This window comes from Strix aluco, chromosome 5 (genome assembly GCF_031877795.1).
Source record: "Strix aluco isolate bStrAlu1 chromosome 5, bStrAlu1.hap1, whole genome shotgun sequence".
NCBI classification, from domain to species: domain Eukaryota; kingdom Metazoa; phylum Chordata; class Aves; order Strigiformes; family Strigidae; genus Strix; species Strix aluco.
In genome coordinates, this window is record NC_133935.1 from 32486764 (window position 1) to 32624805 (window position 138042).

Below are 138042 nucleotides of genomic sequence, written 5' to 3' on the forward strand. Positions count from 1 at the left end.
ATGCTACAGTTATCCCCGGGTGAGCAGTTGTCGGGGAAGGCAGCTGGTCTGCGGACAACCCGATTGAAGAGGCGTTTGACCTTGACAAGATTCCGGTGTACCCTTGAGGCAGGGAAGCTTTGCTTCAAGCAAATAACTTTCAAGGAGCTGCTGACTACACAGCAGGATGAAGCAAGCAGGAGGAAACTGATAAAGGTTATCCAATGAGAATGTTAAAAACAACTTTTTGCCCAATTATATTGTGACACCTGAAATATATAAAAATGCATGCTTTTAATAATTAAAAAAACTAGCCACTTGTTTACCCATGTGAGTGTGTGTGTCGCTTTGTCCGTCTCTACAGTGACAAGTAGCAACTATAGCTACTCGCATAATCATTAACCATGAAATTTAGTAAATATGAAGTGCACTGTACCATCGCTGTGCCTCTGTCCCTCAGCTGCAGCAGTGAGGGTGGCGGCACAGGCCCTTCTCCAGCGCACAGCGGGGCTTCACAAAGCGCTGCGCGAGCACGGACCCTGAACCCAGAATATAACCCGGGGGGGCACGGGGAAATCCCACCTCCCGGTTTATCTCGCCCCGCCGAGCCAAGCTCCCGGCCCCGGGGCGCGCAGGGTCACGGCGCTGCATTCAGGAGGAGCACCGTTCCCGCGCGGCCAGGCTGTGCGGGTGACCCATGAACGGCCCCTGCACAAGCCCGCAGCCCTGCGGCGGGGCAGCAGCAGCCGCCGGCTCCCGCGGTGGGGGCAGGCACGCAGGACCGGGGCCCCGCGCATGCGCAGGGCGCGGCGGCGGCATGGCGGCGGAGGCCGCGGAGGCCTGCGGAGGGCACGGGCTGCGCTGGGCCCTGCCGCTGCGCCCGCCGCTCTGCCTCGCTTGTGCTATGGAGACCCTGGGTGACGGCAGCGCCTCGGTGGGCAGCGCTGGCCCCGCCGCCCCCTCCCCTTCCCAGAGAGAGCTGGTCTCTGCCGCCGGCCGCGGAGCCTCGGCCCCCCTCAGCAGCCGTAGCACGGCGCTCGGCCCGGTGTACCGCCTTGGCGCTCGGCCCTTGGGCCCGGGGTTCACTCTTTCCCCCCCAGGGTGGTGGGAGCGGTGGGGTGACTCGGACCAAAGTGCTGATGGGTTGTTTCTGCTCCATAGCTGGTGCGCAAGAAGCATGTCCTCAGCCGTCTCCACGATGCCCTGGTCTGGCAGGCGCTGCCTGTTGTCCAGCTGCTGGCACCGGATGAGAGGGTCTGCATGCATTTGATAGGAACTCTCTTGGGTAAGAGCTCTGCTGTGGCCTAGTGCAGCAGCAGGGAGAAGGCAGTTACCTTTTTTGAATAGGTGTGTATGTGGGAACTTACCCACATTTGAAGGAAAAAAAAACCCCACACAAAAGAATATTGAAGTACCTAATTTCATACTTCCACCATTCTGTTAGGTGTATTACTCTTCCTGTAGAAGAATGCCCATCATCTGATTTAGAATAGGTTAATTAAGTTCTTTATTCCCTAAGGAGCAGGACTGGCATGTTCATAAAGTTCTTGGAGTTTTCCAGAGTATCTTGATGTATCTGTAAAGTCTTTCTGGAGAACAGGGAGTGTCTGGCATACGACTCTTCCCTGAATGCCTTCCATTGTGGTGTTGTGCCTTAGTGCTTTTTCATCTTGCTGAACTGTGGCATTATGTGAAGATACACACAGAAATGAAAGTGTGAGCTTAAAAAGGTGTTACAGGATTTAATATCAAATGTGCAAAATACAAATCTATGCAGTGGTTTTTTCACACCATCAGTTTACATTTGTAGAAGTCCTTGTAGCCATAGGACTGTAATACCGCCTTTTTCTGGTGGGTCAGCCTCACAGCAGAATAGCATTCAGCAGGATGTCAGAAAGTGCATCTCCAGTAACAGTCTTTGTGATCATGAACACCTCTTACTGGTTTCTGTTTGCATAGCAGTGCTGTGGGAAAGGTCTTTGAAATGTCTAAAATCTTGATGGAGAAGAAATAATGGTCTAAATGAGGGAAAAGTAAGGCAGGAAGAGAAAGATGGGGGGTATGAATGTGACTGCCTTCAAAGAGCAAATATACTAGATTCCTTTAATTCCATGATCTCATTTGCACATCACAGATAATTCTTTGGGGGAAAGTGACTTACAAGCCCCTTCCCCTGCCTTAATACACTGAATAATTCAAACAGTGTTTTCCCAGTTGATTTCCCAGCACAAAGTGCATTGTGCATGTTTCGGAAGCAGTTTTGTTAGAAACACATGCTTGTGCAGGTTTAGTTCTCTTAATTGCACAAGTTTTTATGGAGCACTGCTTGCACACATAGTCCTATACAGATGTGGAGGGAGTGGTGCTTATGGCCAATTCAGTCCTACGGTGTATGACCGTAACACAAAATACCAGAGAAGACAGGGAAGCTGTGCTTGCATTTCAATGCTCTTGTCTGCTTTTAAATAATAATTCTATCTCTCTTTGAGAAGCTTTACAATTGGATGGTTTGGGGCCAGCTTTGGGATTTTACTGTACTTGGTGTAGCTCCTAGAGCAGTTGCAACCCCAGTCTAAACTTGGGTCTACAAACAATGACATGTACATTTTGGATAGAGCTTGAATGAACCAAGGATCATTTGGTGCAAGAGCGTAAGAGGGAACCCCAAAGATCTGAGCAATGCTGTGGAGGAAGTATTAATAGTAAATTGAAGAAAATACATTCATTTTTTGAGAGAGAATATTGGGATAAGCACAGGCAGAAGAAAGAGGGTTAAGAGAACAAAGGTGTAGTGTTACATATGAGAAGATGGTGAATTTCAGGTAAGCCTGAATTTCATATAGCTAATATTGCAATGTTCACTAATGCTGTATGCAAGTATTTTCCAAAGGGTGAGGAAGTTACTGAGGGTTGAGCAGATGCGGCAGGAAATAAGTAATTTCTTCGCCTACGATGTCATAACATTGGTTTAGTTGGTCAAATTTCTGAGAGGTCATGGAGTCTCTGGAGGGGAGGTAATTTGATTGGATATGTTGAAACAAGTCGTTTGGTGTGGCAGAAGTGGGGGTTTGAACCAAATGCCAGTTGCTGTAGGTACCTGAAGTTGGAAGGAACTGGGAGATAGTTTCTCACTGTTGTGATGTAGTAGTGTGAGACAGTGGCTTATTTTAATATATACAATCTTATGCTCTTGTTGTACAAATGACTTGTGAAGTGGTGCCTTCAGGTTCAATTTAACATTGGAATAGTTTCCATATGCTTTAAACCTGATGTTCACATTTGGGATTTTCAAGGGATTGTGGAGGGAGAAGACTGTTCATGGTAATTGGTATGAATGGAAGATAGAAAGGATAACTGACAGCTGAGCTGTCAATCTGGAGTGTTGTTTCAGATGGATAATATGGGTTACATGCAGTGAGATGTGCTGATGGTAGCAGTTACATATTTATTTACATAGGTGGAGCCATTGACTTCAACTGTAAAGTACATAAAAAAATTTGCAAGAGAACCGAATGCCTTCATGTCCCTGTGTCCTGCTTATGGAGGCGCCTTTTGTGTTACTCCCTGAGAGTATCCACCTTCCTCTGACAAAGTCAGGCTGGTGTCAGGTGAAGTGGGGAAAACAAACCAGTTCTGAAAAAAATTTGCAGCTCTTTTTACAAGAAGGCATTACAGCACTGATGATCATAAATGGGAATGAGTTCCATGACTGATTGTGGTTTAATCTTTTAGGGATGTTGCATTCTGTGGAAGACAGCAGTGCCCTGGACCTGTTTGTACAAGGTGAGAGGCAGATGCCACATCTCAATTACTGACAGTGAAGGGAAGCTCTGTCTTGTCTGATAACTACAGTGAGATGCTCAGCTTCTGCACAGCTTGTATTGGGAAGAGCATCTATTTTCTATCAATGGAACAGTGATGAGCAGGCTGTTCCAATATTTGGGGGCAGGGGAGTGTGTGGAGATTTAAGTATTTAGCATTTCTCTCACAGGTTCTGTGTGTGCCGTGAATTTAGTGTCAGATGCATAGCAGTGGTAAACAGTGTCTCATTTTTGGCATCTTTGGACCTGACTGAAGTCTCAAAGCAAATGGAAATCTTCCTGTAGGCTTCAGTGAGCTTTGGGATCTACTGCTTTCTCCTCAGGGCAGAGAGTATTTGGGATTTACCTGCACAGGCTGCAGGTTCCTCTTTGGGAGCAGTCCTTCATTTGAAATCTGAAGGAACACCTGCAGGTCTGACAAAGGAATCTCTGCAGTCCAGTTAACCTTGGGCATCTCTGCTGAGTCTATTGCTATTAGCATGCAATGATTTCCTCCTGTGCAGCCATGAAAGATGAAAGGAGGTATGACCAGTTTCTTCCAGAGGGGGTTCAGATTTCAGGCACTTGCTTGAAATGGTGTTGAAAAGGTGAGAATTCTTTCTGTCATGTTACCAGTCTGTTGAGGGGTGGATGCTCTCAAACAGAGGAATTTTAACTTAGTGTTACTTAACTCTTGAAAGTTTTTAGAGATTCTGAGAGTACAGGGCAAGAAAGGGCCATTAAACCATCTACAGATCACTGGTCCCAAGATACATCTTTGCTGAGATGCATAGCTCTGTAGCTAAAGTAGGTCTGCTAGATAAACCTCCAGTGTTGCCCTGGATACACCAAGAGATGGTGAACTTAAAGGTCCCTGGTATTTTTTTTTTTATGATGCTTTCCTAGAATACAAATCAAAAGAGTGTGTTTTTGAAATGAGTCATGCCATGACAGCAAGATACATCCAAGAGAGCCTTACCAAATCCGATGGAACGATGTTCAGCACAGTGTCTCAGTAAGGGGGCTATTGTCAAAATTTTATCTGCTGAACATTCAGGTGCTCAGGTTCTAAAAATACCAGAAGAGGAACTGTTCTTTCTGAAACTGGTCCACTGCTATGTGTGTGGAGGCAGAGGCAGGCTGCCAGCATCAGGCAACTCCCTTGAGATTTTGTTAGGGAAACCCCAGGTGATGTGCAGCCAGTGCCTGCTAAACATGGTTTCTCATTGATTGCTCTTATTAGGACAGAGCAGACAGAGTTCTTAAAGTTGCACTGAACCAAGCATAACAGCCCTTACTTGGGGCTGAGGAGGTGAATAGTGCCACAAAGGTGATGGGGACCTTGCTTTCTGGTAAGTTATATGGGATGACTGCAGTGGGGAGGACTGGCTGATAGACTGCACTGTTAGCTCACACACAGTAGCAGTTGGAGGAGGAAGCTCTCAGTCTGCATCTAAGGATACTCAGCAATTTCCATTCTGATACCATCTCTGGAAAGATAAGTTTTTAAAGGCCAATTTTCATACTGTACAAAGCTGCTCTATTCAATTACCAGAAATTTTTAAGCTTTTAAGATAGGGCTTTGTTTCCTTCCCTTCCTGGTTCCTTATGTTTACTGGTGTCCTGATGCTCAGTTTGTTGCTTGCAGTTCATTTCCATGCATGGTTTGTAGTGCAGCTGGAACAGGACTGCTCTAATGTTGCTGCAGAGAGCTTGGGCTGGGCTATCAGAACTAATAGCGCTGGGAGTGCTGGTGTTACTCTGCTCTCTCAGCACCTCTGTGCTCATTTAATTTCTAAGCTCTTTGCTCACTGGTCTGCTAAAGGCCTGTGGAAGATGGATTGTGAGTGCTCTTGGGTGTGAATTACTGATCCTGTTTCTTGTGCCTAGTTCTGGTGCGGCTTGTAGTGGAGCTGAAATCAGAGCAGTACTTACTCTGCATTTTGGATGAAAGCCAAAAAGAGGTCAGTGAAGATGAATTCCCTGCCTTTCCTTTCAATCTTTCAGATGTTGAGGAGGTGGGAATGAGTGGCCCTGCCAGACTGCAGCTAGTGCGCTGGGATGCAGCCTCTGCTGCAGTGGGATGTCCTAGTGCCAGCTCCCCTGCTGTGATTTTGGCAGTGTTGGTGTCTACCCTGGAGTTTCCCTGTTGTTCCTATGATGCCTTGCAGCCATATGGCTTCATGATGCTCTTGTGAAGCTGTGTGGCTTCCTCAGATTCTTCTTTTCCTACCTTACTGTTTCAGTGATATGAGGAGCTTTCCCAACCTGTGCCGTGGACTCTTCTTTCTTCATTCCTAAGTTTGTGATGGGGTACAAAAAATTGGGAAGTAGTGAAAGTGGGGAGAAATTCAGCTGGTTCATCTGTTCATGTAACAGCTGGAGGGGAGAGAGAAGAAAAGGAATAAGAAGCAAGAGATTTCTTCAATTAATTAAAAGACGTTTTTGAGACTTAGTGGTGTGTTCAGGGTTTTCCTGTGGTTTATCCTAAATGGTGAAGAGGACCCAGCTTAGGAAAAGATCCTATTCTGAAGGATTGCACATCACCGAGGGCTTGCTGGTTTGGGTGCATTTCTGCCTTTGGACTGTGGTCTCACCAGTGAAACGTTTTCCTTCTCTGTCTCCTTTACAGCTGTGCAAAGCAACTACCATGAGAAGCAGCCTGCCCACATTCACTCTCTTGGGCAAGCTGGCAGATGCCATCCCAGGCTTTGCTGATATACTGGTAGTAGAGCACAGTGAGTAAAGTGTCCTGCCCCACTGAAGGGTAGTGTTTACAGCCCCAATACACATATGCATGCATGCACTCCCCTTTGTGAATTCATGAAGGTCACACAAGAAGCCTGTCCAGAAGCTGGGGTGGCATTCAGGCCTCCTGGGTTGCAGGTCAGTACCTTCATAGCAGACTTGCTGTTGTGCTCTTAGCCAGCCTGGCAAAACCAGCCTCCGTGAACTGGGATTTGTGGATCTGCTTCACAGGCAACATAGATTTAGTTTTTCTTTCCTTGGTCCAGCCTCTGGAGGTCTGGTGAGCAAGCTTAGCTGTTTATGGGAGCTGGGATGATGGATCTTCATATGGTGAACAGCGAGCTCCTCTACCATTTATTACTGTCCCTCTGCTCGGAGGGACAGAGGGTGGTGAGTGCATCATCTAGCTGTGACATTCATTAATCCCCATACACTGGTCTGTCCAGTGGGATTTTGCAAGTTTCAGGGGAAGTAGGTTGGTGCTTTTAAAAAGCCAGTTCATTGGTGTGAATGTTTGCCATTTCTGTTCCTTACACTAGGTAATTTAGTGGATCATCTGCTGATGGGGTTGACGTACCCAAATGAAGCTATAAAGGCTGCTGTGTGCTACTTGTATGGCAAACTGTACTCCTCTCCTGTTGGCACAGAACGGCTCTCAGCACACTTTGAAGAAAGGCTCTGTGGTCTCTTCCTCAATACCTTGGGGCGTGCGCAGACAAAGGAGCTGCAGATTAATTGTTTGGGTAAGGCATTGCCGGGATAAACTGCAAGGTGCAAAGGAAGACTTAGAATGAGGCAGCTGATCCTTCCTGTTACTCCATGGCAATCAAATGGCCCAGACCTGATGCTGAACTCCTCCAGCCCTCCATTGTCCCTCGAGCCTCACATTTGCTGAGCACTGACTAATCTTCAGAGTTTCTTCAGAGCTTGCACTGTGACCTGGCCTGTCCCAGTTTAATGTTTCATCCTAAAGTGTCCGAATGCAAACACTGTGCGTGGCCAGGTGGGTTTTGTAGAACAGTGGGATGGAGTCTAATAAATGCAGTCTTCAGATGTGGGGCATCATGTTATTTAGGTTAGAAAGCTAATGTGAAAGTGGCGTTTTCTTGCATCTGTGCTTCCAACTGCGCATATCAACTGTTGCTGGGGAGCACAGTTTCAGCCTTTCTGACATTGCTTCTTTGCAAACCATCCACGAAATTCCTTTTTCTTGTAGGAGGTAAGCAGGAACTGGATTGCTCCTCAGATCATCTACTCAGCTACCAGAAATGGATGATGATTCCTTTGAAAGTAGAATTCTATAGCTCAGACAATACCCTTGGTGAATTTGTACTGACATGTACTGATGATTTGCATCAATATATGTAGCAGTGCTCTGTACTTTTATATTGAGGGCTTTTTTGTGTGTCTTGAACACAGCTGTTTCTGTAAGAGCCTGTGAAAGTAGAAGGGGAAGATAAATGCCAGTTCTCTAGGAAGTATTCCAGGGAAAATGTCTATTTATTGTTGGGTCAGTGACTGTAGCTTGGAGAAACATGCAGGTCAAGAGCTCTCCCAAGAAAGAAACAGTTTAAGGGGTGGGTACTGGGGCACAGAAGATAATGAGAATACAGTGCTCCTGCGATCATGTACCAGTGCACATGCACATCTCTGAGAAGGAACAGAGAGCAGATCAGACCCAGCATAAAGTATGAGCAACAAAGGGTTGCAAGACATGGGGGTTGTGGCAGTACCTGGGGACACAGAGAAGAAGCTCCCTAAACTGGAGGTGAGGGCTTTTGTTGGGAGTGCAAGAGAGGGGAGGAATTTGACAAGTCTTAGGCTGTAAATACTCCTGTGTTAATATAATCATTGCTATGCCCAATATGGTGCTCGCTCTTGCTCCCCCTTTTGCAGGCTTGCTAAAGGAGCTGCTGAAATCTGACCATTTTGTATCCATTCTCATGAATAATTCAAAGCCAGAGGAGGAGTCTGAGAACGCTGACTTTTTAGAAGGGGAAAACCCACTGCCACTTGTTCTCAAAAAGGTGATTGCTGGAGTAGTAGTGAATTGTCGGCAGATGTAAAAAATTTGCTGGACTGTGTTGAATCTTTACCTGGGGCACAGTATGCTGCTGCCATCACCAGCAATAGAGGCTGCAGTGGGAAGTGGGGTCACCCCCACAGATTATCTCATTGTTCATTCCTGCATCCTGGAGGGGGGAAATTTTACTCCTGGCCTCAGCTGATTCTACTCACTCACACTTGAGGTCTGATACAGCACTTGTAGTGCCAGCATGACTAAGCACGGGGGCAGAGCTATTTGTACTCATAATCTTCTCTGTTGTGGTTCTTATTTTGCACTTTTTTAGTGTATTTGGTCCAGTGTTTTATCTTGCCTTAGCAAGTTTAATCTGCAAAATATATGCCAAAAGAGACATCTTCACTTATGTTTTAAATTTTAAAATGTAAACTGTTTCCTACTCATATCTGTGTAGTTGAATTCCTCTCTCATTTTGACTTTTGTTGCCCAACAGCTTTTGTTGACCAGAGATGAGATGTTACAGGCAGCAAGTTCTCACTGTTTGGCTGCAACGTTGGTTCACTCCCCCAGCAGATATGCTCCTGCTTTTATCCACGCAGATGTCCCAGGTGAAGAAATGCAGTAGCATCTTATTATCTCCCAATATCAAAGCACTCTCTGGATGTTTGTTTTAGTCTGGCTCCATGAAATCCACTGATGGCATAATGTGTGCAGTAACCATTTTATACCAGTAAAAATGGCTACTGTGATTTTAGGAATAGAACGGGAGAGTAAGTTTTCAACTGAAAGTATAAAAGCAGCTGTCAACAGGCAGAATGGAGTATCCACAGCAAGAATTTGGACAAGTCCTGGAGGTCCAGGTCCTTCTTGCAGGACCTTAGATACAAGCTTAAACTGGCTGGGGTTCCACCTTATCCCACTAAATATTGTAAGTTTGCACAGAATTTGGTCTAGGATTTAGCTTTAGAATGTGGCTGTGGGAGATGGTTTATTATTTCTCTGGAATCCCAAAAGACAGAAATGGCTTGATTTTACAAATTCTTTGGGAAATGTAAAAGTTCTGAGGGAAAAAAAGATCACTGCATCCATGGTAAAGCTTGCTTTGCGGCTTTTCATTTGTGCCAAAGGCTAGAGCCACAATTCAGCTCCTGCCAGCTGAGTTTGTGCTGGGAAGATGCCTGCCTGTGGGACTCTGTTCTCCAGTCACCTTGTTTTGAAGACTAGCATACCCCCAAGCATCCATGCCATTCTCCATTCCTGCCATTTCGTTATAACAACCGTTCTCCCTGTGGCTGTGGCTATGCTTCCTTGTTTCCTCCTCCTTCCTCTGCTCTGTTCTAGGGGCAGCTGTGCCATGCTGTGAGCAGACTGCCTCTTACCAGGGTGACCTTATTTTTGTGTGTGTGTTTGCAGAATTCCTGTTTGAATGTCTCTCGAGCAACAGTGAAATTCTCATCTGGTCAGTGTACTGCTGCCTGCTCCTCCTAACTGAAGAGCGCCTTTTCTTCTCGAAGTGTCACACGGTCTATGGTGAGTCATCAACCTTTCTGACAGAGTGACTGCAGTAATACTGTGGGCATTTGTTGTGCCTCTGGCTGAATTTAAACGCTTTACACACAGTCACAATTTCCAGTCAGGATGGATAAAGGACTGCAAATGAATACCTACCAGACGTGTTTGTGATGTCCAGCATAGCTTGAATTTATAGTGTCACTGTCCTAACGAGTTCCTGGTGAGCATGCATTCGTTACAATAACCAGTTATCATGACCGACACTACCTAAGTTACTATTAGGTGTTTCTGTGGACATGCGAAGAGCAGATTTAGGAAAAAAGGCTAAATTGCTTCTGTTCTTTTGAACTTGCCTCTAGCAGTGGAGGTTGGGGACTATTATCAGGGAGCTGAATGAACACTCAGCAGTTTTGGGTAGTTGTTTCTGTCAGTGACTCAGAAAAATAATTGTTCAAATCTTCCTTCCTAAAATTATTTTTGTTTCCATCCTGGAGTTTGGGGTGTTAAAAGCCCTCTCTGTGACTTCTCTTGAATTTTGCAGGCATTGAATCTCTGGTGAGGAGTCTTCATGATGTCCTACCACTGAACAACGTGGAGTTGCACAAACAAGGGCTCCTGCTCTTCACTGAAATACTGAAACGGTAAGGGAGAACCCCCATCAGGCTTGCACAGGCAGTTTGGTGCCCCAAAATGGAGGCTGTGGTGCTTTTGCTTTTTAAGGTTTTTGTCTGAGACCAAATATCGACACACCCAGAGTCTGTGTTTGAAAGATGTTGCCGAACAAATGCATCTCCCTTATTCTTGTGAAGAAGGGTCTGATGGTTGTTTCTGAACCTCCCAGCTTGTTGTCTTTGCGCATGCATCCACCAGTGTATCTGCCTCTTTCTGCTTCCTTGCCAATCTGGGAGGTGAAATCTCCTTTCAGCTGTAGATAGAACAGGAGGGAAGCTTAGGAGGGTCGAGGTGTATGTGAGCAGGCTAGCTCCTGCTAAGTGTGCCTCTGTGACAAAACAGAGCATGCAAGTTCCATGACTTCTAGTCTTGTATCATCATCTGAGCTGAATTCAAACAGCAAAACCAAATTCTATGCTGAAATATTAATGTCTTCTGTCACTTTTTTCATCTTGTTTTCGACTAAGGAATAACATACCCTGGCTTGTTTTTCTTCTGTGCTTCCTGTTCTTGCCTCTATGATCTTGTTCCCGTCCTGTCATGCGAGTGACAGAGTCTTGTTTTTGCCACTTAGTTCCCCCAAGAGAGCCCTTGAGCTGAATTTTGGAAATGTCATAGTCAATTTTGTAGCAAGTGGCAGGATAAAAAGGAGAATGAAAAGCAGCAGTGCTAGAACAGTGTGATGATGCCAGTGTGGGATCTGTCAAAAAGAGAAACCAGGATGTGGGAAACACTAATTACAGCGTTTGTGCTTGTAAAACAAAGAGTACGCTCTGTGCAATTACTCTCATTTTCTAGCACACACGTTCTGTTTCTCTGAGCTTTGCCTCAGAAATGATGTTTTATTTAAAACTATCTCATAGTGGGGAAAGGGGTCTTACCCTGGAACCTCTCCTCTTGGTTTTTGCTTGCAGCTGGAGTCTCTTGTGTAAGTGAGCCCCACAATCTGGTGTTGTCCAAGCAGGACATACTGCTCCCCTTGGCAGTATGTCAGGGATGGTGGGTAGCTCTTCCTGGACAGCCTTGTCTCTCCTGGCACAGCCAGAGTGTCAGGCACAGTTTGGGGCCCAAAGACAAGAGGCTGCAGGAAACTGCAAGAGTGTTGTCCTTCACACTTTTCTCTCAGGCCCTGAAGACATCATAGTGCACCATATTGCAAGTGGGTTTGTGCCTCTTGTATGAGTCAGCAATACTCCTCCATCCCTTCCTCACTGCATGAGTCAGTGAAGACTTTTTTTTTTTCCTGATGTGTTTTACTTCAGAAGTCAGCGATTAAAGGAAGGAAATACAGAGGATTAATAGAATTACAGTGTAAGTAGAAACAATTTGGAAGTTCAGCACATCACTCATGGCTTGGGCCAGAGGCTGCTCCTGGTACCTGAGGGGTTTTCCCTGCCTTGCCCACCTCACAGCTTTTTCTCACAGCAGAATGTGAGGTGACTGCCAAGCTGGGTTTCATCCCACTGAGTGACTAAAAAGAGTGGTTCTGCCTCTGCTCACTTTTTGCCCTGTAGCTGGGCTACTAGTGTAATTTCTACTGAAGTTCATGCTCCTCTCCCATTTGTGCATGGGAGCATGTGCTCCTGGCTTGCTTTAGTCAGGCATGTCTGTGAAAACTGAATAACAGCGAATACTTTTGACTCCCAAGTCTGGCTCCTGTCATGCTGTGCTGCTTTTCTTGCTTCACTTCGGTGAGGTCCTCTGGCAGGCTGTTAATGCTTCTTGTCCGCATGTAGCTGCCTGTCTTCCACCCACCTTCCCAACAGTACCTGGCTTTCCAGGAGCCAAATGAACACAGTCTGCCATTTACACAGCTCTGTCCAATGATGGGATTAATGGCTTGTCATCCCTCCATGGTCTCATGGTGAATGCTCAGAGGTGTTGGGCCACAAGGTGATCGGATGACTAAAATGCTTGCTATCAAGAAGAATTGTCAAAACAGTTGGTTTGTGTTTATTTTCCTAATTACTTTTCAAGTTCATGAAAGTCCCTGTCCTTCTGGCAGCATCTGGCATTAGAAGTGCTATAGGACTGTGAGAGAAGCTATTCTCATGGCATTGTCCTTGTTCTAGGATGGTGGTGTTTGCTAGTTTACTCAGAAATATGAATTGCCAGATGAATCCGCAAATGCCAGAGCAGGTGGCCTCAGCATAAAGTCCTAGGCAGAGAGATCAATGTATTTTGCAAAGCCTGTTTTTCTTGTGCTTTCATGTCAGTGTTCACTGGTGCAGTCACACAGTTATCCAGGCTGTGGGCTTTTTTTCATCATAGTAGGGCTCCAGACCTCCTGAAGTTCACTCTTTGTAGCAGACACTCCACCTGCTCAAGTTTGAGGCTATCTCCTTGATAGCAGCTGGCTCTGAATACTGAAAAGCATGGCTGGAACCACACGACTCAACTGTCCATTTGGTGAAATGAGGAGAGAGCCCTACAGTTACTTAACTCTGACAATATTCTCCTTGCTTACTCTGTTTCCTCTTTGCAGGCAACCAGTGGAAATCAAATTATTCACAAACCGAGGTGTATGTATAGAAGCCATTGATCTTTTGATGGAGACAGTGAACTGCCCAGTGTTGGAGGTGGTAGTGGAGGCTGTGAGAGCTGTGTCAGCTTTCCTGAGGTAGGCAGGAAGGTATTTGCAGGCTTTTCTTCAGATAGATCTGTTGATACCATGTTGGTCTCTGTGGCTTCCCTGTGGCTGTGTGGGTGAGTGCTCTGCAGTGGGACTTCTGGCTGAGACAGGTGTGGGTACAGCAGAGTTAGCTTCCCACCTGCCTCAAAAGGCTGCCAGGGCAATGAAGCTGTGGTAGGCAGCAAGTTGCTGCAGCAAGGACCTAGCATTGCAGGCAGGCTTGTACTGTGGCTGCTGTGGCTTTGTCACTCTGTGCCCCATCTGGATAGGTAAGAGCAAGCATGAGACTCTTCACAGTCATATGCCTTCTGACTGTAGTGGGAGCAGACAGTGAATGCAGTGAGGGTGTGTTCGGGTGCACATGTGGATGAAGGCACCATTCAGATATTGTATGCTGTGCTGGAGAGAAGTGGCAATGGCATATTGCTGTCAGAAGAGCAGTTATTTCTGCTGGTGTTGCCTTCCCAGGTGGAATGTCCCCAGCAGGGAATGTGCATGCTGTCTTTCTCTCCGCTTGTTCAGGAAGGACCATCTGAGCTCCCCTCCAGTCCCATATGAAGAGCTGCAGAAGCTGCTGGAGGCAGTGCTGAAGCGATGTGCTGACCTTTCCCCACCACAGAGTAGTAAGAGGCATGCGGTAAGTCAAAAATTGTTGTTGCTTGTTGGTAGGACCAACCAGGATAGGAACGACCCTCCTAGCACACTATGTGGATGTTGTATATATGTTCATTCTCTTGCCCTATGGTTGTTGGGTTCTCTGGTGTTTCTTTTGATCCTCATGCCTTGAGATGCTACCAAACTTTGTCTCTGAAGTAGCAGAAGATGAATGCTGGTGAATGTTGTCTTTCTAAATCCATGAAGATTTGTGGGGCACCACTTGAGCACACTGGCTCTCTTTACGTGTCCAGTCTTCCAAAGTAATTTGAACTTCCCCTTCTTCAGGCCCCCACCTTGTAAGCTGCATCGGTCAATCTGTTTTTTGGCAATGAACATCTCTTGCTTGCCTTCAGACCAAGAGGGTCATCATATATGCACTGTGATCCCTTAGCAAGAGAGCTGTTTGTTTGCCACTCTGAACTGCAAATTCTTTCCTGTTCCTGGAATATGTAGTTAGTGTGATGTGCTGCTGGGACCTTTGCACTTCTGAGGAGAGCCTCCATTACAGATGACTAGTGAAAAGACATGGGCTGAGCCTTCGCACTCTAGGCTTAGAGCCATGTAGGTTTAGATTACATGTCTGTAGTGGCAAGAGCATCTTGCTGGAGTACCAGAGTTCCAGATGCCCGATGAACTATCTTTAGGCCCAAGTTCTGTGGTACCAGATGTTTGTCTTCTCTGCCTGGAGAAGGCAGAACTACTTTCTGTCCCACAGGCAGTTGGTCAGTCTGTTTGCACACATACAGATCTTGGTGTTCCATTCAGAATAAGGAGCTATACGGGAAGGAAATTAGGCAGATAGTAAGGGCATCCAGGCAGTCTTTAAAGGGAGGAAAGGGGAAATGATTGTACCTGTACTAAGGTATCTCAGCATCAAATGGAGAAGGAGGAGTTCTGAACTGCCAGGCACCAGTGTGTCACCGTGCCTTCATCTGGTAGTATGGGGAGAAGACCACCACCATGGGTTAAGGCTTAAAAGTAGATTTTGAGTTCCATGTGGTTCCCAGTTTGGGCAAATGATTAGCTCTGACGCTGCAGTGGGCTCCTGGCTGAACTCAGCGGAATGCTGTGTGGGAACAAGAGCTAGCACATGGATAGTTGCTTACAAATCTGAGCCAGAGTAGAGAACTAAGATTTCAGTGCTGAGCAGGGAGAGGAACTGTTCGGTGTTGTCTGAAAAGTAATGGGAAGAAACAAAATTTAAAAAAAATATCAAATTTTCCCAGAAGGGTTTGAAGCTTCATTATCTGAACTGTTTAAAACTCAGATTAGACCAAACCACGGCAATGCAGACTGTAAAGACAGGGCAGCGCAGAACTAGTAGCTCTGTAACTCTGCCTTCCCTAGGAAGAGCACAGAACCTCTCTAACTCTGCCCTCCCCGGGGAAAGCACAGTAGTAAAAAACCAGCCGTGTGAAATAAGTGAGTGAAGGGAAATATGTTGTTCTTCCTGCTGCTGGTATCAGATAAGAAAGCTATTTTTTTCTGACAGTGAAATGAGATTTTGAAGACTTCTGTCCTTTAACAGGGTGATGTCCTATTCTCAGTGTCTCAGAGTCACCAAGCAAACAGAAATCTTAGCAGAGTTCCTCAGAGACAGGGCCAGTTCTTGCTTAACACTCTGGAAAGTTTCAGAAATGCTTGCAGGTGAGAACAAGTCAGGGGGTGTGCGAGTGGGTGGTGTGTGTGTCCATGTCCGTCCATCCTTCTGTCCTTGTAACTGAGTTCCTCTACCCAGCCCCACCACTGAAATATCACAGTTGAGTTCAGTGCATGGCACTTGTCAGTGAAACAACAGAAGGAGGGATATGTAGTGATAATGAAAATTTTGTGACACCTCTATGTGTCTCCCGAGAAATTTGCCTGGCACCTATCAGTTTATTTCACGTCTTTGGCCTTTGAAGAACTGCTTGAAAATTAGCCAAAACTACTGACAGTGTAAGAACTGTTGGAATGTATGGGTGAAACCATACTCCTGTGCCCTGGGATATGTGGTCTCACTGCCAGAGGGGATTAACCATTTAACAAATGTGTATCTGCTCCAGATGCTGCCTTGGATTTTCTCATGTCTGTGACCCATTAATGAAAGTGGGTTTATAAGCACTAGCTTTTCCTGTTTTGCTGGACGAGAGCTATCTGTCATCCTTAGCTGCACAGCAGGCGGTTGTAGATGAGTTTGTGCATGAATCCAGAGCTGTTGTTAGAAAATTCTAGCCAACTTAGTTATTTTGCCTTGCATCACTTGCTTTTGGCTTGTCTGAGATAATTCAGTCAGAAGCAGGTGTCCCTGTCTGCACTGACCCAGTGTCTTGGGGTGGTGTTAGAGCGCACTTGAGTTCTGTCATGGATTTTAGATCAGCTGAATGGTTCCCTGGCTGATTTTCACAAGGTTTGCTGTATTGTGCTCCAGGCTCTCTGGCCTAGCTGAGAACCTTTAGTCTTGCCACACTAGGGATTCCCACAGCAGATACTTTCTTCACAGAAGCTAGGTCTTCCTTTCCCAACTTGTACTGTCGTGCAACCTTGCTGACTTTTAATAGCTTCACTCAAGAGGTAACTCTGTGATTGCCAGATTCCTTTATTTTCAACCCATCAGGTGTTTGTGGGGTCCTTAATCGTGAAAGTTGTGATGGAAATCTAGTATTTCCTGACTTCCTTTACAGAGTGAGGAGGATTCCTCTTTTCTCTGGTATCTGCTGTGTGTTTGCAGGTTAGCAGTGGAATTCCAGAGTGACCCCATGGCCCAGGAGAATGCTTTCACTGCCCCCAACTCTGAGAGCAAGGACACGCTGAACAACTTCTCTAAGTTCCTGTTGAGGATTTGTGACACTCTCTGCATCCCCATGGTCATGGTAAGGTTTCTTTTGAACTTGGTCTATTCCTTGGGTGCCTGGAAAGGTGCTTTCAAGCACCAAGAGTGGGTTGCATAAGTGTTTTTTTGGGAAGAGAGCATGTAGAATAAACCAAGAACAGCTGTGGCATTTGCCACCTCTCCGGAGCCAAATGTGGCATTATACAGTTCATGCAAAATGGGAGTGTATGGTCTCAGAGGGTGGAGAAATTCATAAAGCTTCCATGTAGGTGGCAGTGTCTTTCTTCAGACTGTGCAATCCCCATAGCCTATGTCATGCTGTCTAATCCATGGCAGCTCTGGATGTTGCAGAAAATGACGAGTACCTGAACTGTTGTTTCCCCTTCTGCCACTGTTTCAAAACTTGGCTGTGTCCTGAAAAGCAGCTGTATTTTGTGCCTGCAATTTCATTATCACACTTCTTTCCAGAAGGTATTGAGGCAGCTGGCCAGTCTACACAGCAAGGGCAGTACTAAGCTTTGTGCCTCAGTAAGGCCAGGGACATGGTTTAAAAAGCAGCTGTGGAGAGTCACGTGTGCTGTAGTGTTCCATACGGACCTGTCACTAAGACACTTGGAGCAGAATTGTCAAAACGATGGGACTCTGGTTGTGGTTTCAGATGTTGAGTAAATTTTGCTTGTGCTTTGCCACAGGTTCAACTGTACGGATTCTTTCAGTTGGGAGCTTGGAGATGTTTTGTTTGTATTTTTTTTTAACCAATCTCTTGGTAGGCAGCTGCAGTGGCATTGCTGTTCCCCTCCCTGAAGGGAGGGTGCAGTGTATTCAGTTTGGCAAAGCTGGAGTCAGTGTACTGTTTCTTGCTCATTGAACTTGAGTAAAAATTAATGGACTGTGACAAAATTGTCCAGTGACCTTCTACAAGAGCGAGTTGAGTTGTTCTGTTCTAAACAGTTTAGGGCTGGACTCTGTTGAGAGCTTAAATGCCTGTGTTTGCCACAACTCAATAAAACACTGAAGCACAGGTGTTAAGCGTTACTCATGTTAGCTGCACGTAAGCATATGTCCTGTGTTGTATGCCAGACTGGAGAATTAGCCATCTGACCTGTAAGAGCAGTTACTTCCAGGGCAATATGGGCAGTAATGTTAGTCGCTATGCATTAAGGCTGGACTGGTTGGCAGCTAGAATCAGGAAGAAGTTTCTTGTTTGGTGTAATGTCTTGCAGAGTTAGCAGCACAGCTCATAACGTTGGCAGAGGGGAGTGTTAGTTGTTTTCAAAGTGCTCTGTAAGCCTGTGTACTTGCTGCCAGACATTTTGGTGGAAAAACTGTTACTTCGTTTGTTTGGATTTAGAAATCTAACTTTCTGGGCAGGCAGGAGGCCGGAAGAAAGCTGCTGCTTTCAGTGTTTACTGGATATAATGCACCTGATCTTTTCTTCTTTCCACAGAACTACCTGGAAAGGGCTGTCAGCCCATCAGTGATGGAAGTTTTCATCTCAACACTTAATACCCTCTTTACAGTGGTGCCAAACATGCGGAATAAGTTCTCCAAAAAGCTGGGTATGGGGGTAGTGTGGGATCATGTTCTCTGTGCTCTTAACTTAACTGATGGAACTTGCTGCTACTGCATATTATTGAGGCAATGAGCTTAACGAGACTTTATGTGGAGGGTTATATTACATGTTTATATGAGTAAGAATAGAGTGCGTAGTCATGTTCAGCAGAATGAAAAAGTTATTTGGTCTAGCAGTGATGATGGGACAGATTTTATTTTAGATAAGTAAGTTGTGTCAGCTTTACCCTTTCCTCTGGAATATTCAGAATTGGCTGTTCCTGTAGACAGGGATTATGCTGGAATTGTTGGTGGGATTTTACTATGTAGAAATCCTATTTATTCTGTGTATTCCTTACTCTTGCATATCAGAGAGGTGATGTAGAGAATTCCTCCATTCTAAACATGTGAAGCTGGCAAATCTTCCCTTCTCCTCCCAAGAAAACAAATGAATCTTGGATACTCCCCTCCAAACCAAACTCAGAGTAGTTTACTTTGGGTGAGAAAACCTAACAAATGTGTTCTTACTGAGATGGCCTGCCCTATTCACCAGGTTTGCTTGGAGATATGTGGGGATGGTTATGAAATCTGCCTACTCTTTTCCCTTATCGCACACGTTCTGTGCTGCTTTGACATTTTTGTCTTGCTTTCTGTCTAGCATCCTCCTCCTTCATCCAACTGACACTGGAGCTGAAGGCCAGATTTTGCTCTGTACAAAGGTATTGTGATGTGTGTATTGCGAGCAAGTCAAAATTTGCCAGATGGGAAAGCAGATCGTGCCTTATCTAATGCACCTGATTAGGCAAGATGGGAGCTGAAAGACTCAAGAGTGGTTGTATTTTATTGCAAAATGTAAATGGTTACTGACAATGGGAAAGCTGGATGTGGAAGAAAGGAGAAGCAGTCGAGTAGGGGGCGGGTGGATTTTCACAGTGTTGTGAGAATTCTGTGCTCTGTCGTGAGCTGCACAGATAGAGATAAAGCAGCCTGACTTTGGAGTAGTCAAATCAGTGGGTGTTCTGAAAAGAAGTAACAGTAGCATCAGTTCCATCTCAGCTCTGGCTTCCTTGTGGTGTGATAACGTATAAGAAATAGGAGGGAGGAGGAAGACTTCAACAGCAGACATTGCCAAGGGTCTTCTGTAGCAGAGGCTGTGATTTCTAGGTTGAGGAGCACTTGGGGAGACTCTCTGTGGTCTGCAGAGATGTTTTACCTCCTCTTCCCTGTGACTGCATTTCATTAAAAGAGTAAACAAAATACACAGCACCCCTAGTCCAGGTTACTACTGTGGAACTTAGAGTGGGGATGTTTGTGCGTGTGGATGGTGTGTGTGTGGGTGATCTAGGCCTCTGAATACAGTAGTGTGGGGCACCAAGGATGGTATGTTATAGTGCAGAGATGTTTGGTTATGTCCTATCCTGCAAGGAAATAATTGGAGAGAGAGAAACACCTGGAAATAGAGCTGTGCTCACCCTTTTAGTTAACATTTTGGCATTCTTCATTGTCCATCCCTGGAAATGCCATTGCTACAAAATCTCCTTACTGGTGTTTGCCAGTGGAATCAGGTATCAGGAGCCACCCTCAAACACCTCCCATTCTCTGCAGTGTTAGAGAACCTGCCCTTACAGGACTCCCTGTGTATACCAGGTATGATGATTGTGAAAGTACCCCACTGTATTCATATTGTCCCAAGGTATGTGAACACGTTCACTGACGTCGCCACACACATCTGCCACATTTGTGAGCTGACTGTCCTTTGGGAACTCCCTGTTTTCCTGGAAGCCCACGTTGGCTCCTGGAGTCTTCTTGTGACAGGGCAGGTGCTTGTATGTAATCATTCAGTAAACTGAGGTTCTGGTAGACAGCATGTGATATTAGAAGTATGAAGAGGATGTTTCTAGCCTTCCTCACTGTATCTTTCTGCTCTTCTTCACAGTAATCCTGCCTTGAATCAGGCCTGTTCCAGCTTCCTCTGCAGCTTGTGCCTGAGCCTTTACTCTGCCACAGAGAAGGAGAGAACTTCTTCTCAGGAGGGCAAGTTGGGGGAAAGAGACAAGTTGCTTCTTTTAGTTTGAGGCTCTGCCACCCTCTATTTAGGCAATAGGTGCAAAAATAATAATTAAAAAAAAAAAAAAGACAAAGCAGAAGGGAAGGGAATTCTATTTAGAGATTTCTTTTTCCCAGCTTTTTTTTTAAGCTGATCCAGCAAGGAGATGACACTCAGAGAATGCCTTCTGAAGAGTTTGGAATACTACCTGAAAGAATGTGTTTCATCTGCCTATGGTTTTGTTTACATGGTGGCATTTATTAGCACAACTGTACATGGCTTAATTGAAGCAATGTTACTTGCCACATAGTCACCCATATCTGCAGATTAAGGTAATTCTTCCCTCTGGCATACTCTCTAAATCTTTCCTGCCTATACTGTAACTTTCCATAACAGGTAAGTCACAAATAAATGAGATGAAAGTTTCCACATCACAAAAACTACTTTTCCCACTGGCAGTGGTTGGTCACCATACAGGCAGCATCAGCAAAGAGCTAGGAACCTCAAAGAGAAGTGTCTTTTCATCCTCAAAGCCAGCTCCATTAAATCGGGTCTCACACCTTTATTCATGCCAAATCATAGAGGTGTGCTTGCTGTACGTAGACTGGGGGGTAGTAGGTTGGCCTTGATATTTCTTACCTCGGGAGCTTCCCTAATTTAATGTGCTTGAGTTAGGGCAGGCAGATGCTTTCATCCCCCTGTTCCACTCTGCTTTGTCATAGACATTCCTCATCACTGCCTGCCTGCTCATACTAGTTTTATTTCTAGAGCAAGAGATGTCTGAGCTCCTGCAGAAGGGTCTGCCTCAATTAAACTACACCATTGCTGAAAGCCTTCTCCTCCTGGCTGAAACCCCTGAGCCTTTCTCCATGGATCAGTCTCTTTGCAGCCACCAACACTGCTTCATACTACTCTTATACTTTGCCTGCACCCATGGGGACAGGTGAGCCAGGAGTATACAAGGTAGTTGGTTTTGTGGCCATTACATACCATGTATTGGTGGGTAAGGCATGTCTAATGTTATTGTTTCCACTCTAATTTCCTTGAATGTAGGTTTGTCCCAGAAGCAGAATTATTTTTAGCCATAAGAAATTTCCTCCTATCAGCACAGGACCATGGAGACTGTCCCCCTGCATATGTACTCAGAGCTGCACTTTACCTCCTTGCTGTCTGTCAGGACAAAGGCAAAACCCTGGACTTGGTAAAAGAAGATTTCATTCCTACCTCTTGGACCTTTTTTGTTGAAACTGAGGTTTCTCCCCACTCCCATCAACCCCCTTACAGAAAGTATTTTGACATAGGTGGTGAGCGGTGAATGAGTGAAGAGTGTGCAGTGCATCTGCACTCTGGGAAGTTAACTGTGAAAAGCCACTAGGGAATGTAGATTTGACTGAATAAACTTGTGTATGTGTGGGAAGTGTAAATGCGTTGGATAGGCTGTGAATTCACGTATGGAATATAATAAATTTCATAGCTTCAGTCTCCTGAACACATCTACAGCCTCTGCAGCAGGCTTTCTAGTGTTCCCATATGGCTCTTTGCTGCTGCACAGCTTTGAGCACTGTATAAAGCCTACAAGTTTCTTAGCCTTTGTGATGCAAATGGGCTTCACAAAATGATGTTTAACTGATATATCTGATTGTCTACTTAAAAGGCAGTGTGACTGTTTCTCACAGTAAACTCTCATCACTTAGCTTTTTGATATTCAGTATCTAGTGATTATTTTGTTCTCTCTCCCCCTCCCCCTTTCCCTCCCACACACTTACCAGAGGTCGTTGTGTACCATAAGGAGGATCCTGGATGGTTTTCCAGATCTGAGCTTGGTCTACGTCCATTGTCCTCTCCTGCTGAAATTCTTCCTGCACTACCCTGAATTTATGGGGAGATTCGGACACCAAGTCCTCCAACTCTGGTTTTCCTGGGGAGACTGCAAGCAAACTGGGATTGAAGAAGCTGGGTTTGGCATGTCTGATCAGCCAAACAGTGCTAACCCATTACTTCTCATTCTGAAGAGCAATTCCAGCATTTTACTTATTTTACTGGTACGTGACTTTCACAAGGACAGGCTGCTACCCTGGCCCTGATTTAGGGGGCTTTTTGGTTCTTAAAGCTCTCAGTGCTGTTATAAGGCCAAGGATTCTGCTAGAAGGGCCCAAGTATACACAGACTTCCACCTCCCAGGGAAGCCTGATAAGGAAAATGGGACTGTGTATGTGTGTTAGCTCTTTCTCCGTCATCGATCCACTGTGAAAGAAATGGATCTTTTGAGACTTGGCTAGGAAGGGATCTGAAGGGTGCTGCTGATGTATGCCATGAAAAACCTCATTCCTTTTTCTATCCAGATACACAGCTGGGTACTCCAGATTCTTCTGTGACAGCCTTTCAAGAAGCTGTTTTGCTAATTTGGGAGCAGTGGTTTACTACTGATAGATGAGAACAGTCTGAGGAACAAAGAACTTCAAAAAAGCAGCATGCAGAGACAGGTCTTGAGGGCACAACTTTCTGTTTGCTTGGGGTTTTAATTTTGTTTGTTTTTAACTGAAGAGTCTTGTTAGAGATTTTTGCAGTGCTCTTGAGTTTTCAGGACTGCAAATAGCACATTTTATTGCTCTTAAAAGAGAAAATAAAAATCTTGGGACAGGGAAAATTAGTCAGTGCAAGGGAGAAAGGGGCCTTGGAAGTAGCAGGACTAGTGTATTTGCCTTTAGCTGGTGTAATGAGCTCTGTTAACATACGTAATCATGACAGAATCCAGGTTCTGATGGCTGCTCAGAGGCGTTCTCTCAGTTCCACCTCCCCCACCTGCCCTGTCACCCCTCCCCATCAGTGACCACTTGTCCCATGACTGATCAGCCAGTCAGATAGTAAATACTTGCTAACATTTCCACACAAGAACATGAGACTTGTGTGTAAGTGCAAAAGCTAAGAGCTGTGATGTTTCTTCTCTAGCCTGTTAGAGGAATTAAACTATGTATCATTGAGAATAAAAAGCCACATCAGCAGACAATGAAAAAGCAAGGTTTGATTCTGAGTGGGCACCCATCAGGCATTACAGACTGGCATGTATTTGTTCTGATCAAAGAGGCTGTGAAGTAAATTTTAATATCCCAGGTTACTGAAATGACTGATAGGAGGGCTTTTGCATAGGGCAGTTCTTTCACAGTTAGGGTGATACTGCAGAGTAGGTAGCAACATCCAGGCGTTTGATACCATTGCAGAGCATTAGTAAAAGTGATCAATGAGTTGACATACCACTACAAATTAAGGAGGAGAAGTGTCCCATGAGACTTGCCTATGCTGTTACCTGTGGCAGTAGTTCTGGAACCTATCACTCCATAAACTAAAGCACATGTATACGTCACAGGTCTATCAGTAAGCAAAAGAGAAAGAGTGGCTCCTCCTCTGAATGGTACAACATTCCTGCTCTCTCTTTTCTGTCTTGCTATGTGATCTTGCAGAAATAAATTAATTTAGCTCTGTCCCAGTCTTTAAAGTGGGTTGTAATAAATCACAGGCTTTGACAATTCACCTTTCAGTTGGGAAAGAGCATAATCAATCTGAATTTAGATGGGCTAATAAAACAGTGCAATATCCTGGGATAAATATACTGTCAGATGTAAACAAAACTTATGAGGTGAATAACCTCAGCCTAAGAATGCACTAGTAAAATGGAAAGGCCTCTGCATGGTACAGTGAAACAAATATTAATGTTCTTCCGAGGATGATTTATTTGTTTATCTGCTTTTAATAATTGTCTGGATTAGATAGAACAGATGGTTAGTGGCTTCATCTGAGACCTTGAGCTTCTGAGTAGGAAGGAAGATGTTAACACAGTGATGCATTGAACAGGACCAGGAAGGCTGTGGCCCTTGGTTAGTGCCATTTTGTGCTGTGTGTGTTCATCTGGGGGTGAATGTCGTCGTGATCACACACTGTCTCACTTGTCTTCTCTATGCTCCAGATCTGAGCTGCTCTCTCAGAGAACAGAGATAGGCTGACTGACGTTAGATTACATTTCTGAATGTCATATGGCACAGATCTATGTCGGCGTAGGTGATTGTGCACACAGCTCCCTGCCCCTTATCCCTGAAGGTCTCATATACAGGCAGGAATCAGTCTCAGAACTACAGAGGTTTTTCTGGCACAGACAGCCTGTTCTTACCTTAACTGCTTTCTTTGGGTATGGGGTCCCAGAGCCATTTCCTCTCCATCATCCCCGTCTGGCTGCATGACTACTGTGTGATAGGGAAAGGCAGCTGGAAAAGGCAGTACGCTGTCCTGGCAGGCTGTAGGCTTGGTTGCTGAGACCAGTTTTCTGTTTACCTCTTTCAGCTGTACCATTTGCAATGCAGTAGCCAGGACTACTGGGGGAGGAGAGAAGAGGTTGTGCTGACATAATACGTGTTGAGATGATCATATTATGTCACCACTACCAGGCATTTTCTGCCTGATCTTTATGGAACTGCATCTGTACATGCTGTGCAGGTGAATTTAATGTTAAACACCTTAACAACAAAAGTATGCCCAAATTAAGGCTACTGGCTGTGGGATTCAGCTCAGAGACTCCAGACAGAGCTCTCTAGTCAAGAAGCAGGTTCGTGGGCTGAATGCTGTGTACACGACTCTTCCATTTTCCATGACTGAGTGATTGCTTGTCTGGTTTATGTACGTTTCATGCAGTTTAGCTGTTATGTTGCTACTGCAGATACCAGGCTGCCAGCTTTTTGAAAATGAGTAACTATGGACTGACTCATAAGCTTGATTTTAGGTAAGCATCTTTAATATGCAACCTGATTTTTCAAAACAACCAGGAGAGCAGAAGTGCCGGAGACTCTGTGCTCTTGGAAGCAGGGCCCTGCCTTTAGGATCTCACTTGTCTAAAACCTTGACCTTAAATATATGTTACCCCTACACTTGTGTGCTGGATGAGAGTTACATAGCCAAATGCATTCTTTAAACAGGATATTACTCAGAGGTGCCTATCAAATGAGAGTCCGTCTGCTTTTTTCCAGTTCTCTATTTAATCAGGACATACTTAATCCGAATGGGGCTTTATTAGGCTGTTTCCCAAGGCACGAGATTAGCATAATGGTATTAAATAGCAGTGACTTCTGCCTAATCAGGGCAGAAAGGTAATGCATGTGCTTCTTCCCTTGCAGGACCTTGTCTGCTCAAGCTCTGTGGAGGTGGCTTGGAAGGTGTTAATGACTCTAAGGACCTTCCTGGAAACAAATGAGGATGTCCTTGTCTGTGACCTCCTCCGGAGTCGGTTCCTACAGATTCTGCAGCAGCTGCTGGTAGAGAGCAGCTCAGCCTCCTTACAAGGTGATGCCCCTCTGTGACTTGGTCTTGCTGTAAGACCAACTAGCAGGGTAGATGGCTGAAGGGATGCAGTCTGGGATAAAGTGGTTTTAAACTCCCAATGTAGCTTCAGTACTTATCTGCATGAGAAAATTTACAGACAGAACTGTGCTGATTTAGTTTCCTTCTCCAGAGATTCTTGTTTTGAAGTGAGAGTCTTTTTCTGATTTAGGTTGTTCTGGCTTCAAACTGTGATTGTTAAACCAAGGCAAGGTTTTCTTATACTGTCGTTAAGTGTTCAAGTGGAGAGCTGAGCTGGTAAATCTCCCAGCTTGAACAGGGGCTCAACCAGTGATTGAAAGACATCCTCTTTTTTGCCTCTTCTCTGTGCCAAACAGCTTGGCGTGCCTGAGTACACTTGGTTCCCAGGGCACAGGGACTGGAAGCAGAGATTATCTGAATCATTCATGATATTGATCTCCAAACAGACACTGTGGTATCACCAGATCTCATAGTTCTGTTAAATCTCTCAGAGATTTAGCAGGGTTGTGACTGGGGAAAATCCCTCTGTTTTCCTTACTAACCCTGTCTGTGGAGTTGGGACTGTTGTCCCACCGTGAATGATGCTGTGCAAAGCAGTCTGTGAGCTTGAACTGAAAAAGGGAGCAGTGCTAGGATGTCCTTGGCTTCCCTGGGATAGGGGCCCAAGCACAGTTTTTACTTGTTCCTCAGGGGAACACTGACACTTGTAAAAGCCATGCTCTGTTTGGGGTGTTTTGCTGTACAGCAGTTGAGATGGAAACAACAAGGGGGGGAAGTGTTTTTGCCTTACCTCCAGCAACATCAGTAGGCTGGAGAAGAGGCAGGGTTGAAAGCAGGAGCATGGTGGAGCATGAGGCTACAAGATTATGGATAAAGAAGGCAATGTTGGCATCTGCCAGATCTGACCTTGTTTGGAATTGTGCACATTTGGGACTTGTGGACCTCTGTCACTGATCTAGGGGTGCCAGGGGCTGCAGGGAGACAGATTGTCTGTTTCCTGTTGTAGGAGTCAGACCTATTCCCCCATATTGCTGGTGATGGAGATAGAGCACTGGACTAGAAGGGCTTTTGCAAGATTCAAGCCCTTCTGCTACCACTAATATCCCCAGCTCCTCTTCATACTGCATCTTGAGCTCGTTAGCTGAGTTCCTGGCAGCCCCGTCCAGAAAGTCAAACACCAGATGTAGTCTGGAGACACAGCTTCCTTGTCTGCAAGCACACAGACAGCTCTCTGTGAGGTCTGGGGCAGATAAGTCCAGGGGATCTGCATCCCTGTTCAAATGGTACCCTGCTCTTAGGCAACAAGAAGGCCCAACAGTGGGACTTCATCAAGAATATCTAACATTAAAGACACCCGTAAATGTTTTCTCCTCAAAACTGAAAATTCCTGAGCTTTTTTGAAGACATTTTCTGGAGGAGATAGTTGCTTGCTGTAGGAATGGCTATATACAATACAAAATCTTTACCTGTTTACAGCACTGAAGAAGAGTGAATATACTAGGAAGGGTTTGCCCTGGGGAGTTGGTGGTCTGAGCAGCTCCATTCTCCCCATATACAGACCTGCCGTGTAGGGCTCTCACCTCTACTGTGTCTGCTCTGCCCTGTGGGGTGGGATAGACAGCATTTTCCAGCCTCATAAGGTGGAGGAGAACAAATGGTGTGCAGCCGAGCGCTCTGAGGTGCTGGGCTGCTGTCAAAGCACAGGCTGCCAGCGATGGTCAAGTAGAGGAGACGAGGGCAGTCTAGGAAGGGCTAATGACTTCTAGCTTATTAGAGCTATCAATTTGAGTGTGTTGTGACCATGCCCCTTACGTGGTTCACTAAGGGTCTAGATGACTCTAGCCTCCTTTTTCCCCCCTGTTTTCTAGTTTTTCCTAGAATGGTGTTGGCAGAATCCAGTGTGTAACTCAGGCCAACCCACAATGGCAGAAAGGTGGCCTGATCCAGAGGGGACTGTGTGTCAGTGTGTGTGTGTCTGTGTGTGTGTAAAGGGGAAATACTTCCTCCCCTAACCTACCCTTATTCCTGAGTCAGCAAATTAATTCTTGGCATGCTGTAAGGTACAACAGTTTAGAGTTCACTGACAATCTAAGCTGTCTGTGCCCTTCTTAGCTAACAGAAACCTGCCTGTTTTGCTGAGCCTCCTTTTCCTGGTGCAGTTGCGGAGCAAGGGTGTGCGGGAGCTGGACAGCACAGACTTCAAGCTCCTTCACCAGGGTGAGTCTATGAGTCCATCTTCTCCCAGGGGTTTTTGATCTGTGTTTTTTAATTGTTCCATAAGATGATTAGGCACTGGCTCTTTGTCCTTTGGGAGAAGGTGTACTCTGCATTACAGTTACGGTTGCTTTGAGATACTTTCATAGCCACAGCATTGTAAAGAGCCCTGGTTACCAGTTCAGTCAACAAAACCAAGGCTCTCTTCCTTTTGCTTTTACAATACATTTGTTGTCTGAAACCTCACAAGGTGGCCAAAGTATTCCCCTGGCCATGACATGATTTCAGGGTCTGTGACTGTTGTTGACTTGGCACATGACAGTATTGCTGATATGCCTCCTGAGCTGTCCTTCTCTGTTCACACTTGCTAACACACTTCTGTGCAGTTCAGGCCACAGGGGTGTCCTGTGAACCAGCTATCAGGGACCAGCAGCCTAGTGAACCTGGGCTTTCCCTGGAGTGTGAATCCAGAGTATATGGGTCCCAACTGCTGCAGGACTTGCCCACTCCACCCCAGAGACATAGGGCTGTATTTGTTTACTCACCATACCACACCTGCTCTCTTATCTGACGATCCTTACTTGGTGACTTCTCCCTTCTAACTTGGCTATTGGAGGTTCATGCAGGCTGTGAAAAAAGAATAGATACTAGGAGGATGTTCAGCTGATGCATCCTCTCATCTCTTCCCTGCTCTGACAAATTGATCTCTCCAGCAGACTTTGAAGGACTATCCCCTTCAATTTGTAATGTTCCATGTCTCGGGGCTGCCTGTGTTGCCCTTGTAAAGAAGCAGTGTTTCTCAGACATTCATTAGCCAAGGGAACTGGGAGTGTGGAAGAAGCATGTCCTCTTTATACCAGGCTTTTTACCTGCTGTGTTTTCAGAGCACAGCTCAGCTGCTCCCAGGAGTCACAAGATCTTTTTGCTCTTGCTTTCTGCTCTGTATTTTTCAGCACAACTCTTTCCCTGGCCCAGCCACCACTTCATTCCCTGCTTGGCTCCCCAGGCTAATTTCTTTAGGGGCAGGTGTGCCGGGCACTCTCCTCTGATGAGGCCTATGTGAAATTAGCTAATAGATGGAAGGGGTGTGGGGAAGTGTGTTTTTTGAGAATTGCTTACTCAGACTTGAAGCTCTTCAAAAGATCTCCTATGACAGTTTTGCTGAGCCCTGCAGTCCTGGATTCCCCTCCCAAACTCTTGCTAAACATTGTTCCTAAGTGTTTGGTGCTTACAACAAACATGGCACATTTATTCCTAGTGTGAGCAGAGTTGGTGAGAGTGGAGGAGCACAGCTCTCCATCCCATTCCCCAGTCTGGTCACCATGTGAGACAGGCACATGGCCATTTATGGTTGACCTAATATTAGGATTAAACTCACTCTGTGGAAACAGGTAACTTACAGTCTGTTGCTCTTGGATTCATTATGGCCCGATGTGATATATGCCCTTCAGTACACCCTTTTCTATTCCCCTCTGCCTATTATCATCCTCCACTGCACTGTCTGGCCTAGGGCAGGTGCCTATTGCTTTGACTGTATCATGCTCTGTTTATTTTCACTTCAGGTTGTGTCTCTCTTTTTCAAATTCTCTCCCCACTGAGTGACTTCTTTCTTGTGCTGAGGTGCTCTGTTATGTGTTATGTGTCTGTGTTATGTACATTCTTTTGTTTCCAGTCAGTAATCTCTGTGGGAAATGCAGGCCAATGGACACTGACCTCCTGCAGCCATCCTTGAATTTTCTGTACTGGAGCCTTCATCAGACAACACCTTGTAGTCAACAGAGAGGTGAGGCAAGATTGTATTGATTAGCAATCAAGTTAATCTCAGTGAGGTTGTAGCTTGGCCATCAGAGACTGTATGCTAACTGTCTCAGCAGGTAAGATGGATTTTTCCCCTTCCAGATGCATCATTACAGTTAACAAAGACCATTTTGTATGTGGAATGAAGTTTTTTAGGTTGCAGGTTTTGTTTGCTTTGGTTTGGTTTTGCTGCCTTCTGTTGATTCAGGAATTGGCTGCTGAGAGAACCACTGTATTTTTCTTGCTCATAAAACACAGCAGTGGGGCTTTGGTGCCTTGTTTGAAATGTCCTGGCACTGACATGGTTCAAAAAATTAAACAATAATAGAGAACAGCTCTAACCAGCCTTCCAGCTGTGTTAGCTGAAGGCTGGTCATTTTATTAGCTGGCCAAGCAGTTGCTTGTGCTGTGGGAGATGAATACCAGAGTAGGTGGACAGCTTTAGTCTGATGAGCCATGGCAGCTGGGGCTGCCTCACTGCAGCAGGGGTGTGCTCTGCACCTCTCTTCTGCTTGTCAAGCTGGTTTAACCTGTGCCATCCCATCAGCCTCTCTGATTATGTTTCTCCCACGCAGCAGTGGCTGTGCTGCTCTCCAACGTGTCCTTGCTACAGATCCTGCAGAAGGTTTTGGAGCACACCTGGTGTCGGTCCCCTCACTCTGAACCTGTTTACCTGTCATCTGAGGATGCCTTGCTGTGCTCTGGATGGCTGTTGGTTGCATCCCTCTTACTGTATCAGCATCGCTACAATACTGAGGTTAGAACCACTCAAGTGTTCAGATCTAGGGAATGGCTAAACTTAAAAAAACCTCTTCATTAGCAGAGGAAAGTCGTTTGCTTTGACCTGGAATCTGCTTGCCTTGGTTGCTCTTTTGTTATGGTCTGCAAGTTATTCCCTGCTGCACTTCTCCAGCAGGACTGGAAGCTAGAATGTTGCGGAAGGCTGAGACCCAAATCACTGGAGAGTTAGGGGCAGAAATCCTGGGGGAAAAAGTCCATACCCAGCCCTTCTGATCCAAGTCACTTTCCTCTTCAGGACAGAGCAAAATACATTTTAAGGCCTTACTCAAGGGAAGACTGGGAGTGGGAGACACAGCTCACATATTATAAACTGCTTTTTTGATATTAAAATGATCAATAGTGGAACAGTGACAATCCAAACCTATTATTGGCAAGTAAGTGTTCAGTATTAGCAAGCTCTTTTGAATGTGGGCAGCTGTCATTGTATTTGATGCTTTGCAGTCTGACAAGAGAGCTAAGCTGGAGTTGTCAGCTGATATTGGAATTACAACTTTGAGGGAAGCACTTTCTAATGCCAACACAAGAGGATAATGTTTCCTTTAGCAGTATTTACCCAGGCCTCTCTCCCACTCTTGATACAGAGTTAAACAGCATGTCATGAGTTGTGAGCTCTGCTCTTGCAGTTATGCCCAGCAGAGTATGTTGTTTGGGAGTCGGTGCACCTATTCACAGATGATGAAATCACATGAAGGACACGTGTGCATCTGCACAGAGGGGCAAGAGTTTGTTTTCTAATGCTGAGGGAAGATGTTTTCCAAAAGGCCAACCCAGACCAAGTCTGCACCTGTTACTTCACGGATGTGCTGCCTCTGCTTAGGTCTTACAGCATGGCACTTGTATGGACTGTCAGCTGTGTGAACGCATAGCAAGACCTGCCTGGCCCTGCTTTATTAACTGCTGAGCACAATTTACCTTCTCAGTTTCCAAATCAGGGCTGCGTCTGGATGGTCAGTGTTGTGCCAGTCCCAAAAGGGATTCAATTCTAGTGGCTAGTGTTGAGCTGCATCTTCTGGGTGTGACTCTCAGCTCATATTGATCCTTGAAGTGCAATCATATAGTGGCTTATAAACTTGTTGTCTGGCTTCATCAATACCTTACTGGCTTGATGTGCTATGATGTGCAATCCAGAATCCTCCTTGTACCAGACATGGGGAAAGAAACTACAGATACAGGTGGCAAATGGAAGTGGTTCAAGGCTGCTTCAGTGTTTCTAATCTTCTGCTGAGGGGGAAGGAGAGGAAGACTCACTTCTCATGCTGCTTTCTGCTGCTCAGTATAGCTGAAGCTGCACAAAGCATCCTGGAGGCCCTTGTAAGAGAGCCTTTGGCCTCTGTGGCTGTGAATCTGAGCTGATGCCAGGTTGTCTCCCCAAGCCTGCAGTTTTTTAGAGAGGAACAATGTCTCTGAGAAATGGCCGCATTCATTTCAGGTTAATAGTGAGGACTTGTCTGGCCACAGCAAGCTTGTGTCTTAACTGTGTTACTGCTACTGGCTTTAGCAGAAGCCTGTGGATAAACATGGGTCATGGATGGTAGGCTATTAAAGGCTTTGGCTTGTCAGCTCTTAGACAAGTAACCACTGCCACCCTATTGCAGGAGGTACTTCTAGCTCTCCTGTTGAACGTTTCTCTCTTCAGAAGACAGTTTGAAGGAATCAGCCCTGTGGTCCTTATGCCTGCCCTCCCATGCCAACTCTGCCTCACTGAAGAGCTTGAACCCTTCTGGGGCTCTGTGAGGCTTCATGCCATCGCTGATGGATGGCTGCTTTGTGAGGGAATCAGTGTATTGCAGACTGCCCTGTCAAGCCCACCTTTCCTGTTTCCCTTCATTCCCAAGTCCCTAACCTCCTCTGCCTCTTTCACCCATAACATAGTTCCTAGCCCTGGGCTCTCTGCAGGCTTCCCAGCTCCAGCAAGTAAGGAGAGATTCTTGTCACTGCTGGCTTTTGGCTGCCTGGCTCCTCAGTCTTGCTGCCTGGCTGTGTGGCTACGGTAGAGCCATGTTTGGTGATGGCTGTTCCTGCTGCTCCATGTGCTCGGCAGTCTGCCAGCCATGTGCCAGAGGGCCTGCAGGGAGTAGTGAGAGCGAGACAGGCAAGCAAGTTGCACTGTAGTTTGGAAGCTGTGCAGGGCTGGCAACTGGCAGTGAGTGAAACTTGAAGACCCAGTGATGTGACTCTCCCTTCTGGGTCAGACTGGTAAACCCCTGTTGCTGTTCCCTTGTTTTGCAGTGGTCATTGTGGGGTAGTGTCTAAGGACTGAAAGTATGTAAGGGAGCTTTTTACCTAGTCCAAACCAGCACTGTTTTTAATTTTCTATTTCATTCTCCTCTAGGTTCACCAGACACTGTCTCTAGATGTAACAGAAGTCCTGAATGCAGTCATCTTCAGGAAGAAGAAGCCAATCCTGCTGTTAGGTATTTCGCATCTGACTGGAAGCAGCTGCTAGTACCATGTTACAGGCAGCAAGGGAGAACTGGTGACTATGGAATGGGATGGGGGAGGTGCTGGTGGGAATCTGGAAGCTTTGGTCCATTTGGCTTTGGGAGTATGTAACTGGTGGTGAGAAAGGGCAAAAGGGAACTCTCTGGAGTTCTGCTGTGTTTGGTCAAATCTTTCTTGGAGGTTGGTGGTAACATCTGGAACTGAGCATGAACGGGGATAGTGTCTCATAGGGAGGAGACAAACAAGGGAACTCATGTTGTCATTCCTGTGTGCAGCTGTCAGCAGCTGCTGGGCAATGCCAGTGGGCCCTTAAGCCCAAATTTTCTCTCCTCACCCTCTCCCATGCTAACCACACACAGGACAGGGGAGAGGAAAACACTGACACACACTAATAAGCGGCTCCCTGTCTAGTGAGCATCATGCAGTTCCTGAGAGCTGTCCTGCAACAGAACTTCTCCTCCTCTCTGCTGGTGACTGTTGGTGAAAACACAGCCGAAGGTGCTACGCGACCACAGCTGCCTTCACTGCAGGATGCTGCCTTGCACCCCCTTGCCGTGCAGCAGGTCTTCTCGCTTGTTGTCAGTCTGCAGAACCTTTTGGTGCATGTCCAGTTGCAGGTATAGAAAATACAACTTTTGAAAAAACACTAGTGTTGGGCTTCAAGCAGGTGCACTAACCTGAGGAGAAACTACCCTGTTGCAAAACCCAAGGAGCTGCCTTTTTTTTTTTTTTTGGCTGCATTTTCCACCCCTTGCAGACATGTGATGAGGAGGAGGGAAAATGCTCATGCTGCAGCATGGCGCAGTGAGAAAGAAGGTAAATCAAGCTATGCGGTACTCCCTGCTGCTGAACTGGATAGCTGAAATTCTGTGTACTAATGACGATCTGTTTTTCCATCTCCTGCTCTTCAGGGACACCACACCCATAGGGACAGAGGTGGGAAAAGCGTAACAAATCCCAGCCCCTTTCCCATGTCCCTGGTAAGGTGCTTTTGGGAGTAGTACACCGCTGTACATTTAACTTGCTCAAGTTGGGTTCCAGGGGTAGTACATTGGCTTACATTTAACGTTCTCAAGCAATGTTGAACTCCCATCTTCATTCTTTGGAGGCTGTTACCTAATTTTTTTTAGTCTCAGAATAAGTAGTCATGCCTTTGTCTGACTCCTTGACGTGACAGATAATTTGCAGCACGTTGCATCCCATGAAGTAGATGAAGCGTGTTATTTTCCTGTGCTGCATGCTCTTCAGATCCTGCCACTTTATGAATTTTCCTCTTGCAATAGCTGTTGACTGGTGGGGTTTTTTTCTTCTTTTTTTCCCCCTCTTGGTGTTCCAGAAAGACTTTGTGCTCTCTCAAGCTGTGGTTGCCTTCCTGGAAACCTTAGTGGAATACCTGTATGTGAAGAACCAGGATGTTGGTAAAGTCTTCCTGCTCTTTCTCCTCCTGGGTTTCCCTTCTGCAGTGATTTTTGAGCTCTTTGATCTCTATGCAGATGCTTAATGAGTTTATGCCCAATAAGAAAAATTATTTGTATGCCTAAAGTTAATTATGTGCTTTGTGGGATGAAATCACAGTGCCTGGCTCTCCTGGAGGCATGAGCCCTCACTTTGGCTCTTGACACCAAGATGCTTTCCAGGACAAAAAAAATCGTTCCCCACCCCCCAATATGGTAAGAGTGAAAGGTTTAGGAATGGAAGAAGTATAGGAATAGTCTTTCACTTCCAGGCCAATTGTAGCAAACCTTTAGACCATAAATATAGGGGAGAGAGGATCTGAATATGATGTATCTTCCACACGGACAGTGTTGGTGACAGTTTGGCCCTGAGGGAGGGGCAGGGAGAACTGGGTACTAGGCAGCCTTAGGGAATGGAAGATGGACATTCTAGATATCCAGGGGCATATGAAGACCTTGGTTTTCAGAGTCCATGTCAGACCTAATGTATACCATGTTGGCAGTATAACGTCATATGACAGCCTTGTACAGTGGAGGGGAAGAACAGACCCTTCTGCTTGTTGTCAGCCTCCTGCCAGAGTCCAGGTACTGGCTCTGATCTTAAAACAAAGTTCTCTGTAACCTGACCTCTTCAATTCAGTCATTTAAGCACTAAGCGAGAAGGGGATGGAGTGAATGAACACCAGATAAAAGGGACTCTGGTGGGAGAGAGGAAGCGGTTGAATGAAGATGTAATACTGCAGGTGAATGACAGCCAGTAGCTGAAGGGAGGCTATTAAAAGGCTGGGTTAAAAAAAAAAAAAGGTGGCATGTTATGAGGAGGTTCTGCTGATTTGGGATTAAGCTAATGACAGCTGAACCTGTCACTTTGTCTGCCTGAATTCTTGCTGTGGTGCAGAAGTTCACAACAGTGATAACAGGAGTCTCCTTATTCCAAGCAGAATGAGGGTCATAGCTATGTTTGACTGAAAGATGCAAGAACGCTGCAAGGAATGTGGCCTGGACTCTGCCTCTAGGAGTTGCCTCATTTGAGGCTTCCTAAAATCCTCTCTTGGTCCTGTTTTTTCCAGATGTGCAGAGCAGGCTCAGTGCACAGTGCTGGTACCTTCTCATTTCTACCAGCAAAAAGATACCCTCCAAGCATTTCTACATGATTTTTGAGTGTTGTTTTCCCATAGAAAAGATTATTGTAGTAGCAATCGGGAGGTTACATGACTGCCAGTGGAAGAGGGACCTTTCTAAAACACTGGTGAAATGCCATGGTATAACAACTTACATCAGCTGACCTGTTGTAGTTGTACATCCCATACTCCTAACCTGCAGTAAATACAAGGTAGTAACACTTCAGCATTCAGTGAGAGACTTTATGCCGTCATAGATGGTGACCTTGAGCCTTACCGCTGTTTGTCATATATGTTCCTTATTAAGAATATTTTCTCTACTGATTGTTTGCATTGCTGCCATCAGCCTGGCTGGTCCCCATAGTATGCTCTCTGATGCAGACCCAGGCTCAGTTTGTGCAGCTTATGTTATAGGACTTTCTTCATTCCCCAAAGGGTATTCTGCAGCTAAATAAAACCCGTGGTCAGGAAACTTGTCCTCATATTGAAACCAGAGGGTATTTAAAACCCTGGGCTAAAGATATCCCCTTACTATTTTATGACATGTACCCCAGGAGAAGGTTTCTCTTTCTGTACCAGCACAAAGATGGACAAAAGGTATTTTCTGTTTTAAAAAGCTATTAAGCTTTTGTCCGTATGACTAAACTCTTGCCCAGATTAAAAAGCAAGTAAGAACAGAGCAAAATATCCCCTTAGTGTTTCACAGCGTGGGGTCTAGAAGAGAAAACCTGGGGTCAGTATTGAAGACTGTTCTTATGGGGGTCCAGCTTGTCACTTGGCCGATTTTAAAGCTCTCTTTGATTGGCGTCTCCTTCTCTCCCAGCTCTACATGTTGCTTCACAGCCCTGGCACCGATTCCTGCTCTTCACACTACTCAATTGGGCCCAGAAGTCCTTTCTGCAGCCAGAAGTTCTCAGGCTGATGACTTTGGTGAGCAGGGGAAGGGCAGGCTGTTCTCCATTTTTTCCAGTATGTTGGTACAGTGCGTGTGGGTTGGTTGTCGGAACTTACCCCCTGTACACGTGCAATCTCAGAGATTGCTGTGGCTTTGTCTGGCACTATATTCGTGCCCTATAATAATGATACTTTCAAGTGAACTTCCCTTCCACACCCTGTAGAAACTGACCACTGTTAGTGAGCACATCCTGTTCTTCTGGTGTTGGTAGCATTTATTTATATCATCCAGGACCCCTGGGGAGGAGAGAGGAAACCTACAGAGAACATGCAACTGCTGTCACCAGTCAGGGAGCATGCTGGGGCTCTCTGGAGAGCAGAGCTCTGCTTGGCATCACAGCTGGTCTCCCTGTCTTTGACCTTACAGACCTGACTTTTCAGGGCAGGGAGTTACCATTTTCTACTACCGTGATGTACGTGGGGCCCACAGGCAAGAGAGGGAATGTGGTCCTACCCAGCAGAAATACTGAAGATAAAGCCCTCATGGCAGTGGATGAGAGGAAGGGGTTATTAATGTGAACCTTCCCCCTCCAAATACAAGATGGGTCTGTGAATACTTGCCATTCTTATTTCACTTTTAAAAGGTTACCTGGTTTATTTTAGTTCCTTCCTGGCCTAAACCAAAATAAGTCTGGTTATAAATCAGAGCACCATCAACACATATATTTGCACTGGTTCTATCAGAAGTGGTATAAAAAACAGGTCTGTGGTTAAGGTGCTGCAGCATCCCATTATAGAGGAGGTCTTTCCAGGAGATGGGTGACTGTTGGAGTCTGTGGGTCTTTCGCTACTTAATGCCTCTATTTTTCTCTTTGTTCAAGTTTCTGAGATATCAGAGCAGCAATATTATTTCTCAAAAAGAAATTAGCCAGATTCTCCAGGAGGCAGCAGAAGCCAATTTAGCAGAGCTGCCTGAGGCCACGTCTCGTGCTCTTCACCTCTTCCTTTGTCAGGTAAGAGGGCGGTGACTGTCTAGAAAAAGGAGAAGGGAATCCCTGGGGGTTTGCTTTAGCCTTTGATGGGGAGCCATAAACTTCCTTTGAGGAGGTTGTAGCAAGATGAAGAGGAATCCTGCAGGTGTTATCTTGGCCTACTGCCTTGAGGGGCGTACAGTGAAATCGGAAAGGGAGTGATGCCAGCGGCTGCCTAAACTGTGTCATCATATTGGGTGACCCCTTGATCCCCCCCTCCCTGGTTCAAAGTTTGAAGGTCTCATTGCTCTGTGTGGAGATGAGGGGGGAGGTGTGAAGGAACAAGCCCAACAGTTTCCTGTTGGTCTGGAAATCATTCTTTCTTCTGACTGCTCAGGTTCAGAGCAGCCATTGCCAGGTGGAGCCAGAGCAGTCAGGGACCATTCAGACCTTGCTGGAGCGCCTCCTGGGACAGAGGACCACATGTGTAAAACATCAGGACATTGTGTATCCTTTGCTGGGCAGATGCCTTTGATAGGTGATGTGAGAGTAGTAGGTGTAACAGAGGTGGAAGGGATATTTAATCTGCTGCTCCTTCCCTTGTTCCAGCTGAAGGCAAACAGAATTGGAAAAACTCTGAGTGGTTGCTACACTTGCCTAACTTTGGGATGAAAGACTTCATCATCCCCAAATTTGAGAAGACATTTGGGAAAATGAGGAGACATTTGGGATGAAGGATGGGTCTCTGTGCTGGGATTGCATTCATCTATATGGTGGAGGTGATCTGATGAAAGGGGACCAGGCCGGAGAGTCTGTGACTTCAAAGCAGTATCGATCCTTCTATTGATTTCCCTGGAGGATGAACAATCCCTTAACCTCTGTCTGCGTGCTAACTAGCACCAGTATGCCCATGAAGTTGTGGAAACTCAAAGATGACTCAAGCACTTTCAAAGTACAGTGAGCATTTGGAAACTGCTGAGTTACTCAATTTTGTTCTGCTTGGCCTTAGAGTCCCCTGCTGAGAGCTGAATCCTCCTCTGGGGATGGAGGCAGGGGCCACTCCTAGATTAGTTGTGGAGAAAGAGGGCATCTGATGCAATAGTCGTTTATTTCTCAAACTTTTGCCTTCCTGTTTTCATCATGCCACATTGTGTCAGACAGGTAGCAGTGATGGAAGTGGCCCCGGCAGTGATTTCCTGTTGGGGTGGGGACTTCCTCCATTGTGGGACAGTGACATCAGCCATGTGCAGGGTACATGAGGTGTTTGTTATCTGTGAGGAGTAGCTTGTCCTCGAGCTTACCCCCAATGTGATACTGCTGCTCTGTGGTGGGACACTCAGAGCGCAAGTTCTCCAGGAAGACACCATCCAGCCCTGCGAAGTTCCTCTTCACTGCCTTTGCTTGTCTGCACAGGGGTGAGGGAAGGTGGACAGGAGGTCTTGTTACATTGCTAAAGTTGCTTCTCACTTCTGGCTTTTCCACATTCAAAAAGGCATTCAAATCTTGGTTGTTAGGAAGGTGCCGCAGTGGTGGCTACCTGAGTAAGATAGTCACGAACATGGAAGACATGATGTCCTCAGGGGACATCAGCTTTGACATCAGTTTTGTTGAGAAAGAACTTTCTTCAGGTTCACCTCCAGTGGTGTTTCTCACATGTGTTGGGGGTGGGGTGGGGTGGGGGTGGGTGTGTGTCCATGGCCTGGGGGAGGGTTGCTTTAGAAATGAAAATCTCCTGTCAGCAATGTGTCAAATGGGGGAATTCCCGTAGCATGCTGGAGTTTCAGCCGTGCCTTCTGTTCAGTTTCCACTCATGCTGTCAATGACAGATTTCTGGGCAGTGTGGCAGTGTCCCTGTCGCACATTGGAGACTGAAATGAGAAGAAACGGTGCACACAGCAGAGGAGCAAGGCAAGAATGGAACAGGAGACTCCATCCTGCCTTTTATTCCCAGTGAGCAGTAGACAGAAGATGGATGAAGGAAATAATTTGTAGCCCGTTTTCAGAAAAAAAGGTCTGTTGAAGACCGTTTATAAAGCCTGGTTACTGAAATGGCTTCTCGTTTCCTTTTCTGTGTGGGATGAAGCTTGGTTGATGCTCTTCAGTTATCAAAATGCAGAACTGCCTGGTGAAAAGGCATGTCGTGTGCGGGTGGCGGGTGCTCTGGAAGAGGCGCTGGGCTCTCCTGCCCCGGCTGGCGGTGCTGCGGGTGGCCCCTTTCCTCGGGGCTGGCGGGGGTGGGGGGGGCTCAGCCAGCACCCCTGGGGAAGGAGACGTGCTGCCTGTCCCACGGGGAAGAGGAGACTTCTTCCAGGTCACGGGCGCTCCCTGAGGCTCCAGCCCCCGCCCGCCTTCCCGCCGGGGCTGTTGCTAACGAAGCCCCTTCCCTGCAGAGCCGGGGCGAACCCTCCGGCCGCGGGGCAGAGCGGCGGGCGCGGCCCCGCCGGGCGAGGGAGCGGGGCCCGGCTGCCGGCTTGCCCCGGCCCCGCACCGCCCGCGGGAGCCCCCCCGGGGCCGGGGCCGGGCCGGGGCGGGGCGGGAGCTCAGGAAGTGACACGGCGAGGCGGGGCGGGGAAGCGGCGGCGGCGGCGGCATGGCAGCGCGGCGGGCGTGAGCGCCCATCCCGGCCCCGGTACCCGGCCCGCAGGTGAGGGGGGGCCCGGCCCCGGCGGGGCAGCCTGCGGGGGGCAGCCGGAGCTCTCCCCTCCCCGGGGGTCTCAGCGGGCCGTGGCGGGGCAGGAGGGGAGGGTGGAGACGGGGGCAGGACGGGAGTGGCCGCTGCCCCCTTTCCCGCCGGCCGCTGCCGGAGTGAGGCCCGGGAGGGAGGGAGGGAGGGAGGGAGGGAGGGGAGCCCGCCCATGGAGCCGGGGCGGCCGGTGAGCGGGGCGGGCAGTGCGGCCCCGCGGGTGCCTCGCTGGACCTTTGGCTAAACGGCTTTGCCCTTGCCCGAAGGGCTCTGCCATCGCTGCCGGCTCTCCTTCCTCCTCCTCCTCGCCCTTGCCGGAGCCCCGTGTCGGAGCCGGGTGAGGAGCAGCCCGCCGGCAGCACGGGGAGGCAGGCAGCCCTCCCCTCCGCCCGTGGGTTTTCATCCCCTCGCGTGCTGCCTGCTGCGTCCACTTGACACGGCTCTGGGTGGGTTTCCCAGCGGGATAGTCTCGGCTAATCCTCTTTCCACGCCTCTGTCCCCGTGCGATTGCCTTTACTTTCAGCAGTGCTTGAAAGAGAGTCCCCGTCTCTCTGTGCCCGCGGCCGCCTGAGCCCCTCGGGGTGCCGCCGACCCCCCCAGCAGGACGGGAGGGACGAAGGGGATCGGGACGGACCCGTCCCTGGTGGGAATCACAGCAGCTCGCTGGTTTTGGTCAGGGCTGCCTAACCCCGGCTGGTGGCTGTCGCTATGGTCCGGGAGCTCTGGTTTTGGTGGTTAAGGGACTTTGGAGGCAAGCAGATGTAAACGGCCGTTGTTGTTTCACTGAAGCAGCTGATCCTGTAAGCCTTTTATAGAAATGTCCTAGCAGAAGTCTGAGCAGCCCAGGTTTCACTTCTGAAGCTTTTGGTTCAGCTGTGACAATCCTCATCTGGTTGTCGGGGGAGTGGCTCGCGATGTATTCATGGGACAGAGAGTTTTCATTCCTTGTTTTGCCACAGCATGCTCCTGGGGCAAGCTTTTCCCCCTGCGTTTCAGTGCCCTGTGGAGGGGAAGGAGGTCCTGTGAAAGTCCCTCCTGAGAACCGAAGCGTGGTAGCGCGGCTCTGCCTTGCCAGCTCATTAAGTGAATAAATCCTGGGGATGCTCTGTTCAGATGGGGCTCCTGCAGGAGAATTTATAAAGTCATTAAAAACATTTTAATGGGAAGTACTAACCATCTATAACACAGCATCTGTTGTCATGCCTTTAGAAAAACACGTCTAAATTAAGAGGATGGGAGACAGCCAGACAGACTGGTGGGCTTTCTGCTGAAGCAACCAGCTGGCCGGGGCTGCAAGGGAATATTGGTGGAAACTCCTTCCCATCTGCAGCATCAGGCCAGGCCCTGGCTCCCCAGACTGCTCTGGGAGCAACGAGCAGAGCTGCCAGGGATCAGTGCAGGGAGGAGCGGGGAGCAAAGAGAGGAGCAGCTGTGCGGTGTTTCTGTCTCATCTCGTTCCTCAGCGGGTGTGAAGACACAAGGGAGGGTTCGTGGGGAAAGCATGGAGGAACATCTGCAAGAAGCTTTGGCATCCCTGCGCTTTCACAGTCCAGCCTGGGGAGGAGGGAATGTCCTCTGCTATTAAGATGGGGTGAAATGGGCAGGGCAGTGAAGGGAAATAAGTGCAAGCTGGTGTCACATGGCACCAGCAGCCTCACTTTCCCTACGGGCAAGGGCAACAACTGGCTCCTGTTTCATTTGCACTGGGGTGTTTCAGCCCTGATGGACAACGGTCAGTAGCTTCGATGTGGGAATGAGTGTCAGCAGGGAAGGGGTCAGATGAAAAGGTGATGGGCTTCTGGTATGGCATGGTTCTCCAGTCCACGTCTTATGACCTTGTCGCATGGCACAGTCTGTAGGGCTGCTGCAGGAGGATTTGTAAAGTCATTAAAAACATTTTCATTGAAAACACTAACCATCTATACCACAGCATCTGCTGTTGTGTCTCTGGAAAAGCCCATCTTTGTTCCGAGACTTGGGGGCAGCCAGGCAGGCTGGTGAGCTTTCTGCTGCAGCAACCAGCTGGCCGGCAACTGCTTTCGCTGAGAGCCGTGTTTTGCTCTGCTGCTGCCTGAGCAGGTTTTTTTGCAGCTCAACATCTTCTTCCTCAGAGCAGCCACGGGGCATCCCCCAGCCACCTGGCTCCTGTGTTGGAAGTGGGAGATGTGGGAGCCCCTGCCCTGACCGGGCACACTGGGACTGCTGTGGGCAGCGTGGTGGAGCTGTTGCGGGCAGCATTTCTGCTCTTTGCCTTTCAGCCTGGTCTGGAGGTCACCAGCTGCCTCCAACGTCTCTCTCCGATTCTCCATGAGCATGGCCAATAGGTAGCCTGGTCCTTACAGCCGTGTGTCCCATCTGAGGGGCAAACAGGAGCCTGGGTCCCAGGGCAGTCACAGTTTGTGCTTTTGAGTTGCTGTTCTTCCTCCTCCCCAAGAGTTTGGGAGGGAGCGAGCAGCTGTGGGGGGCTCTGCAGAAGGGGAACCTGCACCCCCTTGCTGAGCCAGGCCTCAGGTCTTTGGGTCATGGTTTTTGGCAGGGTGAAGCAGTCTTTTGGAAGCTGGTCAGGCTGGTGGGTCCAGCAGAGCATCTGCTTGCCCAAGCTGGAGAATTTCTCCTTACATCCTCGGCATGTCAGTGTGCTTTGCAGCCTTCAGGGTGGCTGGAATATGGCTTAAGCCTCACACCACAGTGGACAGAGGGAGCAGACCCTGGGCCTGGCGTGGGAGGCTTGTGCTGCTGTCCTGGCTTTGCATTGCGTCCGAAACACGGGACCTGATGCTGAGCCCACACCGGGGGCAGCCATATCTTCCTCTGTAATGTTGGTTGTCATTACTCTCATTTGTTCCCTTCCAGGGGCACTGCCTTTTGCAAAGCACAACAACAAATTAATGCAGAAGGTTTCTTGTGTTTGCCTGATGCTGTTTCCCTGCCCATGCTGGGGGTGTGAGGGCGCTGGGCTCAGCCTTGGTGGCAGGAGGTGTGTGGTGGGAGCGGGAGCTACTGCTCATCCTTCTCACAGGGCTGGGAGAGCTGCCGGTGCTGCCTGCTCCGTCTTGCTCATGGGCCTGAGGTTGAACAAATTGTAATTGTAAAAAAAAAAAAAAAAAACAACAAGAAAAAAACCCCTAGCTTTGGTGTGAAGAAGGGATTTGTTTCTGTTCCAGTGTTAGGGCATCGCAGAGAGAGGCTTGGCCAGGAGGTGCGCTCAGGCTCGGAAGGGGAGTGGGGCGGCAGGGCAAGGACAGTTCGGGAGTGGGAGGTGGCTCGGGGAATGCCTTTGAAGGAGTTGCTGCTGCTTCTGTAATTGCTGGTGGCCGCTGCTTGGCTCTGCAGAAACCTCCTCCCTGTGGACAGGCTGCCTCATGTCCTGCTGCCTGGAGTCTGAGGTAATGCTCTCCTTTTCGAGGTCTAGGCTGCCCAGGGACCAGGGTCCTTGTTCTCAAGGACCTTTTCTTCTAGTCTCTCTTCTGCACCTTGCCTCTATCTGAGGGATCCTCGTGGCCTGGAGCAGCTCTGCTCAACCACATCTCTGCAGAGTCTCAGGCTCCACCTGGGGAGGGACATGCTTGGGGCAAGGGGGGAGTTACCACCAGGTCACCCAACTGCTGCTTCTTGGTGTGTGGCTCGCAGCTGGTACCCAGCTTGTAACGAGGGGAAATGTCCAGGTACCAGCATCCCAAGAGGTGAAGTGAGATGGTCAAGCCTGGTGCTTGAAGGAGAGGTAGACTTCAGCCCTTCAGCGATCCACCTTCTTCTCCCTTCGGCCCTGCTGCTTTGGTTGCTGGGCTGCTCTAACTTGCAAACCCAGCAAAATGCTGGCTGTTATTTTTGGGAAAAGGGGTAGGACTTAATTTTTCTGCTGGGTCAGTGCTCAGTCAGATCCCTGGGGGCTCAGCCGGTGCCCAGCAGCAGAGGAGGCAGGTAGAGGGGAGGGGGAAAGCAGGGTTTCTCTCACAGGGGAGAGCGGGCTGGCTGCAGCATCGCCCCATGGCCCTGCTCTGACCACTGTCTCCTTCAAACCCCTTGTGGGGACAAGGGAGAGACGGGCAAGAACCCTGGTGCCAAGGGCGATGTGCCCTCAGTCTTGAGAGGCTCATGTGACTTCTCTCTTTGGTAAGTCTCCTCACTGGTCATTGGTTTTGTTGGTCCATTTTGTTCCAGGCTGCGGCAGCCGACATGGATTTTCTCTTCATCTGCCCCTTTCTGCTGGCTCTGCTGCTGTCCCAGGGTAGCTTCGCAGACCTGGAAAAACAGAGGGTGGACTCTGGCTTGGAAATCTGTATCCTTCTCTGCGGCCTGCCTCTCATGCCCTGCGTACACCCTTGTGCCTGCTGAGGCTGGAGGGAGCTCGCGTGCCGGGAAAGGGTCAGAGACCACAGAAAGGGTCACAGGGGGGTGTAAGAGAGAAGACCCAGAACCACTGGGCAGTTACCTCCTTGGTCTTCTGTAGAGGGCTTTAGCCGAGCTCCTGGGTTTGCTAACCAAGTGCCCGGCTCGGTGCAGGAGCGGAGGTGGGTTTTCCAGCTGTGCCTAGTGTTCTCCCAAGCATGGTGCTTTTCCTTTCTGCTCCAGCATGCTGGGTGCCAAGCATGTATCCTGGTCCGCTCTCGGGAGTGGCATGGCCAGCCGGGTGGCAGAGCATGCCTGCAGGTCTTGGTGCTTTGGGGTCACCAGCTGGGATGATGGGAGAGGGCTCCTGGGCTTGCAGCACTCACTCTGCGTTGTGGGTGTTTATCATGTGCTAGGAAGGGCTAATGCAAGCCCTTCCCAGCACACAGCGGCATCCCCTGGCAAACAGGCAAATTATGAAAAGATATTTAATACGTGTGCTTGTGGAGACATGTATGAGGAAGGTGGGAGTTCACGTTCATCCTCCAGCCCATCAGCCAGAGCAGGGGCTGGCAAGTAGAAAGCTCTCCATGAGTGCCCAGCGTTGTTAAGTGCCCTGCTGGGGTGTCTGGGCAAAGTCTGGGTTGGAAACCCACGTTTCATCCTGGCTTAGGCACTCCCACCCAGCCCTCAGGCACCCTGTGGAGAACTGAGGGGACAGGGATGGTGCGGGATGGCTGGTGGAGGGAGAGAGTGGGAGCATGGTAGGAGCATGCCGGTGGTGCCCTTGATGGCAGTGCAGATAAGAAGCTGTTTGAGGTGAAGCGCAAGGACCAGATGAACGCCCTGAAGAACCTGATCGAGCTCAATGATGTCAACCAGCAGTACAAAATCATTGACATCATGCTCAAGGGACTCTTCAAAGTGAGCCATAGCACGGGCCAGCTCGGTGTGCCATGGGTCTGGGGAGGGTGGGCAGAAGCAGGGAGAGCCGAGGGGTGAAAGAGAAGAGCTGGGTGGGCGGGTGGGCTGTAGGACCTGAAGGGAGGACGCTGTGGGGCTGCAAAGCAGAGCGGCTGGGACAGCACCCCTGGGGTACAGGGAGGGGCCAGCAGGATGGGGCAGTAACCAAGGGCTCTGGCAGGTGCTGGAGGACTCCCGGGCTGTGCTCATCGCTGCTGATGTGCCTCCCGACGGGCCTTTCCCTCAGGATGAGAAGATAAAGGATGGTAGGTCCTCTCCAGTCCTTATCCCCCTCCCTTTACTAGTACTCTGGTGCATCGCCAACATTCCTCCTGGGCCTGGTGCCAGGGTAGGTACAAAACCCCTCTGTACCCAGACCAGACCTGGACTGGTCCCTTGTCTGTCGGAGACCCTATTGCTGCCTCTGACCAGTTTGTACTGGGGAGCCTACCCGTTTGCCCTCAGCCTCCCCACCTCCTGGTGGGGATGTAGGTGCTAGTGGAATGGGACATGTGTGCCGATGGGGCTGATGGCTGTCCCCACAGCATACTCCCATGTGGTGGAGAACACTGCCTTCTTCGGAGACGTCGTCCTGCGCTTCCCCAAGATCGTGCACCACTACTTCGACCGCAACTCCAACTGGAACAGCCTCATCCGCTGGGGCATTGGCTTCTGCAACCTGACGGGCGTGTTTGAGCAGGGACCCCACTCCCAGGTCCTGGGGCTGGTACGGCTCCTGGTCCCCCTCGTCCCCCCCACCCTGTCCCCTCTCTGCTGCTGGGGCTTGGGGGTGAGGTTTTTAGGGTAAAAGGAGGGCAGGGGGAGCATACCCCATGTCTGAGGATTGTCCTTGGGCTGAGGGATAGGGGAAGAGTGTAGAGGGGGCTGGTGGGGAGGAGGGGACCCTGGTTGCAAGGGGGGGATGTGGGTGGGAGGCACCGCTCCCCGACGCGGTCTCCGCTTTGCTCTGCAGATGGCTCAGGAGCTGGGAATCAGCGAGAAATCGGCCGATTACCGCAATCCCTTTAAAACGGACCACTCTGAGGTAAGATGGCAAAGCCAGCAGCTCGACCTGCTTCCCCGTCCCTCCCTCTTTCTGTCACAGCTCCAGGCGGCCAGCTGGGGAAGGGAGTGGGTGGCTTGGTGGGGAACGGCCAAAAAACCCCAGCACAGAGGAAGCATGGCTGAAACACGCATGTTGAATTCCCCAGCTGGGCTGCGGTCGGCTTTGGGCACCCAGTGCCATCTCCCCCCCTCCTGTGACCACCTGCCCCATGGGAACGCTGGGGCCCCTTCGCCTTGTGCTGCATCTGATCTCAAGACCCCTGGCACCGCAGGGCTTTTGTGTCGGCGTCGGTGGGTTTGAGGGGGTTGTGCCTCTGGGAGGCTGCAGGGGCTCCCCCATGCTGACCCCCCGCTGTCACCCCGCAGTTTTTCCCCAGCGCTGACACCTTCCAGAAGGCACTGCGGGAGGAGGAGAAGCGGAGGAAGAAGGAGGAGAAGCGGAAGGAGATCCGCAAGGGCCCGCGCATCTCCCGCTCACAGTCGGAGCTGTAACATGGGGGGGCTTGTGCCTCGTGGCAGGGGCAATGCCGCCGGGATGTGGAGCAGGTCCCTCGCTCTTGGTGGCCTTGGGCCGGTGCCCAGTGGTCCCCTTTCCATTTGTGCCGTGGGTTTTGTTTTGTTGCCTTTCCCTTTCATTCAGCAGGGGTTGGGTGGTCGTGCTGGTAGGTTGCCCCAGTGGGGCTGGGAGGAGCTGAAGTGGGGTACCCCTTCCACAGAACCAAAGCACAGACAGGAAGGCAGCGGGGCCATTCCCTGGGCTGGTCGGGGTGCTGCCACCCGTGGTGGGGTAGGGTGAGGGGGACACGCTGTGGCGGAGCCCTCCCCTCTGCAGCACAGGGCGTCCCATGCTGAACGTGCCTCCTCCACCATGGGTGAGTTGGGGAGCGCGTCATGCCAAACAGCCTCATGAGCAATGCTGCTTCTCTCAGTTTTGGGGTTTTTGGTTGTTTTTTTTTTTAAGACAGTGATCTCATTGGCACCCCGCCCACCCGGTTTATACCTGGTCTCTGCCCTGCTGCTACCTCTGCAGGATCAGCTCTCCCCTCTTTCCAGCAGCTGTTTTACCAAGCAACGTGTGTTTCATGGGCCAGCCATGGTTGAAAAGGCCGATGGCACCGTTTCCCAGTTCCATGGCATCCCACTCTCCTGGGCAGCTACCGCAGGGCATCCCCGCAGGGAGGCAAACATGCAGTGAATTTTTGGGAGGGAGGGATTTCAGCTCTTGGCCCTCTTTGCAGCTGATGTGTGCCCCTAGTGCAAGCACTGCTGATGCTGAAGGTGCGCCCTGAACCCCTGTACGCCTGTCCTGCACCCCACACCCTGTCCACGCCGTCCTGCCCCCATCTCTGCGGGGACAGCCAGCTACAGGCATGTGGGGACAGCAGGGCTGATGCAGGGAGGGAGCCAGCCAGGAGGCTGCGACCCTCCACAGGGTTATCTGGGCTGCAGCGGGAGCAGGGACCAGGGGCTGGCCCTGGGACCCGGCACAGCAACCCTGCATTTTCCCATGGTCGTCGATGAACTTGCACCAGAGGCGGATTGCAGGGGGACCTGAGATGCAGGTGCTCTGTGCCGGGCTGGGGGCGCTGTGACCTTTGGGAAGGGAAATGCCCTGAGTTTTTAACTGTGGAGCCAGGTCCGTCCGGTGGGGAGGGTGGCGTGTCTTTTGTTTTTCTTGAATAAAATTTACTTTTTTTTTTTTAAGTAAAAGAAGCCTGGCAGTTGCTCCTGTTCCTGGTGGGAACGGGTATCGGGTCAGGCCCCTCAGTAGGTGAGGGTCCGTGGGGAGCTGCGGAGGGACGGAGATGCTAATGGGGGGAGGACAAACCCCTTCCTCTGACCTCCGCCGCCGCCGCCTCCCACCAGGCCTTCCCCCCCCCTTCAGCCGGGCTGGGCCGCCTGGCAGAGGCAGGTCTTCTGTGGGCAGTGATCGCCGCGGTCCCACGCGTGTCCGTCGGCCGCCGTGCTCGGCGCTGCGCAGCCCGTGCCCCGCCGGCCCCGCCCCCTCATGAATATTCCAATGTGGGGGCGCGGGGCGGGGCGGCCTATGCTAATGGCAGCTGCTGATCGCTGACGCGCCATCACACCATGCGCCGCCGCGGCCGCCGATTGGCCGGCGGCGACCTGGTCTCATTGACAACAAACCGCGGGGGGCGCGCGCTGCCGCGGCCGTGGCGGCGGGCAGGTGGGGGCGGGGACACCGGCCGGTCCGGGGCGGCCCAAGATGGCGTGGGGTCGGCGGCGCTCGCCGGCAGCCTCCGCTTGAGCGCCCGGGGCGGCGGCGGGGATTCATGCGCCGCTGCGCCCGGCCGTGGCGGGGCCCTGCGCGATGGAGGGCGGCGAGCTGGGCGTGGAGAACATGGAGAGCCTGACCGAGCTGGGCGACGAGCTCACCCTGGGCGACATCGACGGTGGGCGCCGCGGGAAGGGAAGGGAAGGGAAGGGAAGGGAAGGGAAGGGAAGGGAAGGGAAGGGAAGGGAAGGGAAGGGAAGGGAAGGGAAGGTGTGCGGAGGCGGCGCGCGTGGGCTCCCCCACGCGGGGTGAGGGGAGCTCTCGTGCCTCCGCGCGGGTCCGGGGCTGCTGGTGCCGCCCAAGGGGGGGTGGGGGGGGGCGGTGTGGGGTGCGTGTGGGGGGGTGGTTCTTGGATCTCGATGCGTGGGGTGTCGCCCCCCTCCCCAACCACACACCCCGAGTGGGAAGTGGGAGCGCAGGGCGGCCGCACCGGCTTGGCTTAGTTGCGTGGGGTGTGCTTCCAACGCGGCGCGGCCTTCCAGCGCCGCGCAGGGGCACGCGTGTGTGTGTGTGAGCGGGGAATGCCCCGCGCCGCGTGGGTAAAGGCGGGGGTGTGGGGCGCGTCCCGCCGGGCAGCGCTCGCCTGGCGACCGGGCAGCCGATGGCCAGCTCCGCCCGGCGAGCGCTTTTGAGCCACTTTCATGGGGTTGACCCACGCCGGAGGGCGTCGAGGCAGTTATCGAGAAAAGTAGCGTGGGGGTGTGGGGGTCCGAGCCCCCGCAGTCGCCGAGCCTTTCCTCTCACCTGTGGCCGCTGCCGGCACGGGAGAGGGTTGGAGAAATTCCCTTGCCTCTCCCCTCCTGCCTCAGACCCACGGGGTAAACGGTGCTGCCCGGGGTTCCCCTCGTGTTTCTTCGTGGCTCTCTTAAAGCCGGTGCTAAATGATTGCCAGAGCTGTGCCGCCACGAGTGCCTGTGGGAGCGGGCTGCGCCTCCTCACCCTCTTTCACTGAAACAGGTGTAACTGCTTAAATTCCCCTTTTTCCCCCTGTGTCATCTTAAAACTTCACCGCATCAGCAGCAGAGCTCAGTCCCACGAGGAAATCCCCATTTTTCCACCGAAGTGCAGCAAAACGAAGCATCCGCATATCAACGCCTTATATTTAGTCAAACAGCTCCTGAACGCCCATTAAAAATATATTAAAAATGTAATTTCTCGATGAGCTCTCTGCTGTAGGCTGGAGACAGGCCCTGGCTCAGCTTCCCTGCTCTGCTCAGCTGTAATCCCAAACAGAGCTTGGCTTTGGGGGGGTGATGCCTAAAGCATCCTTGTTTAGCAGTTAGGACATAAAATTCTACAAGTTCTTTTAAGTTTATAATTGTGATTGATTTGCAGCATAGGTAGGGACAAAATTTATACCCCTTTTTTTTCTTTATCATATGTAAAAGAAGAATATACCTTATGAGGATGTAAGGGGCTTAGTTATCTCTTGAAAAGTTGATGGTGCAGATTGAAGGTGGTGTTTGCTCTTGTTTAAGCACCACGTAATGATTTCTCAAAATCCATATGGAAACAGGGGCTAATTCCAGTGAACCCAGAGCCGGCTCTGAACTGCGGTGTGCCTGGGTAGGTGTGATTCAGAGCGATGAGTAACTTAGGAGAAAGAGCTTCGGCTTCCTCCCCAGCTCCCGGGGTGGATTTTCCGGGGGAGGGCGGGGGGAAGTATATAACAATCCTGCTTTTTTGTGCTCTGACATGGATTCATCTTGGAATTTGAAATTCTGCAAGGGTTTTGATTTGGTTTGTAAGGCTCCTTGTCGGCAGGTCTCGGTGATTCTCTCCTCTTTAGGCTGAGGGACCCTCACGGCCTGCTGCATGGCTTTTGATTTTCTGCAGTAGAGGAGGAACGACACTGGTCCATCAGGCGGAGGCACCGACTGTTCTGGGATGTCAGTGCTCACCGGGGTCTTGCTCCAGGTCGGGGGGCCCCGGCGCTGAGCTAAATGCATGTGACTCTGCCTCCTGCCCCAGCGTGAGCCCCTCTGCCAGCCGCGGACACCTCCCTTGCTGGCATAGCAGCACCGGGTAACGCTGGAGAGCGAGGTCCGAGCTGGTTGTGGGTGCGAACCATGTCTGGGTTTGGGCCAGAGGGGTTGTTTCTGTCGAGGTGGGATCTCCACCACTTTCTGTTTCTCAAAGCGCAGCATCTCCAGGAGTGTGATGAGAGCAGCCCGTGTGCAGGCTTTGAGCCGTTGCCGGGGAGAGGCAGCTAGAGACCAGCCCTTGCCTTTCTGCCAGGTGTTCAGGTGCTGGGCTAATACAAGCAGCGGAAGTCCTCGGTGGGCTTGATTTCATAATAACTTGTTGACATTTTTTAGCCTTGGGCTGGGCTGAGATAGTTTTCTGCAGTAACATCTCACCCCGTGTTAGAGACTGAGACCTCTTAGGCACTGAGGGTGTGGGTGATCTGGTGACGATGGGTTTATCACTGCAAGCTGTCCTCCAAAAGCACCCAAGCTTTCTAACAGTCAGTGTAGACACTTGCTCTGTTCTCTGTGTAGGCGAAAGTGTTTTAAAAGGGAGGGATTTGGATTTTGGATGTTGATGTTTCTACTGCTTTTTTATTTTCCTCATGTGGCTGTTAGGAAAGCTTTTGGGCACTTTAGAAGAGGTAGGTTTGATCTCCTGGCAGTCTAATTTTGAAAAATCAATCTTTAGACTTTTTGCATTTATTGAAAGTTAAATCTATGATAAAGATGTGATTTAACTTGTGAGAGCAAGAGTATTTTTTTAAAATAAGATATTAAATCTGTGTTCTTTAAAATGCAGTATGTGAAATATGGTTCTTCCAGAGAAAATATTGTCCGATTTATGTTTATTCCCCACTTGCAGTAGTGCTGTCTGATAGTGAAATAGCAGTGCCATCAAATGAAGAGCTAGAGGAGCACGTAGTTGGGATTATCAAGTTTATAGTGTTGGGGGTTATTTGGGATGGTATTAGCTGCAGTCAGTTGGAGGGTGAAAAGCTGCCTAATATCCATCTAGATGTTATGCAGAAGTGTTAATCTTTAAACAGCTTGCCTTGCTCCGGTAATGTTTTGTGAAAGCTTACTGAGGCATTGCATTAAAAAAATATCTTTCGTTCATCTAGTTAAAAGCAGAGACAAAGGTTTGGTCTGGCTGGTCTCTGACGGTGGCCGCTGCTCCATGCTGGGGGGAACCATGCATCCCCACTTCATGTCAGGTTATAAATAGGTCAGGAGGACACATCTCCCAAGCTCCTCCATCCAACAGACTTGAATTCTTAAGAGCAATGGTCATGATCAATGCTTAAATGTGTGTAAGGGTGTGGAGAGATTGCTGTCGGAAGGGAAGAAGAGTAGTATCTTAGAAATACGGCCAAATGTTTTTTGAGGGAGCAAGAAGCTTGGAGGATGATCCCTTTGCTCTGTCCCAGGAGTGTCAGACAAATTAATTGGATAACATGTGGGTGGCATTTCAGAGAAGGAAATTAATAGCCCTCTTATTGCTGGGACGACTTCCATGGAAACATTTCGTGAAAAGTTGGCTTCTTCAAACCCCCTTCATAAACCACAGTAGCAACGTCCTTTGGATTTGTGGATGAGAAAGCTCCTGGTGTAAGGAGCCCTTTGTCATATTTTTTCCTATTAATCAGAAATCTATTTTCTACTTTCTAAACCTGAATTTATTATTTAGTTATAAAACCTCTGTTATGTTTGTGGGTCCCCTCCCTTTTTTCCTACTTCCAGAAAAAAAAATAAATAGGACTTTCAGAAAGCTGTGGAAGAGCCAGTGCAGCATGGGCAGATCCTGGGGTGGGGAAGGATATGTGACTCCTCACGCCACCACCCACACACAGATCAGGGGAAGCATTCAGGTAGCTTAAGGTGCGTAATTGGATTAAATTGGATTAGATGGAGGGAAGAGGAAGCTTTACTTAAGAACAGTGATCTCTTGGTTGTGAAATTTTTTCCTCTGTGGAGGAGAGCTATAGCATTGCAGTAGGAGCCTCTTGATGTGGGCTGATCAAGTCCTGGAGAAGGTGGGATGGAGAGAAACTGCTCTGCAGTGATTGCAGGCAGGAGAAAAATAGGAAAGAAAAAAAAACCACAACATAAAAAGTTATTCTGGTGCTTTAAACACATGCATGGATTTCTCCTGCTACAGTTCTATAAAGTGTTGTTGCCTTTAGTGTTTTTTCCCCAATTTCTTGCATGATTAAAAGTAGAACAAAGTTAAGATGAATTCTTATCCCATTTCTTCATTTTCCAGATATTCAGTGGGGCAGGAGGAATAGGGGCCTTGAAAGCACCTTAAAAGTTAGGTGGGAGAGCGTGTGGGAGAGTGTGCTGGAATTGCAGAGGTGTTGGTTTCTTCCTTCTGCAAGGATTAGACTGGAGCAGTGACGGAATGAGATTCATAATATTTTAGGTATATTAGACTAAGTTCTAGTCTGTGCTTGGATCCTGTAGTCTGGAAAAGTGTTGCAGGAGAGTCCTGCCTTTCCCGCTGCATGGCAGCAGCAGTGCCCCACTGCTGGCCACCTCTTGGTTTCTCTCTGGAGATGTTAGGTTGGGGCGATATGTTCTCTGGAGGTTTTGAAGGACCTGGAGCTCCCTTCTGTGCATGCACACCATCATTCAAATCCTGACGTAATGGCAAGTGTCAAAGTGCATGGGCAATAAAATAGCACTGAACGCATTTTCTTCTGTTTTACAGAGATGCTGCAGTTTGTCAGTAACCAGGCCGGGGACTTTCCAGATCTGTTTTCGGATCACTTGTGTGGCACCTTCCAGGGCGGTAGCAGCAGTGGCAGCAGCAGTGGGACCCTCGAGCCGCAGTTGCAGCGGCCGTACAGCCAGGTGCAGCTCCAGCCTTTCCCACCGCCCCCTGCCTCCCCCCAGCTCCAGAGCCTGCCGGTCAAAGCGGCGCAGGCAACACCGCCGGCCCCTCCGCGGTCGGCCCCTCTCCTACAGCGCCGGCCCCCGCTCCAGCCTCAGCTCCAGCAGCAGGCCGTGATGATTACGCCGACGTTCAGCTCTGCTCCCCAGACCAGGATTATCCAGCAGCCAGTGATCTACCAGAATGCGGCCACGAGTTTCCAAGGTAGCGGTTTTGGTGCTCGGGCTACGGGTGTGCCTGGTGCACTTGCAATAAGCGGTGTCAGTGTTCAGACTCCAAAAGCATCCTCGGCCATGACAAGCCCGATGATCCTTTGCTTGCAGTGCTGCCTGTGGGGCATCCCTTCTGCCTACGTGGCTTTGGAGTTGGGAGGGCTTGAGAAACGGTCATAAATGAGACCTTGTGTGAACTCTTGAGATAGTTGTCTTCTTGCTGCTCTGTTGTGGACTTCTCTCCTATGGCTCTTGGGAGGCCTGAGAAAAGTATGTCTAAAAAATGGTTGTTGGTAAGCTTGTCATCCCACTTAATGGGGGCAGTAGGCAGATCCAGTCCTGAAGCTCCGGTCTGCCTCATGTGACAGTCCGAAATGAAGGCACGTTTTAACTACCAAACTCTCTAGTGCAGTACTTGCATTGAGCAGAGACACTTGTAGGGATATTTAGGAGTGACCGGATCATCCTTTGTGGATGCCAGTTGTCTTGATCCTCTTCAGTAGGCGTTGATTCTTTACATGATAAATAGTATCCTATGGTTCACCAAGATCAGTAGGAGTGGGCAAGTGCTGGTTGGATGTACCGCATAATGTCACTGAAGTAATGTGTCCGGTGCTATCAGACCAAAGGTTTTTGATTTCATTTTCTCTTAGCTGATCCCCTGTGCCTCCTGGAAAGCTGCTATTCTAGGTGCAGTGTCCTCTTTGAAGAGGCACCAAAGGAGCTGGAAGCTTCCCAGTGTGTGGGATGTGTTAAATGAATGCTGCCTACCAAGGAGCTCTGGAAAGAAGAGGAGTGAAGCTAGGAGCATTTGCAGGCTCCAGAACAGAGACCTGTGTCTCTGGACTATTCCTGACATCTCTTCTGCTTTTCAGTTCTCCAGCCTCAAGTCCAGAGCCTGGTGACGTCCTCCCAGGTTCAGCCGGTTACCATCCAGCAGCAAGTGCAGACTGTGCAGGCCCAGCGAGTGCTAACACAGGCTGCCAACGGCACCATCCAGACGTTAACGCCAGCCACGGTCCAGACGGTTGCTGCACCACAGGTCCAGCAAGTTCCAGTAAGTAAAAATGCGGAGTGATGCAGGGATCCAGCAGAAGAAGAAATTGCTTTCACAGGTCTGGTCTCCTGGCTTGCTAGGGAAGAGGTGGCAAAGCCTGTAGGGCTGGTGGTCCTGGCTACGATTGCTTTTGCACAAACTTTTTTGTGTGAGAGGTATTTCTAGCCAGCCTGTGTTCCAGAATCACTTTATGCGTGTCATGAGTGAGAGCCGCTGTTGCGAACTGTGATGTGACTTCAAGTAGTGGGCAATGTTCAGAAACCGTTTTTGCTAAAACACCTGCATAACTAAACTTGGTCTAAAATATTATTTTAATTTAGTGCTGCCAAACCGGATTTGGAAACCTTACTTGAACAAGCTTTCTTTGACTTTGCCTGCTTCTTTGCAAGTCCACCACCTCCACCATGTCTTATAAGGGCTGTCTGATACCAGAATGTTTTTTTTCCAATTCTTCTGCTGTAGTTTCTTTGATCTTTTTGCTGCTACAGAGTCACGTGACTTTAAAACTTACACAACAGTGAAAAAATCTTGTGTGTCTTTGTATTAGATAAAAACGTTTATGGCTAGGGGACTGTCTCAACATGACAAAGTTGCTCTGGTTCAGTTGTATTGTGCCATCTATAGTGTTCTCTGCATTTGAGAGTCAACAAGGTATTTGAACAAATAAGAGCAAGCTGTGTTATGGCAAAATAACTTACAGTTGGTTTTGATCTGCTTGATATTCATGGTTATTCATATTATTCATGGATATTCATATTCCTTTTAGTGAAATTGGAGGGGGGGAAGCTACTACAGGTGTTTGCCAAAGCAGGCTGAGCTAGCCATGTTAGACTCTGAGTACTCAACCAGTTAATGTAGAGAGCTAATTATAGATGTAATTGGAGAGCAGAAGGGAGCTTTTCCATCAGCTCTTTTGTGTTTTTACATACTCATTCACTTCTGATGGCTGGTTTGAAAACCAATGTCCTGGTGGTTCCCTTTGCTCCCCTCCCTCCAGAGGTGTTCAGACTGTCTCATGGTCAGAGTTTGCACCGGGGGCCAACAAAAAACATCCAGCTGTTGTAGGGTGCAAGGTGAAAGAAATACTTGCCCTTGTTTCTGCCATCCACTGAGATGAAAAGTTACAACTCTGCATCGCTTAACCTCTGGCTACTGAGATCAGCAGAGAAATATGTGCCTACTCTCCCCTTCACCCATAACTCTCTTCAACCTAGGTTCTGGTCCAACCTCAGATCATAAAAACGGACTCCCTTGTCTTGACAACCCTGAAAGCAGATGGTAATCCCGTTATGGCTGCAGTACAGAACCCAGCGCTGACAGCACTCACTGCTCCCATTCAGACCACAGCTCTGCAGGTACCATGTGGATGTTCCTCCTTCCCTGTCCTCACTGATGTCCTTTCCCTGTAATGCAAGGAAGAGATTTGGGCTTTAGTATTCTGCAGTGGTGCAAACGGGAGGGGTTTTGAGGGCTGCTCTAAACACATCCAGAGTGAGTAATACTCTACTTCTGCCAAGGCTAAACACACAGATTGTACTTTTTTGGCAGCCTCCCATGGCCAGTAAGCAAAGACCAAGGGCACGTTTCTGTTTACCTTTTTCTGGTATTACAAGGAGAGGAGTATGACCTAAAAATTCCATCCAGTTTTTAACCTCCGAAAGATACTTGAAACTGAAAGCAAACTCAGTCACAATACCTGTGGAACTGTCTTTTCCCTCCCTGTAATGTCTAATAGCACTATGTTGAATGTGAAAGCTAATTAAGCTACTTTTCAGAGGGCATTTGCAGTGAGAATTCAGTATAATCATTGGAGATGGCAGCTGTGCTTCATGGCCTCCACTTCTTATCAACTCTGAGAAACTTTTGCCCCCAAAGATGCATTTATTACTATCTCTTACATTCTGAAGAGACATCTGTAGACATGGCACTTAGAGACGTGGTTTAGTGGTAGATTTGGTTCTGAACAGATCTCTGTTCAAATATTTACTGGGGGAGATAAACTTGCAAGTCTGGACTTAATTTGACTTCTTTTGCACAGGACGGTAAGCTTCTTATATACTTGTTAACAGCCAGGCTAAAATCTTCAATTAACCTGCTTGCTTTTAGATGACATTTTCATACAGAGGTGGGGCTTATATGATTGTGTCTGTCTGAGACACAAGCCATAAAGCATTTTGAACACATTCAAATTTGGTGGAAAGGAAAAATGTAGGACTAAAATTCACTTATTTGTCAAGTTCCAGCTTGAAATGAAACTAAGTTCATTTCTAATATCCCAGGTAGAAGACTATTTCAGAGTTGAAATTGTTCCTGAAGTTGCTCATGGCTAGATTATTCTCATTTGTGTTAGTCTGTCTTTTGACAGAAATAACTCTTCCTCTTCATAACCACTTCCCTGATCCTTGGTGTACTTTAGAGAACACATGTACCCTTCTCAATCTTGTTTTGCTGGGTTAAACAGTCTAAATTTTCCTTAATCCAACTGTCCTAGAAGCCCCTCTATGCAACTGTTCTGGTGGGATTCATCACCTTTTATTGCAGAGTACATACTGCTTTAGTTTGGTGTAGATGGTCTGTCCTACATCTAGATGTCCAAGTTTGAGCTTTTCATGCCAGTGTATGCCACTCAATGCCTTAGTTCCTCATCTTAAGGCCTTTTTTTATAGTTATGGATCTATTTTTTTCCCTTTAATCAAATTCAAATCAACTCATTGCTCAAGCCAAGGTTTATTTTTCCATAGTCGGGTCCTTTCTACCACTGCTGTTACCAGCTTGGAAGTAGCATTGCTTGTTGCTGATTTGATGACTTTATTTGCTCACATAAAAGATGGATTTGGACATTTGGGGTGTAAGAATTACAGAAGCAAGGAGGAGCCTTGGTCTCTTTCTCTATTTAGTGGATGAACAGAGCATGGTACTGGTGGAACAGTGTTGATGCTCTTGGAGAACAAGAGATGTTCTTACTCCACAGTGACCAGCGTGGGAGGCAGAGTGGCAGATTTTTCCTGGTCTGCTGTGCCAATGTTCGTGCCAGCTAAGAAGATGTGAGGAAATCGGCGTATCTCTTCTTTTATGAGCTGTACAAACTTTTCCTGATTCTTCTTTTCTTTAATCCGTTTTCTTTTACCATCATAAACATTACTGAATTGGCCAGTTGCTCATGACACTTGTTATGCATGGTCTTTTTAGACCCTCGTTGGGAGCAATGGGACCATTTTGACCACAATGCCAGTGATGGTGGGACAAGAAAAGGTGCCTATCAAACAAGTTCCTGGGGGTGTCAAGCAACCAGAGCCACCTAAAGAAGGAGAGAGGAGAACAACTCACAACATTATTGAAAAGCGGTACCGGTCATCTATAAATGACAAGATCATTGAGCTGAAGGACCTTGTCATGGGGACAGATGCCAAGGTAAAGATGTGAAATAAGAGCAAATCTAGTGTCATAAATACTTTGTCATCATGTGCTCATTGCTCTACCAAATGAAGCAGTTGGGTACACGTGACTGTTAGTAGTATGCACACACGTATTGGGGTAAGACTGGTGAGAAACACTTGTGCAATGGGAAGGTTGATAATTGTATTCAGGAAGGGTCACCTGTAAAATCTTTATTTTACTATGCTAGTGGTACTGTTTCTTGAAATAAGCTATACCTTATGTGTTTGTTCTTATGTTAGGTCTAACTTAAATAGGCCCTCTAGGTAGAATATCCAAGTAGATGTTTTGATAACTCTGCCAAACCAGAGCTTGCTTAATTTAAGCTTTCTTTTTTGTGTGACTGCAGCAGGGATGAGGATTTACAGAGCTTTGCAGTTTGTTTCCTTCAGATACTGAGTTGTAAAAACTCCTGCTTCCTCAAATATTAGAAGCTTTCTCGCACCATGTATTCATGTCTATTCGCTTTACCGCATGTTGACAGAGCACGGAGTAGTGTTCTTGATACCTTGCATGGTCTCCGTACAAATACGTGCACTAGTGAAGTCACCTCCTGTTGCTGCGTGGAATTGGAAGCTTATGTTTTAAAATGTTGGTAATATGCTGTGGCTTCATAGTACTTCGGGCTTGTGTTTACAAGCTAAACTTGTCCACTGCTGCTGGAAGCAAGTATTTTCATGGGGATGGCCAAGGGAGTGAGGCAAGGAGAGAACCACTTGTCTCAGAATTAAACAGTGAACAATGGTTAACAGACAGCAGCTTGTTTCATCCCAGAAGAGAGCCACTTCGTTTCAAAATTATGGTACTTTCAAAGGACTATTTCTGGCTCAAACCTAGATGTGAAGTCTATTGTCATTTGGATGTTAATCTGTTTCCATTGTACTATTTTTATAAGATCTTTGAGACACCCCAGTCCTTGTGTGTCTTTCAAAGTCTGATACCTTTCCCACAGAGTGTGCCCTGCTATTAGTTTCTTTGCAGCTGCTGAGTGGTCCTTTACACCCTTTTCCTTCTATCACTACACGATACAAAGTGTTGTGGTATCCCTACAAGCAAGGGTGACCCTTTGACATTCTTCATCTAAACTGCTTTCTGTATGTCTTAATTCCTTGCAGATGCACAAGTCTGGAGTCTTGAGAAAAGCCATTGATTACATTAAATACCTACAGCAGGCCAACCATAAGCTGAGGCAAGAGAACATGGTTTTGAAGCTGGCTAACCAAAAAAACAGTAAGTTGTGGGGGGGCAGTCAGCATGAATGTAGGATGCCACTTGCGGTTTTCTTATCCTTGACAGATAACATGCATGTTGCATCGATAGTGGCCAGTGGTACTCCAGGTGACAGCCAGTCTGAGCAACACTGGCAGGGTACAGGATCAAGAAACATGTACATAATGCACTCTGATTTTTTGCAGAGCTGTTGAAGGGCATTGACCTAAGCAGTCTGGTTGACAATGATGTGGATCTGAAGATAGATGACTTCAACCAGAATGTGCTGCTGATGTCTCCTCCAGCCTCTGACTCAGGATCCCAGGCTGGCTTCTCTCCGTATTCCATTGATTCAGAGCCTGGAAGCCCACTCCTTGATGATGCCAAGGTATTTGTGACTTCAGTTGTCAAATTCAAGGGATCTCCTTAAGGGGTATGTAAGGGCCAGAACTTAAATTCTCCTAATTCTCAAGAGTGGAACCAGCAGACATCTGGCAAGCAGATCTGTAGGGGTCAGAGATCCTCTGTAAGGATGAGGAAGGTGCATGGGGGTGTTTTATCTTTTCTTAAATGACTGAGACTACTCCCTGAGCTGTATTATTGGAGCCATACCTTAGCTGCTAGAACTGTATTTAGCCTTCAGCCCCTGTAGAGTCTCTATGGACTTACAGTGCATGTTCATTACCCAAAGAGCTCATGGCTTTCCAGGGATATATATGTCCAGTGAATAAAGCAGAACTTGGGAATGGATGATGACATCAGTTGTGGTTAAGGAGACTGTAAGTAACCACAGTAACAGAAAGTGATTAGCTGTCTTTGACTGACAGGTTTGTTTTGTGGATATCACAGAAGTGGGTCTTCTGGGAGATCCCCAAAAGAGTAAGGGCAGTAAAGGTTAATCCTAGCCTAAACCAGGGATCCAGTTAATGATAACTGAAATGACTGGAAGCAGAAGGAAGGTGAAGGCACTCAAATACTTCAGCCTTATCTTACTAAGCTAGGGGAAGCTCACTGGCGTTCTTTCTGATCATGATCTTAAAAGCAAGTTTTAAAATGTGTTCTGTTTCTCCTTCTTCCCTACCCCTCCCTTGGCATAAGCATTTTTTGTTCCATAGAATGTTAAGCAGTTTTTTCCTCCTCTTACTTTTCTCTCCACTCCTATTCCTTTGAAGGTTAAAGATGAGCCTGACTCTCCTCCTGTGGCCCTTGGTATGGTGGATCGCTCTCGAATACTCCTCTGTGCTCTCACGTTCCTTTGCCTTTCCTTCAATCCTCTGACATCCCTCCTGGATGCCCGAGGAGCCACAGAGTCTGACAGCCTGGTGCGCCACGGCTCTGGCAGGAACGTGCTGACCATTGAGTCAGGTAACAAACTAGAATAGTTTGGACCACAGAAAGTGGCCAGGCTTACATGGTCTCCTTAAAGACCATCTCCAGCTGTGGCGGCTGCAGGTCACGAGGTGGACTGTCGGTGTGATTCATTTGAGTGGTTTGTGTGTTCAGGGAGTTGTATGACCTTTGTTTAGTGCTTGGGGAGGGGTAATAACTGCAGGGCTGGGCGTGGGAGGAGAGCCAGCCAAGAGTGCTTGGACACGGTTCCAATTTGCATCCGCATCCAGTGTTCTTCTTGCACAAAACCAGCTATTCCTCGGTGTGGTGAGGCAGATGGGGCACCTGTTTGTAGCCCAGCAGCCTGGGCTCTCAGGATAGACCCTTGAAAAGTAGTTCAGGGTAAGGGGCATCCTCCTGTCCTCACCAGTCTTTGAGGCATGTTCACTTTAGATTTGTTTTTAAGGTAACTGACTGATTTTTGTAACTTAATAATAAAGTCGTAGGCAAAGAATTACTTCACAAACACTGTTGCTGTAGGGTCTTGCAACTGTCTTGTTCAATACGCTTATTCCATAATATTCATGGTTTAGAGTACGGCAGCTTAGGGGAGGGCAGAGGATTCTGTTGGCATGCTGTCATTTCCCTGACTGGTAAATATGCTTCCTCGGTGTCGTTTTGTAAACCAGAAAATGACACTGAAGTATTGAGTACCTGTGGGTGTATCTGATAGAAAAATCAGAATACAAGGTACTCCAGGAAAACTAAGTGCTGACTCAGTTTTTTTATAGATCAGTCTTGTAAAAATAACTATTTTTATTTAGTTGGGAATGTTCTGGCCTGGAGTTTGGATGAAGAGCTGTTGATACAGGTGTTTCCTGATTAAAATGCAGTCTGCAAAAATTGATACCACATGTGGCAAGCATAGCAAGACATCTTTCTGGATCTGTGCTCATCCTGTTGCTAGGCTTTCGGTGTCCAGATTAACTTTTAACTTCCCTTTTGGGATGTCCATTGCAGATGCGGGTGGTTGGTTTGGCTGGATGATGCCCACGCTGATCCTGTGGCTTGTGAATGGAGTGATTGTACTGAGCGTGTTCATAAAGCTCCTTGTGCATGGAGAGCCAGTGACCCGGCTGCACTCAAGGTCATCGGTCACATTCTGGAGGCATCGCAAGCAAGCGGACCTGGATTTGGCACGGGTAAAGTTGACTTGTTGTTTTGCATCAAACGCATCTTCTAGGAAGGGAAGTGGGTGAATGTGGCCTAGTGAGGCAGTGGCTTGGCACTTGCAAGAGCATGGTATTCCTAGAGTGGATTACCCTGTCTGATTTCAGAGGAGCTGGTGCTAGGTTGTCTTGAGTGGATTACCATCCTCCCTCAGCCTAAACTAGCAAGGCATGGACATCAGCATTGGAAGAGGCTCCTAACTTCTGCCCTTGTTCCTTGCTGCTGCATCTTGTAGCAATCTTTGGCAGCAAGGTCTTGGTTTTTGTCCAGAATCTGTTCTCTGCTGTGTGTGTTTGTCTGCTGTCCTCCAGCCTCTTGGAAGTCTTCTGAATTGTTGAGGCAGCATTTGACTTTTGATATGGGGACCCTGAAACTTCCATGTGGTTTTAGAAGGCAGGAACCTCCTTTCACCTAGTGCCGATGTGTTTTGCAGGCAGTGCTGGATCAGAGCCATGTGTGGAAAGATACGTGTAGGGCCAGATTTGAAGCTGGTGTAAACGGCCTTCATGTTTACTGGGACTATGTTGACTTCCCTCAGCTAAAGATCTTGTCCTAGCTTGTGCATCGGTTTGTCTTGCTCCATGCCGAGGAGGTCCCGAAGTGTCTCTGTGATGGTGCTTTCAGTTGTTGAACTTTTTGTGCTGTTACTTGCAGGGGGATTTTGCTGCAGCTGCATCAAACCTGCAGACTTGCCTGTCGGTACTCGGCCGAGCACTGCCGGCTTCCCGCCTGGACTTGGCCTGCAGCCTGTCCTGGAACGTGATCCGCTATAGCCTGCAGAAACTGGCGCTGGTGCGGTGGCTACTGAAGAGGACTTCTCATCAGTGGCGGGCCAGGGAGGCCACTGCAGGCTTTGAGGATGAGGCCAAGACCAGTGCTCGGGATGCGGCTCTAGCATATCACAAGCTCCATCAGCTCCACATAACAGGTAGGAGCAGAGGTGGCAGATCTGCTGTGCTTGTTTTGCCAAATGAGGAGGCTCAGAGCTGATCCTGGGGGATACAGAGAGAGCACTACAGCCTCCTTTCTCTGGGAGGGCTGCTGTTGGAAATCAGCTCAGCAAATTTCAGAAGCCACTTACTGAAACACAACAGGCTTATGCAATAGAAGAGCTCTGTAGGAATGGCCAAAGCAACAGCAGTATCTCAAGTTACATGTTCCTGAGTCTGCAGAAGTGGCTGAGAATCTTTCCCAAGCAGCAGTTCATTGAGTCCAGTCACTTTTTGCTGCTGTTAAGGGCTTGTTTCATCTCTGTCACTTGGGAACATGATGTGGAAGCCAGGACTGGGGTTAATTGCTGGAAGAATTTAAATTTCCAATGCTGTGTAGAGTGCAGATTGCCAGTTGGTGTTGATATTCTTTGAAAACCTGGGTGTGTGCACATGTACTAAGGAAGTGCTTGAATGTTGCTTGTGAACGGTTGTTTTTGCCATTTCCTTGGCAAACCAATTTTCAATATTAATAGGATCCCAGCACATCAGAAATCCAAGCTGAACTTCCTTATGCCTAATCATGCTGTGTGAATTGCAGACATGCAGACAGGGATAAGTGTAGGTACAGGTGTGGACTGCAAAGGAGTTCAGTTTAATAGTGATTAATATAGTGAGACAAAATTTGCTGATGATTTTATTCTAACTGGTTTAGCTATTCATGGCTTTCTTGCAGAAGCAAAACTGTGCATGCCAACCTTGGTGTCCATGGAGGAAAGACTCGGTTACGGTTGTACTGTTGCCTGGCGAAGTAGGCATATGATGTTGTAAACTTCTCATGTCAACAGGTTGTCATTGTCTCTTTAGGCCCTGCAAATCATGGTAGTATTTAGTAGCTGGTACTACTGCATTAAAATTTAACACTTTTCCTTTCCCTCCTGCTGCAGGTAAACTTCCCTCCAGCTCAGCTTACTCAGGCTTGCACATGGCCCTGTGTGCTGTGAATCTGGCCGAGTGCGCAGAAGAAAAGATCCCACCCAGCACAATGGCAGAAATCCACCTCACAGCTGCAGTTGGCTTGAAGACCCGCTGTGGAGGAAAGCTTGGCTTCCTAGCGGTGAGTTGTCATCTCCTCTCCCATCACACCTCCAAGCAGAGCTCTGGGAAGGCCTGCAAGCTGGCATTGCTGTAGCTCAGGGCATCTGGTAACACAATTACAGTATGGCCTGCAATTGTGATACGAGCTGTAATTATGATATGACCTTCGTTCTCGGTGGTGTGTCTCTTTCCCTGGATGCTGTTCTTAATCTTAGCCTCTCTTTTCCTCAGAGCTACTTTCTAAGCCAGGCTCAAAGCCTGTGCAGCTCGGAGAGGAGTGCCATTCCTGACTCGTTGCGTTGGCTGTGCCATCCCCTGGGACAGAAGTTTTTTGTGGAGCGGAGCTGGACGGTGAAGTCTGCTGCAAAGGAGAGCCTGTACTGCACCCAAAGGAACCCTGGTGAGAGCCAATTGTGTCCCGAGTGTGTGGCCTCCCACCGCTTCAAGCATGGGAGTCTCTCCAGCTCTGGGACAAAAGTGGATGTCTTGTTTGAGAGTGTGCTCTTGTATGACTGCCCTGCTTGTGGTCTTGATGGGCGAGAGGAGCTGTGGAGCTGGGACATGTTTCCTCCGCCTGCAGGAGCTGGCTTTCCTCCCTTTGTATACTGTGTTGTGTCATCCCACTTGTGTCCTTTACATGCTGGAACACAACCTGGATGTGGCCCTGAATGCCTGGGGGGTGTCTTTGGCGTGACCAAGGTTTATCCTCTGCAGAGCAGTGTCATCACTCTTTTGCTGAGTGGCTGAAGTGCCAGAGAGATGTTTGGCCAAGGGCTGCAGCTTTATAAATGGAAATGGATTAAAGGGTTAAAAAGACCCTGAAAACTTAGTCTTTAGAAATCTTAGCATGAATTCCTCAAGAATTTCCCTCTACTGCTCTTCCTTTTGCACCTACATTTTGATTCTTTTTGTATCAGGAGGTGGCTGTCACCGTATGCAAGTGAAATGGTTTGGGTTTTTTTATTCTTCTCTAGCGGATCCTATTGCACAAGTTCATCAGGCGTTTTGTGAGAACCTGCTAGAGCGAGCAGTGGATTCACTTGTGAAGCCTCAGACTAGGAAAGAGATAGCAGGACAAGAGGAGGAGGAACCATGGTAAGTTTTGAGTGCCATGCTGGGGACTGCTTACCGCAGCTGCAGGCTCTGACACAGAGCTCATAACTGTTGACTGAGCACTCTGGGGAAAATTGAGTGGTTAGTCCTTATTAAAGACTTGAAATGGCTGTGTGAGTCTGACCACCACAGCTTATTAGAAGGGTGAGCTGTGCCTTTTTGTCTTAAAACCTCTGAAATCAAAGGTGAACCCGGGCATGGTAAGGATTTCTGGTGTTGGCTCGCATAGTACTGGTTGATTCCTGGACAGGATGGATGGTGCTTTCTCTGCTGTGGCAGAGTTTAATGTTCAGGAGCACTAAAATTAGTGTGCATCTACCACTTCTATACACCAGAACATATGTCCAGGGCTCTAAGAGTGTGAAGGTCTGGCATGTCAGTGACCCCACCAGCCTGCTACATTATGCATGAGTATTCTCTTAACTGAAGTGCCACATTTACCAGCAGTGAAAATTCAAACTTGACACGTGGTCAGAGGGGGAGAGGTGATGTTGGCTGAAATTGTCATTGCTTCTAAGCTCTGTGACCAAATGAAAGGGGACAATAGGTGAGAATCGGAGCAGCTTTTTCTACTGAAACATGTCCAGCTCTTTCCTGGACTCCATGGGAAGTGGAGCCTCAGCCTTTGCCAGCAATTCTGCACTGTTTCTAGCTGATCTCCAGATATGCTGGTGCCAGGCAAATGCTGTGTAAATATATAGGAAGCTCTGTAAAGATCCTGTCCCCAAAAAGTGTGGATAAAAGCCTCAAATGAGAAGATAACCTGGTTTTCCCTACCTTTATAGGGAGAATATTGCACATTTAGCTTTTTTCCCAATCTTATGTCTCTTTTCTAGCATCGTTGCAGAGAACGAGCAGCAGTTCAGTCTGCTTGCACAATACAAATGCTTGTAACCAGAGGCTGCTGTTGATGATGAGAGAAGGAAGCAGGATTGGTATAAGTGAGGTAGATTGACTGTCTCCTTTTGGGAAGACCTAGCTTTATTGAATCAGCAAGCCTTTTTGTCTCCCTCTAGGGGTAGGAGCTCATGATCTTCCTCTGTGGCATGTTCCAGGATATTAGATCATTGCTCCATATGCTACTTTCTCTGACCAACGCTATGAAGGTGTTGTTACTTGCGTTTGTATTTACATATATGCAAACAGTCACTTGCAGAAGTGTAGTTCAGCCTGTCTTGGAGGCAGTGATTGAAAAGGAGCCTGTAATCAACTCGTAACATATGTCATGTCTGTCAGCAGATTCAGGACACTGGAGGGGATGCTGGTGGCTTCTGTTTAGTATTTGTAGGATTTGGGTTGCTGACTAAGTGCTGATATAGATTCTCTTTCACTTTAAATATGTATTACATGCTTTAAGCTGCCTCTTAGTCCCTTCCATGAGAGTGGTACCACCTTTTTTAAGGACTTGAGTACAGCCTGCTCACCTGTCCCTTAACTGAAGAGCAAATGTCCGTGGCACACAGTCCACAGTAAGTCCCAGCATCTCTGTAGCTGAGGTGAGAGCCCTGGGGTTGACTCCACTTCTGCAGTGCTCTCCTTGCACAGGGAGATGTAAGGCTACTTCTCACTGAGTATCTTTAGGGAGGTCTCTTCAGTCTGACAGTGTTGTGTTACTTCTAGAGCTTGAACTTTTTGCTGGCTTAATGGGTCAACACTGTTTAAAACTGCCTTGTGACTGATGAGAAACACTTCAGGCTTTGGTATGTCCTGTTTGACAGCATAGCGAAGGTCTGCCTTGCTTCTTGTTTCAGCGAGTTCTCCGGTGCCGTGGAGTACCTGAAATTGCTCAACTCTTTCTTGGACTCAATGGGAAGTGGAGCCCCACCCTTTGCCAGCAATTCTGTACTCAAGTCTGCCCTGGGTAAGTCTGACAGAACCGAAGCTCTCCCAGCTGCAGGAACTACTGCTGAGAGAAATGCAGTCCTGGGAATGGGACTTGATTGCTGAGCAGCAGCACACTGCAATGTGGTGTGGCAGCTCAGACTGGAAGAGGGTGATTGGCAAGGCTTGTACGTTTAGCTGTGTTGTTGTAACACTGGGTGCCCAGGTGGAACTGCTGATGTTTGTATTGCTGGGTGTGTTCCAAGCTGAACCCCGTGCCATCACTGAGAGCTTGCTCCTGGCAATGCAAAGTGAGAGGAAGGGTGTAACATATAAACAAGCATAGCAGTGTTGCAGTTGATGTGCAGGAAGGTTTTTTTCCATTTAATTACCTATTGGACCAAATACAGGTTAACTTCACTTTCACAGCAGCTGTCATGTATATTCCTCAATCTCCAGAGACCTGCAGTCCCTGCTGTAGGCAGGCTTTGAGCATACATTGGGAGGTGCTTGGTTTGGTCCCTTTGTGTATATTTAGTGGGACGATGAGAGCTGTAGACTCCCCTGAGCACACAGCTCGTCTGGGCTTGGCTGGTAGTAGGCTGCTGGAGTATTTGTCTTGGTGTTGGTACAGATAGCACCTGGCAGCTCACTGAGATGCTGCTGGAGCTTTAGACACAGACTTAACTGTGCTGTACCTAAAATTTGTAGAGCAAACACAGAAGGAAAACTAGATACTTATTTTTCTAGGAATTATTTTTTGGTATAAAGGGAAGTCAGTGTTTGGGTCAACGTTGTCATGAAATTTCAAAGCAGGTCAGAGTAGCAGAGCATATGTCCTTTGGTCCTAGGTAGGCTTTGGGAAGTTTTTGAGGGGATGTTAAATAATGGAGGATATTATATAGGGAACTTGAAGTTACTGGCTTGATGGTGATTAGTGCTAAGGCATGGTATATAGGAGTGGAGTTGTTATTTTGGGGTGGTGAGTGGAGATCCTTGTTGGGAAGGAAGTCAACAGATTTCTAGACAGGTAGACAGAATAAGTTCTTGTTGACAAGATACAAACTCTGCATCCAAAACTGCTTGGAATCAGATGTAGAGTGTTTGCCTGCTGCTAGGTTCCTTTGTGTTCTTGCAGCACGTTTCAGTGTTTACCCGGATGGCTGCATTCCTGTGGGATCAGTTTGGGCTCATTAGCATCTCTCTCGGGGGAAGGCACCGGCAAGGGCATGTGACCCCTGCCTGCTTCTCCGAGTGGGAAGGAACTGGGTGTCTTCTCCTGGGCTGCAGCTTATGATTCTGTTTCACAGGCCCCGACGTGGTGTGCAGATGGTGGTCAGCAGCAGTGGCTATGGCAATCGGTTGGCTCAGAGGGGACGATGCAGCTGTGAGGTCTCATTTTGCCGAAGTGGAGCGCATGCCGAAATCCCTGGAGATGTCAGAGTACGTAGGCCTCGCACAACTTTCAGACCCCCTGCTCCTTCTAAACGGGGTGGCTCTTCCCTGATGCTGTTCTGTAGGGCTACCCCTACCTGTGCCCTGGAGTTGCACGCTTCTTGTGCTCTGGGATGCAATAACACCACATGAGAATGTGCTCAGCAGTTCATGTGTAGGTCAAGGCTTGAAGGCTGGTATTAGAACTGTGGACTGGAGGTATCAGAATTGCCTCTTCAGGGTTGTCTTTTGGCTTTGTTCTAATTGCACAGCTTCCCGCCTGCCAAAGTCAAACAAAAAACTCAGGCACTGATGGAAAGGCTGGTGTCACCATCTTGGTTCTTTCTTACTAAAGCATCTTTGTCAGTTCCCTTCCATTTCTCTGTGCAGTCTGTGTACGTGAGGAACAATTTCCATCTTTCTTCTGTCAAGAGATGATGATATCTCTGCTCTCGAAGATGGGAGGGTGAAAGCTGATGCTGGTTACTGCTTGAGCTCAGCTCCTGGAGCTGCCCTGTGGCAGCATGACTTGGTACCACTTGAAAGCAGTGTGCTCTTTCTCTTTCAGGAACGCCCTGGTGAAAGCCACCTTCTATGTGTGTAAAGCCATGCAGGCCTCACTGTCTGGGAAGGCAGATGGACAGCAGAGCTCCCTGGGTCACTGCGAGAGGGCCAGCAGTCATTTATGGAACAGCCTCAACATGAGCAGCGGCGGTTCTAGCACCGTCCTCAACAACGTAAGAGTTATAAGCCCCGTGATAGCACGTGGTCTGTTTTGGTTGTAAGGTTGGTCTTGCTGCAAGTGTATCACTTCTGTGTTACACTGTTGTATCTGCATTCTCTATAGCCATCCTGTGTCTCATGGGAGTAGAGGGGAAACTTCCTCCCTTTCCTTGCAGAGGGCATTGACAGCTTTTTGCCTCTGCTTTATGGAGGAGCAGAGCCGCAAGTACAACATTGTTTCCCTGGGCATGGTCTCAGATAGCTGAGCTCTCGCTCTTCTCCTGCCAGTAGCTGTCACCCCTTTCTGGTGCTTTGACCACTTCGGATTTGGCCTATGGGAAACATCCATCTCCTTCCTCCAAATGAAGTTGCTGACACCTGTAAAGCAGGACCTCATTAAGTCAAATATACTCTGTTTCAGGCAGCACTCACCAGAGTTTGAACCCTCCTCTGCAAAAGTGGGACTGTGCCATGCTATTCCTGAGTTGTGTGGGGTTTGCTTCTCTTCTTTCCAGGTTTACCTAAAGCTGGATCTTCTCTTCATGGCATATGGGTCACAGTTCTGATCCCTTCTGTCGCTCCTGGGTGGCAGCTGTAGTGCATTGTAGTTGCATTGCATGTTGTGGCAGTAACTGTGCAATGTTTCTGCAGTGCAGTACAGAGGCACTCTCCACTTTGACAGTGCGGATAGAGTCCCCTGAAAGCAACCAGGACAGCGAGTGATGCTAGGGGGCAGCAGCAGATGGGGAAAAGGGATTTGGGCAGCCACTGTGGGCTGTGTCAAGACTGCCTTTGTTGTCTCTGCAGGTAGCAAGGCTGTGTTTGCTGTTTCTCTCCAGTTAGTATCACCATTTGGGCAGAAAAGCCTTTGCAGAAGGCTGGGGGATTGCTGGTGGAATATCCCCTTGGCACATCTTGTCTGAAGTGGGGTTGGGGTCAACCTTGCCAGAGGTGTTGGCCCTCCTGGAGGGGACAGCAGCTCCTTGGGCACAGCCTGGCACCTGGGCAGAAGGCAAAGCCCTGCTCCCTTTGGTGCATTGCGGTGGGGCAACTTGGCTGGGAGGGCTGAGGAACTCCCCCGGGGGATCAGGAGGTGCTGCAGCCACCTTCCCGTGGGCTGTGTCAGCAGCTGTGTAGCAAATGGCCTGTTACCCATCTGATAGGTTGTGTTAATAAGCATGTGTGCCTGGGCACCCTGGCTCTTGCAGATGATCCAGCTGCTGGCCTGTGACTTGCTGCTCTCTCTCCGCACCAGCCTGTGGCAGAAGCAGGCGAACGCCAGCCAGGCCCTGGGTGAGACCTACCACGCCTCAGCCCCTGAGCTGACGGGCTTCCAGCGGGACCTCGGCAGCCTGCGCAAGCTGGCCCACGGCTTCAGGCCCGCCTATCGCAAGGTGACGGCTTGCCTCGCCTGCCTGCTCTGCCTCCAGCTTAGCCATAGTCTTTCCTGGGGGGATGATGGGAAAGCTGCAGCACTTTGAAACATAGAGGATGTGTGGGCTTGAGCAGTTTGGACACCTGGGGTAGGATGGTCTGCCACCAGCAGCCTCCATACTTTCTCTTGGTGGGTGATAAAGGGACTCCCATGGGAGTCTGGTGCATGTGGGGAGGTGTCCACCTTAGTTTCTACCTAGAAAACCATCAGCATGGTTGTATTGCCAAGCAAATACCATGGCATCCTGTCCCTTAATGTGGCTTCAGACCTCATCAGTCCCTCCACGTAGTGTGCAAGGAGGGCCATGTTGGCCCTGTGGGTAGCTGGGGTGTCAGATGCCTTCTGCACCTGTAGAGCACCAGGTTCTTCTCTGGGGGTTTTCCCCCCATTCTGTTCTGTTTAGTCTGTCTAGTTTTAAGTCTCTGTAGAGGAAGTGTAGTCTAAGACTTGGACAAGAGAGTTGTCTTGGTATTGTCCAGCTCTGGATTTCAAAGTTTGATGCTGTTATCAGAGCACTGCACTAGCAGCCTGGGGTGAGATGCCTGCCTAGGCCCACAGTGCCAGGGTTTGCTCTCCCATTTTCTACCCTGTTTGCTGCTCTTGTTCCTTCCCCTTTCCAGGCCACTCAGTTACGTGTCAAAAGCTTTTCCCCCCTCTTCACGGTTGCCCTGACCTGCAATTTCCCCAGAGACAGGTGGGAAGATCAGGGAGCTGCAGGGAAGTGGGTCTCTGTTCTTGTCAAGGTGTTAGCGCTCCGCTCTCGAAATGTGGTGGCTGAAGGATGATGCGAGTTCAGCTGCAGCATCACCCCTGTGGCAGCCTGCCTCTCACCCTCCCCCCCACAATCCTGCCTTCCCTTCCAGGTCTTCCTCCATGAGGCCACTGTGCGCCTGATGGCTGGTGCCAGCCCTACCCGGACCCACCAGCTGCTGGAGCATAGCTTGAGGCGACGCACACCCCAGAGCAGCAAGCAAGGTCAGCCCCGGGGCCCAGGCAGCGACCCACTGCCTGTGGGGCTGGGGGGGGGGGCAGCGCTTGGGCAAGGTGGGGGGGCATAGCTGCAACCTGCAGCCTCTTCCCCATGTCTGAGACTCAGGATAATGAGCTCCTGTCAGCCTATGGCTCACAGCGATGCTTCTGCCACGCTCTCTACAAGCTGGCTAACACGAGCTGCCAGACCTGGGCTGGAGGTGTTGGTGAACAGGCTGGAAAACATTTACCTTCATCCAGCCATGCGTGCACAAAACTTGGCAGGCTGGAGTTTGGGGCGGTCAGTGCAGAGGAATGCCAGGAATCCTGAAGGGGAGTGCCAAGAGATGTGGTGCTGGTTATAAAATCTCTTGGGTGTTTAAGGAAATGGGCAGATGTGTGTGCTGATGCTGGGATGAGCCCTAGGAAGTGGAATGAAAGGGACTGTCTTTGTAGAAGACAAGATTGCCAGTCCCTGCCTGACTCCAGCTCAGACTGTTCTCTGCTAGCCTAAAGCAGCTGCTTTGGGGTCCACAGGGCGTCCCCCACAGGGCACCTTCCCAGCTGTGAGATGCTAGCCAGAGATGCCTGTGCTCACTGGTGCCAGTCGAGGGCCTGCATGGCAGGGTTTTGTCACGCAGGTGGTAGCTCCATCATGAGCTTTCTTTCTCTTTACCTGTAGGTGAACTGGACACCCTGCCAGGCCAGAGGGAGCGAGCCACAGCCATCCTTTTGGCCTGCCGCCACCTCCCCCTCTCCTTCCTCTCCTCCCCGGGCCAGCGTGCCGTCCTGCTGGCTGAGGCCGCCCGCACCCTGGAGAAGGTGGGGGACAAGCGCTCCTGCAACGACTGCCAGCAGATGATCGTTAAGCTGAGTGGGGGCACGGCCATCGCCGCCTCCTAACGCTGGCGTGGGGCCACCTCGTGCGAAGACAGCCTGGTCGACCATCAGCCTGGACTTCCCTTCTGGAGCTTAAAAAAAAAAAAGTGCTAGGTTAGGGCTGTGCCGGTGGGATCGTGATGGGTGGGAAAGGGAGGGAGGGTTTTGGTTTGGTTTTGTTTTGTTTTTTACCTTGCCCCAGGTTTAGCTTTATTAGCCCCCTTGCTTGTTCTCAGGCACTGCAGCAGGAATCTGTCTAGTTGTGGTTTTCGTGACCATGCCTGGGGCTGTTGGGAAGCGCTGCCCCAACCCAGAGCCCCTGTCCCAGCGGGGGGCAGAAGCCCACAAGCCCAAGGGATAGAGAAGTGGCACATCCTGTGTCTGTCCTCATGGGCATCTTGTTTCCTTCCCAAACACTTCAGTGGAAAGAAACCTTTGGGAAGGGCAGAGGAACCCTGCGGGGCTGCTGCTTTCTGGGGCTGTTCCTGAGAGAGAGGGGGAAGGCACCAGCTTTCCTTGAGCTGTGTGTCAGGAAACTGAAGCCCCTTAGACCCAACTTAGAGGTGCTCTGGAAGTATCGCTTGGGGCCAGTACTGCCCGACAAATTTCTCTACAGTTTTTATACAGGTTTTTTTATAGGAGTGTTTGTGGCTTTACAAAAACATAGGGAAGGATGCAGCAGATTTCCCTTCTCCACTTCATGTGTCTCCTTCCTGTGATAGCTGCCTCCGGTTTTTGGCAGGAGGCTGGGTTTGTGGCAGCCTGCAACAAGCAGAGCCTTTTAGAAGTCTGGGGCATCCCTAGTCTTCTGGTGCTGGGTGGCAGCAGAGTTGGACGTGCAGCGCCCTGCATTCGGCGTGAAGAGTGAATGCTGCTCTGGTGCCTTTTTGTTGATGCAGAAACAATTTTTAGAAACAGGGTTTTTTTTTATTTTACTGAACTCCCAGTCCTAGAACTTGTCTTCAGGTGTTTCTCCTTCTGTTCTCTAACTGCTCAACAGCTGCTGAAGTCCTGCAGGGACTGGGAGGCACTGGTTCAGGGTGTGAGTCTCCAAGCTCTTACCATTGCTCTTCAGAGCAGTTTGACTAGCAGGTTGTAGACTTTCCAGGGTGGGGGAGACGGACTGGGGACAGGGAGGGAACGGTTTGCCCTCTTTCTCTCTGCCTTTCTTGTTGCATCTCTCCAAAGAAGTGCAAAGTAGTTGCCCTCTCACATGTGCAAATGTGGAAACCAGCATTGGCAGATGGGCATCACTGTTTGCACCAGTGTGTGCTCAGTGTCACTGGCTAGAGGTACTTAAACAGGGCAGCAGCCCAACCTTATCCTGTCCCAGTCAGGCCCGTACAGCCCGATTCCTCCTGAAAAATCGGAACTCGAGCTGTTTTGCAAGAAGCTTCTACGTGTATCCAGCTTCTGCAGAGGGACATGAGAGCTTGAGCTCCTTCCAGAATGAGGGGAAAAAGGTGGGGGCTTGTCTCAGTTTGCATGGGGTCTTCTGGCATCAGGGAGGTTGTGTTTCCAATCAGTGTAGGGGTTACTCTGATGGCAGACACTTCTGCTTTGTGCTGGTATCCTAAGTGTGCAGAACAACTCTTGGGTTTGGGTGGGTTTTGATTGCCTATTCCAAGCTTCCTAGCTTATTAGTGATCTTATTTTGGAGGTTGGATCACATCCTCCTACTTTTTCTCCTCTTCAGTGGCTCTCGCACTGTGTTTCTGGTCATGGGTTTTTCCTAAAATACAGAAACCCCCTTACCTGTGGCAACCTCAGGGTTACTTCACATTTTCCCAGATCTGCGTCCAACACGTGGGAAGTTTTGTGCTTTAGTAAAAGAGGAGGCGAGACTTCTGGAACACTGAGATGCTGTGTCTTCACTTTGTCAGTAATGGTGGACCGAGTCCTGGGGGGTGGGCTGCAGGGAGTACTGGCTGGGCTGGGGGTGGGAGGCTGCTGGGCTGAAACCCTGGTAGCTAATGGCATGATCCATGGAGGGTCCTAGTACCTGCTGGTAGTTCTCTCCCCTCCAGGCCAAGGGATCTTTGCCCTGTTTTTTCTATACTGTTCATAAATTTGCTGCCCATCTGTCCCTACAACTTTTTTTATATGTGTGTATATATACTGTAACTTTTTTTGTTTGCGGGTGGGAGGAAATTGTTTTATGGATTATTTGAAGAAAGTCTATTTATCCACATGGAGTTCGGAGTAGGGATGCTTTGTGAAACGAGGTGCAACTGGTGGTGGGGAGGTTCCCCAGGGAACATATCTGCTGTCTGAAAACCCTGTTCCAGGGCTCCTGAGCATCTGTTACTTAATAAAGGCGAACGTTACCACCACCTCCTGCCTGCCCTCTTTTTCTTGGCCTTCTTCATCCCACCCAGCAGCTGCTCTTAAGCACAGGTGAGCCTGAAACAGAGACATCCAACTACACAAGTGCCTTGGGAAGCTGTCACTCCTTTGTCTGGAAAATGGAGCTGTATGGCTTGCGATGAGATGGTCCCTTGGTGGAGCAAGTGTGGTGTCTGTGTGCTCCTTTGGAAGCAACCCAAGAGGCTGAGGGCTTGAGCAGAGCCAAACGAGGTAGAGCTGAGCCAGAAGCCTGCAATTTTAGGAGCATCTATATGGAGGAAAGCTTTTACCTCACCTTGCTTGGAACAATGTCCTTTTGCTCTATCTCTTCATTTCTCTGCTTCCCCCTGGTAAAACTCTGTCAGAACCATTAAACTTCAGACAGAGGAGATCTGTTTGCTTTTCATGTAGCTGCTCAAAGCATTTTGCAGTTCCTACCACATCCCTCGTTTGGGGGGTTCCCTGGGGGAGGGGTCTTTGCACCCTGCCGCCTGTGGGGAAGGGGCTGGGGTTTTGGGAGCAGCATGGGGTCCCCCAGCCAATCCATACCAAGGCAATACAGTTTAATGTATTATTTATTGACAAGGTGGAGGCTGGGGCAGGGGGAAAGGGTAGGCTGGAGAGGGAAAGAGGCTGCTTGGGCTCTGCTGGCAGCACTAGGATTGTGCTTTGAGTCCGTTGCTCTTCCTCCACCTGCTCACAGGGGCTAGGTGGGGGTGTCTGGCCCCAGCAGGATGTGTCCCCCCCATCCCTGGGGGCTGTGGTCTGTCCAGCATCAGCCACCAGCCCCTGAGCTGCACGCTGCTCTGTCAATATGGCCCCAGTTCAGCCTCTTCAGAGGGTGGGCTCAGAATGGCTGGAACTTGTTACCCACATGAGAGGGACAGCTTGGCCCACGGTGCCTCCTTGATGGTGAAGCGCAGCCCATCCACGGGAGAGGAAGGACGGCAGGTCTCCCGCCATGGCCGGCTGTTGTGGTTTACGTAGGACCTATGATGCTTTGCTCCAGCAGGCCGCCCCTTGGGGAGGCTGTCAGCGACGCTCAGGCAAGGGGGCAGCCCCAGCCGCCGTCCCCAATGGCACTGGCCGTCAGACGGTGACCTCGGTCTTGCTGTTGGTGGTGAGGTGCCGGGGGGGCTGGCCGTACAGCAGGGTGGCCGGGCCAAAGGCCTCGGGCGGCCCCTCAGGGCACAGGGCAGCCAGGCCTGGCCGGCGGGCGCCGCGGGGGGGGGCCCCCTCCCAGCCCCCTGGGAAGGCCGGGCCCCCCAGCAGCTTGGGGCCCTTGGCCTTGGCCGCAGGCAGAGGGCAGCCCTCGGGCAGCGCGGGGGCCTCAGTTGGCGGGAAGGGCAGGGTGCCGGTGGGGGAGGCCTCCGGCCCCCCGAACCGCCTGTAGAAGTCCTCGGGGGCGCTCTCTGTGGGGACAGGGGTGCGGCGTCACCCCCGCAGGGACACCCCCCTCGGCTGGCACAAGGGGACGGGGGGGGGGCTGCGGGGGGGGGATCCTGGGTGCTGATTGGCTGGGGAGGGGGGGGGGATCTTGGCTGTGGATTGGCTGGGGTCTGTAGGGTCTGGGAGATCCAGGGTACCGATTGGCTGGGCAGTGTGTCCATGGGGGATCCTGAGCTCTGATTGGGTGGGCAGCGCTGCAGGCCTGCGTGGGACCCTGGGCGCCGACTGGCTGGGGACTGCGGGGGGTCCGTGGGGGACCCTGGGCGCCGACTGGCTGGGCAGCAGGTCGGTGGCGCAGTGGGGGAGCCGCAGAGCCTCTGCCATGTGCAGCCGCCCCGGGGAACTGGGGTGCCTGTCCTGCCCGTGCCTCTCTGCGAGCCTCCCGCCCCTCCCCACCCGTCTGCAGGGTCCACGGGGCACATTCCCCCCGCCCGGCCGCCATCCCGGCCCACGCGACAGCGGCACTCACCTCCAGCCTTGAGCGTGGCGTAGGCAGCGTAGGCGGGGGGCGGCAAGGCCAGGCTGGTGGCCAGTGGCAGACGCTTGCCGTGGCCGTGGGGCCGCCCCAGCGGGGGTGCAATGGCCACCGCATTATTCAAGGGTGGCTTGTCTGGAGGAGCAGAGGCAGGTGCTCAGCCATGGGCAGCACCCTCCCGCTGCCTTTATTCACCCAAGGGAGCTTATTTTTCCCCACTGCACCAGTACCTTACCTGTGGCGGTCCTGGGGGGCCCCCGGGCCAGCCCCTCACCCAGCGGGACCTGCACGTCCCCCATGAGGCCATCCACATGCTCAGAGGGGCCATGGCCCGGCTGCTTCAGCAGGTCCGTCAGCGTCCTGGGAAGGGGGTGAAGGGCTGTTAGGGTGATACCCCACTACTCTGGTCCTGCTTATGTACCCCAGCCCTGAACCCTGCCCTCTGGAGACAGAGCTGGGCAGCTGGAGGCTAGAAAATGGCTACTGGGAGCAAGGAGTGCACCCAGGCCTCCAACCCATCCTTTGCAAGGGGGCTAGTGAGCCCCCTCAACAGTGAATTAGGGTCTGGCTGGGGCTGAGACCTCCCAGGGCCAGGAGCATCAGCAGATAAGGGCAGCAAGGGAGATGCATGGCTCGGAGCAGGCTGCAAGGGTATCACGAACTGAGCCAAAGGGACCCGAACTGATGGCAGCTGGAGCGACACTTCGGGAATGTTCCCACAGAACAAAAGCCTGGTGCAGAGAGGGGAGAGGAGGCGAAACCTCCACTCAAGTCCCTTCAAAGCTGAGAAGACCCTGAGGAAGGGATTAGAGAGGCCACTTGTGCCCCTTTGGGGATGCGGATGAACTAGCAGCGCACACGCTGTCCCTGCATAACACCCTCCTTATAAGTAACAGCATTAAACATTAAACACCATTACATAAGATAAAGCCCTATTTTGTTTAACATTCATGGACAGAGATGCTGCAGTCCCACCGTGGCACACTGGCAGTGCCGGAGCAGGGCACACCAGCAGTGCCGGAGCTGGGCACACAGCAGTGCTGGAGCAGGGCATGCCCACACAACGTTGCAGCCTTTGGCAGCAAGTCCCAGGGCAGGATGGGATGTTCCTGCTGGCGTTGGTCTCCATGAGGAGGACACTGGCCATTCCCCCTGCAGAGACCGGCCCTGCATGACTGCAAGGGCTTAGGGATGTCCACTCGGGGCTTTTTTTGGCTCCCTAATCCCTGGCTCACTGTCAGCACGCCTCGCACCTTGAAGGCTCTGCCTGGCTCATAGACACACACTGGGAGCTGCAGCAGGAGCTCACAGTTAGCAAGTGGCTGGATGATAAAACAGCAGATTAAACTCAACATGGATAAATGCAAATTGGAGAGGAAGCGGGGAATAATCCTGTCTTGGTGGATGTATCAGCTCGTGGCTCCAGAGCGCTCAAAAGCCCAGTGAACCTAGTGCAGGGAATTGCCAGGGAAGGCAACGAGAACAACAGGGAAAGCAATGCATTATGCCTGGGTATGCAGACGCTCAGGGGGCCCTGAGCACTGTTCTGGGGACATTTTCCCTCCCAGTTTGGATCCAGTCAACATCACAGGGCAATGGCAAGAGAAAGCTACAAGGGAGAGTTGCTTGTCCTTTGGGTTCAATTCACATAATTCTTGGGGAGCTTTGGGTAACAACCCCCCTAGGATCACTTAACCTCCAAATGGGCCAACAGACCCTCATGGAGCAAATCAAATTGAAATGAGGGAGGAAAAACCCTTGGCACCAGTATATACTGTGGGTTTACCAGCTGGAAGGCAGCTTGGCAGAGAAGGGCCTGGAGATCATGGTGAACACCAAGCTGACCATGAGCCAGCAGTGTGTCCTTGGGGCAAAGGCTGCATTAGGCAAAGGGTTGCCAGCAGGACCGAGGGAGGTGATCCTTATCCTTCCCCTCTGCTCAGCACTGGTGAGGCCACACCTGGAGTGCTGGTTCCAGCTCTGGGGTCCCCAGCACTGCAGAGACATGGACATACTGGAGAGAGTCCAGCAAAGGGCCACAAAGATGATGGAGGGACTGAAGCATCTCTCCTGTCAGGAGAGGCTGGGAAAGCTGGGACTATTCAGCCTGGAGAGGAGAAGGCTCAGAGGAATCTTACCAATGTATGTGAACATCTGAAGGGAGATTGCAACAAGGACAGCGTCGGGCTGACAAGAGGCAATGGGTGCAAATGAAAACACGGGGAATTCTGTTTAAACAGAAGAAACAACCTTTTTTCCTGCAAGGGTGGTCAAATGCTTGATCAGGCTGCCCAGGGAGGCTGTGGCACCTCCATCCTGCAGCTATTCAAAGCCCCAAACCTCCCCAGGAGCTCTCCTGCACCTGACTGACCCCAGCACTGGGCCCAGCCAGGCTCCTTTGGTCACGGGTGCTGCACCCAGAGAAGCTCTGGGCACAAGCCCAGGCGGGCGGCAGGCTGTGCCCAGGCAGGGCAGTGGGGAGGCAGGTCCCCCTGAGGCTGTGGGCTGTCAAGCTGGGGAGCTGCCGCCCCGTCAGCTGCCACCTTCCCCGGGGTGCGCTGCTCGCTGGCCCCCTCACCACTGGCCACTGCCCGCTCTCGCCTGTCCCCGGGGCCCAGCGCTCAAACAGGCTTGTTTCACCAGGAAGTTCAGTGCAATTTGACCTATTTTTAAATTTTTTTTTTCCTCCGGTCTATTTATGAAGCTTGAGCAATCCTTTCTCTGTGACTTCCTCTCCAGATAAATCCATCAGTGCTCTTTCTCATAAGCCTGCCCTCCTCACAGACCACCTGAGGTGTGTGGACGATAACAGTTAACAATAATGGCACAAGCAGTCTATTAACGAGCTATTTTGCTAGGGTGAGAAGCATGAGACCTCAGCAGCAGCAACACCCTGACTCACCCCCCACCTCCCCACCTTGCACCATGAGCCGTGGGCCCCCAGGGGCTGCACACACCCCCCCCCCCCCCCCCGCCCCGTCCCCAGGTGGTGCGGTGCAGGTGAGGTAGACCTGGAGGGTGACACCATGCTGAGGAGCTGCTGTCTCACCATATGTGTTTTGGGGGGTTTTAAGAGTCCCAGCCTGGTCCTGTGGCTAGGGGGCTTGGTGAAGGTCAGGCCACATGTCCCTAGGTCACCTGGCGGTCTGTAGCACCAAGAGAACTCCAGAGTGCAGAGGGTGGTGGGGAACACAGGGCAGATGTGGCTTTAAACCTGCACTGCTCGTCTGCAACAAAACACTAATGAGTGGCACCACCGAGGCCATCCACCCCTGTGGCCGGGGATGCCAAGCACATGAGACCATGTGTGAAGGTCACTTGCCACCCAGCTTGCCTGAGCACAGTCTCGCCCGTGTCGGCATGCAGCCACCTCCATGGCAAGCGTGGCTGTGCCAACAGGTCCAACCAAGGTTCCCCAAATCAGCCTGGTGTGAGCCCTGAGACCAAGCAAAGAGGGAGAGGCAGATTCAGGGACAGTGATGACAGAGGCCAAGACAGCTCCATGGCAGAGGCTGGCATGCAGCGCTCGGTGCTCTCAAGCCATCCTTGGGGGAGCCACCTTCACATGGAATGGAGATGCCCATATGAGAGCAGGACCCAGGGCCTGGCAGAGCACACCAGCCCAGGGGCCGACCCACTTTTGGGAGGCCCAAGCCCCACACCCGTGGCAAGCCTGACAGGAGAGCTGCTGCAAGTCCTGGGCAAAGGACCAGGCAGAGATGGGAGGAGACAGGAGTGAAGCCTCCAGAGGAGAGGAGAGATGACAGAGTGATGGGTGAAGTGATATTGCCCCGAGCTGGAGTGAACCCTTGGAGGGAATGCAGAAGGTGACAGTCGCTGGCTGAGCAGGGCAGTGAGGGTTTGGAGCAGGGGCACGGTGGTGGAGACACACGGCACGTTGCAGCTGTGGGTGGGCTGCCACCCCGGCCGACCATGCCACCTCTGTGCCCACCGAGAGCGTCACCTTCACCTCCCAGGAGGGACACTTCCCATGTCTTACAGAGCATCTGCTTGGGGCAGGGGGTGCCCATCTGTACAACCGAGCAGCATGGGAACTGCGAGACACCTGCCCAGCATGGCTTGGACACTCAGGGATGCTCAGGAAGGCTTGGAGGGTAGCAAGGTGCCTTTGCAAAACTGGAGTTGCAGCAGGCGGAAATGGAGCTTGGGCAAAGCATTGGGCGGTGGGAGTGAGCCCACCTGGCTGGACATTGTTCAGTACAGGGACAGGGGGTCCAGGTCTCCCTTCCTGATGGAGCTGGGTCTCCTCTCTTGTGCCCCAGAGAGTTGAGGTGGCACATGATGACTCTCCATGCTGCCTGCAAACACGTTTTCTAAGTCTTCACCACCACCTGCTACTGTGGGATCAACCACAGGCATGGCCGCAGACTGGAGCAGTGCCAGAGAAACACCCAGGGCAGTCGGATGCACAGTGGGGCCAGGTTTTGGGACCCCAAATAGCATAGGGGGACCCAGAGAATGAAAAGCCAGCATCAGTGTCTCAGCTACTGCTGCTGCCAGGGCACCTGCTCCCACCAGCTGTTTTGCCCCTCTTCAGCATCCCCGCTGCCCCCCAGGAGGCTGCTCCTCACCCAGCTCTTCCCATAGGGATGTTCACTCCAGCCATAACCTGCAATCCCCTCCCAGGAGGTTTTGGGGAGAGGTTCAGGGTGCGTGCCTGCTTTTTGCAATGGGCACAGCCAGATCCCAGCGGCCCCCAGGGACCCAACGTCCCCGGAGATCCGGGGCCTGAAGAAAAACACAGGCAGGTGTTCCTGACTCAACGCAGGGTTTGGCCAGGCTGAGCAAGTGCCGGGGACGGGTGCCAAGCGTGAGCTGAGCAGGAAGGAGAGGGGTTTGCGGAGCTGCCATAAGGCCCTGCGGGGGGAAGGCGGATGAGGAAGGAGACACACACCAGGTAGCTGCAGCCACTCGGGCACCTGCTCCCCCAGGTGAACCAGCAGCCAAAGCCAGGAGGAGAAGCCGTGTCAGGAGGCAGTCAAGGTGCAAGGGCTCAGATGTTTCCACCCAGGAGAACTAGTGGGGTTTCTGCATCTGCTTGCTCTTCCTGGGCTCTGGACCAGGACCAGGACCATGATGAACAACATCTGGAGGTTGCAGAAGTGGTTGAACTCCCCCCCAACACGGGAAGCCTGCAAGAAGCGGCGGTGGGAGCTGTCCTGGGCCACAGGCAGCACTCCCCAGTAGCGGAAAAACCCCGGCAGGAGAGAGGGATGGGAATGGAAACCAAGCCGGCCGTGCAACAGGGACCTGGCCTGAAGCCACGATGCGGTGCCCGAGGAGCAAATGAGAAGCTCCTACCTGAGGCACCGGGAGGGAGACGAGGTGGCACTGCCCATGCCTTGGGCTGTGCATGGATACGGGGGCAAGGCAGCTAGAAATAGCCCCACTCTCTCGGAGGTCCCGAGACAAAACATATTGCCCAAGCTGACCAGGCGCACAGCAGGATGGAGGCGACAGTGTCCCTTTTTGGATGCCTGTGCCATGTACCCTGGCACTGTCTCCATCAGCTCAGTACCCGGGAGGCTGTGTCGGCCTGGTGCCTTGCCTGGTGCCTGAGCCTCCATACCCGACACACCACTCTCACCCTGCCGTGGCTTGCCGGTCACTGTCCCCCTGGAACTGGAGCTACTTGTGGCTTACGCAGAAGGATATGGGGCATGGGAGATGGCGAGACCTCTCCTGACTGCAGTGATGGAGGTGACCTTCTGATTTTGTCCCACAAAGGCAGGTGAGGAAAATTCGCCTTCTCCCAGTCCTTACGCCAGAGCCCAAAAGATCTGTGGCTTTGGGGAGAAAAGGCACTGATCTCCCCAAACTCATTTGGAAAGTTTGGCCTTGCATGAGCGAGAAGGAGGGGGGACATGGGGAAACACATGGCTCCAGCGGCCGCAAAATTGAGGCTACCCACAGAAAACAGCCCCCGGTGCGTGGCAGCAGTCCTGCAGCTTGGCTGGTGATGGGAGAAGGCAAGACCTGCTGGCAGGGGATGAAAACCTGGGTCCAGGCATCCCGGGGCTGACCCCTCCCCACACACAGTATCTCCTTCCCGGGGGGGTGTGGGGGGAGACCAAAAAAAGATGCAGTGGCAGGCAAGTGGAAGAGGAGTTGGGAGGCAGGGAGGCTGGCAGAGGCCGTATTGATCCTGTCAAGGTGCCAGCACTTCCTCAGGCGATGCGGGTGGAAGGCGCGGGCTTGCAGCAGCACCCAGCCAGACTCCCCATCAGGGGAGGGCCGCAGCATGGTTCTCCCCAGAACTGCCTTGCATGGCTCAGGAGGGCCCTGCGACCCCCATCCATGCCTGGATATGACCCTCCTCCAAGAAGCGGGTTCAGCCTCTAGTCCCCTGGGTGGGTGCAAGGAGTGGGGTGGGTCTGGGGTGCAGCAGGTCTGGAGTTGGGGTGCAGCACCCAGTGGCTGCACAAGCCTTAAGCAGGCAGGTGGAGGCAGGTGCCCCAGGGGAAGGAGAGAGGGTGTCTATGCTGGGGGGTGCAACCTGGGCTGCTCCCCAATCGTCCCAGTGAAATAATTTCCTCCAGCCCTGCTTTTTTTTTTTTTTTTTTAAAGCTAAAATCCCTGAACAAAATCACATAAGAATGGGTTTATTGCCAGGCTTGATGTCCTCACTGGGAAGACACAAAGTAGAGCCTGCACACCACTGCTCGGCAAGGTGCTGGATTCAGCTCAGCCCCCAGTCCCTCTCTCTGCCCCTGCAGCCCACTGTGGGTCCCCTCTTCATCCCTCCCCCCTTTGATTCGGGGCATGATCACCTTGGTGAACCTGCCCCAGCTCCTCTCCTTTGTGTGTGTGTGTGCGCACACATGCATATGTGTGCATCGCATGTGTGCCGGGGGGAGGCTGAGGGGGGACAGCTCTGAGTCAGAGCTGCAGGGGCAGAGCTGCGCTGGGAAGGCTGGAGCTGTCGGCAGCCGCTCCAAAGTGTTAAACTCATCGAATGTGATCGGTAACAAAAAAAAAAAAGAAATAAATTAAAAAAAAAGGAGGGAGAAGAAAAGCCTACCTAAGCGGAGGAGCCGTATGACGTGACACCAAGGGGAAAGCGAGGCAGCAGAGCCATGGCTGGGGCTGGGGCCACCAGCCTTGCCCTCCCTTGCCTGGCCTTGCCTGCACATCCTGCCTTGCCCTGCCATGCCCTGCCCCACCCTGCCTGGCCCTGTCCCTCCCCACCCCAGGCCAGGGGGGTCACCTGCTCCTCCTGCCTGTCCCCATGTGCCCCAGCATTGGGTACCTGACCCCACTGCCCCCAGGGGAGCTGGCAGTGCACCCTGCGGGGCTGATGCTGGACCACTTGTGGCACCTCAGTGCTGGGAGCAGGGGGGAGGCCGTGCGGCAAGGGGCAGAGGGGGTGGGTTGAAATGGGGCGAGAAACATGTATCTGGAGCCAGGACTGGTTTGTGAGGGAGAAGGAAAGATGAACCAACGGCCACGGGAGCCGGGTGGGAGCTGGGGGAAGGCACAGAGGGGGTCCCCAATGCCGAAGTGTGCCTGACACCCTGACCTTCATGCCCGCCAGCCCCACGCCCAGCCCCACGGGTGGGCTGAAAAGCCAGGGGTTGGAGCTGCAGGGCACGGGGGCTGGGGGGAGGCTGCTCAACCTTCCACCGGAGGCTGAGCCCCAGGGGTTGTGCAGCCTGGTCACCCCGGGTGACCACCCCGGGTGACCACCCCGGTGCGCAGAGGCAGGCAGCTGTGCACACGCATGCACACCCACACGTGTGCACACGCATGCACACGCACACTGAGGAGGCGCAACAACCATGGCGGAGATGTTTTTGCCATCTCCTCTCCCCCCCCTCCCCCCAACTGCCGGCAAGGCTGAGCCCAAGGGGACTGCGGTCCCAAGTCATTCCACAGTTGGACCCGGTCTCGTCTACCCTGCACATTGGAAACCACAGCTTTGGTTTGGGGGGGGAAGCCACGTCCTATAGCTCACGTCACCCATCCCACTGGCTGGTGGGGATGGCTCTCCTGAGCCAAGGACAGGCCTCCTCAGGGGATGGAGCAGGTCATTTTGAGAGGGGACGAGTGTATGATCACCCTTTCTCGTGTTGGCTGTCCTGGCTGGCAGCCTTTCCTGCTGGGACAGGTTGGGGGGGGCTGCAGCCAACCCACCTCCCCAGTGTCTCAGCATGCCGGGACAAGGGGTTTTGGGGATCACCTCACCCTCTTGGCAGCTCCAGCGTGAAGCCAGGGCTCACCCTGTGCAAGGGGCTGGGGACGTGGGATGCCACCCATAGCGGGATCAAGTGGGGCGGATGGGGGGACCAGACCCCTTTACCTGGAGACGGTCATCTCTGTCTGGGGACCCTGTGCCTTCTCCAGGCCCAGCTTGGTGAAGATGCCCACCAGCACCATGATGGCCACCACGCCGCAGATGATGTAGACGATCATGTTGGTCTTGTCGCGAGTGGGATCCTCGGGGGTCTCGTCCACCCGGGCGGGCGGCTGGCCCGTGTTGACCCAATTGGGGGTGTCGTAGTTGGAGCAGCCGCTCTGGTCCAGCCGCCCGGGCTTGAACTGGCAGCAGAAGCGGTATCCGCATGTCCCGCAGCAGTACTGGTAGATGCCGGCGTTGCAGTTGAACGGCGGGTCCCACTGCCCCATCACGTCGTAGTAACCGCGGCAGCGGTCCCCGCCCGGTGGTGCTGCCCCGGTGGGCGCGGGGGCCGTGCTCTCTGCCGCCGGTGCCTGGCTGCCGTTCCCGCTCTCGCCGGGCCCCCCGGTGCTGGGCTCGCCGCTCCACACCCGGCCCGGCTCCAGCAGCACCAAGCAGCAGATACCCACGACGTAGCTCGGCTCCATCCGCCCGCGGCTCCGGGGGCCCATTCGGGCGAAGGGGCGAGTTAGAGCCGCTCGCCCGGGACCGGCCGCATGGCCGGCGAACAGTCCCCGTGGAGGAGAAACGAGCTGGGCGAGTTGGGGGTGATGGGGGTCAGGCAAAAAAGGGGGGGGGGGGAAGAAGTGGGGGGAAAAAGAAGTGCGAGGGGACGTACCCCCTCCCCGCCTCTCCCCAGATTGGCCGACGGGCAGAAATTCAGAGCGGGAGGCGAGGCGGGCGGCGGGGGAGAGCCGCCGCCTCCCGCCGGCCGGGGAGGGGTCGCGGCGGCGGGCGGCGGGAGCGGGCGGGCGGGCTGGGGGTCGGCGGCCGCCCCATCCCCGCGCCTCTGCCCGCGCCCCCCGGCACCGCGCTCCGCGGAGGAGAGAGGGGAGGAACGAAAGGAAAAAGCAGCGAAAGCCCTTCGCACCAGGGCGGGAGGAGGAGGAGGAGGAGGAGGAGGAGGAGGAGGGCGGGGGAAGGGAGGGAGGGAGCCGGCGCGGCCAGCGAGGCGCGTGGGGCTCGGCTCCCCCGCCGCCTGACAGCCTCCCGAGAAACCGGAGAAGGTCCTTCACCGAGTCCTCTGCCAGGCTCCCCGCCGCCACCGGGCGGCAGGACGCCCGCCCTCCCCGTCGGGCTGCCGCCGCGGGCGGCCGGTCACGCGTGGTACCCGCCCCACGCCGCCCGCCTGCCCCCTAAGCAACTCCCGCACCCCCGCAGCGAGACACCCCCCCTCCCGGGCGGGACTTGCGGGGCGGCAGGCTCGCACTTTGGTGTGCAGGACGGGTGTGTGCTGGGGGGCCACGCAGCCCCCGGGGCGGTGGGGTGCCCTCCTGCAGCCCCACAGCTGGAGCCACGCGGGGAAGCAGGGAGAGCAGCAGCCCCAGCCCCGTGTGAGCATCAGAGCATCCCCCAAGGGGAGCTGTGCACAGGGGGGCTGCAGGATGGGTGAAGTGGGGGGTCACTGGGACACCCCCAGAAACGCATCCTTTCCACTCTGATTTGTAGCAAGCCACTGGCTGGCCCCTTGTCTGAACTTCAAAGGCTGGACCTGTCTGGATGATGTGCACACACTGCTCTGCTCGCTGGCTTGTGCCACCCATAAAGATGGTATGACTCCTCACTGCCAGGTCCTCTCCCCCGAAGAGCGGGATTTGCTTTCCCTGCTCTGGGGCTGTTGTGGCAAGAACAGGGTGGGTCAGACTGAGGCACCATCAAGCCCCTCGCCCAGCACTGGAACATTTGTGCAGCCTGGGACAAGGGTGACGGGGCGAGGGGCAGTGATGTGTGGGAGCTGTGGCTGCAGCCTCTGCCTCTCTGGACAGTCCTGCATCCTGCCCCAGGGAAGGGCAGCAAATCCAGCATCATCACTGTCTCTTTAGGCAAACTCCTCCGATACTGCCTTATCCTGCCTTGCCCTGTCAGCACCCTAACCTGGGGGATGGGACTGCCTCTGGGCTGCACGGTGCCCAGAGACCCCAGCCCGCAGGCAAGTGGCAATGCAAAAAGACATTGTAAGAATGGAGGTGGGATTGAAGAGGCCGGTGAGGCTCAGCTCCCTCCAACAGGTGCCTCCTTCGAGCCGGTGCTGAAGACCCGTGGACCAGCCTGTCCCCAGGACCCATGCCTTACCTGCACCACCATGGGAGCTGGGCTGTGGGTCTCACACCGATGTGGAGCTCCTTCAGAGACAAACTGCCCTGGCTGGGGACTTGGGCAGCCTCCTGCGGGCATGCAGGGCCAGAGCTGGCCATCGCGAGCTGCTTGGGTGGGAGAGTGCTGTGCCACGTGCCGCACAGGGGGATGACACGCACCGTCATCATCCTCCCTGCGGATCACAGCAATGCACTGTTTCGGGCCAGAGCTCTGCACAAACAATTTCACCCCAGCAAGGGTGAAATACTGCTGTGTTTTGATGCGGGAGGGATTTAGGGGATAAAATATCCCCTCCCCAGTCACCAAGCTCCCGGCCGCTTCCCATCTGGAGGCTGACAAAAGCCAAAGATGTTGAAAACATGGATAAGGAGAGCAGCTGGAGGCCGGGACACGTCCGATCGGCCCCCAGTGCCGCAACCTAATAGAGATCCATTAGGTAAGGTAGCTTGTAGCCTCCAGAGCTTCCCAAAAGAGATAAAAAGCCAGTGAGGTGGAAGAAAACCATGCGTCTCCAAAAGCCATGCTTTCCCCAAATCTCACAGGGGCTCTGATGAAAGGCCCCATCGACTGGAAGTTGCAGACGTGGGGTCGTTAGTGCTAATAGCCAACAGCAGCGTTGGCCTTGAGAGGAGCTGTGCAAGCAAAGTTTGCTGGCTGCCCAGGTAATGCCAGCAATCATTTCCCAGGCACTGGGAGATCGTTCCGACATGCGTGTGAGCAGAGCCGCCCTGGGGGCCTGGAGGCTTTAGCAGGCTGTTAGCAGGCAAAGCGAAAAACTGGCCAAAATCAGGGAGTTTGCTGAAAAATGGTTGCCTGGCATGACCTGGGAGAAAGGGAACGGTTTTAAGGGAGAGAGGATGTTCACTGAATGTGAAGCAGTGGATTTAAAGGGTCTCTGGGAGAGAGAGGGAGGGAGGGAGAGCTGCTCAAAGGTGTTAGCTGTGTGTGTCAACACAAGGGCATGGTGTAGAGGACCACCACCCCACCACCCCCTGGCATGTCCCCAGTGCACAGGGCAAGACCCGGCAGGGGCTGGCAGTGTGCAGCGCTGGCACCAGGGGCTGCAGCCCGCAGCCCCACTGAGCCGTCAGCTCGTTTTTGTCAAATAAAAGACCTGGCCACTAGCTGCATCCCAAAAGGGAGGGAGCAGCAGGAGGGAAAGCCTATAGCCTGGCACCCTGGAATCAGTGGCAGGACCTGTAGGAAAATTCAGGTCAGCAGGGACCTCTGGAGAAAAAGCAAAGGATATGCTTGCAACACCCGTGGGCACTTCTGCGGATGTGGATTTGGGAGAAGAGCTCCAGAAGCCTTTGACCACTAGCCTTGGAGGATGTCACAGAAATAGCCCCTGCAGTGACAACACCACCCAGACTACATAAGGGTGTCTCTGCACCTGCAGAAATAGGATACAGGCGGTTCAACGCTGAGCGGGGAGGGATACGCCAAGCGCTGACACTATAAACAGATTGTTTCTGGCAGGGCACGGTGATCTGGAGGAGATCCTCTCTGTTCTGGCCAGAGAGCCTGACAGACCCAGATCCCTGCCGATAGCAGGGGTACGAGCCAGGCAGAGCTGCAAGGCCCCTGCCCAAGGAGAAGGAGGAGGAGGGAGCCATCACCATCACCAATGCGAAGCAAAGCCACGGGAGCCTCCCTGGGTGCAGGAGGCTTTAGGGTGCAATCAGCTCCTGGGGAAAGCCAGTGGTGGGTGGTCAGAGCCCCAGAGCTACCCAGGGAGCCCTCCTAGAGCCAGGGAATCAGAGACATTTGCCCCAAAAAGTGATTTTTGCCATGCAGGACTAAGCTGGCCCCTGGGGCTGAGGGGTGAATGGAGGAAAGGATTCTGCTGTGGGGTGGATGCCCCATGCTGAAGGGCTGTGCCAGGGCAAGCAGGTTTCCCAGCACCTCCTGTCATCCCCCAGGACACCCTGGAGAAACCTCCTCCCCTCCAAAACTTTGGCTACTGAAGCTGGTGCTGTTCCAGCCAGGGGTAGAGCCGGAGAAGAGGTTGTCCTTGTATTTGTTTTCACTATGGGGGAAATTTCTTTGGCCATCAGCATCCCGCTGGGAAGCCCTGAGTTTTCTTGGGCCTGCTGTCTAGGACTGGGATAAAGGATCCCTGGGGTCAGGTGCTGGGCTAACATGCAGTAAGATGCTGCTCCCCTCCACATGTTCTCATGGACTCAATTGATGAGGGAACCCAAAGGAGATCTTGGGCTTCTGGTGTCAGTGATGGAAAGCTAAAGCAGGGGAAAGTTAAATGCGCTGGAGGGGGGGCGCAAGGATGTGGTGGCAGACCCCAGAGTGACCCCCCAGCCACCCTATTTCCAGACCAACGTGCACAATGGTTTTATTCCCCTGCCTGTGCTTGATGCTTTGGCTGTAAAATGGCTGTAAAAGAGCAACTGTGCCTCGTAACGGCTTATAGAGAACGCAGAAACATATGTGCCTTTACCATTATGATCGTAATTGCAAACATTCAAAAGTTGAGATTTGCAAGCTCCCAGCTTCCCAAGGTGGCTGGGTTCGAACCCAAATGACATCCAGAGGAATCAGGAGAAAATCAGTCAAAGCAAGGGCTTATTTTTCATTTATGCTGTGATATGGGCAAGCAGGATCTGGGCTGGCAGCCTGAGCTCTCCTGCCGCTCTTAGAGGGCAGCCATGCCCCCAGAGGCCCCCAAGCATTGGGTGTAACCTCCAGGGTCCTGGTGGGGCTGGCTGGTTATGGACTTTGCATTTAGGATTAGTCCCGGAGACTGCGCTGGTGGCAGGGGCCACACAGGTAAATGTTCCCCCCGCACAGCCACCCGGTACCCAGCAACTTGCTGGTCCCAGGGGCTTTGCTGGCTGGGCCTGGAGATCATGTTGTGGATTGTTGTGGGTTCTTTGCAACCCCCTTACACTCATCTGAGCTTCTGCGCGGCCAGTGGGACATTGAACCCAAACCCATCCTCTCACTGGTGCCTGTGAGCAGAGCTGGAATAGCTGAGCCCCAAACCTCCCTCCCACACTGGGCTGTGTGACTGGTCCCTGCCACTGTTGGGGGGGGGACCCTATGCATCCTCTGCTTTCTTGTTTAAAGGAAGTTTCCACCAGCTTTTTCAAGCATTATAAGGCCATATAAGCACACCTGGAGGTGGTGGTGCACAGCCCAGCTTACCTGGCAGTGCCGCAGCACCCCTGGTTGTGCTCCCCCTCCCCACTCTCTCCTCCCCTGGCTGCTCTCACCCCTGACCATCCCTCATTCAAGGCACTGATTCAAACTGCAATCATTTAGGGCAAAACACACCCAAACGGAGAAGGGATGAGAGCAGCCATTGCCATGTGGGGCACTCCCGGGGCTGAGGGAGACTGCTGTGTGTAAAGGGGGGTCCTTGACAGAGTGGGTGGGAGGCAGCGGGGCCAGCTCCCAGCTCTTTTGCCAATTGTGGAGCAATAAAAACCAGTCTGTGGCAGAAAAAGGGACCCAACGCTTTCCTCCTGTGCTTTAAGACCCGACACAGTGGCGGCAGGGCAAGCTGTTGGCATTTGCTGGGCTGGGGGATTTAGGGCCCCTGTTCCGGCGGCTGAGGCAAGGTTGGTAGGAGGAGGCCATATGGCTGGGAGCAGCATGCAGCATGCCGTCCCGGCAGCAGACCGGCAGCAGCGGGCAGAGCCGCTCCTCGGGAAGGGTGGCCGTGCCAAGCGCAGGCTCTGGCACAGGCACCAGCCTGCTGCCAGGTACGCTCAGGTGCCATGGGAGGCTTGGAGCCCGCAAGGCGGCACAGCACAGCCGGCACAGTGGGACTCCTCCATGCAAACCAGCTGCCCCTCCTCATCCCCAGGCTCCAGGGGAAGTGTGGGAGCTCGTCACTACTGCCCAGCATGGGTTTGAGCCAGGTGGGTGTAACCATGTGTGTGGTTGTAGCAGGGTGTAAGCGCCAATGAGCTGGGGTGGGCACGGGCAATAGGGGCCGAATAAGGGCTGTGGGAGGGGATGCAGACATGTAAATGTGTGTGTGTGTGGGGGGGTGCATGTCTGAGTGGGTGGTGAGGGATGTGGGTGCACGTGCATGTGGGAGGGTGCACATATGTGCATGTGTATGTGTGTAAATGCATGGGGGGGGCTGCATGCGTGTGGGCACAGGCATAAGTGCCTGGTGGAGTGGTGCGTGCGTGTGTCAATGCAATGCATGGCGGAGGGGCGCAGGCATGTGATGCGTGGCCCTGTCTGGTGGCCATCTCAAGGAGAGGTTGGGTGGACATGCCGTGACCAGGGAAGCCCTGGAGAATGAGGTGGCTGGAGTGGCTGGAGCAGCCAATCCACCGCTACAGCCCGCACGCCGGGCAGGCTGGCCAGAGCAGCCAGCTGACATCCGAGCAGGGCTGCCTGGTGCCTGCAAATGTCCCAGCAAGCGGATGAAATCTCCTTTTCTTCTACAAAGACAATGTTTCAACATGGAAACAGAGGCTTGTTAGTGGGACATTGGCAGCAGGAACACATCTACCTCCTCCTCCGCCTGCTCTGCCCCGTGTCAGGGCACAGGCTCTTCCAGGGGGGTTGTGGAGGGGCTCAGCACCTCCCTCCTCTTACGATAATCCTTTTCCAGCAAAGGCTGGCCCCAGACTCCCCACTCCTGCCCTTGCTTGAGGTGCAAAGGGGTGAAAAAGCAATCAGGGATGTGTCCTGAGAAAGAGGGGCTTTGGGCAGCCATCGGGAAAGGCTCATAAGCAGAACTGTGCAGGAAAGGACCTTAACTAATACCAGGAAAGGGAAGGGGGTGGGGCAGCAGATCAGGTTTGCTTTTCACATGGCAGAGGATGAGGGTGAGCAAGAAGCTAAAGAAAACGTGGAGGTGCGAACATACTTCCCCCTTGCATCGCCTCTGCACAGAGCAGCATGCCACCTTCGGAACCATCACCTTCCTCTGGCGGCCCTTCCCCAAGCACGTGCTGAGCTCTTCTCCTCTCCATCGTCAGACCGTAGGCTCTGTTTGCCCTTGGCTTTCTGAGAGCAGTCCCAGGGCAGATGCACTCACCCTTTGATGTTTCTTTTCCCTGGATTAGAGAGGAGGGAGAAGGCTTCGCTATCACAGGGCTGGCTGTGGGTTGATCTCCCTCGCCCACTGGGAGCCTACAGGCTCTTGAGCCAGCTTCATTTTGGCGTGATCCGCCTTTGTGAGTGAGACCTGCAGAAGATGGCCCAATCCTATTAGAGTCAGGGATTTGCTTCAGGTCTGCTGTCATTAACCCAATGACATTTTGCTGTGCAATAAACCTCTGTCTTTTGGGAGACCAAAAATCAAGTGTGCCACTTTCCCCCCATAGGAACCGTTCCTGTGCCGCACTGGCAGGAGCCTTGCTGTGACAATCAGGAGTCACCTTGGTGCATCCACTGGATACGGCATTTTCCTTCTGCCTCCTGAATCCCAGCTCAGGGACAGGACAGATGCCACCAGCAGCAGGGCTCTCTAGGTGAAACAAGTCCTATGTTTGTCACCCAGGGATGTCAGCTGAAGCCATTGTGGCTTTGAGTCCCTCAGAAGGAAGATTAAGAGCAGGGAGGGTCAGACCAAGGGGGTTTTCCAGCCCTGGGAAGCATCTCTGACAGGAACCAAAGGGAGATGCCAAGGAGATAGTAGGAGGACAAGCCCGGGGCTGGAGGACTCCTGACCCAAGTGTTGTTTCTTGCTTCGGTACATCTCAAAGGGTTTCTCCTTCCTGAGCTTGACTGGGCTTCCTTTGAAGCCATGTAAGTGCTCATCACCTGTGATAGCCAGGGGTGTAAAGTCTCTGCTGCCACGCCTCAGTCACCCCCTCCAACCCATTCCTCATTACTGCAGCCCAGGAAAATGCAAAATATTCTCTGTATCTTCCCAAAACTCATTTCAAAATGCAATTTGCTTGCTGCCGGTGTTGCCACCGTTTCTAACAACAGCAGAAGAGCCTTGGCATTGGGGCTGGGTTGTCCCCACACCTTGGAGATCCCGCAACCCTCCTGCATCCCTGTCTCGTCAGGCAGCGAGGGACCATCCCTCGACACGTGTGAGCCACTGCACAGAGCATAAGGCTATTGCAAGCTGGCAAGGTGAGATTCAGTTTAAGCAAATATTTCTGGGGATAAAATAATGCCATATAATGTGAAGAAAGGGGAAGGCTGGCATGGCTCAGTGCAGTCTAAAGATGAGAGGAGAGCAAATTAGCAAGCGGCTTTGAGGAGGTGAACAGAAGGTCATCGGGTGGGTGGACCCACCTGGGGGAGGCAAGGGACTGGTGGGTGGATGACAGGAGAAACTCCCATGACCAGAAATGCAGGAGGATCTGTAGAAAATCTTGGGGAAAAGAAAGCAAGGTACTGACTCCCAACAAATCATTTCTGAAGATCTAAGTGAGGTTTGTGAAATGCCAGACAAGGGGCACAGTAACTACGTGCAGCTCCACGAAGGACAGGGTAAGAAGTCAAATGTGCAATGGGAGGAATAGGACTAAGTTCAGAAGAACAGGAGAAAACCTGAAAATCCAGACAGTGAGATGTATGTGGCTATAGGAGCATCATTAAAAATGTGCCAAAGCAGCAGAGCAGGCTCAGAGTGGAGGATGTGACAGGTCTGCTCTCACTTCTGCAACCACCTGAGCGCAGCAGCAGCCGAGGCAGCCAGAGCACGTGCCTGGACATGTGGGATCCCACCGACGTGGTGCAGGTGGAGGGGACGGTGAAGCCTCCCGTGTGCCGGCTCACATACTGCGGGCAGGGAAGGCATGCAACCTGGCGGGGAGAGCTGCATTTGAGCCACCCAGGCCCTGAGCAGGGTGGGTGTTAAATCCTCACCCATCCTCTTGGAGGACTAGTTCACAGTCTAATAGTTGCTGAAGAAGGAGATGTCCCTGATGTCCCCCCAAATGGGGCTCTCACCGATGGACATTAATCTTATGACGAGATGCCATGGACACCCTGTGCGGTCGCCCACTGGTGCTGTCGTTGGTCTCGCTCTTTGCTTTCTGCCTCCTGCGCTGTGTTTCAGGATGCGCCATCGGCCTTTCATGGGCAGAGATGATGATGCTTGTGCCCTGGCCGGTGATGGGCTTAAATGCAGGGTTGTGGCTGCCTTGCTAATTTTTAAAGCTTGCCAATTTTTGTCACAACCAGCAGAGGTAATTGCAAATGCAAGGAGAAAAATAAGCACTTGGCATCTACCAGCAATGAGTTTCCCCTCTACCGCCAGCAGCATGGAGAGACCAGCAGTCTTGGGCCAGGTCTGAAATAGGTGTAAATATTCCCAACTGCCATCCTTTTTAAGGGTGGAGCAGCCAGCAGGGATGGAGCAGCTGGCCCCAGCTCTGCTGGGGAAGGACAGGCTGCCAGATACAGAGCCGGGTGCTGGGAGAGGAGCTCAACCGGAGTGTCCCTTTGCCAGGGTCCTGCCTGGGGCATGGGAAGGGGGAACTGGACCCTGGGCAGAACAAAGGTGGCTCAAGAAGCTGCTCCTCAGCATGGCCCAGAGCTGCCGCATTATCACAGGCACATCGCTGAGCACAGCACAGCCAGAAGCATCTCCTGGTTTCTGCTCCCTTGGTGTTTGGGAGCCTGAGATGAGACCTTGGGCCCCTGATTTTGGGATGTGTGGAGGATGCAGAGTGCTAAGCATTTGGAAATGTGGGAGTTCTCTTGACCTAGATACCCCTCTTGAGTGAAGGCTGTAGCCCCTGTTTTATGGGGAGGGCTGACAGCTCAAGGCTGCTCTAGCTAAAGTATTTCCAATGCTTTAGGTGAAGGAGAAAACCCCAGACACTTGCACCATTCTGCAGCAGGAAAGTGGTACGTGCATCAGGGATGCCTTGTACCAAAGGGCTCTTTGGAAGGGCAGGGAATATTTTAGCACTGAGCTCACATTTAGATGTTTAGCTCACGTTTCCAGGTTGTCCTTCAGCCCTGAACAGGAGCTTGCTGGCTGCGTGGTGACAGCAGCCACCACCAGCCTGTCCTCAGCAGGTGGCAGGACCAGTGGGAGAAGGGGTGGTCAGGACAGTGGTGGCAGGGAAATGTCATGCTTTGCCAACCAGCCAAATTGCACAGACAAAAAAAGATCGGTCTTGAAAATTAGCAACACCTGAGCAGCCCTTCTGCTGTCTTCCACATCATCGCCAGAGACATTTTCCCATTGCACCAGCTTTACCTCAGGGGACAGATGCCTCTGCAAGCCATGCTGCCCTCGCTGCCACTCTCATGCCACTTCCCCCTCCCCAGCCATGCAAGGGGGGCTCAGTGACTTTAGAAATTGAAGGGGCTGGAGCCCTGAAAGCCCTGACAAGTTCCCCACCCACACAAGTGCCCATGGAGCTCTGCCTTCATTAGCAAGATGTGGGTTTCTAGTCCTCCGGCTCACAGAGAAAAGCCTTGCAAAGGTAAAATGAGCGTAGCCTGGAGGGTCAGGAGCTGGAGATGAAATAAGAAAAGTCCCAAAACTTTGCTTTTTTCCTTTTTTCTTTAAAATCTCACCATCTTTATGCTAGTTTTTGGCTTTCCTGAGGCCTGGCTCCCATCTTGAGGTGCCTGAGGGTAGCACTGTGCTGGGGCCCCCTGAGATGCCTGCTGGTGGCCTGGAAGGACTTTGCAGTCTCCTCCTGCAACAAAGATGTTTTCCCACCAGAGCGGGTGAGCCAGGCTGCCAGCACCCATCCTATCCCCCCTGTGCATGGCGGGGGTCCCGGGCAGGCTGCCAGCCTCCCTCTCTCCATCCAGCTCACACCAGAGGATGCATCCCCATCTGCGCGGTGTGCCTGGAGCCACGGCTACTCTCCAGGACATCTCCCGATGAGCTGGTCCCTCTCCCCTGGCCTCTTCCCTTGGGCGGCCGTGCCACGTGGTTCCATGCAAGTGCAGCGGGAGGACAGATCTGAGGAGACAGGAGGAAAACGAACTCCCTTAAATGTGATGGAGATGACTGCATGGTTCTGTCAGCCATTGCCCCCGCCCTGCACCCAGCTTGTCTCCTGCTGTTTTTTTTTCTCTCTGGGTATAAGATGTCACAAGGATTAGGCCCAACTCTCCCCTGGATGCTGTGGCTTGCTCTCTGCTCATCTCTTGAGGTGACCTTGGAGACTAGCTGTGTCCCCTCCAAACCGGGTGTCAGATGCAAAGGTGACCACAGGGGAAATTGCACCCTTGAAATGCTGGGTGTGGGCAGATGTGGAGATCTATTGTCACCCTTCATGAGCAAACCATTTAAAATGTCCTGGTCCAGTGACCAGCTAGCATCACTGCTGGAAGAGGGATGCACTGCTCGGAGAGCCAGCTGAGCTGCACCAGGGCAGTGGGGCTGAAGCCAGGGCAGGGGGAGATGCTCAGGCAGAGACCTGGCTTCAAACCCTCCGAGGTTTCCTATGGTTCCTGGGTGGAAGCCGGAGGTGTATCCAGACACAAGCCCATGAAACACGGTGCCCAGGCAGGCTTGCCTGAGCCATGCCGGCATGATGATCACAAGGCATGCAAGAGCGTGCGGCAGAGCGCACTGGGACTTGCAGCAGTGACTGGTACCATGTCCCAGGAAGATCACCATCATTTTGGGGTCACTGATGTCAAATGCTATTATGGCCTTGCAGGCAACAGATGCAAATCTTGTGGGCTCTCCTGGTGCACCTCATCCCCTTCCTGAAACAACTCAGTGGGGCTATACTTGCCCCCGATGCTCCAGAGCCAGCCCTGCCACCCTGTACCCACATGTCTGGGACTCTCTGGATCCTTTCCTTCTGCCTCTTTCCCTTGCACACCCATCCACCCCAGCACGCTGCCTCTGCCACTGTCAGGGTGGTCACATTCCTCCCTGTCATCCCAGCAGAGAGCCCTTGCAGTCCTGACATGTGTCATCTCTGAAGCGGGGCTGCCTCACCACCAGGCTTTTAATGAGTACTTAATTGCAGCTGACACTGCCTGAGACGGGGAGATCTCTCCTGGGTCTCTGGGTCCATGGCAGCACTTGGCCAGGATGGAGTGTGAAAGGAGGGAGAGTCAGTGCTGCCAGTAAATGTGCTCCAAGACGGGCAGCTAGGGAGCAAGGGCTGCAGCATCTTTATTCCCTCTTGACCCATTTAAAGCAAGCGCCGGTGACTAAGGGAACTGGCAGGAGGATAAAAATACCTCCCACATGTTTCCTAGGAGGCCAGGGACAGAAATAGGGGTGCATCACCCCTCTGGTGAGCAGTTGGGGTCACCCAGTGTTTTGCGGTCCCAAAGGTGGAGTCCCCCAGTGTCACTCACAACAAAAACAACCACATCAGGGGCTCCTCTGCTCAGAGCCTCCTGTCACATGCAGTCCCAAGAACTGGCTCCCTTGCATCCTCCCTTTCCTTTCTTGGGGACCAAGCAACAAGAAAATCCCCCCCAAAAGCAGTGGCTTTCCCTTACTGCCAGCAAAAGGAGGAAAGCATCGTGCAAGGACGTGTTCCCTGCAAACCTCGACTGCGCAGGTCACCACGCTTCTGCCGAAATGTCCATGTCACTGCACTACTTGCCCCATCGGGATCGCATCCCTGCGTGGGCTGCGGTGGATGGAGGGATGGATCCTGGGGACCTGCTCACCTCCCTGGCCTGAGCTGCTCCAGGCACCTCACAGGAAAACACACCTGAATTTTCAGGTTGGTGGCAGGAATCTGGTGCTGTCTTCCTGGCCCCTCCATGCTGGAATACCTGAGAGCTTTTGCACTTTGCGCTGATGCTTTGCAAACAGGATGCTGGAGACCTGGTACCCGGTAGTTTATTTGCTTTTCTTTGGGTCATGCAGCTGACTGCTGCTTTATTAAACCTTGGAAAACATCTTTCACAGGCAGCCACAATATTGAATGAACCTGGTTTCTTAGCAAACCAAAAGGTCTTAAACCAGGCAAGCAGACTGCAGCAGATACTCTGGCTGTTTGATCGCAACTAACAGTTCAGGGGGGAGGAAAAACCCATGCAGAAGGATGCTGTGGCCTTTGGGCAGACTGCCAGGCTCACGAACAGCAGCAGGTCTCATTGCATGGGGTAGCACAGAGAGATGTCATGGGGAGACATCAGCTGCTGTCCCTCCCTGGTGGGTGGAGTGCCCACCAGCTGGGTATGGGGCCAAGCACTGGCACGGGGCCGGGCATTGTCACCGAGACCCCTGGGTTCAAGAAGAAGGCACTCAGCCCTTGTGGCATTTGTTAATAATTTGTACATAAAAAGCTGGGGGTTTGGGTCAAAAGGGCAAACTACAGCAAGGAGCTGGCAAGCTGAGGGTCTCCCCCTCTTCCCCCTTGGCACAGGCTCTCTGCCAGGAATGGAGAAGGTTTGTAAAGCAAAGAGCGAACAATTCTCTCCTGCCTATGGCTTTCATGGACCGATATATCTCCAAAATCTGGGCGAATGTTAGCAGGAGGCTGAATTTTAAGGCAGAGGTTTGTGGGCGTCGGCCGGTGGCGCGTGTGCTGAGTGGGCACCACCAGGAACACAAATGTTGCCATCCCTGAAGGACTTGCTTGCTTAATATATCCACCCAGATGTATCACCAGACTGTGTGGGGCAATGTCTTAATACTAGTGAGGGTGTAAGTCAGTCTCCTGTAGCATCAGAGTTATTGGGAGAAGCAGTATATGCTGAAATAGGCAGTCCTGCTTACTAAATCTGTAATTCCAGCTCAGGCTATATTTTCGTCTTTCTAATAATAAGTGCAAATATAGTAAGGATGAATCACAGGCTGCAGGCTTCAGAGTTTTTTTTGCCTCCTTTCTCTATGAATCCATCATGTGCCGGAGAGGGGCTGGCAGGGAAAAGGAGCTCAGACCCAGGGGAGATCCTGTCCCAAGAAAGTCTAAACCCATCCCCTTGCACCTCTGCACGCTGTTGATCCCAGCCAGGAGTCAGCGGTCCCTCCCTCTCTGAATTCCTCCATCATTTCATCCTGCCAGTGTAACACTCCTGCCCAGGGACGTTTCCTTCCTGGGACACTCCTGGACTGTTCCCAAACCAGTGGACCTGTCCCATCCCTGTCTGCATCCCGGAGCTTGTACATCCCCACATCTGGGTGGCTGGACACAGTGGGATTTGCCTGCTGGGAATTTTTTCTTTGTTGCAGGGACCTTTTGCAAATGTTAATGCTTTCCTTTCGCTGGATAGCTCTTCAGCTGATCTGCCAGAACACATTTCACACGCTTCTCCTAAAATTATGCCCTTTGCTTTTCCTGGCGTACAAGCTGAAGCGGAGCCCGGTGTGCCGGCGGCGTGCGAGGAGAGCAGCTCGCTGGCTGTGCCTGGCTCCGGGGGCAGCAGAGCGAGGGGTTAAGCGCTGCCCAAGTGAGCATTCACTGGCTGGTGGCTCCCAGGGCAGAGGACCGGAGAGGTGGGAGGGCTGGGAAGCACAGAGCTGGGGAACTGCAGGGCAACAGCAAGGGTCTGCACGGACCCACCCTGTTGCTTGGGCTTCGTGGGTGCTCTCAGCGGGGAGAAGAGGATGGATCAGAGCATCCCTTGAAGCAAGACAGGTTTCAACACTTCCCCTACTGCAGCACACATAAAACTGAGTTAAAAGTACATCACAATTTAGGCACGAGCATTTTAGCTGCGGATGGCTCTGGATTTGGGCTGAAAGCAAGGGATGAGCTAAAGATAAGCTGCTCTTAACATCTTGCAGGTTAGCTGTTCCCCCCCCCAGTCTCTCTCTATCTACTGGAGCCCACGCATACTGGGCTGTACACACTCCCTGCAGAGCCTTCAGCCATCTCCTGCATTGCCACTGCCACTCTCCATGCCAGGAGCGGGGACACAGGACGTGCCCCAGAGGGTCCCTGCAGCTGAGGGAGCGGAGAGATCTGGCCATGGTGTGAGAGGCAGCAGATGCAGGGGGGATCCCACAGAAAGTGACCCCAGGGCCAAGGGGGTCTCTCCTGAGCAGGCACAGGGTCAGTGCCCAGTTGGTTGCGGTGGACACCCACCGTAATGGGGAGGTGGTGTTTAGGGGGCCCTTTTGCTGCGGCCCCCATGGCCATTCAGTGCTGGAGCTGGGAAGGGACTCAGGTGAGCAGGGGAGTGCTGGGGACAGCTCAGCAGGGCTCCTGAGGAGCTGGCCTGGCACACACCCTACTGCTCTCCGAGTCCCTCAAAGGGCTCTCAGCAGGCTCCCAGCACAATGTGCCCATGCACGTGGGCATCCCCCACACCCCCTGCATACCCTACATCACCCCAGTCCCCTTCATCTCCTGCACCTCTGCAACCACTGTCTTCCCTGCATGCCCTGCATCCCCCATCACCTACCATGTCCCCCCCATCCCTCTACATCCCCCTGCATCCCTCTGCATCCCATGAATTACCTGCACCCTTCCATCCCCCGTATCCCACAACAGTCTCTATAACCTTCCACATCCCCCACATCCCCTTCACCCCCACATTCCCCAACCCCAGACAGGTGTGTGGGTTACAGGGAGCTTACAGTTAACCCCCAACCACCCTAAACTGTAAACAACGACATTCAGAGTTTACCCTCCAACGGCAGGACTCCCCCCAAATATCCCTGTTGGGAAATGCCACGGGGGCATCTGGATTCAGCCCTGCCATTTGCCCTCCCTGGCCTATGCCAGCAGTAAGCAGCTAGTCATGACTATCGTCTCCGTGGTTAGAGCTGATTAAATACATCTTAAATGACTCATTGGGGAATTTTAATTTTTTTTTAATAACTCTTGGTGTCACTACCGGGCATGAAGTTTGCTTTGCTGAGTTTGTTTTCCCATTTCCTTACGGAGATAAATAATTAAAGAGCTGAATAGCAAACCAGAAACCCAGAGAGACTGTTACTGGGAATACACTGGGAAATATGTCACCCCAGCAGCATTTATAGATTTAATTTTTATATTAGTGGTGAGGGGGAGGAGCAGAGACAAGAGGGAATTTGGCAGGAGGGGATTGAGGGGGGCAGGCCTGGGGGGCTGTGGCTGTGGCCATTCTCTGTGGGGGGCTTGGGAGGGGGCGACGGGTCTCTCCTTCCTCCTCATCCCAATCCACTGCTCCAGCCCTTTCTGCCGCCTCGCAATGGGATTGTCCAGTGTCAAAACAATGCTCCCTCCTGTTTGGATCGGGAAGTGCTTTCAGCATCTCCCACTGCAAATAAGCCAGGACCACCCTCACGGGAGAACACTGATGGCCATGAGGGAACAAAGAGGGTGATTGGCCATGGATGTCCCTCCTGTGCCCATCCTTTGACCCTACTCTGCGCCAGGAAAGGGGACTGAGTCCCCTCTACAAGGGCTGTGGTCCTTGGTAGGCACCCCCGGGGATGCTCACAGAGAAGGCAAACCTCTTAGCTAGGGAAAACACCATTAAAAAAAAAGAAAAATTATTCAAGTATTTGAATTTACCTGTCCTGCATTTAGAGCATCTGCTTTAAAATTACCCTAACTTCATGAAGGAATCAATGGCCTTATAAATTCTTACCAAAAATATTATTATTATCAAAGAATAACAATCACAGTTTTTTTCTGGAGGAGTAAGATGCTCTTTTGCATGTCACCACCACCAAAAACTTCTATTTAAACTGCCATCCTGAGCTTGGTCTCGGCCACAGCTTTTGGCTGCAGGTGCCTTCATCCTGGAGTTTCGCTTCTCCGTGAAATGATAGTGCTTCTCAAATCAGGACGCAGCATCTGGGTAGCAGGACCCAGTCAGACTGCAACCCCCATTGGGAAGGAAACGAGAAAGACATCTGCATCATTGAAACCCTTCAGGACAGTGGGGAGTGGAGGAGGGGAAGGATGGGGAATCTCCTGAAAAATCCCACCTTCTCTTCCCTGCCTGCAGCCCTCTTCGCAACATGCCTCCTGTGGCTGTCACCCAAACCCCTGCACTCGCCCATCGATCCAGGCTCAGAATAGCTCCTGCCAGCAGCTGGCAAGCCGCGGCTGGCCGACATCGGAGCTGCTGGATGAAGGACATGGGGTCTCACCTCCACGGTACGCTGCTGCCGGTGACCCCCCTCCCCCTGCACCCCTCTGGCTGCACCCTGGGCTGCCAGCACAGCCCCATGCTCAGAAAAGGGGGGGGAAAGGGGAAATAACATAAAGCAGGTGGAAGAGGGGAGGATGCAACACGGGTCTGTATCAGAGTGGGCTGTGCTATGCTCCAGCTCCAGCACCAGCCACCTCATTGCCTGGCTGATCCCTTTTGGGGGGGTTCAAAAGTGGACCCTCACTTTTGGGGGGTCTTCCACATTCCATGTCCTCTTCCACAGCCCTTTGGGAATGGTGTGATGGCGCAGCCAATATCCCAGCAGGAGGAGAGCCCTGCATCCCTCGGAGGTGTCCCTGGCGGTGTGGGGGGGTCAGTCTCTGTCATGGCAGTGCCTTGACAATAGCACAGAGGCTCTCCCCACGCAATCTGTCTGTCACTGCCGATCACTTCAGGTGTCATACAGAGTTTGTGTCACTCGGCAGGGCTCTCCCCACATCACTAGCTAGGACTGGGATGAAGAGTGGGTTTAAAATGACCCAACTTGCTGTGGGAGGGGGGAAAGCCACCCCCTGAAGCCCAGGGGACATACAGATTTGTCCTATGCCTGTCTTGGGGCCTCCTCTTGGAGCATCCCTGGGGCAGGATCAGGCTGACACCATGGCACGAGGTTGAGCATCCTCCTCCATGAGGCTGAGTGAGGCTGAGCATCCTCCCTGACCGGCATGTCCCTGTCCCTTCATCCTCAGTGTGTGATGAGGGACAAAGGCCGAGGCACCCTGAGAGCATTCGGGGCAGCCACCAGGGACAGGAGGGGTGTTTCCCTCACACCCCCCCGCATCCCACCTCCTGGCCCTGGGTGCACCCGCAGACTGGCAGGTGGGTTTGGATGGAGGCAGGTGGCATCGCCCCAGGGCTCGGAGAAGGGGCTGGGTGAAAGGGTTTGGAAGGGTTTGGCTGTGGGTGGGGTTTCTCCAGAGTGGTGAAGCTGAGAGCTTCATGATCTTGTCCAGCCACTTCGGACCCCAAGATTAGGTTTTGGGTGCTCTCCTGCAAACTCCGGGATGGTGGCTTTGCTCTGCAGTGCCGGGGAAAGTATGGGGCTGTCCCTTAGCAAACCCTTTCTGCCAGGAGACCTGCTGCCCACTCACCGCAGCCCCTCAGGCGGTTTTTGGCTGTCCCTCACTCTTAACCCCCTGGGAAACTGCTCGCTGAGCACGGCCAGCAAAGCGGGGAGCAGCAGGGGCGGCCCCGGGTGAGAGCATCGGCCCATAAAGGCAGCAAGGAAACCCCCTTCAGCCACCTGGGCAGGCACCGTGCCCCCTCCCGCTGCTCCCTCAGCACCTTAAAACACCTGGAGATGGCGGTGTTTGGGGGGAAGACATCTTGGGCCACGTCTCAGCATCTCTGTGGCGTGCCCATGGACCAAAGTGATCCTAACACTAGCGAAGGAAAGGAAGGCTGATCAAAGCTGAGTGGTGTTTTTTTTGCTTTTTTTTTTTAAATCTTTCCTTAAGTGCGAACACCATCTGGCTCCCCCAACTCTGTTAGCGCTTCCAGTCCCCAGGCAGCTTTGCTCTTCCTAATTACTGTCATTAGACAGTGGGTAGTGATTAGGGAGGGATGCTGATGAGTGGCATCAGGAAGGCTGTGGTCCCCTGACAGCCTCGCACAGGGGGCCGGGTGGCCTCTTCTCCCCAGCCCAGGGCCTTTTCCAGGTGGGGAGCTTGGCGGGTAACACAGTAGTTTTTCTTTTGGTAGAGGCTGACTGGGAGGGTATGGGGAAGGGAGGTGCTGGCTGGCAGGTCCGAGTCGTGGGGAGTCCCCAGGGAGGCCTGACACCACTGGAGATGGGCTGCTCCAGGGAGCAGGGTGATGGTAGAGGTACTCAGTAGTGCTGGAGAAAGAGCAGCAGCTTGCTGAATTCCACTTGGCCTTTGGTTGTCTCACCACTCCATGACTGCTCTGCCCACAGGTGTCCAGCCACCAATAACCATTTCTCCTGAGCAGCCCAGAGGCTGTGGTGATGGGCCCCACAACCAGATCCACCAGCAACTGTTTCTCCCGGGCAGCCCAGAGGCCACGGTGATGGGCTGTGTGGCCAGATGGAGTCAAGCCCGGCTGTCACCAGAGCTGTCTGGCCAAAGCGGCGCTGGCCACCAGCCTGCCTGGCCTTCCCTGGCTCCTCTTGCTGCATTTGGACATTCACCCTTGCATGCAGCTCCCCTGCAGCGCTGCACCATGCAGGCCAGCGTGCAGTGTCAGTGCCACCTCGTGGCAGGTGCCCTGGGCCTGCTGGCCTCTCATTGTCACCCACGGCCTCCCACGGCTGTCCCCTGGGGCTTGCAGGGACTCCCACGCATCCCTCTGCAGTGGCTGGTGCTGGGAAACAAGTCGTGGGGGAAGCTCCTGTGGGGTGGGACGAGGTCCCTGCCTTGCAAGCGGGTGATGGGGGGGCCATACAGCCCTGATCTTCTTGCAGCAAGTGGGGGGATTGGAAGCTCTACCCAGAGACAGGCAGTCCCTGTTGGATGTTGGCCACTGGAGCCTTGCTTCATGCATGGGATAAAACGGTGCCCACCTTACCCTGCCTGCTGTTGAGGTCCAACACCCACAGAAAGCCTGTGGAGGGGCAAGATGGGTCTGTGGGGGTGCTTTGGGATGAAGTAGCTGGGCCATGGGTAAACTGTTAGGAGACTAAACTGGTGGGTGAACCAGCAAGGGGGGGGAGAGTGTCAAAACTGAGGGGAGAAGGGCCAGGGGGGAGACTGGTGGAAGAAAGCCAAGCACTTTGGAGGCTGGGGAGCCTGTGGGATTGAGGAGGGTTTGGCAGGTGTGACCAGTGGCTGCAGAAAACGACCTTCAGCCAGGGTACCCCCGGTGCCTCCCCCCCGTGCCACAACGTTCTGTTGGACAGCTGGCTCCCGCCTTTAGGACCAGGGATGAAAACCAGCCCCCATCCCTAGGGTCACCAAGGCTTCTGTCCTTTACCACTAGTATTGATCATTGGTGGGACTTGCAGGAGCTCAAATACTCCTGTGACCTCCATCATAGGTGGGTCAGTGGGGTTGTAATGGTTAGGGATATGCCTGAGGTGGTTTTGCAGCAAGGAGGGCTTTAGTCCCAGCCCGGGGTTTCCTCAGACTTTCCCTTGGCTCTCACCAAAACCCTGCACCTCTGTGACCAGGTGAAGCCTGGCCTCGTCAGACTTTCTAAGCAGTTGTGCAGGCAGCAGGGCAGGCGCCGGGCCGAGGAGGAAGCACAGCTCCTGCTTCGCAGGGGGAAGTGAGAAACTGCTGTGGAAATTCAAAGACGGGCAACACCCCCACCCCCAAAACCACTTGTCCCACTCCTTGTCCTGTCAGCCAGCTCCCGGTGTGGCCATGGAGGGGATGGAGGTGGCCAAGCTTGGCTGGTGCCTGGCTGTGCAGGTGGCCATGTGCAAGGGACATGCCAGTGAAGCCAGTGCAGAGGGAGCCTCTCCAGCTCAAGATCCTGCTCTACCCCTGACACTGCCATGCCGGAGACCCCTGAAGCCAGGGGAATGGGGACTGAGAAGGCGTCTCCCCATACAGACCTCTGAGGGTGCATTGGCAATGGGTTCACTTTATTCTTTAATTTTTACAACCATATTTTTAATGTCCATTCCCTCTGCTCTCCATGCAGACAAGATGGACAGCCCCCTCCCCTGTACATAAGGATGGAGAAGCACGTACACAGCAGGTTACAAATCCCTCCCAGGCCCAGGCAGACATCAGGCCAGGCAGGAGGGGAGCACTGGGCAGGCAGGATGCTGGGAAGACACCCCACATGCCATAAAAGAGAGGGGATCTGAGAGGCACTTGCTAGCTGAGGAATCCAATGTGGATTGAAATGCTGCTTCTGCAAACTGCAGATGCTGGTGGTGTCCCACAGAGAAGATGCCTGGCTGAAGCTCTAGCAGAAATGAGAGCAGAAGCCCTTATCTGAAGCAGAAAGAGAGGCTTTTTCAACAAAATTTGTATGGGAGTTTCTTTTTCAAATTGCCACGCTGGTCGGCGTGGGTGGCACCTCCACAGGGCTGAGCTGCAGTGGTCACCAGGTGGGAAACGGGACATTCACCTGACAGTCCTGCTCCATTTTCCTCTCTCCCCTGTCTCCCATGAAGCAGGTTGCTCTGCCTCCCACAAGCAGTCCTTCTTCCAGTGCCAAAAAGTCCCCTGGACTGGCTTCAGCTCATTTCCCCACTCCAGATACACAAAGGGTGCTCAAAGTCAGTTCAAAGGGCTGGGTGTGGAGCACAGGGATGAGGAGATGCCCAATTCATGCCACAGGGATGCTTCCCCTGCAACGGGCAGCATGGCTGCTGCGGATAACTGGAAGTCCAGTGCTCCAGGAGCCTCCACAGCTCCTGCCAATGAGCCATGGGTGCCTGGAGCCCCAGGAGACAGTTGCTGGTCATGTGGACCAGCCCCTCCACCATCCTCAGCTCTGAGGCTGAGACAGGGACCCATCCCATCCTGGGTCATTGCGGAGCCTCAGCCAGATGAAGGCTCACCTCCACCACTGCATTTACGTCTGGGAGAGGAGTTGTGGTGAGGAATTTGGGTCTTGGCACCTATGGCAGCGCCCGTGGTTCCCCTCATGGGACGGATGCTGCTAGTCTGGCTCCAGTGCCAAGGGCAGGGGAGGAGAGGGAGGGTCACCTTTCAATAGCAGCATCTGGTCCTGCAGCCCAAGAAGAGAGCTCAGGCTTGGGCAGGGAGTCACCTTCCTGTCATCAGAGGGACATCTCTGCACGGTGCCACCAGGCAGCCCTACCATGAGATGTGGCCCTCAGTGGCCCATTGGCACTTGGCAGCAGTGCTCCCACACCTTGCTTGGCCACCTCTGCTTGGTCCTTGAATCCTCCCAGGTGAGGAAGCCACCTCACCAAAGGAAGAGCAGACCCAGGTGTCCACAGAGATGGTGCTTCATACAAATAGCCTCTCCCAAGGCACTTCTAATTGCCTAATCACCCCCTCCAGGGCCAGCAGGGTTTCTCACCCAATCCATTGGCCTGTCTGTATTCAGCCAGGGGGATCAGCTGCTGTAATTACTTGGGAACAGAAAGCCTGCCCTATCAAGTTCGTTTCTGAAGCAGAGCCCTTCCTACACAATAAAGCCACTTGCAGGTGGGTGAACAAGACCACCCAAGAAACGCCTTGGACCCGCAACATGGGCCAGCTCTGGTACACAGACAAAGCCTTGAAGACACTCACATAAATTAAGTCATCCCGCCTACACTCGCATTGCTCCCTGCCTGCTTTTGCATGGCATGGAAATATCCATCCCAGGTGACGCATGGTATTTCTGCAGCCACAGTGAGTTGAAGTGATGGTTGTCTGGGGCCATAAAGACAAGCTCATGGAGCTCACAGTCCAGCAGTCTCCATTGCCTGCCTCTGGTCCTACCTGGCTTCAGTCATTGTAGGTCAGAGCAAAGACAGATTTTTTTTTCCCCCTCTTCCTTCCCTTGCTCGCTGCTTGGGAAGATGGACTTGTTTCCCAGCCCCAGGGTACCAGGCTGTGGAGGGGATTCCCATAAGCACTGGTGGACACCTGCCACCACATGAGAGTGCCCAAAGGGAGGAGAGACCTGGATATTACAGCGTGCAGAAGACAGAGAGGGCAGGACTGTGAATGGAGCAGAAGCTACTGGATGTGCCTTGCTCCATATGGCCCCAAGCCTCCTTTTATTGAGGTCAGTAGCAAAAATCAAGCTAATGGCAGCAGATTTAGTCCTAATGTAACTCCCTACTTCCCTCTGCATCTTCCTTTCCCCCACCCTTTCTGCTATTCCAGCCTCATGTTCCCAGGAATTGCCCATTCAGCAGCAGACCCATCCTGGCACAATGGCAGCCTTGCAAATGGCACAGCAGCTCCCGCCACACTCTGTCCTCACCAGCTGTGTCTCCTCTGCCTCCTCCCAACAGTACGGCCGTGGCAGCTGTTGGCAGTTCAGTGTAACTCAGCATGATCCGCTTCAGCTTCCTCCAGCACTTACAGGAGTAACTTGGGACTTGGCACAAATAGGAAAGTGGAAAAGGGCAGTCATCTTAGAAGGCTGATCATGCTCAAGGCAAAACCCAGTCCTCAGACAGTTCCCATCCATGCAAGGCTTTGCCCATGCCAAGGATGGGCTCTGGGCACCCACAGGGAGCAGCCGGAGCACTCCAGCCCCATTACCCCTGCCCTCAGGCTCTCTCCTCTCCAGCACATTTCTGGGTGGTTTTGGTGGTGACCAGGGCCGTGGCCCCCAGCTCAGTGGCGGGCAGCGGGAAGCCGTGGTTGCACTCCTCATGCCGGGGGTACACGGTGGAGAGCAGGATGATGTCGCCGTCAGCATCACCCCGGCAGCACGGCCTCCGCTTTGCCCCAGGTTTCCCAGGTGGCCCCAGCATCTTCAGGCCTCCATTGAGATGTAGGCACGGGGTTGGGGCCAGGGCAGCATCTCCCTCTGGCACAGCAGGGTCCTGGCAGCCCGGGCTGGGCAGGGGGCTGGTGGCATCCATGTTTGCTGGGAAGGGGCAAGAAAAGGGGGTTACATGACTCACAAAGTGGGGCCAGGTGGGTCCCAGGGCACACAGGTTCCGTCCCTAGGCACACACAGGGAGGAAGATGGAGATGGAGCAGGAGGAGCCAGCAAGGTCCTCACCGCACTCTCCTGCTGCAGAATTCCTCCTCCTTACAACTGATGAGTTTTTTTCCCCTCTAAAAAACAATAGGGAAAGGCAGAAACTTGCACTTCAAGCCCTCTCGCTAAACCCTGCTGGCAGCAGAGCAGCCCGGCCCTTGGCGGCTCGCCCTCCCTGACCCCTCCCACTTAAAAATAGACTTGTTTACACCCTTCGAACACAGGCGCGTGCCACCGGCCCCAAGCCTCCTGCAACTTTCCACACATCCAGTGCTGCAGTGGTGGGCTTGCTGGGGTGCAGCCTGGGGGGACAGGGCAAACAGAGACCAGGGCATGTGGCAGGGGAGTAGCCAAGGAGCGCTTCTGACGCTGCCCATCATGGCCGGACCTCTCTTGCCACTGGATTTCTCTCTTCTCTTTCATTTTTGGTATTTTTCCCAGCATGTGTGTCACGGGCTGTCTCAGCCGCGCTTGGTTTAGCGGAAAGGCCCCAGGTAATGTCCCCCTTGGTCTGAGTCACCCAGCTGGCACCACCAGTGGTGTGCGGGCAAGCCAGGGTGTGAGGCCCGGCTGCCTCCAGCCCCGCTGCCTCCTGAGGGCACCCACCTGGGTGGTGGGGTGGTGGTGGGTCAGTGGCTGGTGTCAGCATCCCCCAGGGCAGCCCTTCATGGGGGTCCCCTGCCCAGGGACGGGGAGGGGTGAAGCGAGGCGAGACCATTTCCAAGAATAGTGGCCAGGATTGAGTCAGCACTGGGGTGGGGGTCCCCAGGGGAGGAAACAGTCACCCGGCCCCTGGCTGATGCCCCAGCAAGATGGGCCATCATGGGGCACCATGACCTCATCCTCCTGGAAATTCCCCTTGAGGAAAGACTCAGACCCGTCCCTTGCCCCCAGCCCTATTTTTGATGCCTTTGGGGATGACCCTGTGCAGTGCTCCAGCGTCCTGCTGATGGGGTTGGCCCTGACACCGCTGGGGTTTTTGGGGCACATGTTGGAGGGTGTTGGGTATCCCAAGTGGGAAAGGTAAGCTGGGTGGTCAACACGGGACCCCCATTTGCAGTGCTGCAGGGAGAGGCTCACTCTGGAGCCATTCCCAGATGTCCACAGCTGCCCCTGCAGCCTCTACTCCATCCATGGCCCTCCAGCCCCTGGGGGAGAGGGAGAGGCTCCTCACCAGTGCTCTGTACGTGTTCCCAATGGAGAAGGGACAGTGCCAGCAGGTGCTTTAAGCAAGCAAAGGCACAGGGACACCCAGCAAAGGGAGGAATGGTTCAGCAGGGTCGTGCTGGCAGTCAGGTGCAGACATGAGTTCCCAGGGTACATGGGACACTGTCACTCAGGGGGTAGCTCAGCTTCCTCGAAATGCCCCAGGGTGCCCATATTGCCCGTGTGGAGGTGGAGGAGCTGGCCTTGACAGCAATGTGCCTCAGGGGAGATGGCGGCAAGTGATCCCATCTGCCCTGGCATCCTCAGGGTGCTGTGACACAGAGAGCAAAAGGTCCCCTACCTTCGGCCTCCTTGTCCACCGCCTTCCTCTTCTTCCTCCTCTTCCCCACCTTGCAGGCCAGGAAGCCCAAGAAGGCAGCCAAAGCCAGGATGAGCCCCACTGCTGCAGGGACCCCAAAGATCAGGAGGGTGCTGGGCAGGTCCACTGAGGGGAGGGTGGGTGCCAGGGTAGAGGTGGGCACCACGCGAGCGGGCTCTGCTGTGGGGTGAGATGTCAGCAGTGTCAGGAGTGGGAGAGCTGAGGCAAGGAAAGGAGGGCAGCAGCATTACCCACCCGTCTGGCTGGCCTCAGGGCTCCAGTGGTGGGGAAAGAGAGTGGCTCTTCACCGCTACCCACCCACCACCCGAAACGAACTGTCCCCCTGCCTGATGGGACCCTTGTTCCACCGGCTGCTGTTCCAGGCCGGTGGGAAATGAGGGTGTCCTGCTCTTCCCATGGTCACCCCTTGGGCAGGCTGTGACCCCTGTGCCGGGCTGGATCATCCCTCTTTGCCCCGCACCGTGTTCCCCTCACTGGAACCGGCTGCTCTCTTCCTCTCTCCTCCTTCTCCTCCAGGTGAAGGCAGCACTCCATCCTATCGCCACCTCCATCGCCATCCACAGGAGAAGGTCCCCTCCACCTGCCCACCCCCAGGGTGCCCCCAGCCCCCTTGACCCACCACCACCTAGCCCTGGGGAGTACAGTCCCTGGCCACCTTTGTCCCCTTACTTGTGTTGTCCTTGAACAAGTCAGAGCACTTGACGCAGGACTTGGTCAGGAGGTCGAAGCACTGGGGGGAGAGGCAGGAGGAGGCAGCAGCGGCTTTTCCTGATGAGGACATGGTGGAGCGGGAGTGAGAGCCCAGCTCCCGCATGGCGCGGTGGTGAAGGGGCCACCCGAGTGGGAAATCGCAGTGCCTTGGGGCCGTGGCAGAGGGAGATACAGTCTGTCAAGCTGCGTAGTCTCCCTTGGGGCTTGCGATCGCTGTGCTTGCCCTGGGGCGGATCTTCACCCAGGGAGGAGGAGAGCAAGCGTCCAAGCCCTACCCCTGCCTGCCTGTGCAACGCGCTCTCAAACTACCCCTCTCCTTGAAAAAATGCTTGTGAAATCCTCACAGCCCCTGGCATGCCCCAGCCACGCAACACCCCATGCCCAGTAGCACGGCGCCCCAGCCTGACAGTGTCACCTCCTCAGCCCTCACCCTTCCCCAGCTCACCCACCCATATGTCGCCCCCAGCCCAGGCATGTCCCCCAGCCTGCACCCTCCCTCACTGGCCAGCAAAAAGGCCCCTCAGCATCCTCCAGTGCCTACAGGAGGCTTTCCTGTGCTCAGATCTTTACAAGACCCCATCCCAGGGCCACAGATCCAGCTTGGATGGAAAATGCAGAAAAGGACTGAAGGGTGTAAGGGCACCAAGGTTTCCCCTTTCAAAAGCTCCCATGGCCTGTTAGTGATTGCTGCGCAGACAGGCCAACTGTTGTGCGTTCTCCATCCCTACTAATGATAGTGCTCTCCATCACCTTGCTCTTTCCATCCTCTCCATCCCAGACCTAGACCTGTGGCAAGGACCCTCCCAGCTCCTTGGCACCATGTCTCATTCTCCAGGGTTCAGATCTGGCTCTGCTCAGTAACTGCCCAGGGCATGGGCGAAACAGGTCACACCAAGCAAATCTGGTCCCCGTACCCTTGGAAGGGTCTAAACAAACCATCAATGGTCTTAGGTGTTCCTGATCAGGAGCAGAAGAAATGTCCTGCCACCGGCACCTACACATCAACGCTTGATGCTTGAGATCTGAAGTGAATAAGTGATTGATTTCAGTGCTGAAGGTGGCTCTTCTCCATCCTTACGAAACAAAAGTCACATCCCCTTTTTCTTCGCCCCATAGGAAAGAAAGGGACCAGACACAGTTGCTGTCTTGCTCTCAGCTGAAGGAAGCAGCACAGGAGACCTGCCCTGGCCAGGAAAGCCTTAATGGGGCTTCACTGCTGGAGTCCCATCCTTGCAGCAGCTATGGCCTCTGGGGTCTTTCTAGTGAGGTCTCTGCGACTCAATGTCCTGGACCAAAGCTGGGAGGGGAGGAAAGGAGGAGGAAAGCTAAAGGACGCTCAGGCTCAAGGTGACAGAGTACCAGGTGTCCCCACTGGGCAACCGATCTCCCCTGAGACAGACCAGAGGACGTGGTCCCTGGATGTACCTGCCCCTCTCCAATGGCTTTTGGGCAAACTGAGCCCACAGCCTCCACACCCCACCTGCTGAAGCCCCGGGTGGGATGCAGGCAGCAGCTCTCCGTGCTGGGTTGCAGCCCAAGCACAGCTCTCCAGTACCCCATGCCCCACAGGGCAGGAGCTGCTCTACGGCGGGGCCCTCCCAGCACCCCAGCCACATCTCCCTGCTGCCGGCAGCGTGCCCAGAGGTGGGCTGCACCAGGGTGCACCGAAGCAGTCCCAGCACATCTCAGCCCTCCCCGCTGGGTGCCGCAGGGCTCTGGGCAAGTGAAAGTCTCGACCAAAACCTGTTGCTGCCCACCGGTTCCACGCCTGCCGCGATTTCACTTCCCTTTCCAGCAGGCGTACCCAGCCACTCGCTCCCTCACCCCTCGCACACATGCACTTGGCTACCAGGGAGCGCCCTGCCTGGCTGCGTTGTGCCGGCAGGGAAGGCCGTGCCAAGCCCAGGGGGCTGTGGGCTCCTCCAAGGAGCTGTGAGAGCCCGGACTCCGTTCCTGCGCCTGTGACTCAGTTAGTCCCCCTCTCTTAGTCAAAGTAAAACTCTCCAAGCAAGTGGAGGCATGCCAAGCACTTCCCTCTCTCGGCCTGGCCCTGAGCTCCGAAGTCATGAGTGGTACAGCCAGCTCAGCACCCTCTGCCTCGATGAAACTGAACAGGCTGCACTCACCCCTGCACAGGTACCTGCTGGGGAAGGACATCTCTCCATATCCCACCTCACTCAGCTCCCTGCCTCTCGTGTGCCTCGGGTGAGGAGCGGGGCTGTGGTGCAAACACAGGAGCAGGAGGGGTGTGCATCCAGCGGCAGGGTGTTCCAGGACCATCTCCAGCGGGTCAGAAAGCCAGAGCAGGGAGGGCTGAGGGGTCAGAAATAAAGCTCAGGCTCACTCCAGGCCATATCTGAGCTCCACAGCAAAGAACCCTGGGGACGAGAGGGCACCCAGAGTGCTCGCTGTCCCTGGCAGGCAGCTCGCTGAAGTGAAAGGGTAGGGACTAGAAAACGTCTTGCCCTGTGGGCTGGTGGGGCTGGAGCTGTGCACAGAGGCAGGAGACCCCCACAAAACGACCAGTTCTCTGTCAGGATACCTGCCCCTGCAACACCTCCCTGGCTTTGCTGTTCCTCTTGCCCTGGGGTGTTTCCACCTGCTGGTCTTTTCCCAAAGGAGGATGCTTCTCCATCATTCCCTTCTCACCCTCCCCCCTGAAATCCCCCCACTGTGCTTCCCCCACATCAGTCATCTCTTGGCAACCCCCAGTCCCTATTCTTATGGGTCCTTGCTGTAGCACTGTCACCTTGCCCCTCTCCCTCCCTGCTTGCTTTAATGCAGGGTCAGGGGAAATGGGTCCTGACATCTGCTGTACCACACTTACAGATTAACTCTGTGACCCCTCCAGTCAAATATATGCACTGGGGAAAGCCCAAACAAGTACCTACATGTTGCTTTTGACACAGAAGGCAAATGTTTGCAATAGAGCTCAATAGCTGATGGCTTCCATTTCAGTACATGGAGTGAAAACCTGAAGCTGCGAATGCATGGCAGGGAGCCCATGGACCCAGGTCCTGTTACATGGATGTTGCAGCCTCATTGCTGCGATTGATCTTACCCTATTTCCTCCCACTTTCTAAGCCTTCTTTATTCCCCTCTACAGCTCTTTCATGCTCCCTTCCCAGCCCGTCTTCTTCCTCCTGGGCCAAGAAAACGATGTTTGAAATCACACATGGTAACGCTTACTCACAGAGAAAATCACCTCTGACTTCCCCAGTGGCAGTTGCACATGTGCCTGCTCAGCAGCATGGCCCAGGCTGCCCAGCATCAGCTGTTCCCCTCTTCATCTCCTCCATCTTTGCCTCCCCCACCCTTCATAATGGCTGTTGATTGTTTTTGGAGTAGCAAAAGTTATAGCTTGGTGAGTAGTTTGAACTGTTTGCATCTAAGAGCTGAATACGCTTGATAATAGCACAAATGCATAATTAAAGAGCAGAAAAAAATGACTCACTGGATAAGGAAATGCGCTTTTCTTATCTCCTCTGCAGAGAAACGAAAGCCCCAGGAGCCTGGGACTCTGGCTAAGTAAGTGCTTTTATTAAACAAATAAACCAGCAAAGATATCAAACAAGCTATTTTAAAATTATGTCTTAATCCTGGAGTCGGAGAGCTCGATTTCCAGTGCTGTTTGCTCCAAGCCCACACTGGGAGGGCTGGCTTTGGCCAAGCTTGGCTGCTAGGATCTTCATGGTGGATGGGGCAGTGCTGGTGACCCGGGAGTGTGGAGGGATGGCGGTGTCCTGCGAGCGCTTGTGCACACATGAGCGACTAGACTCGTGTGAGCAGTTCCTCTGGTGTCAGAGGTGGGTGAAGTGACTCACACACACGCTTGCAGAACCACCCGTAGCAGAAAATATCCACCGAAAGTTCACCTTGTGCTTGTGCGCACCGGAAACCCAAAGGCTTGTCAATCAGAGAAACCATGAGGTGTTTATTGAGCAGACCCAGTTACCTCGGGACAAACCCCTGACCCAATGCACCCAATGCCTCAGGAACGCCTCAGCACAGCCTGATGTCTGCCCAATGGTGCTGCTGGAAGGCTCTGACTGGAGACAACCCCAAAGCACATTCGGCACCTCACCCCTGCGCCCCTTCCCAACACTCCTGCATTGGCTGGTGGGAAGCATCCCCTCCAGAAAGGTCCCACTACGGCTCTCGGGAGATGGTTCTTCAGGACTCCAGCACAAGCCTCCTCCTCAGGATCTACCGGGATGCCCCAGCATGGCCCAGCCCCACTTTGCTCTGCCTTCTCAAAGTCAGCTGGTCTGAGGAACAAAATCTGGGAAGACTTTAGGAATAATGCGGGAAACCAAAGGCTTTAAGAGATTCACCATCACCCTAAAACCCAGACTCCTCCACAGGTGCTCTGCTTCTTACCAAGGGTTTTTGTGGTACTACTCAGCCATCTGCACTGGGAGTTTGGCATGGGACAGTACCCCAGTGGCACCAGCTCTGCTGAACATTGTTTGCCTCCTCCCTCCTTGCTTACATGTCCTGGGAGCTGTGCTTGTCCATAAGGCTAAGCAAAAATGAGGAGTTGTCCTCAGCTCCTGCAAGAGAACTTGGAGCCCTCCAGAAGTGATGCTGAGCACCCAAATTAGGATTCTACAGTGAGCTGTCCCTTGAAGACCCCTCCAGATTTAAAGAGCAGTGGTCAGCACTGCCTGGGCTCAAGCTCCCTCTGCCCATTCCCCCCTCCCTGCTCCAGAGAGCCCAAGAGGGACGCAGCAGCACAAAGGACATGGGGGAAATCCCCACCCCAGATCTAGCCCTAGGGGAGCTGAGCCCTTGAGGGGCAGGAGCAGGTGGATGGGGAGGAAACGAGAGGTGTTTCCAGCCAGTGTGCTGACTGCTCTTGCCACTCTGCAGAGCATGGTGGGACTCTCTTAGCAAGGCTTGGGTCCCCAGATACTGCCTGGGCTCTCACAAGCCCCGCCATGTCACGAGTGACGCGTCATTAGCTGAGCCCAGCTCTTCTGCCTGGACAGCCCTGCAAACAAACAGTGAGGGAAGCTCCCGGCCCCCTCTGCCTGCAGCAGGGATGCTGCCCCAATCCCCATCCGGAGGATGGGTGGGAGCTTACCCCCTTGGATGACTGGGGGGGAGGACAAGTGCCCCCCCAGGTTCACCTGCGGCTGGTTATAGGGAGTGCTCATGTGCTCTGGCAGGGCCAGGCAGCACCTCCAGCACCGAAACAGAAACCAATAGCTGAGGACAATGCGCTGCCACACTACAAACCTCCAAGCAGGTGGGTTCAGCTGGTTCAGGCATGCGTACGCCAGGGCAGAAACCTCCCTGGCATGCCAGGCCAAGCACAGATTCCTCCCTGGCACTCGCAGTGAGGAGCCCCACCGCTGTGCTTTTGAAGCATGGAGATCTCCATCAGACGACTCTGGAGCCAAAATCAAAGCCTGCTGAAGGCAAGGGGCTGTCTCCCATTGAGCCCTCATGCTTTGCAGCTTGCTCCAGCAGCAGGGGACAGGAAACCACTTCAGTCAGCCTGGAAGTCAAAACTAAACTAAGCAGTCCCGACTGCATTTTGCATAGTGCTTCATCATAATGAACAGCTCGCAGGAGAGCTGCAGCTCCAGGTCACACATGGGAATGGTTTGGTGAATACATTTGAACAAGAAGGCAACCTGAGAAAATAGGAAGGTGCTTGCAAGCGACTCCAACACAGAAGAAATTATGTTTATCCGAGGCACTCATTTGTTGCAATTTACTGCTTGCCATACAACCAACCCCCTTCCCCATACACAAATAACACCACACTGCCCCCCACAACCATCCCGGGATGCCCCAGCAGGGCCGCTCCACAGCCACACTCCTCAACATTGGCCATACAAGCCATTCTAATAGAGATGCTGAAAACCAACAGCGTGCCTGGATAACTGAAAGCACAGCTCAAACGGGGAACAGAATGCAGCAAAAAAACCCCCCCAAAACTCCTGTGACATCTGCAGATTGTGACAGCCTAAGCAGGAGTAAGGGTACAGGAACCTGTGTGGTTTCCAGTACTAACCCCTGCTCCAGAAATGGCTCCCTGAGCTGGCTTTTGTGGCCGATTCGTTTTCCTTGCCAGTAGGGATGATGCTGCCCTGGAGCCTCCCACCACCCCAGGCACAGGCAGGGACAGTAGGTGCAAGGCCAGCCCCCCTCACCCTCACTGCTGGGGAGCTCCAACTTTTCTGTTGGTCACCACTGGACAATGCCCCACGAGCAGCTGAGCCGAGGGAGTACAGGGATTTTACCTGTAGGCTGCTTGGCCAATCAGATGCCAAACTCAAGCTGGTTTCAGCCCCGCAGGATTGAGAGGGACTACAGCGCTGCAGGAGGAACGAGTGGCACGTGTTTGGACATGAGCAAAACCCCAGTCCGGGATGAGATGCAAAGAAGCACGTTTCTGCTGAACCGAAGCGAGTCCCGCGGCCGGCCGGCTCCCTCCGGCAGCAAGCTTGTCACCGCTGTGCTGTCGGCTGCAAGGCTCAACTGACAGCCTCCCTTCTCCATCTCCAGCTGAAACACTGGACTGTGTTTCATTAGCCTGCAGTGGCATCGCTGTGCTTGCCAGTACCTCCACACCATTCTTCGGCTTCTCATGGGCCTTTAGGTACCAGCCTGGCATCGAAAGGCTAGAGTGATTTCATTTGCACAGGCTTGAATGCAGAATAATATTATTAATTTCCATGGCTGTGTTAAGGATGCGATATAGGAGAGAGCTCAGAGGCAGATTTGGCCCATGCCCCTCCTCTCCTGGCTGGCATCTAGGCATGATGCCTTGGCTGTCCTGCCAAAGCCCAGAGAAGCAACACGGGCGTGATGCATTGCTTGGGGAAGGGAGAGGAAGGGGAGGATGATGGGCTGCTGCAGACACAGAGCTGGGAAGGTGGAGAGGGACTTCCAGCAGCCCCGTGCCATACTCATCATCCCCCCGCCCCAGCCTCCAAGGGACCTGTGGGCAAAGCCCATCAATTCCCTTTCAAAGGGACTGTCCTCCCCACAGCTTGCAGGGGCTCCCTCTGTAACAGCCCCACCAACTTCTGAGCCTTTGGGGTCTCAAAGGCTCTGGCTGGAAGAAGGATGAATTGCATCAGCACAGGCTGCCACAAGAAGGGAGATGCTGTGGGGGGTGAACAATACTGCCAAGGCAGAGGGACGTAATGCCCCCTCCAAGATGCCTTTCCCCATTTCCCATCTCAGTGAGAGCACCCATCGCGGAGATCCTGCTCTCTGCCACAGGCCACCGGGAAGGCTGCCCATCTGCCCCCAGGAAATATCTGCTGGTCAGCACAGCTCCCTGGCTCCCACTTGCCTTGTGAGCCACTGCAGAGGGCTGGACCACCAGAGCATGCAGGCAGGCTTCCGAGGGATCATGCGGAACACAGCATCTCCCATCACCCAACCTAAAAACACACATTAGAGGCTGAGGGCAGATACAGCTTTATACCCCCTAATAATCTTGTCTCCAAGCTAGATAACTAGGACTATATATCCCTGGTGATAATCACAGCCACCATGCCTGCAAGCTCTCCCCCAGACCATTCATTTAGTTTGATGCTGCTTTAAAGAGACATCTAATGAGGATAATCTGATTCAAATCCCCTCTGCTTTTGGCCAGCAGAGCAATTCAGTTCCCTTCAAACTCCTTCTTCCTCCATGACTGACTGTATTTCCCCTTCTCATATGAATCACTCTGGGGTTTCCTTTGCTTTTTGCATTACTATTTTGATTCTTTGATATGGCCACTGTAATCAAGATTCACTCCCTTTAGAACCTAATTAGCATGAAATCAGATTCGCTTTTTACTCATAGCCTCGTAATAGGATGCTGGCCTATGCTTCAGCTCTCACTTTGGGTGCAGGGAACATTGCAGCCTGCTTAAAAAAATTCCCTCCTTACCTGATTCTATCAGAACCACTTACAGGAGATCCGCACACATTTCAAGCTTGGCAAGAGAGTCAAGCTTTGGGAAGGGGGGAAGGTCTCAATCACACTCAGCTTTCAGTGCAGAGCAGATGGTGAACATACCGACTATATAATTTATAGGACACCATCACTACATATTAGTCCCATGCAGTGGCTGAGCTCAGCCAAACTGTGGCTCATGCACACACAGAGGGAACTTGTGTGAGTGATGCTCCACGTGCAACATGGGCAAGAAGGAAGAGCCAGGTTTTGGAGAAAGCACACACTTCACATTTAATCTCCTTCATAACACAGAGCAGAGGATGCAGAGCAGCAGCCCTCACCCTGGAGGGGTTTTCTCTTCCTCACGGGCTGGGCAAACACTTCTCAGCCCACAAACCTGTGTTCAAACTAGGTCAGTATTATGCAACATCTGTGCACAAGCAACTCCCATTCCCTTCCCCAGGAGCAGCTCATGCAGCAGCACAATGGATGCCAGGGCAGCCCAAGGCCAGGTGTTGGGGTTTGTTTGCACTTTTTCAAGGCTGCCACACTGGCACAGCCTGGTGTGCAGCTTGCTGGGGGTCATGAAGCCTGAGGAGGACATGCACCACCACTGCAGCTCTATTTCTTTAGTGCCTAAGCCTCTCTGCCCCTGCCTTTCACCCAGACAAACACCCACCGCAAGGAGCAACAGGACAGAAAAGATCAAAAGGGAACACCAGGAAGTAAAAACATTCCCTGCAGAGCAAGGTGAAGGCAGCTCCAGCCCCATCTCTAAATTAGCAGAGCTTTCAGCCCTCTGCATGGCTAAAAAGGAGGAAGCCCTAGGGACAAGTATGCAAGACTGAGCCTTTTACAGGTGCCCCGTGTGCAGGCACAGAGTGACACTGTGCTACCCCAGGGTTTCCCCAGCTCCAATGCCTTTGATCCTCTGCTGCTCGGTGTAACAGCACAAGGCACTGAGTCACCCCTCAGTTCCATGGGGGAATGAGGATTAATTAGTTGATGCTGGCACATTGCTTTGAAGAGAGGTGCTCCACTGCAGCATGAGCCACAGGTTGTTACATACCAAGCTGACTCAAACACAGCCCTGGCTTCACATCTGTCATCTCTGGAAGAGCAAGGAAACAAAACATAGCAGTGGGGGCAAAAAACGAACATTCACACTGGGGCGATGCCAATGTTGCCATCAAACCCAGGAGAACAGCCAGTACAGAAGTTCAGGAGAGCTTTGAGCTGACCAGAGCAGACAGCAATAGTGCCTCAAGGACTGACAACCTTCAGCAAACACCCAAGGTACTTTGCCAACCTGAGCGCTGCAACGACATGGCCCGCAGGACAGGAGTAAGGCAGGCCCAGCCGCAGCATGGCACCGTCACCCCAGCCCCACAGGGTGGGCACACAGTGGGACCACAGAACTTCCATGGGAAGACAGGGAAAAAATTACTCCATGCTGTCAGAAAACAGGGGAAGCCTCCTTAGCACGTTTAGCGCTAGCTGGGCGTTTTAGGTCTTTCCAAGCGCTCACCAGCGTGCCTCTGCCTCGCTCCTGCATGCAGACTGCCCTAGGTGCTTCAGCTGGCCCTGGCACAGCCTGTTGTAGTGCAGAGAGGGCGGCAGGATCCAGAGGACAGAGCAGCCCCTGCACACCAGGGCCAGATTTCCCAAGGGGAGGTGGCTTCTCTCTTTGTTTTTGTCCTCACCCCACCTCCGTTCTCCTTCCCCTGACATGCAGAGCCCCCGGGGCTCTCGTGCCCAGCCCGCAGCTGCACCTGGGCCGGCAGCGGCAAGGCAGCCTGTGTGTATGTAAAACACGGGCTCCCTTTCACACACGGCTGACTTCCCTCGGCAAAGGCGGCGACGGGGCGGGGGGACAGGCACAGCACCTTTCCTGGCTACTCACAGAACGCCCCACCACACAGCGAGCTCGAGGCAGATGAGGGATGTCAGCATCGCAGCACATGTCAGCTCCTGCAGAAGGAGCCCGTGGCAAGGGAAACGTGGCCCAGCACGGCCGGGAGCCTGAGCTGCTCAGCTGCCAAGGATCCTGAGCAAGTCACTTCACTCCTGAGTCCCTCGCGCCCAACCTCTCTCGCGTTCTGGTTCTTCATAGCCAAGACGGCCCCTCCTGCACAGAGCCGACCCGAGGGGATGCCATCCTGCCTAGCATCACCACACCGTATTAATATTTAACGGTGAGGAAGAGATCCAGAGACTTTGATTTCTCCCACTGGCCAATTCAAGGATAATTGAACCGTGCAGGGAATTTCAGCGTTTCAGAGGGTGGTTTGTTCCAGTTCACAACAAAACCCAACCATGCCGCAATGCCTTATGAGAAGGATCGCAGCCCAGTTTCAGGCAGTCTCCCTGCCTGCAGCAGAGTCAGGCAGGTAAGCAGCACAAAACACAGCTGATCTCAGGAGGTCCCCAGCAGGTGGGTCCCAACCAAACCCTCCTCCCCCAGAACTTAGGTAAAAATCAAACTCTGCTAATTAGGAAAAAATTGTTTCTTCAGAATATTTCTACCTAATTCCAGATTTGTGACCTCAAAGTAATGTCAATTCACCCTCATCACACCCCTCCAGAGGGGGCAGCTCCCACTGTAGAGGCAGAGCAAGCGAGACACAGTGAATTTTAACACACGTGCCCAGAGTCACACAAGAAATCAGCCACAGAGGGGTAACGAGCCCAGTGTTCCTGGCTCCCAGCTCTGTGCTCTGCCAGCTATTGCTTTCTCTTGCATATAAATCACTTTTCCCCACCAGTGAAGGACAGCTGGTCACTGAATGGAAAGTAGCAGTTGTTCAGCAGCCCACAGCAACACTGCACACCAGCTTAGGGTGGGAAGTGGAGAACACTCAGCATGCAGAGGAGATTGCCAAGGGATCTGGGCCAGCTGAATGGAGACAGAGCAGCTGGAATCTGGCCAGAGCAAAGCCCAGTGCTCCTGCAAAATCAAAACAAGTTAAAAACCCCACAGGAAAAAGCATCTCCTTTGCTTTTGCCAGCAGAGCAGGTACCTCTGGCACAGCTCTGCAGGTCATTTCCAGGCAGCAGAGCAGGAGTCCCTTCTTGTTCATTGTCACTACAGACAGTGGCCATGATGAGAGCCACCAAGCAGCTCTTACAGCATGACCGGAGCTGCTGAGCACCACTGCTGACCCAACCCAGCCAGCCCCTTTGGCCTACAGGCCTTGGCAAGCAGAGACATCCAGATTTAACCAGTCCCCAAAGCAAATATTAGAGGTGGCCTTGAATCTAAACCTCTACCACCAGTTTCAAGGTTTGGAGGGACAGATAAATCCCCAGGGCTGGATTTATCTCTGTTCTTTGTTCCAGGACAGAAAGATCTTTTACTATAGGCACCATATCAGTACACAGATTTTCTCTCTTGTTATTGTAGACCGAGCATATCATGTCTTATCATGCTCAAAAGTTGGTCTGATTTAACTGCTGGTGTGGCAAAGCCAGTAAAAAAAATCCCTTCCCTTGGAAAACCTGGGCTAGCAGAGAGCTCTAATCCCCCCAGGTAATGCCAACCAAGCTGATTTGTGCTGAAATCTCTCACAGAGCACTCCCGTGAGCAGCTTGGCTAGCAGGCTGAGGGTACAAAATCTTCAAGTGACTGGACTGAAGGCAAAACCCTGTTGGTCAACGTGCCATAGCAGAAGATACCCTATTACAGCCTCATTCAGTTCTGCCCCCAAAAAAGCACTGCATGACCAAAGCTTACACCAGTGCAATTGGTGCAAGGTTTTCTATACCAAATAAACCACTTTTACACTAATTTTACTGACATACCTGACAAACAAAAACACATCCACAAACTGAAACAGTCAAACCAGCAATACTCACAGGTACTTTTGCCACAGAGAGGGGGATTTGTCTTTGTAAATCTCCACAGGGATAGGTGGAACTGAGGCAACAGAGAGAGGAAGAGAAAGCAAGTAGCTCCAAAATATTTCTGTTAGTTTAGATTTCAGCTAGCTTGGCAAGCTCTTTCATGATGTTTAAACACAACAGAACCTGAGTCACTAGCCTTAATTCAGCTTCAGGCCTTCCATGCCTCTGATCCCAATCCAAGTACTACTTTCACAAGACCGTTACAAACGTTACTCCATCCAGATGAAAGATAACCTCAGCTGCCTTGTCTTCTCTGGTAGGGGCAGTGTTATGGCCTGTCTAAATGAATAACTGACAGTTCCTAGAGATATTTACATAGTTGAAGCTGTAGCTATAGATGTGTCCCAACTACTTTCGGTTGTAAAACATGATGGACCTGAGACACAGTGTCATATTCTTAGACATGCTCCACTTCCCCTGCCAGTTCTAGTAAAGACTTTTTCCTAAGAGTAAGAAAAGTATTTGCCCCAAGGTGAAGTGAGATGCTGCTCTTAAGGAACTAGATTTTACTTTGTACCAGCTGGGATTCAGCCACCTGTAGGAAGTACAAACAGCATCTTTCCTCTTTGAAAGTAGTAGAAGGAAAGAAATACCGCATCTGAAACGTAGCAGTGGAAAAAAAAATAAAATACTGTTTGAAGGTGCAGGAACGGACCGTAGCACCTGTGGGTTGCTACAGAGCATTCTGGGTGAACCAAAGCAAGTTTCATTTTCACCAGTTAAGAAAGCACAGTGAAATTACTTGAGGCCAAAGGGATTTTACCCGAGTTCAATAGTTATTAGATGCAACTGGAGAGCAACCTAGGAGATGGAAGAGTCTCCTTACCTTTCAGCAGTTGTGCAGGACACGAAAGACTGGTTCATTTCATGCTGCAGCCTTCCTTCCCTCCCCCCGACTGCACCTGCACTTCAAGAGCAAATCGAAACCAGTCTATTCTAAACCATGGTCTCATTTATTTTGAGGGACCCAAAGCGAGAGCGAGGCTGAGACAGCATAACCAACAGAGAAACTTGTTTCTCAGCATGATTGCCCCTCTCTGGTGGCAAAGTCCTGGCTAGTACTTTCAGGATCACAAAGTTAGCTGAAAGTAGGGCAAGCCTATTAAGCTTCCAATCCTTCTTACACAGCTACAAGAGTTTGCACATGTCTTTCTCCTTTGGGTTTTAGCCAGAGTCCAGCCCTTTTGGGCACCATAACACAGCTGAATGGTTTAGCTCCTTTTGTTCCAGCTGACAAACAACCTATCCCTCCCCCACCAGCAACAATACAACTGAAGCTAGGATTTTTGTGTCCTCTGAGCAAGGATACAGGCTTTGTGCCTTGCTGAGCTGTCTTTGCAAGGACTGCCAACACTCACAGCTGATTAAGCCTGCAGTGCTGCTTTCTGCTTTTTCGGGCTCACAGACAGATGTCAGATACAAGCTAAGCGAAACAGCACACACGCAGCTAGAGCACTGCACCTAGGAACATTAAAGCAGACTATTAGGGATTAAATAAATTAAACCAGAGGGGAGCTTAACACATTCTCTCTAGGCTTCATTTCTACCTGGCACGCAATTCTGGGTAAGAAACATCACAGCGTTTCAAGAGACACTGTATTCTGGAAAGTGGCTCAACTCAGTACACAGGAAGACTTGTATTTGGAGAGCTTTTGCCACCACCACCTGGCTGAAACCGTGACTGCAGCCCACCATCTAACTGGAAGCTCAAACCTTGCTGCTAGGGCAAACTGGGCAAGCGTTCGTAGGTTTCAGAGCCCGTGCCGCATACCTAAACAAAGAGCATACAACTAATTATTAAATATTATATATTTTATTAACTTAAAATTCCAAAACACACTACTGACTTTCAGTAAGAGTAAGGCATGAACTACCACTGATAGGAACCTGTTAGCTAAGAGATTATACACAGCATATGCCCAACTTGCAAGAGATAACATGAGTTTTCTGTATGTTGATTTAGTCCAGTCTGCTGTATTTCATCTCTGGTCAGCTCCAAAGGCTGGGTTGCTAGGATTATCCTGGGCTTGACAGATGGAGCCTTTTTCTTTAAAGATCTAAAAGAAAGCTAAAGTGCTAGATTATCTTCTTTAGTCCCTTCCTCACCAGTTAGGTATCAGGCACAGAAATACAGAGTCCTTCACTGGGAAGATGCTCACACAGCTGGATCATAAACTGCCAACTGCAGTCTATCTAGAAGCTGCAGGATAGCCTTCCTTCCCCATTATTCTCTTGGTGGGGAGACAAAACCTGGCAGCAAGGTTTCACATTAGTCCAAGGTGCTGTATTTCAACTGAAAGGAAGCAAGAGCCTGCTGCCTCTTCTCTAGTACTCTGGGGACACTGAAACTAAAATGCTCAACCGTGACATGCAGCATTTGGGGTACTGGTCTGTTCTTCTGATATTCTCTCAGTAGAACACATAGCTCCTGACTGCTAGCCAAGTGGGTGAAACTCAAACTTGATCATGAAATGGGAGTCATGTAATAATGGGTAGGAATCCCCAATTCAAACTGCCCTCCCCCCAGCACCTAAACATTACCCACTGAACAGGAATCAAGCTTTTCTTGAGAGATTAGCAACTATGAACAGCTCTGGATGAGTGGTCATGACAAGTCAGGCAAAAAAGCTTCCCAGTATGATTCCAACTGTGGCAGCTTGAATACCTGAAGTGAAAAAAACCTGATGTATGTGGCTGAATTCTCACAATGTGAAGCTAGAAATTAGCAGACCTGCTCATCAGTGAGCCAAAGTACAAGGCAGAAACTCCTGGTATGAGACCAGCACATATCTCTAACATCCGGAGAAGTCGCTGAGCAGTGGCAACTCGTATTCCCTCCAACTGCAAACAAAATGGAGAAATTATTTAATCGATAGGAAAGGAGAAAAAGCAGTGCTAAGCTGTGATAAAAGAAAGAACTGGAGCAAGCATTAAGTACGGTTTAGAACGGCTAGCTACAGAAAATATCAGAGGCCCATTTACTCCCCTAATGTTAGGGAAGGTACAGTGTTGTCAGCTGAAAACCCTGAAGAGGTTGCCAAAGGCACAGATATTACCTGCCGGTAGGGAAGCAGTCTCTGAGGGTGGAATGAGGAGTATACAGAAAAGTGATGTGTGCTACCATCAAATCCCAAACTCTCCCTCCAGCTTTTTAAACCAAGCAGGTAATTGGAAAGAGTGACATATCAGATGGCAAAACAGTTTGTGAAGCAACAAAGCCTGGCTAGCAGGAAGCATTACGTGGGCAAGAGTCACATGGCAAATAACAGCTCAGGGGCTCCCAGGAAAAGAAAATGCCTCAAGGAACAAGTGTACCAAGGCTTTGCATATCAGAGAAGTCTTTGTTAATTTAGACTTGGCTTCCTGAGGCTTTGAAGCAGCACAGGAAGGAGCAGATAATCTAGGGGGACTCATTTCAAGGACAGTCAGACTCCTGTACTTCTACTGTTCTTGTAGGAGTCTGGTCCCTGACACTTATGCACGACAGTAGTGTATATACACATATTTATGGCTAACGTAATGATGTTCCTAAGGATCAGAGAGCAGTGGAATTCACAAATCCCTTCAGACCCCAAATAAACACCTTACCTCCAGCTCACAGAACAGCACAGGACTGGAGTAGACTTCTCGCAGTTTCCAAATGGCACTCATCTCTACACTGCAGCAATTCAGCCGGCCAACTACAGAAAAAGTTTTCCCATATTTAACATTCCCATAATCAACATTCAGTGAAGAAAAGTACCAGGAAATTCCACATCAACAAAATGATCCAGAGCTAATTTTGAGAGCACCATAGAAGGTAAGGCAAGAGGGAGCAGTACAAACAGAATGGTACAAGATTTGCAATGGAATTAGCATGGAAGTCTTCCATTACACTGACAGCAGGAATAGTATTGCCACATTACCGAGTACTGTAACATTACCATTTTGGATAAGGGCTCAGTACACTATCAGTGCAGGCAGAATCTTCCACTCACTAATCAGAAGCCCTCCTGGCTCATGTGGTATCACAGAATGGTCATATCTCTGAGGAATTAACTCAGTCAGGAGAGCCATCACACAAGACAATGCCAAGACTCCTTCTCACCCCAGAATTAGGCCCCTCTGACCCCCAAATTCCAGGGAAACGACACCTCTGTTCCAACACTAAGCAGTACTGTCCGGCCCCTCCAGTTCCTCAGAGCTGAAGGAGGGAGGGTATGCAGGAAAGCACCCTCTCTGCCTGAGGTACGGGTAGGGAGAGAAGAAGATTAGAGGCACAACATGGCCAGACAGTACACAGCAGGGATACCAGTCTTTTATTGAAACTATACTTAATAGTTCAGTAGCTCATCCATTTAGATTCACTTTATTACCACAGTATCATATGCTTCTCAATGCTCATTAAAATTATCATTGAGACAGATCTGCAAGAGCATACAAAACAGACTTCTGCAGTGCCACAGGAAAAAAATAAAAATCAATAATACAAATCATATTCAGGGATTAGGGACAGAGAAGAGCAGTCTGACTGGCAAAAACCAAAAGGAGAGAACAAATAAACATAAGAACACCGTGTTTTATCTAAGAAAACAGTAAAAAAAGGCAATTAGTTCAGATGTAGTTTTAACAAAGCTTTTGACAAAGCTGCTAGTTTCAAGTTAAGTCACTGCCCTGCTTTAAGAAAAGCAATAGTGAATTGTGCTGCTCGGAGAGGAGGAGGAGGAGGCCAGATGTCATACATACCCCCAGTGACAAGAAAGCATACTTTTCCCAGGAAGAAACTGGCATCCACATAAGCTAGGGAAGCTTCGACATTCCTCAAGCTGTCAGAAAAGCACAGACAATCTAGTTGGACAGGGAGGTAAAACCAGTGCAGCATAAGGACAAAGGGAATAACTTTCAGAAGCACAATTAGAAAACCAATGATGTTAACATCTGCTGATCTGTGAGCTGGCAGTTATGCTCGCTACAAGCATGGCATCAGAGACCTCTGTAATACCCACAGCCATTTAATAATCCATAACATATCCTTTCTACTCTATCCGACCCAACAGTTAGACTTAGTTTGAATGGTGTCCTCCGCGATTTGCAGACACTAATCATCCGAATTCATTAACATCCCACAAGACTTGAGCACTACTTTGGCTCTTTCAGAAGAGCTAGCCCACACATTCCTGCAGTACCATCTGTGCCGTAAGTATGCAGCTGAGCCTGTAATTTTTGGTAAAATGAGAGCCCAGGATCATCAGTCACAAGTTAAGTAAGTAATAAAATGCTGACTTTTGTGCCTTAGCAAGTCTTTACTTACAGCCTGGGGACACAAATATAATTTCTACAAAGATAAGCACGAGATGAGAGAAAAGGAATCAATCTCTGCAGACTTTTCTCTTTTGCCTAGACATATCTGTAGTGCTGATCCCACGTGTCCAGCAGTACCAGTGAACTGGGGACACAGACACAGCAACTGGCTGTTTATTAGGTAGCACTGCCCAGCGTGCATCACCATCTACATATTACAGAACTTAACAGCACCACCATAATTTCCACCAAATTTTATAGTGTCTTTCCAAAGCTCAGTTCATGTTATCCTACGTCTGGATCCAGGAATAAATCCTGCCTTCTCTGCTATGGCAACTTAGTGCACAACAGGCATGTTATTGGACAGAGCGGTTCAGTCCCAATCCATTGCTGGAGGCCAGAAAACCACTGTCTATATTACTGAGCTGTTCCACCACAGCAAGCCTTGGGTTTAAAACCCACTATTCAGCAATTCTGACATAGTAAAATGTAGATTTAGCCATCAAACCAAGAAAGAATACCAGTTTTTGCCCTTTTTTTACCTGTATTTGCTCTTGATGTCAATCATAAACGCAATCAGGTCTATCCTGGGCCGAAGGTGATCACCCTCTGAAGGTAAGGGGAGGGATGTAGCAATGCGACTGAAAGATAATACGTTCCCCAGTTTAACCAAATAGCTTGGCAAGGGTATCCACTTAACCCAAAGCACATAACCATTACAGTTGACCATGCAGCAAGTTACCAGGAAGCCCACTAACTACTAAATACCTAGGCACTGAAGAGACACCATGATTCTTTAAGTGGCATTCTCATATCTTAGGCATACTCATAGTTGCTGACAGCCACAATGATACTTGCTAGACAAGGTTGTTTATAATGGGAAGCTTATTAAGCATAACAAGACTCACAGAAACATTTTTCTCCACACAGATCTGCATGGCAGCCATTTTATTTAATTTTTAAGAAGAGTCCTTTTCAACAAAGTGAACCCCAATGATTTACTGGCATATTTTGCTGCCAAGTTTCCGTTAAAATGCACCAGTGCTTTCCTGCCACATTCCAGAGATACTGCTCATACGCTCACACAGCAGAGGCTACCTTCTCAGGTGTCCATGTTACAGAAAGGTGTGTTGTATTCGCAAAACCTTAAACCAGAAATTTATTGCTAGTATAGCTATATAGATGAAGTTACAACTAGGAAGGAGCTTCTATTATGCCAGTACCCTCATTTTTATCCCTTTCACTGTATCAGGAGTTATTAGGTTAAGTTTAGGTGTCCTTCTACACAATACCACCGCTGCTGATACAGCTGTTGGAAGAACTACAGGGTGGGATGTTTTGTGTCTCTTCTCACTACAAAAAAAATTAAAGCTTCAGCACTGCATTATCTGGGCCTTCCACAGGGAAGAATATTATCAGCACCATACTTCTGGAATATCACCTGAAAGATAGATTGGACAAACAAAAAATCCCAGAATTTCAGTCTCTCTCACAACCCACTTCCTCTCTGGAAGTCAAGAGAGAAACACTGATTTTTGTCTCCTTGTGGAACATTATTTCTAGCAATTAAATCTTAAGGACTTAAGTTTTCCCCAGCAGCCACAGACCACAGTACACATTTCCCTTCTATTAATCATATGCAGTTTGTAGTTTTGCCTGCTAGTCTCCAAATAAAGGTGTTTTCTTTCCTATAAATAAGGACAGTATGATTTAACAAAAATATCCCGAAACCAATGCAAGATATGAGCAAAGTGTGCTTGAAAGACACATGGCAACACAAACAAGCTTATAAATTTAAGGTGAAATTTAGGGAAAAGCTGTGGTGAAAGGAGAGTATCGGATCTTATTTTCTCGGGGGGGGGGGGGGGGGGGGGGGGAACCCAACCCAAAAAAGCTTCCATGATTTGGAATTCTACTATATTTAAGCCAACATCACTAGTTGATGTCAGCAGCTTCCAGATATGTGCTGCAGAAGCCTTTTTTTCTTAGTTGGTAAGAGACACAAAAACCCAAGCCCTGCAATTCTTCCACCAGTTGTATCTGGCAGGTAGACTTGCCAGACAATTTGCAGACATTGCCCTGTAACGTGTATAATCCCAAAGCCACACAGTGGGGAAAAAGCCTGTCACGGATTTCTGCTTCTTCATGGACTTCTGCTTCCCTAGTGATACTAGCGCAGAGACTTATTTTGCTCTGTAGTATGAGCATAAGTTTCCGTGCCTTCGGGTAGTTACCCAGCTGTAGTACCAGTAGCTGTCTATTCATAGTACTCCACAGCTCAGCAGAGGCTGCAGGATTTGCATAGAAAATTGGGTAATTAATTTACTATTAGTTAGCACAAACATGCAAGACGCCATGATTAGAGCAGTGTAGATGCTCTAACTGGCTAGTAGAATTAGCTCAGGTTTGCCTTTACTGTATAGCCTTGGATTACAGCAGCAAAATAACACAAACACCTTCTGAAGAGCTGACTAAACTCATTCAGTCTTGGCAAAAGAGCTGTCAAGGACATTATATTGTAAAAGTTAATCAAGCTTTTAAGACGGGACTTGTCATGCAGCTAAAGTTAAAATTCCAAATGCATCTTAATAGCTTGAGGAGGAAAAGCACATGCATGCATACAAACCAGGAAATGACTATGAAGAGCACCAAAAGTAATGGACATCTTTCAGGAAAACTTGTTTGGTTTCAAGTATTTGCAAGCATTGTACTTGTCTCATTTTATCCCAGGATGTTTAAGTCCTGTATATGCCTGTCTTCCAGGAGGGAAAAAAAAAAACCAAACACAAACACCTGTGCTCCTCTCATACTCTTGCAATTTAGTAATCAAACATCTGTGCAACTACAAAGGGCAAAGGCATGTGCATAGTGCACATAGAATCATAGATTGCTAAAATGGTTTGACTTGGAAGGGACCTTAAAGATCACCTAGTTCCAACCCCCTGCCATGGGCAGGGACACCTTCCACTAGACCAGGTTGCTCAAATCCCTGTCCAACCTGGCCTTGGACACTTCCAGGCCGAGGGCATCCACAGCTTCTCTGGGCAACCTGTTCCAGCATCTCGCCACCCTCACAGTGAAGAATTTCTTCCTTAAATCTACCCTCTGTCAGTTTAAAACCATTACCCTTGACCTATCACTATATTCCCTGATAGATTCCCTCCCCATCTTTCCTGTAGCCCCCTTTAAGTAGTGGAAGACCACTATAAGGTCTCCCCAGAGCCTTCTCTTCTCCAGGCTGAACAACCCCAACTCTCTCAGCCTGTCCTCACAGGAGAGGTGCTCCAGCCCCCTGATCATCTTCATGGCCTCCGGACCCACTCACAGGTCCATGTCCTTATGTTGGGGGCCCCAGAGCTGGACACAGTACTGCTGGTGGGGTCTCATGAAAGCAGAGTAGAGGGGGAACGATTAATGTGAAGATTATTTCCATCCTCATTTCTAATCATGCCCGAACTGCTTGCTCTGAAGACAGAGCGGTTTGCCTTCTGCAGATGCCATCCACATCTGGCAGTAGTGCACTGCAGCGTTCACCAGAGCAACTTCTGTCTCTGAAACGAGCGCCCTGCAGTTCCAGTTACCGCCACTTGGGTAGAAGCTGCATTTATAAGCAGTTTCGGTGCGTGTATTTCTGAAGCGGAAGCTTTCCGTGAATTCGCATCACAGCCGCTGCTTTGGCTCCACCTCCTGGAGAAGGTGACAGAGGGCCCTTGTACGGTCCCGCGGCCGGGGCCGGAGGAGGCGCGTCCCGCTCCCACCACTCACATATTGATCTTGAAGCTCTTCTTCTCTCGGAGGATCGCCTCCGCCAGCTTCTGCTGGAGGCCTTCGTCCGACCCCACCAGCTGCGCGGACAGGAGGGAAAGGCAGGCTCAGAGCCGCCCCGGAGGCGGCGCCCGGCCAGGGGCAGCCCCGCGGCTCGCCCCCCCCCACCCCGCCCCGGGGGCGCCCCGCGAACCGCCCTGGGCCCCCGCGGCCGCATTCGCCCCTGGCAGCCAGGCGGCCCATCCCCGCGGGGGGCGGGGCCAGCACGGCCGCTGCCGCTGAGGCGCGGCCCGCCGCCCCTGGAGAAGCGCGACCCGCGGCGGCGGCGGAGGCTGCGGGGCAGGCGGGCGCCGACCGCAGGGGGAAGGGGGAGCGGGGACGGGGCGCGGAGCGGCGAGCGCCGCCGGGCCTACCAGGAGGATGGCGGAGTTGAGCGCCGGGAGCTTGTCGAAGGGGCGCAGCACCGACATCCCCACGGGAAACAGCGCCGCCCGCCCGCCCGAATTCAAACCACCGCCACGCCCTGCGCCGCGCCGGCGTACGCCGCGGGGGCGGGCCTGGGGTAGGGGCGGGGCCTGGTGGGCGGGAGGGCGGGGCCTGAGGGGCGGGCGGGGCGGGGCTTCCTGCGCGCGCGCACTGGGCCCGTTGGGGGCGGGCAGGCGGCGCCCCGGGTGTGGGTCATGCGTGGGGGTGTCCTGGGCACAGTGCGGCACCGCGGGGGGGTGGCCACGGGGCTCGGGTGCCCTCCAGGCGCTCAGGTACCGCGCTCAGGCTCGGCTAAAGCACTAACAACCGCGCTGCTCCTGCTGATCGCAGTGAATCTCTGCAAAGCAGCTGTATTCCCGCAGCACCAGAGCGTGGTATAGGCACTTGGGTGAAATCTCACGATCGCTTGCCCTTGTTCTTGTGGGGGACTTCAACTTCCCAGACATCTGCTGGAAATACAACACAGCAGAGCGGGACCAGTCCCGAAGATTCCTGGAATGTGTGGGGGACAACTTCCTAACACAGCTGGTGAGAGAACCAACCAGAGAAGGTGCCCTGCTAGATCTCCTCCTTGTGAACAGAGAAGGACTGGTGGACAATGTGGCGGTTGGAGGACGACTAGGGCACAGCGATCATGAAATAATAGAGTTCTCTATTCTTAGAGAGACCAGGAAAGGACTAAGCAGGACTGACATCCTGGACTTCCAAAGGGCTGACTTTGTCTTGTTTAGGCACCAGCTTGACAGTATCCCTTGGGATATGGTCCTGAAGGGTATAGGGGTCCAGGAAGGCTGGGCGCTCTTTAAGAAAGAAGTGTTAATGGCTCAGGAGCAGGCTGTCCCCAGGTGCTCTAAGAGGAGCAGGCGGCAGAGAAGACCACCCTGGCTGAACAGGGAGCTTTGACTGCAACTCAAGGAGAAAAGGAGAGTTTACAGCCTTTGGAAGAAGGGGCTAGCCACTCACAGTGATTACAAAGATGCTGTGAGGCTATGCAGGGTGGAAATCAGGAGGTCCAAAGCCCAGCTGGAAATTAATCTGGCTTCAGCAATCAAAGATAACAAGAAATGTTTCTATAAGTATGTCAACAGCAAAAGAAAGACCAGGGAGAGTATCCATCCCCTGCTAGATGCTGAAGGAAACTTGGTAGCAAGTGATGAGGAGAAGGCTGAAGTACTTAATGCCTTCTTTGCCTCAGTCTTTAATAACAAGACTAGTTGTATTGAGGGAATCCAGCCTCCTCAGCCAGAGGACAGAGACTGGGAGAACGACCCCCCCGCAATCCAGGAGAGAGTCAGTGACCTGCTGCATCACATAGACACACACAAGTCTATGGGACCGGATGGGATACACCCGAGGGTGCTGAAGGAGCTGGCTGGGGTGCTCGCCAAGTCACTTTCCATCATTTACCAGCAGTCCTGGCTGACTGGGGAGGTCCCGACAGATTGGGAATTGGCCAATGTGACGCCCATCTATAAGAAGGGTCAGAAGGATGATCCGGGAAATTATAGGCCTGTCACTTGACTTCAGTACCCGGGAAGCTGATGGAGCAGCTCATCCTGAGTACCATCATACAACACATGCAGGACAACCAGGGGATCAGGCCCAGTCAGCATGGGTTTATGAAAGGCAGGTCCTGCTTGACAAACCTGATCTCCTTCTACGACAGAGTGACCTGCTTATTGGATGAGGGAAAGGCTGTGGATGTAGTTTACCTTGACTTTAGCAAGGCCTTTGACACCGTTTCCCACAGCATTCTCCTGGTGAAACTGGCTGCTCGAGGCTTAAATGATCGCACGCTTTGCTGGGTAAAAAACTGGCTGGATGGCCGGGCCCAAAGAGTTGTGGTGAACGGAGTTAAATCCAGTTGGAGACCGGTCACGAGTGGTGTCCCCCAGGGCTCGGTTTTGGGGCCACCCTTGTTTAACATCTTTATTGATGATCTAGACGAAGGGATCGAATGCACCCTCAGTAAGTTTGCAGATGACACCAAGGTGGGTGGGAGTGTTGATCGGCTCGAGAGTAGGGAGGCTCTGCAGAGAGACCTGGACAGGCTGGAGCGATGGGCTAAGGCCAACTGGAGGAGTTTCAGTAAGGCCAAATGCCGGGTGCTGCACTTGGGCCACAACAACCCCCAGCAGCGCTACAGGCTTGGGGAGGAGTGGCTGGAGAGCTGCCAGTCAGAGAGGGACCTGGGGGTGTTGATTGACAGCCGGCTGAACATGAGCCAGCAGTGTGCCCAGGTGGCCAAGAAGGCCAATGGTATCCTGGCTTGTATCAGAAATAGTGTGGCCAGCAGGGACAGGGAAGTGATCTTACCCGTGTACTCGGCACTGGTGAGGTCGCACCTCAATTGCTGTGTTCAGTTTTGGGCCCCTCACTACAAAAGGGACATTGAATTACTCGAGCGTGTCCAGAGAAGGGCAACGAAGCTGGTGCAGGGTCTGGAGCACATGTCGTACGAGGAGCGGCTGAGGGAACTGGGGTTGTTTAGTCTGGAGAAGAGGAGGCTGAGGGGAGACCTGTCCTGGTTTAACCAGTATAGGGTTAAGTTTCCCCAGCAGTGGGGGGGGAGCTCTAGCCGGGTTATTCAGATACCATGCCCACGTCACATCCTGGCAGGTCACATTTTTCCTGGCGCGGGAGTGTGGTGCACTCGTGGTTTTGTACATCGTGCTTCTCACTGCTGTATTTGGTAGCTATTTTGCTCTGTTAATTGCCATCACTATTACTGTTATTGTTATTGTTGTTGTTGGTTGGGTTGCTATTGCATTGTTGTATTAAACCTTTCCTTATTTCAGTCTTGGGGCTTTGTATTTCACTCCCTTTGTGGGGGAGGGGCAGCGGCCGTGTGGTCTCAGACCCCGGCAGGGGCTAAACCATCACAAGACCTCATCGCCCTCTACAACTACCTGAAAGGAGGTTGCAGAGAGCTGGGGATGAGCCTCTTTAACCAAGTAACAAGCGATAGGACAAGAGGGAATGGCCTCAAGTTGCGCCAGGGTAGGTTTAGACTAGATGTCAGGAAGTATTTCTTTACAGAACGGGTTATTAGGCAGTGGAATGGATTGCCCAGGGAGGTGGTGGAGTCCCCATCCCTGGACGTGTTTAAGGGTAGGGTTGACATAGCGCTTAGGGATATGGTGTAGTTGGGATCTGTCAGTGCTAGGTTAACGGTTGGACTAGATGATCTTCAGGTCCTTTCCAACCTAGATGATTCTGTGATTCTGTGATTCTGTGGGCCCGGCTGCGACATGCCGGAGGCGCTTATCGGGGGCACCACACGGTGCTCGGGGGTGTCAAAGACGTGTGCAAGGGGTAGGACACTGGCCTCGCCTTGGCCGTCCAGGGCTATCCTGGCGTGGGAAGCCCAAAGTTCCCAAGAAGCAAAGTCCTTGTTTCCAGGGCCGGGCTGTGCTCCTGGTCCTTGTGATGAGCCGGTGGCCGTTAGTTTGCTTCAGCCTGAACGATACCAAAGGTCCCAGTGAAATTCCACTACCTCCTTACACCGGGGTGTATAATGTGAACGAATATATGTCAACAAAGTTGTAGGAATACAACGGAGGATTGGCAAGGAAGATTGTAAACATGCTCAAGTGACTTGCAGCTGGGGTGTTGAAAACCACATATATCGTACTAATTGTTGCTTAGCTTTGTGTGTTTGACAGGTAGAACCTCTGTATTTAGATAACATAGGCCTGTGATAGACTCAGAGGCACCTTACCAAATATCCCTGAGATTCCTGCTCTGCTGTGGGAAAGATCAAAGCACAGTGGAAAACTACACCTGTGAAAATCCCTGATATAAACAAGTGAAAGCAGCAGGTTCAAGATCTTTTCTTTCTTCTCTTTCTGGCTAGCAAGGACCAAGCTCCACAGTGCCTGTGTCCCTGCTTGCGTGCCTCTGCCCGGGTGCTGCTGCAGAGATCCCCTGGGTCATGAGGTAACGAGAATAAATTTACTCTTTGCATTTCATCTGTAGTTTTGTGGTTGTTCCTGTGTCCTGCCTATGTCACCTCACACAAAAGTTAATACACTTCCATACTATAAAGACTGCTGGATGCAATAGGGAAGGAAATTTCCCAAACAGTGTACAGCAGCAGCACCTGCCTTTGCACACTGAATTGTTCTGTGCAAGATTTTGCAGCAGCTCCCACAGCCCTGACCTCCGTTCTACCCCTTTCTGGGCACCTTCCCCCTCGTCCCTCTGGCTGGCCAGCCTCGGCCCAGCCCAGCACTCCCCTGCCTGTGATACAGGCAGGAAAGAACCCATGCAGAAGCACTGCAGTTATGGATGTAGGCTGAGCTTTTCACACTCCAAGGTCAGAGTGGGAGGATGGCGTGCAGTGATGTAAAGCGCTCAGAGGTCCAATGTCCCTCGGTGGCCTATGGTCCACTTGTTGCATCTCTTGCTCTTTGCCTCGTCCTCAGGTTTGGTTCCAGCTTAGTGTGGAGGGGGGTCCAGGACCCCCTCAGCTGTCTGCTGGGGCTGGGTCTCCTGCCCCTTCAACCAGGGCACCTCCGAATGGCAGGACACGTGCCAGGGGGAGGAAGAAGGCCACAGGAGGATGAAGATGCTTCTGCCCCTCTGCCGTGAGCTGGAGAGGGGAGGCGGAGGGAAGGGAGGGGTGGTTTAATGTAAGCTGACATCACATGGCTGCCATGGCTTTTTTGATCTTGACAAAGGCAGACGGTTCCGCTCATTGCCAGCATGAGACAAATTACAGGTGAAGCAGAAGAGATTACAGGATATTTCTGGTTGTTGTTGCATTCAGCAGGAGGAAGGGAGGATGAATCCAGGGCAGACGTGTCCTAAAGATGTGAGACAGGCTGATGTGATAAATAATGAGAGCCAGCTCCTGGGTTGGGGGGCATGGAGAGCAATTTGGACAATGCTGTTTTTGGGCTGCTGAGGGTGTAGAAATACACTAAAAGCTGCAGTACCCACCTAAAAGGTGTTTATCCTCTTTCATCCCCCTGCTACTCCCCATTGCCCACTCTCCACGCCTGCAGAAGGACCTGGGTGGCTTCAGTGTCCAGTCAGGAACGTGCTCACTGTCCCCTGTGTTGTTGCAGGCTTCTGGTGACAGTGGCACCTGTTGAGGCTCAACATGTCCTGATGAGCTACCACCAATCCCACAATTATTTTTACTTGTCCCCAGGAGGTTTCTTGGCCATACCTTGGCAGACTTTCTTCCGCAGAGCTGACCCCCACCTTCCTGTGGGAACAGAGAGATTCACCCCACTCCCTTTCCTGCATGCCCCCCCTTCACTGCGCCTTTTCACTGGGGGGACACATCCCCCTTAGCCCCTTACTAATGAAGGACCCTTGGGTGATTCAGAGGGGGGCATGGGTAGTGCTGATAGTCCCTGTCCAGGTTTTGGCACAGCTTATTTCCTCCTGGGATGTAAAGCCATTGCAAGACAGCTGGCACGGCAAGCTGCGCCAGGCAGATTCATTTTGCTTTCCTTCCCCTTTGAAATGCAGGCAGGGATGCTCCGTGGGGGGATGCAAAGCCTGCAGAGCAAGTTCTGCATGG

At 51.6% G+C, this 138042-nt stretch overlaps 7 protein-coding genes and 1 long non-coding RNA gene across 10 annotated transcripts; 4 read left to right on the forward strand and 4 right to left on the reverse strand.

The window, feature by feature from the left end:
* Positions 1-795: 795 nt before the first annotated feature.
* Positions 796-39519, forward strand: MEI1 (meiotic double-stranded break formation protein 1). Its single transcript, XM_074826795.1, has 31 exons — positions 796-913; positions 1141-1264; positions 3712-3762; positions 5670-5743; positions 6412-6517; positions 7067-7270; positions 8424-8554; positions 9044-9158; positions 9964-10080; positions 10604-10703; positions 13220-13354; positions 13889-14003; positions 15552-15670; positions 16734-16875; positions 18283-18394; positions 19045-19105; positions 20323-20420; positions 21202-21376; positions 21487-21634; positions 22203-22475; positions 25593-25758; positions 27889-27993; positions 29663-29773; positions 30363-30544; positions 32921-33002; positions 33442-33647; positions 34367-34448; positions 36429-36535; positions 37381-37512; positions 37868-37977; positions 39297-39519. The coding sequence occupies exons 1-31, from the start codon at positions 797-799 to the stop codon at positions 39340-39342; spliced, it is 3846 nt and encodes a 1281-aa protein (XP_074682896.1). The 5' UTR covers position 796; the 3' UTR covers positions 39343-39519.
* A 470-nt stretch (positions 39520-39989) lies between these two features.
* Positions 39990-48223, forward strand: CCDC134 (coiled-coil domain containing 134). 2 transcript variants are annotated; one of them, XM_074826796.1, is made up of 7 exons: positions 39990-40114; positions 44315-44432; positions 45285-45406; positions 45627-45711; positions 45991-46172; positions 46419-46490; positions 46877-48223. In XM_074826796.1, the coding sequence occupies exons 2-7, from the start codon at positions 44330-44332 to the stop codon at positions 47000-47002; spliced, it is 690 nt and encodes a 229-aa protein (XP_074682897.1). In that variant the 5' UTR covers positions 39990-40114; positions 44315-44329; the 3' UTR covers positions 47003-48223. The 2 variants fall into 2 exon arrangements, with proteins under 2 accessions (XP_074682897.1, XP_074682898.1); XM_074826797.1 differs by having other exon boundaries at positions 45991-46160.
* A 500-nt stretch (positions 48224-48723) lies between these two features.
* Positions 48724-74872, forward strand: SREBF2 (sterol regulatory element binding transcription factor 2). Its single transcript, XM_074826798.1, has 19 exons — positions 48724-48921; positions 53484-53870; positions 54754-54935; positions 56150-56290; positions 58125-58346; positions 59486-59600; positions 59786-59967; positions 60752-60944; positions 61929-62110; positions 62793-63066; positions 64015-64184; positions 64397-64565; positions 65140-65260; positions 67030-67139; positions 68410-68542; positions 69102-69270; positions 70465-70650; positions 71555-71666; positions 72343-74872. Exons 1-19 carry the CDS (start codon positions 48840-48842, stop codon positions 72561-72563), a joined length of 3351 nt encoding a protein of 1116 aa, XP_074682899.1. The 5' UTR covers positions 48724-48839; the 3' UTR covers positions 72564-74872.
* LOC141923699 (uncharacterized) lies at positions 69361-70438 on the forward strand (the record flags this gene model as incomplete). The annotated part of the gene is given in 5 exon segments (XM_074825323.1): positions 69361-69513; positions 69515-69556; positions 69559-69739; positions 69742-69804; positions 69807-70438. Coding segments are annotated over 5 exon segments (612 nt in total), but the record flags the coding sequence as incomplete, so codon positions are not given.
* A 570-nt stretch (positions 74873-75442) lies between the features above and the next one.
* Positions 75443-86059, reverse strand: SHISA8 (shisa family member 8). The gene is made up of 4 exons (XM_074826799.1): positions 85130-86059; positions 77045-77169; positions 76804-76944; positions 75443-76297 (listed from the first exon to the last, which is right to left on the reverse strand). The coding sequence occupies exons 1-4, from the start codon at positions 85675-85677 to the stop codon at positions 75975-75977; spliced, it is 1137 nt and encodes a 378-aa protein (XP_074682900.1). The 5' UTR covers positions 85678-86059; the 3' UTR covers positions 75443-75974.
* Positions 86060-95767: 9708 nt separating this feature from the next.
* Positions 95768-123899, reverse strand: LOC141923756 (uncharacterized). The gene is made up of 2 exons (XR_012623395.1): positions 123802-123899; positions 95768-96197 (listed from the first exon to the last, which is right to left on the reverse strand). It is a non-coding gene; the product is annotated as an uncharacterized LOC141923756 (long non-coding RNA).
* TNFRSF13C (TNF receptor superfamily member 13C) lies at positions 105838-111317 on the reverse strand. The gene is made up of 3 exons (XM_074825380.1): positions 111120-111317; positions 110412-110609; positions 105838-108787 (listed from the first exon to the last, which is right to left on the reverse strand). Exons 1-3 carry the CDS (start codon positions 111262-111264, stop codon positions 108465-108467), a joined length of 666 nt encoding a protein of 221 aa, XP_074681481.1. The 5' UTR covers positions 111265-111317; the 3' UTR covers positions 105838-108464.
* An 870-nt stretch (positions 123900-124769) lies between the features above and the next one.
* Positions 124770-132516, reverse strand: CENPM (centromere protein M). Of its 2 annotated transcripts, XM_074825381.1 has the most exons (6): positions 132434-132516; positions 132021-132100; positions 128798-128896; positions 127701-127780; positions 126564-126655; positions 124770-125816 (listed from the first exon to the last, which is right to left on the reverse strand). In XM_074825381.1, the coding sequence occupies exons 1-6, from the start codon at positions 132488-132490 to the stop codon at positions 125691-125693; spliced, it is 534 nt and encodes a 177-aa protein (XP_074681482.1). In that variant the 5' UTR covers positions 132491-132516; the 3' UTR covers positions 124770-125690. The 2 variants fall into 2 exon arrangements, with proteins under 2 accessions (XP_074681482.1, XP_074681483.1); XM_074825382.1 differs by lacking the exons at positions 132021-132100; positions 132434-132516 and adding an exon at positions 131581-132002.
* Positions 132517-138042: the final 5526 nt, after the last annotated feature.

Bases quoted from the DNA above. Each gene is read 5' to 3' on its own strand.
- MEI1 (XM_074826795.1), top strand. From the start codon at position 797: ATGGCGGCGGAGGCCGCGGAGGCCTGCGGAGGGCACGGGCTGCGCTGG. The intron at 19,106-20,322 runs GTATTGTGATGT...TCTTCTTCACAG, and splicing joins AGATTTTGCTCTGTACAAAG to TAATCCTGCCTTGAATCAGG. The intron at 29,774-30,362 runs GTGAGGCAAGAT...TCTCCCACGCAG, and splicing joins ACCTTGTAGTCAACAGAGAG to CAGTGGCTGTGCTGCTCTCC.
- CCDC134 (XM_074826796.1), top strand. From the start codon at position 44,330: ATGGATTTTCTCTTCATCTGCCCCTTTCTGCTGGCTCTGCTGCTGTCC. The intron at 44,433-45,284 runs GTATCCTTCTCT...ATGGCAGTGCAG, and splicing joins GGACTCTGGCTTGGAAATCT to ATAAGAAGCTGTTTGAGGTG. The intron at 45,407-45,626 runs GTGAGCCATAGC...GGGCTCTGGCAG, and splicing joins TGCTCAAGGGACTCTTCAAA to GTGCTGGAGGACTCCCGGGC.
- SREBF2 (XM_074826798.1), top strand. From the start codon at position 48,840: ATGGAGGGCGGCGAGCTGGGCGTGGAGAACATGGAGAGCCTGACCGAG. The intron at 59,968-60,751 runs GTATTTGTGACT...ATTCCTTTGAAG, and splicing joins CACTCCTTGATGATGCCAAG to GTTAAAGATGAGCCTGACTC. The intron at 70,651-71,554 runs GTGACGGCTTGC...CTTCCCTTCCAG, and splicing joins TCAGGCCCGCCTATCGCAAG to GTCTTCCTCCATGAGGCCAC.
- SHISA8 (XM_074826799.1), bottom strand. From the start codon at position 85,677: ATGGGCCCCCGGAGCCGCGGGCGGATGGAGCCGAGCTACGTCGTGGGT. The intron at 76,945-77,044 runs GTAAGGTACTGG...CTGCTCCTCCAG, and splicing joins GCCCCCCAGGACCGCCACAG to ACAAGCCACCCTTGAATAAT. The intron at 76,298-76,803 runs GTGAGTGCCGCT...CTGTCCCCACAG, and splicing joins CGCCACGCTCAAGGCTGGAG to AGAGCGCCCCCGAGGACTTC.
- TNFRSF13C (XM_074825380.1), bottom strand. From the start codon at position 111,264: ATGCGGGAGCTGGGCTCTCACTCCCGCTCCACCATGTCCTCATCAGGA. The intron at 110,610-111,119 runs GTAAGGGGACAA...CTCACCCCACAG, and splicing joins CTTGTTCAAGGACAACACAA to CAGAGCCCGCTCGCGTGGTG. The intron at 108,788-110,411 runs GTAGGGGACCTT...GCCCCTTCCCAG, and splicing joins GGTGGACAAGGAGGCCGAAG to CAAACATGGATGCCACCAGC.
- CENPM (XM_074825381.1), bottom strand. From the start codon at position 132,490: ATGTCGGTGCTGCGCCCCTTCGACAAGCTCCCGGCGCTCAACTCCGCC. The intron at 132,101-132,433 runs GTAGGCCCGGCG...CTGTCCGCGCAG, and splicing joins TCAACTCCGCCATCCTCCTG to CTGGTGGGGTCGGACGAAGG. The intron at 126,656-127,700 runs GTATGTATGACA...CTTTTTCTGTAG, and splicing joins ATGCTTTCTTGTCACTGGGG to TTGGCCGGCTGAATTGCTGC.